We start from the raw sequence: 144,179 nt of genomic DNA on the forward strand, positions 1-144,179 counted from the left end.
ACGAGGGGGTTAAGGCTTCTCATAATATTTCCTATAAGCCCACACCTGTTTGTCTATATCCCCCATTTTTATTCATTATTAGCCAGATAGAGCCAAGTAATTGTGGTAATGATACTTGCTTTTTTGCCCAATGCTGGAATGCTAGTAAATTTAGGTATGCCCTGGTTACTCGCATGCCTCACTGGGTGCCTGTGCCCGTTGATGCCCCTCACGCTATGACTCTCTTCAGACAGAAAAGGGATCTTGGAACTACAGCCACCATTGTTACTACCATCTCATTGGCGGCTGTTGGAGCTACCACCGGGGCATTAGCCATGAGTCATACTGGGCAGACTGCTCAGACCCTGAACAATCATTTAGCCAATGTAGCTCATGCCTTAGTTGTACATAAAGGAATTAATTCTCAACTAAAAGGAAGCTTGATGGTGTTCAATCAGAGGATTGACCTCGTGCAGGAGCAAATTGATACCCTATGGCAAATCGCTCAACTTGGCTGTCAATGAAAATATGCTGGACTTTGAGCCACTAGCATATAACATGAGAATTTTTCCTGTGCTGCAAATCTGTCTAAACAATTGTCGAGCTATATTTTAGGTAATTGGACTGGAGAATTCGATACTACGATGGAGCAGCTGAGAGTGGCCATTGTCACAGTAAATTCTACCAGAGTGGACGCAAGACTAGCCACAGGATTATCATCATGGATTGCTGCAGCCATGAATCATCTGAAGGAATGGGCGGGCATGGGAGCGTTAGCAGGCCTTCTGGTGTTGGTCTCCTTGGTTTGCCTGTGGTATATATGCAAGATTAGAGTCTCACAACAGTGTGATGCAGCCATGATCATTCAGGCCTTTACAGCCATTGAAGCAGGACAGTCTCCCCAAGCATGGTTGGATACCATAAAAAGCTAAAATGTTACGCTCAGGATGTGAGGCTAAGCACTGCACTCAGGGTCAGCCACTTTGGACCCAGAGAAGAGCATGTCTGGTTGCATGCGGGTTGATGCCCCAGGTCCCGCCTCTGAGAAAAAGGTATCGGACGGGTCTGATGCTCTTTGGGTGGATGACATCTAAATGAACATCGGTACAAAGTCCCAATTTATTTCTAATATCAGAGATCAGACCTCTACTCTACTCTTGCCTGATGCGTCTAAAACAAAAAGGGGGAACTGTAGAGAGCTGCGGAATGCTATGCCTTAAAGATGGAGCTGGTTTCCGCCTTCCACCTTCCCAATGGTGAGTGCTCTCTGTCACAAACAATTCCACATTTGGCTAAGGCTGAGGATCTGCTTGCTTCCATGTATGTGGACCTATCTGCATTGTCCACGTGGCACGCCTGGGTTGGCTACCCAGAGGCTATTTAAGCTGTGGGCTGGCTTTCCCCAGGGTCCGAGGATTGTTCAAGGTTCCTGAATAAACTGCATTGAAAAAAAAAATACAATTTCATGCAATAATAATTATAATAATTACTAATAAGTAATTACAATGATGAACATATTTATGAGGCAGGGTCTCACTCTGTAGCCTAGGATGACCTTGGATTCCTGATCTTCCTATCTATATCTCATGATTGCTACCATACTTGGCTTTTATGGTGCTGGGGTTAGAACCCAGGCCTTCATGCAAATTAGTCAATCACTATCAACTGAGGTGTGTCCTCACCTATTAAATGATATAATATGATGAAAGTCATGTGACTGTGCCACCTACTTAAAAATCTTGCTGTTCCTGTTTTCACTTAAAGTAGCTGCTTCCCCATTTCTCCTTGGCTCCTCCGAATGTCCAGCACTGCGTTTCTTGCTCTCTGGGGTCATTACTTAGTAAAGTGAGGGTTACTTGATTACGTGTATTGAAGTTCCACAACAGCTGATCTGCTAACCCAGAGGACTGCTGAGCAGTTGTCAGGCAGAGAGTGTTTATGGTGTATATACTCAGGGCAGTAGTGTGATTCATGTCAGAGGCATAAAGTCACAGGGTAGTGCAAAATTTCACCAAGACTTTTTAGTATTGCAAACAATTTGAAATTTTTCTATCCTTTATTTATGGAATTTTTCACTTAACATTTTCAAACAATGATTGATCATGAATGACTGAGATGACAGTAAGTGAATATAACTGCAATTATATTGCACAGAAATATCCTCCAAATTGAAACATTCCCTCTGGGAGGGAGAAGCTCATGAGCCTCAAGACATATGTGATACAGTTGCCTTCCTACTTCTGTGCTTGTGTGTGTGTGCACAAGTGTGTCTGTGTGATTATAAATACACGCTGAGAGACAACTAAGTTGAACTACAACTTTTTTTTTTTTTTAAGAGAAAAGTAATTGAACGAAAACCAGGTTGCTGGGGAGATGACTCAGCTGATAAAGTACTTGCTGTTGCAAGTGTGAGGACCTGAGTTTGATTCCTAGCGCCCATGTAAAAAGTTTGTAACTTCAGCCCTGGGAGGGTAGAGACAAGGGGATCTCTGGGTTCTCACTGGAAGGCTAGCCTAGCCAAATTGTTTCAGTAAGAGAACGTGTTTCGAAAATGAGGTGGAGGGCACTAGAGGAAGAGCTCTGTGGCGTTGCTAAGCTCGCTCTCTTAGATGTGAGCGCTGTGTGGCCGAGCTGTAGAAGAGCATCCGTATGCCCCACACGTCTCCTCATGTACACTGGGGGATGGAGTATCATGGTGTCTGCACCTTAATTTCAAACGGTTCAGAGACACACACAGAGAGGAAATAAATCTTTGTGAAGGATTTCAAAACATGAAAAGTAAAAAGGGCAAGAGAAAGGTGTGGTATAAGGGTTCAGAGAGAAATGATCTGGAGGACTGAGGAGGGCTGGAGATGGAGAAAGGTGGAGCAGAGTGTTTGTGAATAAAGGCGCCCAACAGGCTTCAATGAAGGGATGTTCCAAGACCTCCCCTCTTCTCCAGGTAGCAAAGTCCCCACCCAAAGCCAACGGTGGGATGCACAGGACGCTGCAGCCCAGAGCAGAACTCCACAGGTAATGAGAAAAAGCTCAGCCTGAGGAGTACAGCCATTCCTGTCACAGGAGAATACCTCAGAGCAGTACACGGCTGGAGAGATGGCACAGCGAGTAATGGCATCTTCTGTACAAATGTGAAGACCTCAGTTCAAATCCCTAACACCCATGTGCAAAGCTGGGTATGCCTAGTGGCTGCAGGGGGGTTCTAGGAGCTCAGTGAGCAGTCAACACAAAGGGCGAGCATCTGGTTCAGAGACCCTGTCTCAGGGGAGCGAGGCGGAGAGGGATAGAGGAAGCTGCTGGCATTCTCAGATATGTACATTCATGTGCATGCATACAGCACAACACACAGAGACACAACATACACACAAAACAACACACACACACACACACACACACAAGTCAAACCATCTGATTCCCTGCAGCACCCTCCCTCAAGGCCTATCACAAATGACAGAATGCACTATTGGAGCAATGACTCCCTCAAAGACAATAATTACAAAACACTTAGCGCTTTTTCTAAATGATTATACGTTTTATTTAAATATTTATCTTTCTCAAATTTGACTGAAAAATCTATAAGTAATTAGTTATCAGCCCAGCTACTGGGCTGACAGGCAGTTTCCTTAATTTTCTATGCAGTCGACAGGGTTTTAACTCTGAAATTATTCTAGTCACAGCATCCTTCAAAGGTCTAAATGGAAAAAAAAAGTTAAATGCCTTAATATCTTTGAGATTTGCAAAGATATTTGAGGATTTGCTGAGGGATTCGGTGTAGGATGAAGAAAGTGTTTTGTTAGCGAAGAGACCAACTTGCATCTCCACTTTGAAAGGAAATGTGAAATCTGAATGCACAGAGAGGGCTGAGATGAGAGGGCGCCGAGCCGTCATTTGTGTCTCTGCAGCCTGTGCCTTTGAGGCCTAGGTTACGCTGGTTCAGAGGCATGTGGGAATGTGTGCTCCCTTCCTCTGGCAAGGGTAACTGCAGTGAACAAGGATAAAATGCAAACTAGAAAAACACTAATTATAAGGTGTCTAAATTATCATTGACGTGCAAGTCCTGTCCCTAGCAAATGCTCACCAGTAAGCTACAGTTCTGTAGTGACTGCACTGGATAGGACAGGGAAAGGAAGCTTGCGCCCTGCCCTGAGTGGGGTTTCACCTCAGTGGTTTTTGAAATTTTTTAATTTAATTTATTTATTTATTAAGATAGGGTCTCAGGATGTAGCCCTGGCTAGCCTGGAACTCTCTATATAGACCAGTTTGTCCTTAAACTCAGAGATCTTCCTGCTTCTACCTTCCAAGTGCTTGGATTAAAGGTGTGTGCCTCCATGTCTGGCCTCACCTCACTGGTTGGTCATAATATGCCAGTTTCCTGGGCTAGGTCACCCTGGTCTGCAGTCCTGATCTGCCCGGCACTGGCATTGGGGGTACTTTGGCTTTTCATGCCCTGTCCTGATTTCCACAGAAAAGGAAACCCTGGGGTCTGGGGAGATGATGGCCCCATAAGCAAAGTGCTGGCTTTGGAAGCCCCAGTTCTGAGTCTGAACCTCAAAACCTACATTTGAAAAGTTGGGTGCAGCAGGAAGCACGTGTAACCCTAGCTCTGGGGAGGTGGAGACAGGAGGATCCCTGGAGTCCCTGAGCTGCATAGTTTATCCTGCTTCTACCTGGTACACTCCAGCCACCCTTGAGACCTTGCCTAAACAACACAAGAGGAAGAAGAAAGCAAAAAGGAAGGTGGATGACGCCATGCCTGAGGTTGCCCTCTGACCTCCATATGCATGTGTTTCTGCACGTGTCTATGACACACATATACACGTGTCATCTGTACACACACACACACACACACACACACACACATACACACACACACACACCTTTGGTTAAGTAAGTCAAGCATAGCTGCCCAAGGCAGCATTTGGGGTGTGCGTCCAAAGTTCAAGCTGCAGGCATCACAGAGCGCGACTGTGGCTGCAGCTCCACTGTGACGTAGCACATTAGTTCTTCTAAACACATGCACATGCACACATGGCTCTGTGCACATGTACCAAGAACTATCACTGCCACATGATCTGGGTGTGGTGGTACGTGACTGGAGTTTCAGTACTCGCGAGACTGAGGAAGGAGGGTTACTGTGAATATATGCCTGCAGGGTGAGGCCGTCTCAAAAGCAAACTGCACATAAGAACTTTTCTGTGCATGTAGGAGGTAGGTATAAGTGGTTTTTAAAGAGGCAGTATTACACATGCATACAACACACACACACACACAATCTCCACTTCCTGCAATTGCTAGGATTGGTTTTTTTAGGTCCTAAGACCCTTGTCTTAGTTATGTTTCCATTGCTGTGATAAAATCATGGCCAAAAGCAACTTGGGGGAGGCAGTGTTTATTTCAGTTTACAGTTCTAATCACAGTCTGTCATCAAAGAAAGTCAAGGCAGGAAGTCAGGACAGGGACCCGGAGGCAAGAGCTATGCAGAGGTCGCGGAGGGCGCTGCTCACTGGCTTGCTCACTTGCTCAGTCTGCTTTCTTAGCAAATCCCAGGACTACCAGCTCAAGGGGACCCCAGTGAGCTGAGCCCACTCACATCAATCATTAATCAAGAAAATGCCACAGGCAAATCTGGTGGGAGCATTTTCCCAGCTGAGGTTCCCTCTTCTCAAATGACTATAGTTTATGTCAGGTTGACAAAAAAAAAAAAAAAAAAAAAAAGGAACCAGGATGGCTCTACCTCCTGGGAGTGCCTTTCTCCTTTCCATGTCTGCTCCTCTCTGATGAAGAGAAGACAGGCCCTTCCCTTCAGCATTCCTGCAGGTTCCTGCCTCGGCCACTCGCTGCACGGGCTAGTCGAGAAGCTGTCCCTGAGGGACAGCATAGCATATAGGACACAGAGGTCAGCCCAAGGCACAGGGCCACACCTTGCCTGGGTGCTGCAGAACAGAGTTATCTGTGTTTTAAATCCCGTTTTGTTTTCTGGGTGGTGGAAAGCCCGGTTCCTGGCAATTAGTTTCAAGGTCTGCTTTGGCTCGTATAGACAGGGATGCATCTATTGTGCATATGTTCGAATAAGTATACATACCCCTGTGCATGTGTACACAGGTGTGAGTGTTCGTGTGTATGCACGTATGTACTTATGCAGCTCCATAAGTAATACACGCAGTGCATACCGTCTGTGTATGTATATATGTGAGGGTGCACATGTACATGGTTACATACTCAATTCATTGCTCTCTGTCTCTCTCCATCTGCCAAAGGGCAGTGGCTGCTGTTGAGCTGCAGAGAATCACCTGGACGGCATAGCTCTGCTCAGGTGTTGGAGCTGCAAGATCAGCGGTGGTGTTAGCTGAGCTGTTGAGTACTGGCTGTCTATTAGGGGAGTGCATGACTTGAACAGGAAGCAGGAAACACCCTCCATTCATCCTCATGCGGCCTGCCTACTTCCAAGCAGACAGTCAATAAAAAAGGAAATAAATACCACATGGATCATTAGGAAGAGACGTATTCCAAGAACAGCAAAATAAAGTGGGAAGGGGAATGAAGATTTGGAGTGGGGGTGATTTTCTAGCCAGGTGGCTGTGAGAGGAATGGAGGCTGTGAGCAGCACCTGGGGAAGGGACGTTCTAAGACAATGCAGCCACTTTTGCAGGTACAAAAGCCCTGTGGCAGACATGCCTGAAACACGTGTGGCACGGAGAGGAGGGCAGTGGTCAGCGCAAGAGTGAGTGGGGGCTGTTTAATTTCATTTCTGGTCATTATAATAAAATACCCTGATCAAGGCAACTCAAGGAAGAAAGAACTTATTTAGCTTACACTCCCAGATTAGAGTCTGTCACTGACGGGAAGTCAAGGCAGTAGGAGCTAGTCACACCCTAAGAATATGCAGAGTGGATTGATGTGTGCCTGCTACTGCAGGGCTCACTCTCTCCTTTTCATTCAGCCCAGGCAATGCTGCCTGCATACTTTCAGAGTCTTCCCGCTCAGAAAATCCTGCACAGGCATGCCCACAGGACAGTTTAATCTAGACAGTTTAATCTCACCGAACCTCTCCCACCCAGGTGATTCTAGACTGGATCAAGATGACAGTTCAAACTAGCCAGCACAGCAGGAGTCCAACAGGAGGCGCTCATGATGTTACAGGCATTGTGACATACTAGTCCTGTCAACTTGGTCATGGAGACTTTCCTCTTCTCTTTTGACAGATGTGGAAACAGTCTGTGGGGGTGGAGCCAGGTGTCCCAGTCATCCAGCTAGCAGGTGCTTAAATTCATGCCCGCCTCGTCCTGAGATCTCTTTCCTTTGGAAGCCTCATGAGAGCAAGGGACAGATTCATCGGCTGCACTGACACCGAGGGAGGGGTTGTTGGGCTGGGAACTTGGGACACGGTCAAAAATGTGAACTGGTACTCTGAGGTCTGCCTCTGAGCTCTGTGTGTCCTGAGGCAACCACATTCCCATTTCCTCCATGCACTAGTGTGCTGGTCATTTTTCTCTTTGGTTTGATAGCTATATAATTAATTTCCTCTGACAGGTGTGGAACGGGTCTCCCCTGCTGTGGTCCCCAAGCTTCCTGGACAGTAAATATTGATTTTGGGAAATGGGAGGGCAGATTCATTTGTGAGCCGGTTCTGAGCCGAACCACATCTTGAGTGGCATACGATCATGAAGGATGGTGCCTCCATCATGGCTGATGAAGGGGACTGTGAGGGGAGTTGCAGTTCTACACAGACTACCAGGAAAAGGTTAGAAGCTCCTCATAGCATCCTCGATGAAGGCTGGGCCCTCTCTGTGAGCAAGTGTCTGAGCAAAGAACAGACACTTCCGACTAATGGGCACAGAGTTTGCCTCTGGGAGGACTGAGCCCTGTGCCCTGCGTTGGAGCACAACCTACCTCTATGCATCCCATCTGCCTAGCGAAGAAGCCATGTGTCTCCAGTACTCAAGTCAGAGCAAGCTTCCTGTTTTCTGTTCCTGAGGTCAGTCTTCAGCTCCCCTAGAAAGACTATCCTTACCTGGGTGGCTTGTTTCAGTAGTACCATCATGAAATAGCCCTCAGGGAATACCTGCATGCCACTTCAGGGATAGCAATAGAATGATCATTTCTGTGTGGTACTGTCTTTCCTGGGGGTGGAGGACAAAGAGACAAGAGGTCTAACAGATCTTATGTTGAAATGAAGTGACTTACTAGACTTCATTCCCATTTCCAAAGGAATTGGAGGAGGGAAGTCAAAGTGCTAGCAATTCCCAGCTGCAGCTCAGACCCAAAGCTTAAGGAACAGATATTGAGTGATTTCACTGGAAAAAGCTCAAGAATATCTAAGGTGCTGAGTGGCTCTTTCCTATGTACTGAAATTCTCTTTTTGGAGAGTGGGGGAAGATGGTCAGAGAGGAAGGAGGAGGAAGGAAGGAGAAAGGACCAGGAACCAGAGAAGAGGTGGGGGAAAGGAAAGAGGAGGGAGCAGGGAGGAGAAAGGAAGGAAGAGGAAGCAGGAATGAGAAAGAAGAAAGAGACCAGGGAGGAGGAAGGAACAGGGAAGAGGGAGCAAGGAGGAGGGAAATCATAAGGCCCAGGAAGTAAACAAAACTCACAAGGCTCAGGAAGCTTCTGAAACCTAACAAGACTTCCAAGGATATCACCAGTGTTGGGTAAGCAGAAAGGACTGGTGAGAAGAGGAGCTTTCTATAGGAAGCTCCAGGGATGCAGCTTTTGTGAGTCTTCACGATGATGGGTGGGCTTTTCACTGCTGTAGCTGTCACTGAGTCTCCCATTCTTTTATAAGTAACCCCAAAAAACTCACTGCTTCAGGAGGGCTTGTTTCTTTAGTTTGTTGTCAGAGTCTTATAGACATTTGTTCACTGGAAAAGCCACACAGCACTCTGTCCTTTTGCTTGCTTAGTAACTCCACACTCTGCTGGAGTCACAGGCTGCCACCAGGAGCTATCAGTCATCATCAGGCCTAGGCCACCATTAAACCAAAACCTAAGAGATGCACTTCACCATGTGGTGAGCAGGGATCAGAAGGTCACGGCAAGGAAAGATAGGCACAAGTCCCAGAGCTAGCATGGCAGCACACACCTTGCCCCGCTAGTTTTATGTTAACTTGACACAAGCTGAAGCCGTTTGACAGGAGGTAATCACAAATAAGAAAATGCCTCTATAAGATCAGGCTGTAGGCAAACGTGTAGGACATTTTCTTAATAATCCATGGGGGAAGGCCCAGCCCGTTATAGGTGGTGTCACCCTTGAGTTCATGGTCCTGGATTCTATAAGAAAGCAGGTTGAGCAAGCCACGAGGAACAAGTCAGTAAGAATCACGCCTCCATGGCCTCTGCATTGGCTCCTGGCTCCTGCCCAGTGTGAATTCCTGCCTTGACGTCCCTCACTGGACTGTGCCTCTAGACATGTAAGCCAAAGCTGCTTTGGGTTGAGGTGTTTGATCACAGCAATAGTAACCCTAACTGGGACACCGCGCCAATTTCAGGACTTAGAAGGCTGAGATGGGAGGATTGCCGTGAGTTTAAGGCCAGCCTGGGATGTTGAATGGGAACCTCAAACCCAAAGCAGAACCAAACAAAATGCCTTTATTTGTTTAATGTCTTAGTTGATATTTTGTTTTTCAATAAAACGGTCTTGGAAGGCTGGACTGGCCACTTTTGGAGCAATAGGCATTATATAAGAAATGGATCTACCCAAGGCTCAAGATCGTAGAGAGGCTAACCCACCTGGGAAAGTGCATGTTGGCGTGATGACAGCCACTGGCTGCATTCCCTGCAGACAAGGCCATTCTCTGGTGGCCTTATGGATGAGCTAGCTGGGACCCCAACGCCATCAAGATGACAGCAATGTGATGCGCTTCAGACCCTCAGGCAGAAGAGCCAAGCACAGCCCCTCCAGAAATCAAGACCTGCAAAACAGCAGCGTGACACATAGGCATGAGGACGGCATTTACATCGCTGAGGGTTCTCACGCTCTCTAACTACATGTGCTTGCTCATAAGGGCCTTCAATTTGGAAAGTGGGAGAAACCCATGGAGGCTGGCACAGCCGGAATGGCTTGCTCTACAGCCCAGCTGTCTGTCTCCAGGCTATAGATCTTGTCTCTGTCACTGCCAACTCATCGGACAGACACCGGACCATTGGGACATAGTCCTTCCAATGTCATTTCTCTTCAAGAGTTTTTTTTTAAAATTTATTTTATGGATGCAGATGCTTCATTACTTATATGTCCATGTACTATATGTGCTTGGTGCCTGGAGTAGCCAGAAAAGGATTTTGGATCCCCTAGAACTGGAGTTTCAGATATTTGTGAGGCGCCTTGTAGATGCTAGGAATTGAGTCTGATCCTCAGCAAGGGCAGCCAGTGCTCTTAACCTGCGAGCCGTCTCTCCAGCCCCTATGTCATTTCTTTTACAAAAGACTAACCAGGAACTCTCCAAGGAGTGACGACATGAGAACTCATTATATCCAACTCGCCAGAGCCAACCTGAGTCCTAGACAGTATCAGCCTAACCAGCAACAGTCAGAGAACAGAGAGGGAAAGCATCTGACTGTGCCCCAGGGCAAGACCTCACAGTGCTGAGGAGTGAGGGAGCAGGACTGAGCTGCAACCTCAGTAAGCAAGTATGGACAAACCCAGCCAAGCAAGCAGGTCATGGGCTTCCTAGCGTGGGGCAGTGTTTGGTGCCCCGCAGGCAGCCACAAATGGACTTTTAAGCATCTAGGGTTAGTTCTGCCCTCTGCACTTTAAGGAAAGATTGACAGTTCCCAGAGGCTTTTTCCTACCCCAGGAAAAACAGTTTGTGAGCATAGGGAAGAAAGCATGAAAAGGCCAGGGATAGGCATTTTAAAGGATGTGAAGGCAGAGCGTCAAGTCTTATTTCCTAGTTGGTTTTTGTTTGTTTGAAATTATTTTTATTTACTTTTTATATGTATAGGAATGTTTTGCCTGTGTGTGTACCTGTACCACCCGTGTGTCTGGTACCTGTAAAAGTCAGAAGAGGTCTTTGGATGCCCTAGAACTGGAGTTATGGATGGCTTTGAGCTAACATGTGGATACCTGGCATCGAACCCAGGTCCTCTGAAAGATCAAATGCTCTTAACCACTGAGCCGTCTCTCCAGCCGTCTCACCCAGTTGGTCTTGGTAGGTTTCATCATCTCAGAGGTTGTCCAGCCAGCTTGAAGGCCATCTCCTCACACTGTAAAGACATTTCAGAATGCTTTAGAAAACTGTTTCTCTATAAACAACCTCATTTTACATACATGTAACTGTCTTCTTGCATTTTTATTTTTAATTATGTGTATATATGTGTGTGTTGGGTGAGGGGGATGGCGTGCAGATGCCTGTGGAGCCAGAAGAGAACATTGGATCCCTTGGAGCTGGAGGCATGAAAGTTGGGAGTCACCCAGGGTGGGAGCCGGGGACTGAACTTGAGTGTAGCTGTTTCATATCCATTTCCAGAGTACTCTTCTGTTTCTGGACTTGTTATGGTCAGAGCCTGGGCCCTGGCAGCCATCAGATGCTAGGCTCGGCCACCTGTCCTCAACAATCTATTAAAGAAACAATAGTGAAAAAACAAAACAAAAACAAAACAAGCAAGGAAACAAACTAAAGGAGGCTTATTCACTGTGATCACATTGGGGGAGGGCCAAAGTGACCCAGATCTTAGTGGGGCCTCGACATGAGGTTCAGGTTTAAACAGAGGACAAGAGCTGTGCATAGCTAAGCTGTCCTGGCCAAGGTGTGGCCCTGCCCGTCACCGACCCAGCATTGTCCCAGGGCCCGTCTGTCCTGCACGGTGGTCTAAGAAGCTGCAGAACCGTGTGAAATCTTGTTCTGAGAAACAGACCTCCCCCGGCTGGCGGCATGTTTCAGCCTTTCTCTTCTCCCAGCATGAGATTCCCGGGAAATTCTAATTTTGTGGAATTCGTTCTTTTAAATAGTTTCAGAGCCAAAGGGAAGGACACAAGTGTCTCTTTAGAATAGCTTCATTCCAGGATGGTTACACTTTTACTCGGGACCTCTGCCCTAGCCCAAGCTCTTCTCTGGCTAACTTAGCCTGACAACTGACATGTATTATGGCCCTTCTTTTTGTTTAAGCACTTGTGTGTGCTCCCACTCACGCACGCACACACATACACACACACACTATCCTAAACACAGCAGAGTGATCCAAGGGTACTCTGTTAAATGGCTGCCCAGCAGGCTGTTACGATAATGGATTATGGGATGAAATAGCATATCCCCATTTATTCAGCTACTCTCATCTGACAGCCATTTACAGTCGGTCTTGCTATAAACATCAGCTACTCTTACACGCCCCTGTTTCCTAATTTACTAATGATTTAATTAGGAATGCTTTTATTTCTGTAGGATGAATGTGAGAATGAGGGCTCTCTCAATTTTAGCATCTTAATCTTAATGGATATTTTGAAAGTGGCCCTAATTAGGTTGATTTTCATAGTTAAGCCCAGCAGGACGAATTCTCAGTCCTTTTAGTAAAAAAAAAAGAAAAAATTGTGTACATGTGGATGTCTGTGGGTAGCCGTACTGCAGACCTCTCAGAGTCCAGGCCCACCCTCAGAGCTGCTTGTGCACTGCTATGACTGAACTCAAGTTCTGTGCAAGAGTAGCAAGTGCTCTTACCGATGGAGCCATCTCTCCAGGCATTCACTGCTGTGAATGCAGTGGACTGCTCCACTAGGGTCCTCAGTCTTTTAACATTAGTTTACCTGACAGGCTCAACTTCTCATGCTTAGTTTATACGTTAATTTATGTGGGTGTGACTCATTCAGAGTTTAGACAGGTTTTGTATTTATTAATCACTTAAATCCAGGCCTCTGTAGATTTTTCTCGGTTTCTTTGTTCATTGGTTGTCTGACTAATCAATTTGGAAACAACTGTGTGTTTGTAGGTGGGTTGGTGGGAGTGGGTATGTATGTGGTGTGTGTGTGCACGTGTGTGTGTGTGTGTGTGTGTGTGTGTGTGTGTGTGTGTGTACATGTGAGTGCAGAAACCTTAGGATTCCAGAAGAGGGCTGCTGAATCTCCCGGAGCTGGAGTTACATGCACTTGAGAGCTACCTGAATTGGGTCATGGGAACTGAATTAGGATCCTCTGTACAGGCAGCAAGCACTCTTAACCCCCGAGCCAGCTCTCTGGCTCAGTCTTTCACTTTTCCCTTCATAACTGTCACCACCCATCATTTGTGCCCATGCACTGTCAGAAATCACTGCTGTGTGTGAAGGGAGTTTGGCCAGCTCAGCATGGCAAACACACCTCTGGCAGGCCTCACCCTTCTCTATTCCCTCTCTCTTGTTAAAATAACTGCTAGATCACATTCCTAAAGCTAGCCACCAAGGTCTATACCCTTATTTGGCCATTTCCTCCTGAGGCTGATGACCACCATGGACCAGCTATCAAAGTATCGAAGTCGAGCAATCAACCTCCCCCCCCCCCTTTTGGCTCACCTTATAAACATGCCAATTAAAATTAAACACCTCATCCTAACACAGTTTCTCCTTTTACCTTTATAAACTGCCATTTTCCTTCTGTGCCACATCTGTCTGCTCTCTATCCAGAGGCAGTCCTTTGTCCTCTGGGACCAATACCCTTTCCCTTGCTCCCTTCTCCCTCATCCTCTATCTCCTGTCTTTGTCCCTTACCCCCTGCTCTTTGTTTCTCGGGGAAAATAAACCTCCTTTGTGCTGAGAAGTTGGTCTTGGGGGTCCTGAGCCCATACTTTGCTTTCAGTGTGATTCTCTGGACCACTAGATTAGAGTCTAGAAAGTACCTTCAGAATTCCCGCGTTCTTGTGTCTCAGAACCACAGTACACATGAACCAGGGACACATGCATAGTGATAAGATGGAGAGAGTTTATTTTGTGTAATTAAGACATTTTAGTTATAGGTAAGTGTGTGTGTGCAAGTGTATGTTCAGACATGTGTGCAGGTGCCCATAGAGGCTAGAAGAGGGCATCAGATCCCTCTGGGGCTGGAGTTCGAGGCAGTTTGGAGTCTCCAGATGTATGTGATGGGAACTGAACTCTGGTGCTCTGTGAGAGCAACAAATGCTTTTACCTAGGCCTTTACTTCAGCAACAAGAACCTTTATTAGGGAGGCAAAAGGCACTTGAAAGTGTGGAAGGGGCCCAGAGACCCAGAAGAAGTTAGAGGTTCAAAAGGGACTGCTCCACTAGGGTCATGACTAGAGGGCCCTTCCATAGCTCCTGCTTTCTCCAGATGGAATTCTGGGGTTGTTTGTGTGTTTGTTTGTTTTTTTCATACATGCTCGGCTATTATGTGAAGATGGTTTCTGGCCTTTCACTGTGTGATTAATCATCTCTCTTCCTCCCTCTCTCCTCTCCCCTTCACTTTCTCCCCTTCTTTTTCCTCTCCCACTCTGTACCTCCCCCCCCCTCCTTGTTCTTCTTGCTCTACTTTCCTCCAGACATCTTTTCCTTTTTTTCACCTATTGTGTTACGGGGACGAGAAATCCACATTTTCCCTTTAGAAAAGCTTTTATGTGTGCTCATTGCTCTTGGTGACCAAGAAGTGCTCAGCTTTTCTGATTAGTACCAGAGAAAGGCTATGATAGAGCCACAGATGCGAGAGAAATTAAGATACTTATATGCAAATTGGGGCCATCATTTTTAAGTCTAGAAGAAATGGACGATTCCCTGCCAAACTCCTTTCAATACTGAACTCAGAAGTGAAACATTGGGAGGAAGGATTAAAGTGAAGACAGAACAAACTGCTTGAGAGCCACCACTCAGCAAGCAGTGGGTGCCATCACAGTCCAGACTCATTGAACACTGGAATTCTGGGAGAAGTAATCTGCCAGGTGGCTGTTTACACTGATGGGCTGTCCCCTCAATAGGGCCCCTGTACAGCATGAAAGTGGGGATCCCTGGAAAAAGGCTGAGCTAGAGCAGCCCACAGCTGGTCCATCCAGTGGTTCTCAGGGGATAGACAGCAGGATTCAGGAGAGGGGATTTTTGGATCTGCCATCTCCACAAAGCTGGATTGAGTGGCATGGTGAGGCTGTTATTACCCTCAGGGCCATCCTGAGCCACACAAAGGGGCTGGACTTTTTCACCCTTGCTTCGCGTAGGGGGCGGACGTTGTCTGTCTTAGGAAGGGGCACACTGTGGGCATGCCAGGTCAACTCACAAAGAGGTGTGGCACTGAGTGCCCTCCACAGCAAGCTTGAAGGTCCCTCCGTCCTGCAGAGGATTCTGGGAACCACACTGTGATAGCCACTGTTTTACTTTGCTGTCTGTATCCATTACCTCTCCTGCTGCTGTGACAAAATCCCTGAAAACTCAAGGAAGGGATTTAAGTGTTTTGGCTCACACTGTGCAAGTAGAATCCAGCCTTGTGGCGAAGACATGGAGTGTGAGGCAGCTGGTCCCTTTCTGTCCGCGGTCAGGAAGCAGAGAGGTGAATGCTGTGCTCCGCTCACTTCCTCCTCCCTATTTCGTCCAGGAGCCCAGGCCCTGGGGTGGTGCAGCCCACACTTAGCGGGGGTTTCCCACTTCAGTTAGCTCAATCCAGAGACTCCCTCCCTTGCGCCTAGAGCTATGTTTTCTAAATCCTCACAAGCTGATAATCAACATTAACCATCACATATCTCCAGAGTCTCTGGCCCTTTGGTGGACTATCCCAAGGGTCAGCAGATCTAAGGATGGTGAACAGTGGTGGGGTTGACGAAAAGGCAACTTCCCACTTCCTCTTGTTCTTCAAGCCCAGGAGCTGGAGCTGTTTCCTGACAGGCCTGAGTGTGCAGAGAGGCGGGGACGGAGAGTCTGAGAAGGAGGAAATATTTTGCAGGCAAGCTCCTCCCACACTTTCCTGTGTCACTATCCTTGCCACCAGGTGCCTGGAGGGGAAATTACTGTGTGAATTGAAGTTTTCAGGAAAAAAATCCCAAGCCTATGGCGATGATTCTATAAGACTGACTGGATGGCTTCTTTGTTTTGTCCTATTTTGTGTATTGCTCTTTGTTTTATCTTATCATTATCCTTTGGAAGCCTGTTTGTTTTCTAATGAGATGGGAAAATGGGTAGATCCTGCTTGGCGGGGTTGGGGGGGGGGACTGGGGAGGAACTGAGAGGAATGGAAGGAGGAGAAACTGAAGGCAGGATATGTTATATGAGAAAAAAACCTATTTTCAATAAAAGGAAAATATCTATTTAAAAAACTTGCTTGTGAAGGATGAGAATGCAGCACATCAAAGCCAGTTATCTGGACCATCTGTCTTCAGCCCTTCCTGACATTTGACCTAACGTCCTTGTGACTGTCTAATGTGAAATCTTTTAGATTTATTGACAGACCACTAGATTCTACCAAAGCTACAAATAAGTCATCAGACAGAACTGAAGAGATTTTCTCTTAGTATTTCCACTTCCGGATGTTCCCACCATGTATTTGAAAAGTATCTATTGACTCTTTATTTTGTTTTTATTAAAAAAAACAAAACTTCATGAAATTGTTACCATTGGAACATGGAATTTGGGGTCACCCGAATTTGTGTTCTTGGGCACTGAGCCCTCATGTTTGGCTCCAGCATAAACTGTCTCTCATTCCTTTTGAGGTGAGAGTTGTGTCTGTTTCCCTGTGACTCTGGGGGTCAACTGGTCAGAGCAGTCAGTGGAGGGCAAGAACACAGGTGGGCTCTTCCTCCTCCACACCCCTTCCTCTACATTTTTCTCCCTCATCCATGAAAACATTGTATTTTTTTTTCCTTTTGCTATAACAGAATGTCCGAGCCTGAGAAATGTATAAAGATATAAAGAGAGGGGGTTTATATGCCCCACAGTTCTAAACTCTGGGAAGTCCAAATTGGTTACCCACATCTGATAAAGGCTCACACTGTACCAGCTGGCAGAAAGTGGAAGGAAAGCAGTGTGTAGGTTCAAGAGAGAAACAGGTGTGCCTGCACTTCATAGCCACCCGTTCCAGCGTAACTGGCCCAGAGCTCACTCTCTGAAGAACCACCGAGCCCTCCATGTTTTCTTGCTGTTGTTGTTGTTGTGTTCTTTTTGGTTCTTGTTTCGAGACCAGCTCTTTCATGCATCCCAGGCTGACCTTGAACTGACTGTAATCAAGGATGACTTTTGACTTCTGAGCCTTGTCACTCCACCTTCCGAATGCTAGGATTGCTGGTATGCAACTCTTCACTGTGCTGGCTTCCTCTGTGGGAGGCAGTTTACCTTCGCCCGAGCTGTTTCCCCAGCCTCGCTAATCTTGTTTAACTTAATCACCTCTAAAGGCCCCACCTCTCAGTACTGCTACAGTGGATAACATCAACAGAAATTTCCAAGGAGCAAACCTGTACCCAGCCATAGTCATTGGATATACATCATGAGCAGAGAGCGTGTAGGGCCAGTAGCCATGATGGAAGCAAAAGTGGGTTAGAGCTGGACTGGAGGCAGAAAAGGGGGAAAAAACTCCCTTTGGGGCAAGGAAAATATTTAATCAGTCCCCAAATAGACTCCTTGGCTCTGAGTTCCAGCTTGGAGTAGGACCTGCAGCGACCAGAGGGGTTAGCAAGTGAGTTTCCACAGCCTGGAAGTCCTTCTGCTGGCGGCATTCAGTGGGAGTCACTCATTTATGCAAAGCCTTGCCTTCCTCATGAGCAGTTTGTGGAAATGTTTGCTCAGTCTGCAGTGCTCAGAGATCTCAGTGATCTGTGTCCTTTGAAATTCAAACCTATGCATGAGGTTGAAGACGGAGGCTCTTTGCTCAAGCAAAGGAAAAGATAACTGACCACCTTATACCTAAGCTTGGAAACAGATGTGTTTACCATAGTATCCCTGGTGTGGGGGAGCTATAGGCACCTGCCATGCACAGACCTGCCTGGCAGTCCTGATTGCACAGCCTCCCTGAGTTTAGCAGGAAATATGTGGAGAAGATGCAAGAAAAAGGCTATAGATGTCCAGGGAGCTCGGCCTGGGTTTCAAGGTTTGAAGAAAACACCAAGTCAAGGACAAAATGCTGCGGTGTGCTCTGGGGCAGGGAGGGCTGTGTTTGGAAATGCCTCAGCAGTGAATGAGCTGAGGCTTGGGAAGGAAAAAGTCAAGGACAAGAGAAAATTAATTTTTCCCATTTTGTATGAAGCCAGCAAAATTCAAATGTGGATAGTTTTTAAGAGCAGCTTCGGGGCTCTTCCACAGGTGATTGTTTCTCCAGCTCATGGGGGAAGCCGGTGTGTGGCAGATGAGCTGTGATCAGAACATAGGACACAAAGGGGCACACAACCCTGAGGGAGGCAGGTGATAGGAGGACCTGTGAGTGAGCCTTTCCCGTAAGACAAGCTTGTGGCTGTCTGGAGTGTCAGCTCCAAGTATGGAAATAAACTCATTCACACGGCCTCAAAGAACCTGTGATACAGCATCCCCAAGGACAATCGAAAAGGAACTTGTCTCAAACTGAAATTTGGGTTGAGCCAGGCTCTGTGTGATTCAATATGGGGCTAAAGTTCTTTCCTCCAAATGAAAACCTTCCCATTCAAGGAAGGTGGGAGGCTACAACACCCAAGAAGTAAAGGAAACAAGCTCAGCAAGCTCCTGAAAATTACAGGACTCACAAGGTTGCTAGATGAACCATAACAGTGATGGGGTGTGGGGGATGCTCCAGCTGGCAGAACTGCTCCCAAGTCATGCAGGGAGCTCTTGGGACGTAGCTGTTGTGAGTCATTGCCCATGCTGCAGTAGGAAGTCCAGGATGGAGCTGCCTTCAGTCACCCATGCTCCTGTCGGTGACTCCTAATTCATATTCTTGTAAACAAACAAACAAACAAACAAACAACCCGCTTGTTCAACTAACTAGACTTAGACAGAAATCTTTAATTGGTCTGTCATTGATACCCTCTCTTGGGGGAATAGGCACTATTCGTGTCTTCCCTAAAAAGTCACAATCAGGGCAGGTAAGCACAAAATAACACACTTGTGTTTACTTGAATGAGCGCATTATACTTAGATACTGGCTCAGTCACACTAGCACTTCTAGGGAGCCAAAACAAAAAATTAGGGCTGAGGCTATAGCTCAATAGAGCGTGTGTTTAGCATGTGGGAAGCCCTCAGTTTGGTCTCCATCACTTCTACACTGATCCCCATCACCGCTACACAAAGTCAATTAACTTGCTGCTTCTTCTCAGTTTCTCTACCGGCAAAAGGAGGCAACGTATTTATTTCTATTTAGAAAATTGTGCACAGACACACACACATAAACTGTATACACACATGTGTATGAGTATGCACGCATGCATGTTTGAATGTGTGTATACATACATGGACTTTTGTGTGTATGTGTGTGTGTCCACATGCATGTGGAAGCCAGAGGCCACGCTCAGATGTCATTCCTCAGGATGCCATCCACGTTAGTCTCTTTTTGTAAAGGAGACAGTCTCTCACTTTTGCCCGTAACTTGCCCAGTAGGCTAGGCAGGCTGACCAGGGAGCCCCCAGGATATCTCAGCCTAGGCCTTTAGCATGGGGATTGACAAGATGCACAGATTGTGGGCCTTTAGCGAAGGAGCTCGTGTTTGCCTGGTAAGCATTTTACTGAATGAGCTGTGGCCCCAGACATATGTTTTGATATTCCTAAAATATAGCATTTGAATGTGTGTGTGTGTGTGTGTGTGTGTATGTGTGTGTGTGTGCATGCCCCTTTCATGGTGCCAGATGCCTTAAATTTAAATATTCAGGAGGCCAAGGTAGGCAGATCTCTGTAAGTTTGAGGCCAGCCTGGTCTACAACAAGGATTTCAGGGCAGCCGGGGTTATCTATTGAGGACTGGCTTCTCCATATATGTTTATAAATGTGATACGTATGTGTATATAGTATACACATGATGCCTACGCACACATAACATATACACATAAACAATACACTGGCAGACATGCCGGGGCTCCAGGAACTGAAACAGTGACTCTTGGTGGTGGCTGTTTATCTGAGGTCAACATCATCTCTCCCTTCAGGAGGCAGGGGCAGGAGCTGATGTCAAGGGCAGGTGGTGGTGGCCCCCAGGGCACCAATGTATGCAAACATCCAGGCCTTTATGAAAAGGGAAAATTTAAGGTTGAAGTCAGTCTAAAAGGAAATTGTAAATCCTGAGCAGATTGGCTAAATGAGAATGGATTGCTTTGATGTGGCCGGAGGGAAATTTAGGAGTTAGTGCGGCAATTACAGCACTGCCGGAGTTATGGGGTGCACCAGAGCGTCTTTAACCAATGCCCTGTAGCTGGGAGAGTAATTCACCAGCCTTGGCTGTAAGTCTAAAGAAAAGACTGGTTCGAGACCAAGCAGTTTTTTTTCTTCCAAACTAAAAAGCAATTTACATCCTTAAATCACGAACAACTCAGTCCTCTCTCACACTATGCAAATTTGACTCTGCAGGCAGGCAGATGAGACAACAGAGAGGAAAGAAAAGAAACCAGGCTGGAGAGATACCTGAGTGGTAAAAGCATTGCGAGGACTCTGAAAAGGGCCTAGGAAGTTAAGAGCAAGGCTGGGCATTCTAGAAATATATCTAGGTGATCTATCAGCTGGAGGCGACTGTCTTAATTGTGTGAGCAGTTGGGGTTCTTCTCAGCCCAGCTTGGCTCTGCTGGGCGAAGGGTGGTTGCCTTTAATTGTCAACTTTACATGACTTAGAGTCGCCCAGCAAGAGGCTCAGAATGATGTGGATGTTTGAGCTGTCACCATGTTTGTGGAGGGTTGTCTTGATTGTTGATGTGGGACGTCTCAGCCCATTGTGAGAAGCACTGTTCCCTAGGCAAGGGGCTGGATACTGGAAGAGAGGTTAGCTGAGAGTAAACAGTGGACTATACGCAGTCATCTCTCTGCTCTTGGGTGTAAACGCAACATGGCTAGCTGCTTGAGCTCCTGCCTTGACTTGCCCTCAGTGATGGACTGTGACCTGGACTTGTGAGCCAAATAAACTCTTTCCCGTCTGAGCTGCTTGCTTTAGGGTGCTTTATGACAGCAACAGAAAGAAAACCAGAACATATGCTCAGCTACCGACTAAGACAGTAAGGCAGCTCGGGATGCGTGTCACAGATATGACCTTTGACATCCTGGCTATCAGTGAAACTCTTCTCTAGGGTGCCTAATTGTTGTGGAAAACATCTTCTTGGCTTGGTCTTGATCCCCACCACCTGTAGCTAATCATAAGGCTGAAGAGAGGCCTTGAAAACAAGATCATGGGCTGGAGAGATGGCACCGTCAGTGAACTGCCGGCCTTGCAAACGTGAGGATCTAAGTTTGATTCCTAGAACCTATGATTGTAAAAGCAGCAGGACTATAGTGGTGTGCATTTAGTCACAGGGCTTTGGAGAGGGAAAAGGCAGCTCTTTAGGGCTCCCTAGCCAGCTGGCCTAGCCTGCTTGGTCAGTTCCAGGCCGGTGAGAGACCCTGTCTGAAAATATAAAGTGGGTGGTGCCTTTGAAACAACAGTTGCCCCCAGGCCTCTACAAGCACACGTGGACAAGAGTTCCCTTGCATGCTGGTGCTCAGTTCACTTCCTTCTTTAGTTCAGTCTGGGATTCCAACCCAAGGGATGGAGCCACCCACCTTTGGGGTGAGTCTTCCCTGCTTAGTTAAACACCTCACAGGCACACACAGAGGTGTGTTTCCATGGTGATTCTACATCCCATAAGGTTAACACCCTGTGTACATGTCTTGCCAAAAATGCAGGCAAATGAGAGCAGGAAATCTCTTCCCTGTCATGTTGAATTCACCACTTGTAATTTTGAAGCATAAACAAGATAGCCTGGGGACGTCTTTTGAACTACCAGGCTGCAATAGCCATACCCCTAGAATGAGATAGCTGTCAATACTGTTTGCATACTGGCCCTCATGGGAAAGATTGGCGTGTTTGTGCAAGGAGACTTTGTCCTCTGTGGTTTATTGTAGGAAGCTCCAGGGAGCCTGGTATCACGGCATCCATCAGTGACAAAAACACACATCAGTTGGACAGGTTCATTGTCCTGGCCCCAAATGTGCTAAGGAGGTGGGCATGGTGCCCTTATAGTGCCTGCAAAGGAGGAGGTGGGGGCACCATCTGATTCTAGTAGCAGGAAGCACATGGGTAATGGACACCTGCTACTGCCCTTCACCACCTTTGGGTATCAGAGCTGGAGACCCACGTAAGCCACAATGGAAGCCAGCACACATGTAACCCGAAAGAGGGGCCTATACTCAAGGAGCCCAGAACAAGTCCTCTGGCCAGCCAGTGTCAGTCTTCCAAAGCCAACACTGAGAAGATTCTGAAGGCTCAGGCTCCTGTTCTTTGGGGAAGGAAGAGGCATGCTGGGTAGTGGTCAACACCCCTCAGCACATCCCACCTGGAACATGGTCAGTAGACTTGAGCCTGAGCCCTGGGGCCACCTATGGTGGTCTCTTAAATCTTGTATGTGGGACAGAGGGTCTGTGAGCCCATGGTGACTCAGGAGCCCTTTGTAAACATCTCTGCAAGCCCTAGAAGATCTCCAGTGCCAGATTGGACCTTAGAGAATTTCAAGAAGGAACCCAGGATCCAGGCAGGACTCAATCTAGACCTCAGTGCTCTCCTCAGACAGCCCTAAGGATCCAGGCCTGCTTTCATGTTCCAGGTTGAGTTTCAGTTCGGCAAGCAGATCTGTTGTGGATGGTGATGGCTGGCTCTCCCAGGGAAGTCATGAGCTATATAAGATAACTCAACAGAGTGGGTTTGTCTTCAAGTCTTAGCCTCCTGTTCAAGGGCAGGGCTTCTTAACTTAGAGAGGACTGGGAATGTTCTTAGACCCATTGCCAGTCTGGGAACTCTGTGCTCAGGAGTATGTCAAGAAAGAGCAGCAAATTCTTAGGAACCAACAGTCAGAGTTGAAATCCTAATTCCCTCACTTCTAAGTTGTGTGAGATCAAGCAGGTTCATTCAGTCCCCTCCCCCTGCTCAGGGAACACAGGCAGCACAGGGCTGTCAAGGGTCCAGCAAGTTCAGGCCGATGTGCTTCTCCTCCTTATTGGCAGTGTGACCTTCTATAAGATACCTGGCCTTTCTGAACCTTCCTTCCTCCAGCTTAATGAACAGAGCAGCACTCTCTGCCTGGAGTGTGCCAGCTAGAACAGAATCAAACATTTTAAATAAACAACACAGCATCTAGAATGCTACAAGGAGTTAAAACCTTTCTTTTTCTGTTCTTTTTTCCATTTTTAATATAAAATAATTACATCACCTCTCCCTTCTCTCTAAACCCTGCCATGTATTCTTCCCTACTTGCTTTCAAGCTCTCTGCCTCTTTTTTCATTAATTGTTGTTACATGCATATATGTGTATGTATGCGTGTGTGTGAGTGTGTGTGTATATATATATATGTATATGTATATTCCTAAATGTAAGCTGATCGGTCTGTATAATGTTACTTATACAGATTTTTCAGGGCTAACCATGTAGTATTGGATAACCACTTGGTGTGCCCTTCCCTGGGGAGGACTTTTTATCCCACTCCAAATATTCCTTAGCCGCCTATAGTTCTTTGTGTGGGGCTGAGGCTCTATGTGCCCCTCCCCCTCCCATCTGCCTTGGCACGTCTATTGTTGTCCTTGTTCAGCTCATGTTTAGGCATAAAAACTTTTTTCTTAATGTCTTATGAATCACAGGCTGGCTTCAAACTCTATGTATAGATGAGAATGACCTTTAACTTCTGATCCTCCTGCCTCCACATCCCTGGGATACAGGTGTGTTCTACCACACCAGGTTTATGAAGTACTAGGCACGGATCCTAGGGCTCTGTGCCTACTGAGCTGTGTCTCCAACCTGAGCCCCAAATCTTACAGTTTCCCCCTCCCGTTTTCTCTTCAACCTGGGCTGGCGATGGAACCCAGGACTTTAAATCCGCTGACTGAACCACACTTCCCAGCCCCAACCTCCACCCCCCCCGTAGAAAATGAAAGCATTGTTATTATATATATTTATGTAGAAAGAGAGAGAGAGAAGAGACAGAGGAAGGGAGGGGAGAGAGAGGAGGAGAGGGAAGGGGGAGAGAAAGAGAAAGGGAGAGGGGGAAAAGGAGGGGACAACTTGTGGGGGTTTGTTCTGTTTCTACTATGTGGCACCCGGGTACCGAACTCAGGTCATCAGTGTTGTTAACAAGCACCTTTACCTACTAGCCATCTCAATGGCCCACAAATATTTTTTAAAAGAAGGCTCCTCATTTGCCTGAAAGGAGCGGTGGCTCGGAATTCTCCATCCAGCTTTTAGCTGTCTCCGGTGCGGCTGCCTGCCTGCCTGCCTGCTGTCTCTCCTGGCCTGACAGCTCACACTCATCAATCCTTCTCGCCACTAACTGCTCCAGTCATATTAATCTTCCCTGTTCCTTCTCATCTCTGAGCCTTTGCTCCTGTCAGGTGCGACTGAAGGGTCCCCCTCCTTGCTGCCAAACCAGGATGAGCACCCTCTTCACAAGCCTTTGTCAAATAAGAACCCTATTCTTCATGGTGAGAGGTAGCAGACAGGAAGCAGAAGGACAAAGCCAGGAACTAGTTTGCATATTCATATCCATGCCATCAGAAGAGCATGGGGGTGGGGGTGTGTGAGGTGCTTAGACATTTGTAAAGACGAACAATGCGTCGATTTAGAATTGATTGGAAATGAACACAATCAGGGATGGGGACAGTCAATAAACATATGAAAAGAGCCTCATTCCAGCTCATCACTAGAAGACACAACTCTACAGAGAGATTCATTTTCCATAAGTTTATTGGCAAAATAATGATGACAGTACTCAGTGGGTCAGGGGAGCGGAGGAGACACCGTGGGGCTCTGTTAATGGGCTGTCAGTCAAGAGGGACGATGGCAGTATTTACCAAATAGTACTTTATTGGTAGCCTTTTAATTCTGCTTTGTTATTGTTGTTACCAAAGTGCTGGGGATTGAACCCAAGTCTTTGCACAAGCTAAGTGAGCACCCTTCACTGAGCTGCATATATAACCAGCCTGCCGGCCTTTCTTTTTCTCTCTTCTGTTTCCTTCTCTCTGTCCCTGTCTTTCTGTCTGTCTCTCTGTCTCTCTCGCTGTCTGTCTTGAGACAGGGTCTCACTAGCTATCCCAGGCTGGATAACTTTTGCTTCTTTCCACCTCAGCCACAGTGCTGGGATTACAGATTCATCGTCACACCACATTTATGAGGTGTCCTGTTTCTGCCAGGCTTGGTTTCACAAAGGTTCTGTGGCTTGAACTCGGCTCTCATGCTTTGCCAGTCCAGCTATCTCCCCAGCCCCAAAGGCCTGTTCATTGCTGATGGACTCCAAGTTTGTTATGGTCCACCCATGGGCTGGAATGTCAGGTGCAGGGTGTTCGGTCTATGTCTCCACCCCAGGCACTGTACTAAGCGGCAAAGTGGCTCTCTGAGCAAGCTGAATTCTGAGCTGATGACTGTGTGGGAAGGCAGGTAGCTGTGCCTTTAATTGAGTAAAACACATCTGGAGTGACTCTTTGCAAAAGAAGCAAGTGAGAAGGGCAAGGCCAGCCATTCCCCGTGTGAGAATCACTTTTTCAATATAGAGATGTGGCCTTTGGAGCCCTTAGTGCAACCCCACTGTATTCACTATTTTTCACGTCGCTGTGACAAAATGCCTGACAAAACGCAATCCGGGGGAGGCAGGGTTTATTTTGGCTCACTTTCCAGGGTACAGTCTTCACGGTGGGGAAGGCGTGACTACAGGGAGATGAGGCAGCTGGGCTCATGGCACCCAGTCAGGAAGCAGAGAGAGATGAATGCTGTGCTCAGCTCTCTTTCTCCTTTTCATGCAGTCTAGGACTCCAGCCTAAAGGACAGTGCTGCCCAGAGGGGATGGGGTCTTCCGACCTCAGTTCATCTGATCTAGAAGCTCTCCCATAGATGTGCCTGGACATTCTAAGTCCCATCCAGTTGCTAATCAAGATTAAGGATCACACCCACCATGCCTGAAGAGGCTATTTAATTCTCTTCTGCCTGGGCCTCTCCTCCCAGGTGCTGCATGTCCATTCATCTGTTCCACAAACCCGGGCGGGCAGCAGTGATGGTCGGGCCCTGGGAGGCAGAGCTTGGAGTCCCTGGAATGCTGAAAAGCATTCACTGGAGCACACATTTCTTAAGATCCCTGTTTCACACCCAGGCCTGTTCAACCCATGAATATCTATGAATGTGAAAGAATCAGACTAACTTTGTAACCTATGTTTCTTTAATTGCCTTCTAACTTATATTTTCAAGTTTTAGGCCCATGTTAATTAAAGCCTCTTAGTGCTTCTCCAGAGAGCCGAGGAATGTAAAAGTTCCTGACATTAGCCATCTGTGAGGGCAGAAATAAGGAAGAGAACAAGCAGAGATCTCTACTAAATGGAGAGAAAATCACCGGCTGGCGCCTGTGAGATGAGCTTTGTTTGGAAACTGGGCCATATGGCCCCAATCCTTCTCCTGACCTTTGATCCAAAGCCTGTAACCCCCACTCCTCAGAAAAGACACAGGATGAGTTAATCATTCTCCCACCTTTAACTGTGGCTATATCTCATATGGCAGAAAATTCCAAACTGACTTGAAGATCAGATATTTACGACAGGGCTGACCAGACCTAAGGGTGCCCAGAACCAACCAATTATTTTAAACGTTAAATACCTCATCCAATCATGAATTTCCAAGAAGGCAACCCCTAGAATTCCCCACACCTTGTCTTTTAAAAACCTAAGGTCTTTGTCTCCCGGTGCCACTCCTTGCTGACCAGAAGGGGTGACCCCATTGCACAATGATCAAAACAAACAAACCTCTTGCGATTTTGCATCGATGGATGATTAGTTTCCTGAGTTCTCTTCATACCTTCTTATATTTAGGCTCTTGCTGGGCCTAACAAATGCATCCCAACACAGGGCTGAAAACATACCTGAAACACGAGGCAAGTGCTTCTTACAGTTTCACTTTGTAACTTGGTGGCATGGTGCTTGCATGTGAACTCTGCAGGTGACAGTGTTAAATGGCCAGTGTCGAAAGGATGGACACACCTGCAAGTTTAGACCTTTAAACACAGTTGTCCAGTCTCTGCTTGGCACTGAGCTGGGTGAAGGAGTCATGGGGTTTCCTGGACTAGCTGGAGGGTGGCTGGGCTGTGAGGGGACAGAGGTCTGGATTGAGACAATGGCTTCTGGGCGTGAGAAATGATGTCAGCAGAATGTGGTCATGGAACCAGAAGCACTGGAGGAAGGCAAAGGAGGCCCTTGGTTTCCTATCTGGGTTTGCATGAATTGGTACATCTTCAAGGAAGAGAGGAGATGTGTGAATGGGAAGATGGGAGGGGGAGGGAGCACTGGGAGGTTGGTGAGGTCATAACACTAGGCAAGGTGAGCAATGATCCACTTACAGGACTGGTACCCGAATTCACAGTAGTGGGAGGGCCCCTGGCTCAGCTCCAGGCTGCAAGAACACTGACCATGACCTGTTTCTGCTTAGACGACACCAGCCAAAATAGCAGTCGTTGTGCTGGTTTGTTTTGGCTGAATGGTCTGGGAAGGGAGACTCAGTGGAGTCTCAGTGGGCGCATGGAGGGATTGTTGTGATTGTTAACTGAGGTGGGAGGACGCCCTGAATGTGGAAGCCACCATTTCACCAGGTGGGCACCGAACTTCGTGAGTAGAGGAATCTAGCCGAGTGCTGAGAGAGCAAACAGGTAGCACGGGCTCTTTTGTTCCTCTCTGCTTTGACTGTGGCTCTAGGGTGACCAGCTGTCTCAAGCTCCTGCCTCGGTGGCTTCCCTGGAAGGACTGTAACCATGAATTGTGAGCCCCAAATCCCCTTCTTCCCCAGGCTGCATCTGCTCAGGGTGTTTTTACCACAGCAACAAAAATGAAACTGAAACAGCCTTCAAAGGGCATCTTTTAATGCACTCCTTATTTCAAAACAAGGAACACACACTGTTTATTTTCCTTTCGTCCTCTCTCCTGTGCAGAGCTGGGGGAAACCACAGGTCCCACACAAGAAGCAGTGAAGGGAGAGGAGGTGAACTGATGTCACTCTTAAGGGGAAGATGAGAAGGAGGAAGCTGGGGGCAAGGAGCAAGTGAAACCCTTTAAGACAAGGCCAGAAAATCAAGGAGAAAGTGTTTCAGAAAGAAAGCATTTTGAATTGATAAACATTGCTGGAGGTGGGGCTAGGAGATGGCCCGGTTGTCAAAGTGCTTGCTGCACCAGTGTGAGGATCTGAGTTTGATCCCAGGACCCACATAGAGATGTCAGGCATGGTGGCACATGCTTATAATCCCTCTTCTGGGAAGGTGGAGACGGGACCCCTGGGCCAATTCTCCTATTCAAATTACAAGCACCAGGTTCAGTGAAACCTTCTGACTTAATTTAGTTTTAAGCCCAGCAAAATGGCTTAGCAGGTAAAGACACAAGTCTGATGGACTGAGTTTAATGCCCCAAACCCATAGAAAGTTGAAAGTAGAGCATTGACTCTCACAGAGTTGACCTTTGACCTGTACATGCAGGCCATGACATGCGTACTCCCTTCATCAGGAATGTGCACACACAGTAATAAATAAGATAAAGAGAGAAGCGGAGCATGGTTGAAGATGCCTGGCGCCAGCCTCCAGCTTCCACATGTGTGCACACATGTCATCTGTACCCACCCACTGTGCTGGTTAGGTTTTTTGTCAACTCGACACAATCTAGCGTCATCGGGGGAAAACGGTCCTTAGTTGAGAAAATGCCTCTATGAGACTGGCGTGCAGACAAGTCCGTGATGCATTTTCTTGGTCAATGACTGGTAGGGGAGAGCCTGCCCACTGTGGGCATGACACTCCTGGTCAGGTAGTCCCGGGTCATGGAAGAAAGCAAGCCGAGTGGGTGGTGGGAGCAAGCCCTTGAACAGTGCTCCTCGATGGTCTCTGCTTCAGTTTCTGCAGGCTCCTGTCTTGAGTTCCTGCCCTGGCTTCTTTTCATGTTGGACTACAAAGTTGCTTTTGGTCACGGTGTTTATGCCAGCAATAGAAAACAAACTAGGACATGCATGCACATACGTGTGCACACATACCAACTCACACACACTCCTTGTTCTTTGAAGATGGGCAGCGGTTAAGTGTCAATCACCTCCTCTCTCTTTTTCGTTTCATCTATTTACTCATCTATCAAGCAATCTATAGATAAATCCGTGACTTAGCCAGCTAGCTAGCTACCTACCCACTTATGTGTAGTTCATCTATTGCTCTATTTAACTGTTGATCTGCTGCTATGTATGCCATCATCTATTGGCCTGTCGTCTGTATCATCTATTACCATCAATTCTGCCTGTCTCCACTTGAAGGCATTGTGTTTGAACCTGAAGACAATGCTCGGAGCAACCTACATTTTATTCAAGTAAAAACTGCAGTGAAGCTATAAAATATTTAAGTAATAGCTTAACCCTGAAGCCAGGAAGGAAAAGAATGATACAGTTGATTGCATTTAAAAAAGTTAAAGCTGTAGTAAAGTTGAGGAGAGAGCTTGGGGACAAAGAGTAAAGGTGTGAGCAAGAGGCAGACAAAAGGCCAATTTCTTTAATTTAGGTTGAAAGAGTCATTGAGGAAAAGACTTCAGATGAGCAGATGTGAACAGGAAGCTCTTAGTGATGAGAGCTACTAGAAAAACATCCTGAGCCCAACATGTAATTGGAGACATATTCTAAACAGCAATGTGATTTTATCAGTCCCCTCTAACGGGCAAAGATGAGCCTGCTGGACCTTAACTAGTACATCAAGGCATGGGGACATGGCACCCTCTGCTGTGGGAAGTGGTAATACTATCTTTGTTGTAGTTTTAGACAGGGTCTCGCTCTCTAGTTGTGGCTGTCCAGGAACTCACTATGCAGACCGGGTGGACTTGAACCTATGAAGATCCATCCACCTGCCATGTCCTCCTGAGTGCTGGGATTAAAGGCATGTGTCACCATGCCCATCTTTTAAATATCTGTCTATCTGTCGGTCTATCTATTTAAAGACGGGGTTTCTCTGTGTAGCTTTGGCTGTCCTGGACTCACTTTGTAGACTAGGCTGGCCTAAACTGCACAGCGATCAGCCTGCCTTTGCCTCCCTGGTGCTGGGATTACAGGTGTGTGCCCCAACCATCAGCTGCAATACTATTTTTTCAGAAGGTAATTTGGGATCAGGTCAGGCCTTCAAATCCATATTCCGCTTAACCTGGTAACTTCCCCCAGTTCCATTCCCAGGAGCCATCTCCCGGGTGTGTCTGTGCTCACGTTACAGACTGTGCGAGCCCAGTCACAACGGCACAGCTGCCACTTCATACCAATCCAGTACCCCCGACCAGGAGTTCCGGGTGACTCTGCCACATCTGTACTCTAGAGTGTCACGTGACTGTAGAGGAACACAACTCTTCTGAGAACAACAAGCTCAGCGTGATACGTGTATGTGAAGGAAAAGCTGCTGTGATATCCTGTCTGGATTAGTCTGAAGCATTTTGGGCTAGTGTAATGCTCTTGGCAGGAGTGAAGCTAGTCTAAAGAAACATTTGTGCCCCTCCTTTTGGCTATCAGGCAATTGAGTCAATGTATCCTAAGAAAATAGAATTTCCTTCCCCAAGAAACCCATGCTGGAAGAAGGAAAGACTGAAACCCGGGGCCAGTCAGAGGGGGGGCTTGTCACCTTGCAGCACAGGCTGATAGCAGGGCCACACCCTGACCAGGACTGCTTAGCTATGCCCACCCCTTTCCCTCTATTCAATATTTATTTATTTATTTATTTATTTATTTATTTGCATGTATATGAGCGCTACACCTGCATGTATGTCTGTGCATCATTTGCTTGGCTGGTGACCTGGGAGGTCAGAAGAGGCTGTTGTATTCCCTGGAACTGGGGTTACAGACTTGGTAAGCCATCATTATGGGTGGTGAGAATCACCTGGTTCCTCTGCAAGAACAAGCTCTCTTAACCATTGAGCCATCTCTCTAACCCAGCTGTTGTCCCCTGTGCAAACCTATGTCTTATGTCAGGACCCAGTATATGGACTTGGCAGGGGCCGCTGGACCTCTTTGCTCCTCTTCCCAGTGTGGCCCCAGCTAATCTCTTTCCTTTCTCTGCTCTTCATCATCACTTGCACTTTAAATGGCCTGCTGAAGATGGTTGCTCATCCTGGCTCATTAAGGCTGCAGAGCCCAAGCTCTGATCCTGACAGCTCTGGTAACAGGAGGATGAGTGCGAAACTAGTAACCATCATGGCGGAGGCTCATAGAAAGGGTTGGTCCATCAGCAGTGATAAGCAACACAGACACAAGTATTTGGGTTAAAGTGTGCCTCTGTTGGTTTGTTTCTTTTCTTTTGAGAAAGGGTCTCATGCTGCACAGGCTTGACCTCAAAGTCACTGTATATCAAGGATGACCTTGAACTTCTGATTCTCTTGCCCTGTTCCAGAGTGCTGGGATCACAGGCATGCACCCTTATGCCTGCTTTATGTGGTTCTGAGGACTGAACTATGCTTCATGCGTGCTAGACAAGTGTCCTGGCTAATCTTATGTCAGCCTGACACAAGCTACAGTCACCCGAAAGGAGGGACCTCAACTGAGAAAATGCCTCTCTAAGATCCAGCTCTAAAGGCATTTTCTTCATTAGTGATTGATAGGAATGGTCTAGGCCATGGTGGGCGGTGCTATCCCTGGGCTGGCAGTCCTGGGTTCTGTAAGAAAGCAGGCTGAGTAAAGCCATGTGAGCAAGCCAGGAAATAGCACACCTTTATGGCCTCTGCATCAGCTCCTGCCTGCAGGTTCCTTCCCTGCTTGAGTTCCTGTCCTGACTTCCTTCACTGATGACTAGCACTACGGAAGTAGAAGCAGAATAAACCCTTTTCTCCCTAACTTGCTTTGGTCATGGTGTTTCATCAAAGCAATAGTAACCCAAACTAAGAGAGCAAGCACCCCAGGAACAGAACTACATCCCCAGTCTGTGCTTCTGATGGAGCAGACTCCTGAGGGCATGTGAGGAGGCTGTCCAGATAACTGATAAGAGCAGTGGTCCTTCTGCCCCATTGCCCAGTGGGAACTGGATCTTGGGCTGCTAGAGAGTCCATGCAACTCTGCAGACAGCCCAACTCTAAACATCCAGCAGATAAACACCATCAAAGGTGAAGCAGGAGGCACCTGTCAATGCAGCTCACAGGGAGGAAACTAGTTTTTAATTAATTGCAGCCTCTTTTTATCAATGATAGCAGCAGCTGCAATCAGTGCTGTGGAATCAGGGAAGCCTCGCTTTAATTGCTCGAGAGCTCTCCACACTTCAGGCTACTTGGAAGAACCACTTCAGCGGGTTCAGGTAGCCTCGAAGGTCCCACCTGTCCCTCAGTTGGATAGCTCCTCTTAGTGTCATTGTTTTGCATGGCTTTTCCTGGGTGACGTCAATGATCGTATAGTCAACTTACCCAGGACACTGATGACTGCAGTCCCCTGAAAACCCCCAAAACAAAAGACAAAAATCACACTTGGCACTGAGGTCCAGTTTAGTGAGGTGATGAGTCTACTGGGGGGGGGGTCAGTAAATCCTAGAAACAAAGCCCCAACCTCATTGTGAGGGACACAGTGAAAGTGGGCTCTGGAGCTTCCGGCAGAGCCTGCTTGGCCACCGGGAGAGCCTCTTCTCCCAGGCACCTGACTCTGGTAAGTCTGAGCTTTCTGAAATGTGGAAGTCTTGCTTTCCCATTTACTTCTCCTCAGGAGCTTCCCCCTTCCCTGAGGGAGAGATCGCCTCTCTTCTCAGGAAACTGCTGCATAGCAAGGTCCCACAGGTAAACCCCAAGCCAATCTCTCTGTCCTGCCTCCATGGGGAATTCTCTGGCCTGTGACTCACACAGCTGCGCCCCTGGGCCACTGGCCAGCAAGTCATCAACCAGTCCTGACCCCTCAATGGCACTCTGGGCACTACAAACCCTCCATCCCATGCTCCTTACTCCATCCCAGCCCTTGTTCTGTCTTAGCTAGGCAGCTGCAGTGGCCTCTTGCTGCCCTTGTCCTCTCACCAAACTCACTTTCCTCTCTGCCCTTTCCCTTCTCTTCCTTTCCTCCCTGTTCAGTAGCTCCAGGAGCTGGGTCAGGGAACCAGCCCTAAAGGGTTTCCTCTTCTTGTGTCCCTGGACAGCACCATGCTGGACTGAGCTAAACTTTCATGCCAGCTGGACCAGGAGCTCTTCCCAGATCTGTATGGCTCGAGTTATATCTCCCTACTCCATGGCAAGGTCTGGTACCTAGAATGTGCTAGGTACAATCTGTTGAGACACAAAATGGAAGCACGGGAGAGCCCGAGGAGGAAAGTAGAGGGAAGGGGTCTCCTGGTGACAGAGGGTGTGACGCAGGATGAGGGACACTTATACTTTTTCTTCTCAGAATAATTGCTCCCTCTAGCAGCTCTGAGGCAGGGGCAGGACACTTCACCACTTCCTGTTCTCTAGGTGCCACAGTCCCACTAACATCTGCAGTTGCCTCAAAAAAAAAAAAAAAAAAAAAAAGTGTGCATGAAGGCCTCTCCTAGCTTTCCTTCATCCTTCCTGGCCAGCACTTGCAGGAAGACCCTCCAGGCAGTCCTCCACACACAGCCCATGAGAGATGGGAAGCTCTTGAAATTACGGATGTGAGTGTTTTGGCCAAGGGTGGTCTGGTGCGGGTTCCTTCTTGGAACAGGAAAAGGCAGTCTTTGAAGTCATCTTTATCCATAGTTCAGTCTGTTATAATGGACTGTTATAGTGGACTTGAGACTCGGAGTCGGTCGGCCTTGCTTGCAGACAGGCTTCAGCCTGATCAGCAGCTCACTGTGTGGCTCTGGACCAGTAACCTCCTCTCCAAGCTTCGGTTTTTCGCTCGGGACTGTAAAATCTCATAAGATGATTCAGAGGAATTCGTGTGTGAAAAAAAAAAAAATCCCTGCTCACAGTTAGTGCTTAGTATCAATAAATGGGAGTCACCTTTGCTGCTATTGTCTATGCCGGCTGTCCAGGTAACTATGGAACCTGGGGAGAAACCGTTAAGGAGGGTGTTTGTAGAAAGCTGTGGTTGGATTAGGATACCGGGGTGCCTTTCTTCCCGTGTGGAAGATCTACAGCCAGAGAGTGCCTCCAGAAGAGCCTTTGCGGAACCTCTCCTCTCCTCTCCAGGATGGACGCCTGAGGGTGAGCTGCAGGGAGACCCAGGCCGGTGCCTGGAGGCTGGATGCGGCCTGCAGCGCCCCCTCGTGCTGGGAGAGTGAAGGCGACCTTTGCTTGCTCCCTGCAGCTGGGACTGCAGGAGGCTAGGGAGGTCCAGGAAGGGAACAGCAGGCTCCAGGTGAAGTTTGAGGGAGCCGTAGCCAGTAACTACACTCCTCTGAACTGTTTCACACACGCTGGAGAGTAGGCACAGATAAACTCCCCAGGATATGCAAGTGTGGTATAGACAGGTTGGGGACCCAGTGAGGGAGATGGAAAGAAAATAGAACTAAGATTCTGATTAAATACTAAACTGTTCTGGGCCAGTGATGTATCAGGGACCTAAGGCAGAGAAGGCAGGTAGATGTGAAGGTGTAGCAGGAATCTTCAGGACACATGTCACCACGGCAACCCTTTGAGCTCACACCCTGCCTCTTCCCCTCCCCAGCTGTGGGGCTTGATATGTCTCCCTTCTGTGTAATGGCACCCTCAGCATCTTCCTTACAGATTCCTCTGCACGCTGAAGGAGAGTGTGAGCCTGACTACTGACATTTCCAATCAAGACAACAGAGAGCGCATCCTCCCATGGGCACCTGTCCCTCCCCCACCTGCAGAGCTGTGCCCTTGGTTCTTGTCCTCTGAGAACACGTAACACAATCAGCGAACTCCCCAGTCTCAGCATCAGATCTACCAGACACTGCATCTTTATTCACAGTTTTGCCCTTGCTCTCATCAATTGCTAAGGACCCTTTGCCTTCTAGCTCTTCCTCATAAGGACTCTACTCCTAAGAACTGGTGTCCTTTCTCCTTAATAATTGATCCTCCCTCTTACCCATCGATGCACAAACAAAACCTACTGTATCTTGCTATACAGTGCCAAGCCCTCCCATATCCTACCTACCTCTATCTGCCACATTCATCTCTGCTCCTCGTCCAAGGGTTCTCAGGACCTTGTCCTGAGCTCTTCCCGTCCTTGGAGGGGCCTATCACCAACCACGCACAGCAGACCCTACGAAACCAGGACTGAGCATCTGTGCTTAGGAGGGGCAGGATCCTGGCCCCTTTGATGGTCCATACTATACTGTTAAGAGTTTTACTTGAACTAGTAGTATTTTTTATATATAAATACATATTTATATTGTATTTATAGATATATACTGCTTATAAATATAATAGCAGCCAACTACAAAACCATGAAAAAATATTTTAAAATGGAAGAGGACTCTGTTTTGGTGGTGACACCTTTAATCCCAGCACTAGGGAGGCAGAGATGGTAGGGTCTCTCTACATAGGCCAACCTGGCCTATGTAACAAGTTCCAGGCTAGCCAGGGCTATATACCTTGTCTAAAACAACAATAACAACAACAATAAAAACCGAAAACATTAAACACCCACCAATAGAGTTAAGTAATCATTATCCTAATACTAAAGACAAGTGTATGTGTGCAAATGTGTGTGTGTGTGCCTGTGTGTGTGTGCCTGTGTGTGTTTCTTGTGCTGGTATATGTGGCAGTCAGAGGTTGGTGTGGGGATGCCACTCCTCGGTCACTCTCCATCTTACTTGTTCTGAGACCCAGTCTGTCAGCCATTCCTTTTACACAGATACTCCTTTACACATGTAGACAGTGTAAAGAATCCATTCACATACATACACACACTCACATGCATGTGTTCACACCCTCACACACACACACAGAGGACACGCACTTATGCACACATACAGACACACACACACACACACAAATAAATGGATGAACACACAGAGTATGTAGCCTGCGTCGTGCACTGCAGCCACCTTTCTGCTCTCAGAGCACTGAGGTAATGGCTGCTCTATCCCAAGGGTGTCCACCTGTGAGTAGCCACTTGTTTCAAGTCCAGAAAGGAGAACCCTGGGGACCAGGCCTGGTGGCTACATCCAACAAGAGACAGGAGGAAGTTCCTCATGCTGGACAGTAAATTCTAATTTCAGGAAAAGTAGCGATTTAAATGTGAAAAGACCAACAGGGGCCTAGAAAACACAGCCACACTGAGCCTTTCTTGTAATGGCATTTGGCCGTCTTTGAAGGGACTTTGTTTTCCAGAGACAGAGCCTCCTTTATCCCAGGTTGGCTTTGAACATGCTAAGGAGGACTTGGGGTCTGACCCTCCTGTCCCAACCTGCAGAGTGCTGAGATCACGTTCAGGCCCACCAGCGCAGTATTTATGTGCAGTACGTAGGCAGGGTCGCGCATACATTTACACAGTATTGGGGATCGAACTCAGGACCTTGTGTGTGCTAGCCAAACCTTCGACCATATCAGCTTTCCATCTAGATTCACAGATCACAGGAAATACCTGCTCCCTCCTCCATACCCAGCACCTAGGGTGCATTTTAATGCCAATTTGACATGTATGTATATACTGTCTTGCTAGCATTTCTTTTACAGTAAATAAGGACGAACACATACCCATACATGTGCATATAATTACTAGCTTATAGGCTCTTTTAAAAAGATTTATTTATTTTAAAGATCTTTATTTAGTTTTATTTTATGTGTATTGGTCTGCACTTGTCTCAGTGAGGGCAACAGATCCCCTGGAACTGGAGTTGAAGGCAGTTGTGAGGCACCATGTAGAAGCTAGGGATGGAACTTGGGTCTTCCGGAACGGCAGTGAGTTCTCAAGACCATCGAAGCACCTCCCCACCTCCCTATAGGCTCTTTTTAGTGTATGAATTGGTGGTTGGTATTCTTGGGACACAGACTCTTTTCCCTGTGACTACCTCATTACAGAGGAGAACTGGGAAGTGTTTGAACAAATCCATGGAGCTTATCATCTGCCTGTTGCCACAGACCTAGCCTAACCTTATCAGATGAACTCTGTTTGTGTATGATATTGATGAAGATCTCTGAGCACTAGCTCACTCATTAGCAGCAATGAAAGTGTCCTGAACGCTTCTGGAGTCTAACATTGTACAGGTGAAAAGGCACCCAGAATTCCAAGCATGGGAGCTGGGTCCATTGCAGTGAGATATGGGTGTCTGGGCCCCACCTGTGGGATGGGGGTGCTGGTGGGATGAAGGCACACACACATTGCTGCTGTGCTATGTCCTTCGCAGACACATCACAGCAGCATGGGCAAACCTCACAAGCACACACAGGCCTCAGGCTCTGCACTGAGCTTTCCTTCCATAATGGGCTATGGCAATTTAGAGAGTGAAAACCACCCCTTGGCATGAGGGCACGTCGATCATTTTTCTAAGGGAGGCACAATTCCAACTGGGTCTTACGGTTTTTTCTAAAAGCTGAGATACAGTCGGATGCAACCCGGGATAGCCTTCACGCAGTGTAGTGTGGGATGGCCTTGAACTCCTAATCCTGCCCCACCACACTGCATTTATGTGGTGCTGGGGATGGAACCACTTATGCATGCTAGGCAGACATTCTACTAACTGAACGGGCATTATTTAAAATAATATTCTATTTTTGTTTATCAGTTATTTTCAGTTATTTTCACAAGGAGGGAGGAACTGTTAGCAACATTTTACAAACTGGGAAGCTGGGACCAGTGACTTACTGTGTAGATGGAAGCTGTTGATTATTTTTAAAAAGTATGTGTGTGTATATACACGCACACACACACATTATATGGGGGCATATTTGCAGGTGTGTACAAGTGGCTGAAGAGGTCAGAAGAGGGTGCTAGATCCCCTAGAACTGGAGTTGGGAATGGTTGCAAGCTGCTCATTCGTCCTTTTGCAAGAGCAGTGTCTACTCTTAACTGCTGAGCCACTTCTCCAGCTTCTGAGGATGCCTGTGGAGGCCAGAAGGGGTATATGAGCCTCTGGCACTGGAGTTGCAGGATGTCATGAGCTGCCTGACAACAGTGCTGGGCACAGAACCTAGGTCTTCTGTAAGAGCAGTAAGTGCTTTGATCACTGAGCCATCTCCCAGTCCCCTAACTTTTTTTGTTTGTTTGTTTTTGTTTTTAAGTGAGCTCTGGTTTTCACATTTAGGCCCTCACACTAGTAAGTGCTTTTATCAATCCGCTGAGCCATCTCCCTTGGTCCTCACAGCCATGGAGCTCAGATGGAAAGGGACAGGTCACATGTATCCTGTGACCTGGCACCATCTGTAAGCTGACCTCTAGGCAGCAGTTAGCTAAAGATAGGACCATGTGCTGGTGATGAAGGGAGGGAGGGTAGTGGGAGGGAGGGAGCCCTGAGAGTTGATGAATTAATGAGGGCATGGTTAAGACTAACTTTGGTCACAGCAACTGTCACACCCCTTAGCCTCATCCCTCCCCCCAGCTTAGGAGTCAAGGGCACATTTATGAGCCTAGCATGTACATGTTGAGTGGGCATAGCTATGAGGCACAGGGGTGCCAGCTCAATGACATTTAGCCCCAGCAGACCCACCACTGAGCTTTATTCATCCCCCCCTCAACAGAGTTAGGGCACCCAACAGATCTCCATGTGGGTGGAGCTCCAAGACATCTGGGGACACAGAGGTGACCTGCAGGGCTTCCAAGTCAGCGGCATTCCACGCCTGCATCTTCACCGTGGTTGCAGTTGTGGGAGCCCCAGTTGCTCTTCCTGCAATCCCACAGACTGCTTTCTGTCCCCACACAATTCACATCATCCAGCCAGATGTTCCCAGTGCCTGAGAGAGAAGCAGGAGAGAAAAGGGAAGGGTGTGGAGTTGGCAGTTCAGGGTGGCATGCCAGTTCCCAGGAGCTCCCATCCCGGGTGGGGGGTGCTGTGCCAGTTGAGCTCAGTGCTCTGAGGCTCTTATAATATCTAATATCTCTGATTCCTCTCTGACCTCAACCACGTTGTGAAAGCCTCATGCAAATATTGACTCCTTTAATCCACACACTTTGCGAGCACACAGCCTCCCATTGTCTCCCTGTCAGCTCAGCTCCCTCCTGTTGTATCTGTATTTCTTCGGATCTTCAGCAGCCATTCCTCTGCCAACCCCCTTCCTTCTGATAGGATTGAAAACAGACCACTGGGTTGCAGTCAGCTGAGCTCTAACATGACTATTCAAAAAGTTTTACAGCTCAGCTCCATTCTACTGAAAGGGAAGTATGAAACCTGGAAGGTGGCTCAGTGGGTGAGAGTGCTTGTTGTAAAAGCATGAGGACCAGACTTTGAGTCTCCAGCACCCACAGAAAGAGGGCTGCCAGCCTAGCTCTGGGCTCAGTGAGAGACCTTGTCTCAAGGGAATATGCAGAGACTGGCCTCTGTATGAGCAGCATGTTCTGTGCTTTGGGGTGGGGTGGAGAATACCAAGGAAAGGAACAGGGGGAGCTGGCCTTGTGCCCTGTTGTCCAGACAGGGTTTTTGCCAAGGAGGGAGTAGGGTGTATAAACTGATCTCTAGTGCCCCAGGGCAGCTTCCCCAAATTGAGTATAGTAAGTTTTGCCTTGATTTTCCTTTCTTCTAATTTTTTGCTTTTGTAGCCCAGAATGACCTCAACTCTTCACCACACTGTCTTAGCCTCCCGAGAACTGGTATAACAGGTGCTTCCCACCACACCTAACTTCCCATGTGTTCTTTTACAAAGATGGCCATGGGCTGGGGAGATGCTCAGTAGGTAAAGTGCCTCCCACTCAAGCAGGAGGCCTTGAGTTTGATTCCAGAATTAATGTCAAAAACAAAACAAAACAAAAACAAAGACGGGGTATGGTAGTGTGGGCTCGTCATGTCAGTGTTTAAGAGGTGGAGGCAGACTCCACCTTGGTGCTTGCTGGCCAGGCCACCCAGTCAAGTCAGTGGTTCCAGGCCAGCGAGAGACCCTGCCTCGTGAAAACAAGGACTGAGAGACAAGGACTGAGGTTGTCCTCTGTCCTTCACACACGTGCACTCACATGCATGCTCTCTCACTAAACAGACATGTACGAGTACACACACACACATACACACACACACGCCTGCACACATCACACAGAGGTGGGGTTATCATCACAGCTAAGATTTCTGGCAGCCAGTGATCTTCGGTTCCAGATGTGGAAATAAGCATCTGCTTTTGCCATGGTTCCATCTCCTCCCTCAGCTCTAAATAGCCACGCTTGTCCCCACTCCATAAATAGTCCTGGTCACTTGACATTCCAACTCCAAGACCAGATGGATAGTGACCCACAGCTGCATCCAGAGCCTTTTAAAGCCTTTGCTGTCACTGCTGGAAATGTGAGTGTCCTGACAGTGGCTAACCCGGAAAGAGGTTAGCCCAGAGTCCAGAGCTGGAGAGCTGTACTCTGCCCACCACTAAGCTGCGGGACTTTCCAGTTCTTGGAACCAATGATTTTCTCTAGCTGCAGCCATAGTATGTCACCTCCCCAAAGGGTGTCACTGTACCGCTTGGGCATGTCGAGGAGACAAGTCCCTGGCTGTGGAGTCACTTACCACCTCCGTAGCTGCTAAGTCCTCTGCCACTGGAGTAACCGAGCATGCGGCAGAAGACAGTGGCATCATTATTATCCCAACCATCATCACAAATTGTCCCCCAGGCATTGTTATAGAAGACTTCAGCTCGGCCTCGGCTGGTGCCACCAACAATTCGGACCAAATACCAGGAATTGCCTGGACAAAAACATATGTATATAAGGTGAGGTGGAGTGTTAGCCAGTATTGGTGTGCATTTTTCTCCTGCCCTTAGAAGTTCTGCAGCTAGGAGGAGCAGGACCTTTTCACCAGAGCTTACAAGAATCCCCCCTTCAGCACCAATACTTCCTGGTGACAGCTCTCCTGCATTCTGCCCTAGAGGTAACAAGGCACAGGGCAGTGCCTCTGTGAGGTCATGTCTTGCCATGTGTTGTGGAAAGGAAAAAAAAAAAAGATAAGTGGAACAAAAGGAGAGAGTAGAGGAGACAGGGTAGGGAAGAAGAGGGAGAAATGATCAGAAAAAAAGAAGGAAAGAAGGCATGGGGCTGATGAAATCAAACATGGGGAGGATGGGGACATGGAAGAGGGAGGGAGGAGGAAGGAAGCAGATAGGAACAAGGAGGGGAGAAAAAAGATGGAAGGGAGAGAGATGCTGCCTGGGCCTCTGGCCACAAACTGGCTCAGGCCAAAGGTGAAGAATGTTCTTGGGAAATAAGCCCCAGCCCCAGCACACGATTGTGAAACACTGGATTGACTCTAAAAGATTAGTAAAAGACAATTAAAACATCAATTACCTTTTTCACCCTTTTCTCCCTTTTGTCCTTGCTGGCCAGGAGATCCTGCCGTGAAGAGAAGCCACACAATTTGATCCAAGCTCTCTCTCAGCCCTTTGCCCACATCCGAACACATAGAGGGATGAGGAGTCTATCTCTCTCCTTCAGCTCTGCCTGTGGGCTGGCATCTCTGGGAATAGCTATCTGTGTCATGGGTACCAGTGGTTCAGAAGAGGATACAGGCTTCAGATGTAGCACAAGGATGGAAGTTAGGCTAGTGACAGGCATTCAGTAAGCAACAAAGCTCATGGGAAGATCTATTTGGTTATGGTGTTGCCTGGGGTGGTCAGAGCACAGACAGGAAGGCTGTATGCATGCTGGGGAAACTTGATTATGTTTTTCCAGTATGATTCATAGCATGTAACTTGACAACTCAGTAAAGACACCTCCACCAGCCTGGGTTCTGAAGACCCCTAACCTTTAAGTCCATATCAAAGGCAGCACCTACCTTTCGCCCCAGGGTCTCCCTTCAGGCCGGCTCGTCCAGGTTCTCCTTTGGGGCCTGCCAGCCCAGGGCTTCCAGTGTCTCCCTTTCTGCCTACAAGGCCTGAGGGGAGATAGTTAGCCTCATAGATACACCACTCTGCTTCCCAGGAGGACACAAGGGCCTGGCTGATTAGTGGATGAGTGACCCCAGACTATCAGATCCCCCAGTAATGGGCTATGTAATCATGCAGCCAGGCTTTGGTCCAGCTGGGAGCTGCCCTTGTCCTCTGGTCTCCCACCTTAATGCCACTGAGAATGCACAGGGGGATATGGCTGGTAGAGTCCTTACAAGATGAAATGATTATGTGGAAATTTTAATCTTTCTTTGAGAACTTGTTAGAATACTGTGTCTGACATGTCTGATTAGTAAGACTGTAATAGAATATGCAGCTCACATGGAAGAAAACTCACTCCAGAACTCAGCCTGGGTTCTGTTTTAGCACTTGGCCTGGCGTGAGGACGGCTTGTGTTGGAAGACTGAACCTTAGACAGGGCTGTTAAGAGGACTTGGGCATGGTGGGAAGTCCTCCAGGCCATGTGGGGGCACTGTCTGCAGAAAAGAGCCTGGGACCCTGCTTCTCTGGTTTCCTGTCCTTCCTGAGTCCTCACTGACAGATGGTTCAGATGGATAGATAGGACATTGATCCCCATGCTCCCAACTTCCTCTCTGGCTGAGAAAACAATCAGCTTAAAGATTCAGTTATAGTACTTGGGAGACAGAGACAGGCAGATCTCTGTGAGTTTGAGGTCAAACTGTTCTACATAGCAGGTTCTAGTCCAGCCAGGGCTACATAATGAGACCCTATCTCAAAAAAAGTAAAACAAATAAACAAAACTAGATTCAGTTTTTATCTTTGCTCATTGGAGTTTGTGGTGAACTTGGGTATTTGCGGCTATGCCAGCATTATGACAACACCCACATGGCTTTACCAAGGCTGGGAAGAAACCAGCACCACGCCTTTGGGCTTCCAGTTACTTGTTTCTTCATAAAGTAGACTGCTTTGGGCATTATGGTGACTGTGATGATGAAGAGAAAGATGATATCCAAATGTGAAGTAGTAGCAAGGGGAAAGGAGGGACTTTGGGAGCCAAGAATGGTAAAACAGAGCAAAGAAGAGAAGGCAAAGCCTTACATCCTAAGATCACCCGGAGCCAGTTCCTTTGGTGGCAGCATGGCCTGGCACCACCACATGTGCCTCTCATCCTCCTCGTCCCTGCCCCACTGTCTATCCATTTTGGGATACAGAAGTTATGTCATTTCCCCAGATCTTCCAGGGAAGGAATAGAATGACAAATCTCAGAGTTTCTGCCTCAACTCTGAGGGATAAGGTCACAGTGTTCAAAGCCAATAAGGCTTTCTTCCACACACACAGGCGCACCAGGCATCATCCCAAGAAATTAAAATAAAGCCAGCCCTTTACCTGGGACTCCTGATTCTCCTTTTGTGCCTTTCTGTCCTTGAAATCCTAAGACGGAAACACAGAAAGGGGGGGGGATAATAAAACTTATCTATTAGACACTTTTAATCTTAGGCAGCCTCTGCCTTTGTCTGATTAATGCAGACGGAAGGGTACACCGGTTCTCTGTGATTGCTTCAAACCTCACTATGAGGTGGAAGGGGAGACAAGCTGCAGACAGATGAAGATGGGCGTGTTTAGGTGAAATGCCAATGTGCTGTGTGAAAGTCTGAGGTACACAGACTCCAGATGCCCCGACCAACCTTTCCTGTCTGGACACCAGTGACCCTATCTGACCTTGAATCCAACCCTTTTCCTTACTGTTTTGTCTTTCATGAGATTTGCAGAAGATAGATGAGAAATATTTTGTAAATGAACGTTTTGGTTCCAAAAACTGGATTGGTTATCACCTGTAGTAGATGGGTCAGTCATTGGAGTGTTTGTGTGTGTGAGTGTTAGTGCCAGGGGAAACCTTCAGTGTTCTTCGACGGGCTCTGTCCATCTCATAGTTAAAGTCAGGATCTCTCACTGGGGTCTTAGAACTCTCACAGTAGTTTAGGCTGGCTGTTCAAGGAACCCCGAGGGTCCTTCTGTTTCTACCGCCCAAGCTCTCAGATTACAGAGCCAACACATGCGTGTCTGATTTTTCACTGTGGATTCTGGAGGATCAAGCTCAGGTCCTCACAACAAGGCCAGCACGTATTAACTAGCTATCTTTTGAACTATTCACTTTGTCTCTAGGATATGTAAAGATCATGTGCAAAGGAGTCTTACATTCAGAAAAATGGAAAAAAAATAAAGCAACAGTTGGTGATTATTCCATTTGAAGTTAATGTGAGAGGTCCTTTCTCCTACTCCTCCCTCTCTGAGTGTGAGAGAGAGACAGAGACAGAAAGAGAGAGACAGATAAACATACAGATAGAGAGAGAGAGAGAGAAAGAGAGAGAGCACCAGAGATGGCTGTGCATGGCTGTAACCCTGTGTTGGGGAATGGAGAAAAACAGATCCTATTAGTTGACTGGCTGACCAGCAAGCTTCTTGCTTAATGACAGACCCTCTCTAAAAAAAAAAAAAAAAAAAAAAAAAAAAAAAAAAAAAAAAAGGCAGGAATTGATAGGAGACATTATTACCTGAAATACTCCTCTGGTGGCTTGTGCATACACACACACACACACACACACACACAAGTGCTCATGCAGAAACATCTCACCAGGTCCACTCAGAGAGCTGGTTACGTGGGAGTAGGGTAGGAACTCAGGAACATTGTTTCTAACAGTTTTCTGGTCCAGGGCCCTACAATGGCGGTCCTACACAGCTTTGACTTCTGTTGGGTTGTAATCTGTGTTATCCCATATAACAAAATCAGGAAAAGGGTGCCTCTGGGATCTGACAGTGTTCTGAGCTCTCAGACCTGCTGTATACTAGCAGCCTGTGGCAAAGGCTTTTAGCCTCTCTGAGCCTTTGCAAAGTGCACTACATATAGGCGATCGTGTGTGTGTGCATGCGTGTGTGTGTGTGTGTGTGTGTGTGTGCCCATGTGGAGGTCCAAAGTTGATGTCAATTGTTTTCCTTGACTGCTCTCCTCTTTTTTTTTTTTTTTTATTAATTTCTTTGTTCTCTTTCCAGCCTGATCAAAGCCCCCTTCTTCCTCTCTCCCAGCCCCACCCTCACACTCCTTTCCCCAACCTCTTCTCCCCATGAAAAAGGGAGACCCCATGGGCACTATCCCACCCTGCCATCAAATGGCAGCAGGACTAAGCGCATCCTCTCACACTGAGGCCAGACAAGGCAGCCCAGCTATGGGAAAGAGACCCAAAGGCAGGCAACAGCATCAGAGACAGCCCCCGTCCCAACTGTTAGAAGACCACATGAAGAACAAACTGCATATCTGCTACACTTGGGTTGAGAGCCCAGGTCCAACCCATGCATGCTCTTTGGTTGGGACCGCGCTCCTCTTTATCAAGGGAGAGTCTCTGACTGCACCCAGAGCTCACCAGTTCAGGCTAGTGTAGCTCGCCAGCTTGCCCTGTGATCCCTGACTCTGTGTCCAAGGGCTGAAATGACAGGTGGCCTCTATGTCAGCCTGGCTTTCTCATGGATTTTGGGGATCTGAGCCCAGCCCTGCACACTTCTGCTGCATGCCCTTAGCAGACTGAGCCATCTCCCCAACCCCGTCGTTGCTTCTTGACTGCTTAGGCATGGAAGATAAATCAGGATGGTTAAGATCCAAAAACAGGGAATAGCCCAGAAGCCTGTTTAATGGCAAACAAACCTCTCCTTGCTTATGTTAACCCATAATAATGAAACCCAGGCCAAGGCAATGTAATGTCATTTCTCTGTCTTCATCTGAATCAGCTAGATATTCGATTGAGAGATTCATGGTTTTATTTACAAAATGGGAAACCCATGCATTTGAAAACCTGAATTGCTTTATCAAAACTGGATAGTTGCCACAGAAGCTCTAGCTTGGGGATTACCAGCCTCCTGACAGTGAGGTTACAAGGGGATGCTGTCTTCAAATACGAGGCTGACATCTGAATCATATCTGCCACCCACCCATCTGGATAGTCATTCCAATAACCACCAAATCTGATCTATGTAGCTACTCATTAGCCCCCCAGAATTCTGGGAAGTCCCTTCCATGGGAAGTTCACATAGGCCAGCAGATGTTTCACCGAGGCAGGCTGTGGCTTTGGGTGAGCCACCAACCCAAATGGTGACTGTCATATATCATACATTGAATAAGTAATTCATCCTGTTTACATAGGGAGCCATACTTAGTGGGTGAGCCATAGGATTGGACTGATGGTATTTACCACCTAGATGATCAGTGGGATGCGCGCGTGCACACACACACACACACACACACACACACACACACACACATAAAGATGCTCACTAGACGCATGAAGACCAATGAGCCACAGACTAACACGTATGTCATAAAGTTGTCCTGGAGTCTTGTGTGTGTGCTCATGTGTGTGCAGGTGCATGGGTCCTTGTGTATGCATTGGCATGGGGTCTTGTGTACACATGTACAGATATGCACATACATGTGGTAGCTGGAGGACAACCTCAACTCTTGCTCCTCAGAGACTTCCTGCCTTGCTTTTTGAGACAGCATCTCCCACTGTCCTGAAACTTGCTGGGTAGGCTAAGCTGTCCGACCACTGAGACCCAGGGATCCACCTGTCTCCACCTCTATACAACTGGGATCAAAAGCAAGTCCACTAGGCCTGTTTTATTTTGGCATGAGATCGGAGATTGAATTTAGGACCTCATGCTTGCTGGGCAAACATTTTATCCATAAGCTATCTCTCCAACTCTGGTGAAGGGTCATGAGGGAGTGTGAGGCTAGAGGGAATCACAGAATGGAGAAAATGCAGGTGATAGCTTAGCCATGGCCTCTAATTAGATTAGATCTAATTCTCATCTATGTCACAAAGATCTTACGTTCAGAGTTCAAAGCTTGCTAGGAGGTACTGATACATGAGTGAGTTAGTGAATGAGTGAGTGAGTGAATGAATGAGTCAGCCAATAACTCAACCAGTTGAAACTGAGATTGCCTGGTCTTTATGTGTGTTCATAGCCTGCTGACCTTGCTCTCAATCTTATTCTCTGGTAGAGGAATAGGCCAAAGCAGAGAGTCCTTGGACACGCTTGGAGACAGGAGCCTAGTCTCACTACTTTTGCCCTTCGTCCTCACAGAACTCTCAACAGGCACTCCAAATGTCATTTAGAGGGTGCACACTTGGAACATGGCTGCAGTCTATCTATGGCATCTGCCCAAGAACCTAATGTCACCATGGTGCCCAATGCAGCAGCCTGCACTTTCTAGACCAGATGAGTACATATCAGACATATTAGCTTACACTGATGAGAGGTCATGTGACACAGACAAAACTACAAAGTTTATAGCCCAGGCCACAAAAACAGAATGATTCTGTGTTCGCTTATAGGACAGAGTCTAGAAAAGAGCATCTTTGGGATCAGATTGAGACAAACTCCCAGATCCACAGTGTGTGGAGAGCTTCTGGTAGGCTCTACAAAGCCTTGTGAACTAGCTTCCGTGAATTCCCTGGGTTGGACCAGTGTTCTCAGCTGTACCCACAAAAGAATGCAAAGAAAGAATTTTTGCCTTCTGTCCTAATCCTAGGTGCTGATGTCACCACAGGTGAGTCCAGCTTCCCTTTGTGATGCTGCAGGTTTAGTCATGGTATTCAAGACTCTCTGGAACATGGACAGAAAAGAACATCCCAGGGACCTTGTGCTCAAGGGGTTATAATGGAGGAGATGACTTTCCTTTATTAGGAGCCTCCAGAGCCAGAGGATGGGAGAATCTCTGCCTCTTGTAGGATTCTGGGAGGCAATCTTCCTTCCTGTCTATCCAGAGTACCCCACAACCCCATGTCCCACCTCTGCACACCCACTTACCTGTGTCCCCCTTGCTTCCTTTCATACCTGCAGGCCCTGGATTCCCAGCAATCCCTGGAGATCCTAGACAAAAAACACCACATGGGCATAAGGACTGGAATGGACAGATGCTGGGATGCCACTCCCAATGCAGGGATAAAGGACCTCACCTGTTGGCCCAGGAGGACCCAGGCGGCCTGGCTCACCCTTGGCACCTGAAGGTCCTGCTGCACCAGGAGGGCCTGGAGCACCCGGCACTCCAGGATTTCCTGAAAGGTAAGGAGTGATGACAGAGTGAGGGGTGAATGTTGTAAGCTCAGCCTTCCCATCCCCCATGACACACTCCTCCTAGCACCATGCAGCCGCCATCTTTAGAATTCGTCTACTGCCCTATGGGTGAGAGAAACAATGCCATGAACTTCACCTCCTCCATTATAGCTGTGGATCTTAAGAGGGCAGACAGACTGAGAGCTTTGACCACCCAGATCTGCACCTCAGCAGACAAGGAGGCAGATGTGTAAAGAAGGTTTTTATTAGAGTCTGCACCCTCCACCAATTGATCTTTCGTTTTAGGAACAAGTCAGGCCCATAAATCCCTGAAGTGCTCTTTTGGCTCAACACTGTGATGAGCTAAAACCTGGTGTGGTGGTACATGCTTGTGATCCCAGAATTTGGGAGCTGGAGGCAGGAGAATCAGGTGTTCAGAGTCATCTTTAGGTAAATAGTGAATTTTAGGATAGCCTAGGCAACATGAGAAAGAAGAAAAGAAAAGATGAAAAGAAGGAAGGAAGGAAGGAAGGAAGGAAGGAAGGAAGGAAGGAAGGAAGAAAAGGGAGGGAGGGAAGGAGGGAGAGAGGGAGGAAGGGAGATAATTGGCAACTTTCTCTACTTGACTTTCCCTGGGACCACAGCGGCTCTGTCCAGATGCCCACATCTCTTACCGTGATCACCTTTGGCTCCAGGAGATCCAGCCAAACCTGCAATGGATAGCACTCATAAGAATGTTGTCACTCTTACTGTCTCAGCTACCAGAGAGAAGGACATGCCTTCAGGTCTCTGGCCCTACAGCACAACCTCTTACCTGGTAGGCCTGGTTTTCCAGCATCGCCTTTCATTCCCTGGGCTCCAGGGAGCCCCATGACCCCTGCGTCACCCTTCTTGCCCATGTCCCCTTTGTTTCCTGTAACACAGGAAAAAAGAAATCAAGGTTGGACATTGAAGAAGGGTAAAACAGCCCTACTCAGGCATTTCCTGTTTCTTCCAAAATTCCAAAATAAAACCCTGTGTTTGAGGGGGAAGATCTAGTCTCAGCCCTCCAGGAATGAGCCCCTTCCCCAGACACAGAGCACAGACTCAGGATAGATTGGCCAGATAACCTGACAACGGTGTTGGTTGGGCTCCTGGGACCCCAGTCAGAACCCTCACCCCCAGGAGAAGGATCCCAGCCTAGGGTCACCCAGTACTTGGGGATTCATTTGGGGATTTGGGAGGTTGTCTTTCATATCCTCTCAGACTGAAATCTGAATGTTCTAGAAAGCATCCCCCAGAAGCCAAGAATAGCAAAGGTCATTGGGAAAGAGAAAAACAATGCAGTAATTTCTGTGCCCGCCTGCGGCCACAGACACGGGCTTCCCTGGCACCCAAGATTTCAAATTTTCCACTTGTCATCAGCATTCAGAACTCATCCAGCCAGTCCTCTCCTGAGTCCTCTGTCTCTTTCTCCTCCTTTCCCTTACTACCTCGTGCATATCAATTGAGGGCAGCCTCCCTCCTGAAGGGCAGGAAGGATGGGCTGCACAGTCGGCTTGCTCAGTAGTAGCCACTCCAAGAGCCACTGAGGTCACACTGTCAACTGGGTGTGGACACCCAGATCTGTTCCCACTGCGTGAAAGTCTTCAGTAGGACTGTTACCCCAAAGCAGCCTTTCATGCTGTCCACTAGACCAGCTGGCAGACATTTTACCAAAAGGAATTTATGGCTCAATTCTCTAATACTGAAATGTACTGTTTTGTTGAAGTGTGTACCCATGTATACTCAAGTGTGTGGGTACGAGTGTGTGGGGGCCCTCGTGGACGTGAGTTTGGAAGCCAGAGGACCTCAGGTGTTGCTCCTCAGCTGCCATCTACCTTGTTTTGCTTTTGAGGTAGGGTATGATACTGGCTCAGGGACTCAACAGGTGGGCTAGCTAGGTAGCCTCAGGGACCTGCCTGTCTCTCTTTCCCCAGCTCTGAGATTACAAGCAAGTGCAGCCATGCTGCCTTTCCACATATATTTTCGGGATCAAGCTCGCATCCTTGTACTTCTACAGCAAGTACTTCACCAAGAAATCCAGCTCTCTAGCTTTTTATTCTGTTATATTTTTTTAAACAAGGGCCTGGGAGAGGACTCAGGTATCATGCCAGGCCCCTTCCAGAATTCAGAACGAGGTCATGATTAATTTGGGAATAACTCTGAAGAAGACAGCAAGAGGGAGAATCAGCCCCCTGGGTCTGAGCGGGTTAGGCTAGTTCAAGGTTTGGGAGGGAGTCTAGGCAATTAGAGACATAAAGGATGAATGTTTCCTGGGACCAGGGAGATGGCTCAGTGGGTAAAGTGCCTGCAGTATAGGCCTGAGTGCTGAGTTTGAATTCTAGCACCCATATAAGAAGCCAGGCATGGTGGTACATGCTTGTAATCCCAGAGCTTGAAAGAAGGCAAGAGGATTGCTGAGGCTTGGTGGCCAGACAGTGAGTGAGCTCAGGGGTCAGTGAAACAAACCATAATATACATATGAAAACAATCTACTTTCAATAGAAAACAAAACAAAAAACAGACAAGAAATAGAAAGAAATGAGGTGGAAAGTGATTGAGCAAGACACTCAACAGCCATGCATGTACAAGCGTGTAAAGATGAATACACACAATATGTCACACATACATTTTAGAAGGGGGGCTACCAAGGGGGACACCAAGTGCTAACAATGGACTGAGTGCCATGGGCAAAGGCCGACCCCATTAGGGGGCAGGAGCTCACTCTGGTGTCCTTGCCTTATGAGTCCAAACAGTTCCATGCAAAGCATCTTGAAGACTCTCATCACACAGAAAAAAAATGTGTGGGTGACAGATAAGTCAAATATCTTGGGTTGATCTTTGTATAAATATGTAATACACAGTAACCCATAAACATGAATGATTATGTATCGATTGAAATTAACTTATTTTCAAAAGAACCGGGGTACAGTTGAGGCTTCTTTTAAACAACCGGGCAGGCAGTTCTTGGGCCAAGCACTGTTCTCAGCCAGAGCAGATAAACACAGGCTCCCAGCTCCCTCAGCTTCCTCATGAATGCAACACTCAGCACAACCCTTACCTGGAAGGCCTGGGTCCCCTTTGTCTCCCTTGGTGCCAGGTTCTCCCTTGAAGCCAATGAGACCATTGTCACCTTTGCTGCCCTTCTCTCCTTGAGGTCCTCGTACACCTGTGGTGAGAACAGAGGTGGGCACCCTTTATCCTACCACGAGTGAGCTCCTAGAGATAGAAGCAGAGTGCAGAGGGAAGGGATCTCCAGGGAAGGCCCGAGGGACACACTCATTAACTCATCTTTTTGCTGGTCTTGGTGAGCTTATTCAAAACTTGAGGAAAAAAAGGATAATGGGGGGGACAATGACCCTCAGGGGTGAGGACAGGGCAATAGAGAGAGCGCATGGGGACAGATGTCCTACAGGCATTGGAAGTCCAAGTTACCAGCTGCTCCTTGCTTCCCGGGTGCACCCCTGAGTCCCTGGAGGCCTGTGAGGTAAAAAGAAGACTCAGTCACTGTGGTTTGGTTTCTTTAGTTACCTGACATTCTGGAGGCCTCCAAGGTAGTACAGGCTCCCAATGGTAAGATCCCTCTACCCTAATCACAAATGCACAAGTCTATGTGGCAGAGTCCCAGGCAGGTCTGGATGGAGGTGACTGTTTTTCCAAAGGCTTGCCTAGTGCATGCCATGAGAGGAAGACTTTAATCATGGCTGTCTCTCCAAGCAGGGGGAGACACCCCAGTATCCCTTGCCTCAGTGATCTCATCTGTAAAATGGGGCTGGTGATGACTGGGCCCTAGCGTTCCTGTGCCAGGACATAAACAGAGTAGGGAAACAATGGCCCCTTCCCAAGACACTGTGGGTTATAGGTGACCATGCAGAGTCTAGCCCAAGTCTAGTCCAGTGGAGGGCATTCCAAGGGGAAGACAACTGGGGCAGGGCGGTGAGCACAAAGAGAAATGGGGAGAGTCTGGAGGGTGGGTGAGGGAGGAAAGGGGGGAAGACAGGCTGCCAGGCCACATGTGGAGAAAGGCTCCCTGTGATGCCAGAGTGCCAGATTCTCCCGGGGGGTGCCAGCTGCTCTGGGCTGTGGTCTCCATTTTATCATAGCCGATACCTCCCCCTCCTGTTAGGTTTGCAGGTTCCATGGAGCATGAGAAGGGTGTTGGGACTTAGTGAGATGACACAGCTCTCTCCTGCTCTGCACACGCCTCCTGGAGCCAGAGGAAGAGTTAGACTCCAGACTCTGCCTCTAGGAATGGGCCAGGCCTGTCGCTCCCAGTGGCCTGGCTAACTGCTATCTCTGAGATCTATGGCACCTTCTCCATGCCCCTTTCTCTCTGTGCCTAAAGAGGGGAGACCAGCTCCCCTCTGAGTAGCCTGCCTGCTGTGTGAGTGTGAGGCCATTTGTGCACAGGGCATGTGAGTATACACGTAGGTGCATACACAGGAGTATGAGTATGCTGTGCCTAAGTATGAGCACCGGAGTGAGTGTGCAGAAGCCTACATGTGTGTATGAGTGTGTGGGCGCCTAGCTGTGAGGATGCATGTGTGTGTGTAAATGTATGCTCACACATGTGCATGAATAGGTGAGTGTGTACTTCCATGATTATCTAGTGTGAGGATGTTTGTATGACAAAATGTATACATGTAAATGAGTGCATGGATGTATGGTATGAGTATTCATGTGTACACACACATGTTCATGTATGTGCATGAGTATGTGGTTCTGTGGGTGGTGTGAGTGTGAGGATGCAAGCATGTGCAGGCACCTGTGTTCATATGTGTGCTTGAGTGTGTGGCTCTGTATGTGTGTAGCGTGTGAGTGTGAAGATACAATAACGTGTTTAGACATGTGCTTGTAAATAAATGTGTCTGAGTGTGCATGAGCACGTGGCGGTGAAATGTGTGTGGGGTGAGAGTGTTTGCATACTTCTCACCACACCACAGTCTTCGTATCCGAAGTTTAAAGCCTCTTGGAGAAGCCCTGCCTAGATGCAGAGCAGCAGGCTCCCCGGGACCCTGTCCAAATGGAGCCAGTTCCTAGAAGTAGCTTTCTCTGTTCACCAGACACCTTTTGTGTCTGCTGGAGCTTTCTGGAGGGGCAAGTCTGCTGGGTTGTTTATTCCCCCTTTTACCTAAACCAGCTGGCTCTGTTCACTGCTGTTAAAAGGTCTTAGGCCACAGAGAAGAGGATCCAGGCAGCCCTGATGGGACTTAACAAGCTATGGGCAGATGGCAACTGTGGAGAACTCCCCCTTTCAGTGGACTAGGGAAGGGGATGAGGGGAAGACAGAGGGAGGGTGGGACTGAGGGGAATTGAGGGAGAGGGCTTACATCGGACATGTAATGAATAAATTGTGGGAAAAAAAAGTTCTTAGGACTCTGCATCATTCCAGCGCAGCAGGGTGAACCACGGGCTCTGGGAGGGTTCTGTGAAGGCTGACAGTCACTCCCCTACGGTTTTGTTTCCAGGGAGATAGAGGGAGACAGAGAAATAGAGAGACAGAGACAGAGACAGAGAGAGAGAGAGACAGATAGATGGAGAGAGAGAGACTGTCTCTATCTCTCTCTCTCACACACACACACACAGAGACAAAGTCACACACACACACACACACACACACACACACACACACACACAGAGAGAGAGAGAGAGAGAGAGAGAGAGAGAGAGCATGCTCTGCGTCTACTACTCTGACAGAGCCATGGCAGTGGCTAAGACAACAGGGCAGGTCTCAGCCTCAGCTTGAAAACAGGAACCTAAAACATGACCTAGCAGCAACAGTGGATTTTCAGTCATCATCTAGAAGCCTGTAGAGTGATGAATGCTGTAATCTCAGCACTCAGGAGGATGAGACAGGAGGATGAAGAGTTCAAGGATAGCCTGGGCTCACAGAACAGTAACAACAGCGGGCTGCAGTGGTGGCTCCCTCAGTAAGGTGCTTGCCTTGCAAGCGTGAGGAGTTGAGCTTAACTTCCAGAGCCCCAGGAGTTGTGGTGTACACTTGCAGTCCGAATACTGAGAAGGCAGAGGAGGTGGGTGCCTGGGGCTCACTGGCCAGCTAGCCTAGTCTACTTGGAACGTTACAGGCCAGTGAGAGACCTTGTTGCAAAACAAATAAACAAACAAAAACAAAACCCAAGGTGGACAGCACCTGAAGAATAACCACCAAGGTTGACTCAGCTTCTACATGGACACATGCATACCAGGATGCAATACATATGTGTACACGCGCACACACAGAAAGAGAATGGTGGTTGAACAACAACACACCTCACAGAAGTCTCAGCTCCATTTTATGTATGAAGAAACCGAGGGGCATGAAGGTGAGGGAGACGGGGTCACAAAGGCGTGTGTGTGGATGACTCAGTCCCTAAGGACCAAGGACCACTCTTCCCAGTGGGCTCACAGGCCCTCCTCGGAGAAGGCTCAGCTGGGCTGTCCAGGCTGAGGTGTCATTGGGCAGCACTTCTGTTTGTGGACTTCCCCTCACCTCCCAGCCCACCCCTGTCTCATGCAAGCTGCCTTCCCCGGAGAGACCCATGCCATGAGGTTTAGACTCTGGGTCCTTGTCACTGAGAAAGCCCACTGTATATTCCCGTGACATCTACTCACCTGCCTCTCCCTTGACACCTGCCGGGCCCTGAGGTCCTGGAAGACCTGGAGATGTTAGGGTCAAAACATGCAATTAGGAACCAAGGGGGAAATAATAAGAGGGCTTGAAGCTGCCTGGGTATGAGACAGATAAGTTGAGCAGTTAGGAGGATAGACAGGACTGTGAGAAAACTAAAACAAATAGAGTTGGTCTCAGGGGGACCTGAGTCACCTCCCCTAAATCTTCCTTGAAATTTACACACAAGGCGCCATTGCCCTTTTCCCTGATGAACTTCTCAATTTCACAAGTAAGTACACCTTTAGACACGTTCCCACAGCTAATGCAACCAATTGCAACGAACTGAATTGTGGGTAAGCCTCCACATCTAGGGCTGGGAGGCCCGGGTACTTAAATTGCTCTTTCAGAAGACCTGAGATCGGTTCCAAGCACCCACATCGGGCACAAATGCCTGTAACCCAGGCTCCAGGATCTGCCTTCTCCCAACAGTGTCCTCATGTGTACCATCCCACACAGACACACACTCAAACATGTCATCAGAAAAACAAAACATAACAAACCAAAACAAAAAAACCCAAAAACAAACAAAAAAACAACCGTGTTTTGAAAGAGTAAGCCTCTCCCTCGCTCAGGAAAAGGGACACCCTGAAGTGCCCAGGGAGGCAAAGATGGTGATGCTAAGTCCAGACCTCGGAGCAGGCCAGTTGCTGGTGCTTCTGGCTGGGACAGCTATCTACTTTTCAGGTTGTATTTTATTTTCTCCCTTAAAACATATTATTTATGTGTTTGTATGTTTGTGTGTGTGCAGATATGCCACATGAGGGGGTAGAAAAGGCCGCTGAGTCTTCCAGAGCTGGAGTTATGGGTGGCTGTGAGCCACTTGACATGGATGCTATGAGCCGACACTGGGTCCTCTGCAAGAGCCAGCACTCTGGGCGCTGAGCCTTCTCTCCAGACCCCCTTCCTCCTTTTTTGCTTGGTAAAAATAAACTTTGGATACTCGCTCTACCTGTGTCCCCAGGATTTCTTCCTCCTGCCACAATTGGGACCAGAGAGAATTCAGAAGGAGACATCTCATTCATGATAGAGGAAAGAAAGGATTCAGGGGATAGCTTGGAGGAGAAGGGGTAAGAACACAGGGTCAGAAGACAGAGAAAGTACCTGGGCTTCCATCACGACCCGCAACCCCCTTTCCCCCCTTCTCGGCAGTCAGCCCAGGCAGGCCAGGAATTCCATGTGCACCCCGGGCCCCTTCTGGACTTGGAGGATGAAGAAGAATAGAGACAGAGACTAACTGAGCAACAGGAGGTGATGATGCATTCACTCAGCCTCAAGGGCAGGCTAGCCTTGAAGGAAACAAAAGAACCAGGGTGACACTGCTTCTCTGAAAAGCATGTGGCCTGAGAGCTAAGGAAGAAAAGAAAACATGAAGATGATGTCTAAGGGAGGCACAAAGATGTGGCTTCAGGTACCAGCTCAAGCCTGCCTGAGAGGCTGTGCCCCAATCTGTGTCAGGAAGCCTGTGGATCTGGGCAGAGATGCTTGCTGCTGCTAACAGCTTGCCTATGCCTGAGGCAAAGCCAGGACTTCTGAACCCCATGCCTCCTGCCCTGCCCTCAGTAGCTGTCGAATGAGCCTTTGGGGTGCCTTGACCAAGCTAGGCAAACCATAAGGTAAGGGAGAGATATAGTAGCCTAGTGGATGGAACCTGAGAATCCCAGACTCCCACAGCTCTGGCTCCCAGGAACACTGCTTCGGTCTTGTCAGTGAGAGTTGAACTTCCCAGAAACGAGTCACACTGTGATAAAGATTCTGCAGGGTTATAGACTGATTAAAGCCTGCATGATGGAGAGTTGGAATGTTGCAGGTCAGGAGCCTAATTATCCTGGATTGTCTTTAGCCCAGTAATCGGTATTTATTGACTATTTCTGTGTTTGGTCTAACGTCCTCATGGCTATTAGGTAACATCCTTCTAGAATGAGCAAACAGACCCCTTAGCTTCTATCAGCCTGAAGGCTGAGGAGTTTTCCTGCTTTGCATTCATCTACCTACCGTATGTTCCCACCAATGTATTTTTAAAACACCCTGATTTATGGTTTTCTTTTGTCCTGTTAGTATCAAAATGTCAGGAAACCTACCACATTGGAACATGGCATGTGAGGTGACCTGTGTCCACATTCCTGGGCCAGAGCCATTTATATTTGGTTTCAGAATAAATCATCTCTTAATCCCTTTGAGGTGAGGGTTGAGTCAAGGACACATAGCTGTGTTGTCATTACAGCCCTCTGGGAGAGCAGAGCCTGGTGCGAGAGAAGTGCGGCGCACCAACATCACGTGCCAAGTCAAAGGCATTTGACAGGAGTGCTTCTGGGGGACAAGGAAAGCTCTGGAAACCTGGGGCCTTGGGGAAGAAGGGCGGAGGAGATAAGTGGATTATCCTAGAATGATGGTGGAAGAAGGCAATCACTTGGGACGGAGGACGGCGGAAGCCTGTCCAGGTAGAGAGGTGATCCCATGAACGAGGCGGCAGATCATCGGAAAATGAGCTGAACTCAGAAAACCTTACCCAGAAGGCTCTGGCTAAGGAGAGAAGGTTTGAGGGAAGAGCAGGGTGGGTCAGACAGAAAACGAACCTACCTGGGAGGCCTCGTTCACCCTTAATCCGGAACAGATCTGTAAGGGAAGGAGAGAGGGTTGAAGACAGCCAGGGTATGGAGGCGGAGCTTGGTTTTCTTCTGTGCCCCACAGAGAGCTCACAGACTCTGCACTAGAAGGCTGGGCCCTTGTAGGTCTTCCGGCCTTGGAGGTTTGAACAACAATGCCTGAATCTGTTCGGAAAAGCGAGCTTAGAGAGAGTAGGAACTGGACACCTCCGACCCGGGACGTTGGGGAAGTATAGAAATACTCAGATTGCTGGCATACACAGGCATTGCCCCAAACCAGTTTCAGAGGCTCCCGAGGTTAAGGGAAAGCCTCTCTGTGCTGGTCAAAATGCCTCTTTTGCAGCCTGGGTGTGTAACTGATTTGGGCACTTGCTCACTCAGCTTGTATGGAAACCCCGGGTTTCATCCCCATCACCACAGACACTGGGTGTGGTGGTACCTGGATTCTGAGTGAGGTTGTTAACCTGCTGACGCAGTTGCTCCTGGCTGGTGCAGACCTGGGTGAGCTGGGCCTGCAGGACTTGCAGTCCTGGTCCTCCTGATACCAGGTGTGTTTTGGGACATGCTAGCTGCAGTGAGAATCGCTTGTCCTTGTACCCAGCAGCCAGTGTCCCATTGCCAGAGTCCATCTCCACGACCTTGAGCTGCTCCTGCAGGTTGAGAACTGGAAGCCCCACCCACAGCATCATTTAGAGGCCTCCTTGAAGCCGGGAACAAGGAGGGGCAGGTTCATGTGTACATAACTTCCGTAAGGCATGGAGTTTCAATCACAAACTCAGTGCACTGTGGGGAAAAGGAGGCAGGATGGATTCCCTGGGACCTGCTGGCCAGCCAACCTAGCCATTTGGTGAACTCTTTGCCAGAAACAGACCCTGTCTCTGAAAATGAACAATGCCTGATGTATGATCCTCAAGATTGTCCTTTGGCCTCCACACACAGGTGCACAGATGTGTATGTACACCCCCTACACACATGCACACAGGGAGTAACTGAGGAACAACCCCGAGTTGTCACCTGGCTTCCATATGCCCCCCCCACCTCTTTACTCTTCCATTACCTCAGTGGGTCTAACCACTGTGCCCTCGCAAGAGACCAGCAGTCCTCTCAAGATGCCCCCAGTTAGCCTGAACCTCACACTGGAGGAGCTCAGGTGGCCACTCCAGGAGGAACCACACAGGACCAGGACCACCTCACCTTGAACCAGCAGCAGTGCAGTGCCTGCCGTGAGCAGGATCAGGTGGATGGCCATGACGGCCATGCAGAAGGTGCCCCCATTTCTCTTCTTGGGCTTTGGATCTGGAATACAAGAAGTGATGGCTGCAAGGGCACAGAGAAGGAGCCAGCCTGTGCCAGGCCACAATCTGGAGATCAGGGGACTCCTCGAAAAGTAAAAAAGGCACCCAGACTTTTCTTGTTCCTGTTTTTGCCACAAGGCAAGAAGTTCTACCTTTAGTCCTTCATCCTGGAGAGATGAAAACAGATCTCCAGTGCTTGCTGGCCAGGCAGCTTAGCCTCCTTGGTGAGCTCAGGCCAGTGACAGGCACTTCCTTAAAAGAAAGGAAAGAGAAGGAGGAGGAAAAGAGGAAGAAAAAAAGGAAGAGCAAAGGAAGGAAAGGGACAAAAAGGGGGAAAAAGAAGAAAAGGGAAGAGAGAGGAGGGGAGGGGGGAAGGGAAGGAAAGTGGTGCGCACCCTCAGAAGGACGCATGAGGTCGGTGTGGCTTCCGTGCCCAGTATGGATAGCCAGGTGGATGAGCTTATTCAGTCCTCAACACCAGTGTGATGCCTTGTCTGTGTCCAAGTCACCAGTGCTTACACAGTGAATCATTAAAGTTATAGGTTGCATGGCATTTACAGAGTCTGGGAGGATGGAGAGGTTTGTTCCAGGTTCCTAAACATGCTGTAAGGCTCAGAGAAGCGAGTTGCTAGGACATAAGATGCAGGTCTGCAGTTCATGTCTTTACTTCCTCGGTCTTTGTGTTTTTGGTGTGTGTGTGTGTGTGTGTGTGTGTGTGTGTGTGTGTGCACGTGCGCATATGTACCTAAAGCTGTGTGGCATTGTAAAACATGAGTGGCACAAGCTATTTAACAGAACAACGGGAGCGACAGGGGTTTATGGCCTTGCTCAGCTCTATAAGGTCCCAGCCTGCTGGGGTGTGCATTGTGAGCATTCAGGAGTGTGATTTTGTCCCTTCTGTGCCCACAGACCCATTTACAGTGGCCCCTTGATGTCTATGCAGGATAGCTCCAGAACCACAGAAAGGTACTAAAAATAGAGAGACTATTGAGTTCCTTGAGCAATATGATGTGGGGTTTACACAGAAGCTGCACAGTCCTGTGTGAGATGTGACAAGCAATGGGGTAGAAAAGTCAAGTATGGGAGAGTTCCAGGCATCAGAGGTGAGGGTGGGGCCAGTAAGACCAGTCATGAAAAATGGCGTTGCAAGAGCACAGAGGGAGACCTTGGAGAAAGGTGAACAGAAGAGAGAGCCTCGCTGTGGGAATGGTTGGAGATGTTTATCCTGACTCTCAGTGCTTTCAGAACTGGCCTGCGGACATAGCTGGGTGGGTAACGTGCTTGCCTTACAAGGGTGAGGACTAGAGTTTGAATCCCTAGAAGACACATAAATATTCGCTAGGTGTGGTCACCCCCATGTCAGTACTGGGGGGATAGCGGCCAGGCGAACCAGTGAGTTTCCGTGAAAGACCCTGTTTCGGTAAATAAAGTACAGCGTAATTGAAGGAGGCTGTCAGTATTAACCTTCGGTGTCCCTGCACGCCTCCGACGTGCACTCACATCCATGTGAACGTGTATACACGCATGCACACACCCCACACATACAAAAGGCCTTCAGAGTTTCCATCTGACCTAAAGACGGGCGTTGGGAACTAGGGAGCCGTGCTCTGTAAGTACGCGCTCTGTGCGCAGTAGAGGCCGGCCAAGCTCTTAGTTCACATTTACCGGTTCATCTCTTCGAAGGCGGGAGAGGCACAAAGGAAATGTCTCCTCCAAAGGGTTTTGGCTCCTGAGACAGAAATTCCCCAGCTGGAAGACTAAAAACAGCCTCTGGGGGGTCCTCAGAGCCTTCTCTGGGGTAAAAGAGGGACACATGGCAGAAGTTTCAGGAAGACATTTCAAACTGTGACAGCTTACTTTGTGGGTTCCAGTAAAGAGAGGGACCCTGTCTTTAAAAGAAAAGTGGTCTAGTGAGGGGTGCAGGGGCTGCCTCTACCATGAACTCATTGACTGCTCTCTGATCACTCGACCCTGATGATGCAGCTTTGCCAGGCCACAGAGGAAGAGGATCCAGGCAGTCCTGATGAGGCTTCACAAGCTGTGGGCAGATGGCAGATGAGGAGAACTCCCCCTTTCAGTGGACTAGGGAAGGGGATGAGGGGAAGAGAGAGGGAGGGTGGGACTGAGGGGAATTGAGGGAGAGGGCTTCCATCAGACATGTAATGAGTAAATTTTTAGTACCTTTCTGTGGTTCTGGAGCTATCCTGCATAGACATCAAGGGGCCACTGTAAATGGGTCTGTGGGCCCAGAAGGGACAAAAGCACACTCCTGAATGCTCACAATGCACACCCCAGCAAGCTGGGACCTTAGAGAGCTGAGGCACACAGCGATACATTGCACATGCAAACACACATGCAAATGTGAAAAGTTAAAGGCAGAGAATGTTTAAAAGCCAAAGGAAAAATCCTGAAAGCAGTTGGAAAGAACACATTATCTGCAAAAACATACTATCTGAATGACAGCCAGTTCTCTATCTGAAACCGTGGAGATCAGATATAAGTGGCATACTCTGCTCGGTGTGCTGAAAGGAAGAATTGCCAACCACGAATTCTCTTGTGAATGAAAAGATTCTTCAGGAATGAATGGACAATATAGACATTCTCAGATGAAGGGAGACCAAGAGAATTTGAAGGAAATTCTCCAAACGGGAAATGAGAATAGAAGGCCTACAATTTCAAAACAGAAAGAGAATAATGGAATGGTTAGAAACAGCGACACGCACACACACACACACACACCCCTCTTCAAGTTTCTAAAATCACACCTTGTGGTTTGAAAACAAACATGCGGTCCTCTTACATTGTATGTAATTTATGGTGGGGAAATTCTTAAGATAATTGCATTTTTAAAGTGGAGAAGGACATAAATGGAAATAATTTTTTCCTAACTTCAGCCATATTTATTTAGTTGATAGATACTTTGAATACAAAAAAAAATGTAAGTTTTCAATAACAATTTATTTTATATAAATTGCAGACAGTTGCTCACAATTGTGTAGTGCTTGACTACATCTCTTAAAAAGAAGTCCATAATTACTTTTTCCTTAATTTTTTAATTTTTTTCATTTAATACAATTTATTCAGTATGTATCCTAGCTGTAGCCCCCTCCCTTGTCCCTTCCCAATCCCGTCCTTCCTTCTTCTTCTCCTCCCATGCCCCTTCCCCAGTCCACTGATAGGGGAGGTCCTCCTCTTCAATCTGATCCTAGTCTACCAGGTCTCATCAAGACTGTCTGCATTGTCTTCCTCTGTGTCCTGGTAAGGCTGCTCCCCTCAGGGGGAGATGATCAAAGAGCTAGCCACTGAGTTCATGTCAGAGACAGTCCCTGTCCCCTTACTAGGGAACCCACTTGGAGACTGAGCTGCCATGGGCTACATCTGTGCAGGGGTTCTAGGTTATCTCCATGCATGATCCTTGGTTGGAGTATCAGTCTCAGAAAAGACCCCTGTGCCCAGATTCTTTAGTTCTGTTGCTCTCCTTGTGGAGCTCCAGTCCCCTCCAGGTCTTTCTATCTCCCCTTCTTTCATAAGATTTCCTGCACTCTGCCCAAAGTTTGGCTATGAGTCTCAGCATCTGCTTTAATACCCAGCTGGGTAGAGTCTTTCAGAGGCCCCCTGTGGTAGGCTCCTGTCCTGTTCCCTGTTTTCTCCCTCTTCTGACGTCTATCTCTTTTGCCTTTCTGATGAGGATTGATCATCTTACCCAGGGTCCTCCTTCTTTCTTAGCTTCTTTAGGTGTACAGATTTTAGTATGATTATCCTATGTTATATGTCTAATATCCACTTATGAGTGAGTATGTACCATGTCTGTCTTTCTGCTTCTGGGATACCTCACTCAGGATAATCTTTTCTAGTTCCCAGCATTTGCCTGCAGATTTCATGATTTCCTGGTTTTTCATTTAATACAATTAAAATACTGAGTAGTATTCTATTACATAAATGTACAGTTTCTGTACCATGTTTGTAGCAGCTTTATTCATAATAGCCAGAATCTGGAATCAACCCAGATGTCCCTCAACTGAGGAATGGAAATAAAATTTTTATACTTGACCTGAAGTGGGAAAAACACTAATTCCAACAGGCTGTGGCATATTCTATAAGTTTATTACAATGCTGGGAGAAGCTTCTGAAAGAACTGTTGTGGTTTAAATGCTGTGTTCCCCCACTGACTCATGTGTGTGGCCTGGTCTCCAGCTGGTGGTGCTATTTGGGAATGCTGCAGACACGTTAGGAGGTGGACCTTTGCTGGAGGAAGTGAATCCCTGGGAGAGCCTCGAGGCTCTGTAAGCCTGGCCCTATTTCCTATGAACTCTGTGCTTTCAGTGTCTGGATGCCATGTGAGTGGCCACCTTAGGCTCCTGCCACCACGCCTCCCTTTCCTGCTGCGGTGACTCTCCCTCTGGAGCTCTAAGCCAACACAAACTCTTCTTCCTTTGGTTGCTTTTGTCAGGGAACTTTATTTTGGCAAGGAAGAAGTAGCCAAGACAAAGCCCCTTCAAGTGATACATTCCAACAGAATTCCAAACAGTGTTCAAATAATTCATTGGAAAGGAAGAAAGAAAAAAGCAGAAAATAAGAAAGGAAACTGGATGGATGATGAAGATGGAAAAAACAGAAGTTGTGTGATAAGATGGCCTTTTTAAGCCCTAGCATGTGGATACTGCTATGTCTCTAGGCAGTCCCAGTCTGTCAGGCGGCACGCATGTTGGCAGGCTGACATAGCACAACTGCATGTTACCTAGAAGAAACCAGAACTTCAAACTACAGAAACAAAAACCCACACAGCTGAAAGGAGAAAGATACAAATGGACAACATAATCGGAGGTTTCAGTTTTCAAGCCTTGCTCTCAACAACTGATGGAAACCAGCAGAGACACGCCATCCAACACCATCAGTGAACACCTGGTGGACACTTACAGAACACTCCATCCAACACCGGCGAAAAACACATGCTTTTCCAGCACACACAGAACATTCTCCAAACTGATCACAACCTGGCTCATAAAACAGACCTCAATAAGGTGTGGAGAGAACAAAGTTGGGGCTGGGTCATTGGCTCAGTCAGTAGAATGCTCGCTGCACAAACATGATCATCTGGATTCAGATCTCAAGAGCCCATGTAAAAAGCCCGGTGTGGTAGTGCTCTTCAGTGATGCCTGTGCTGGGGGAGAGACAGGAGGATTCCTAGGGTGTCTAACCCAGGAATCTAGGAACTCCAAGTTTAGTGAGAAAATTTCCAACAGTGGGGGCTGGAGAGTTGTCTCGACAGTTAAGAGCACTTGCTGCTCTTCCAGAGGACTCAGCTTCACATTGGGGGACTCACAGCAACCTGCAACTCCAGCTCCAGGGAATCTGATGCCCTTTCCTGGATGTTATGGGCATACATATGTGCATACATATACAGGGACACACACACACTTACACATAAAAGTGAAATAAAATTTAAAAAATAAATAATAATAAAGTCATCTGAAAACATCTAACGCTCATGCCATATAGTTGTGAGAGACTCAATATTTTCCCCTTAAGTCTGGGACCCAGGCAGGGGTGTCCATTTCTGCCTTCTTATTTAATATAGTCATGGAGAGTTTTTGTGTAATGAACAACAAAAAGGAGATAAGAGATGAAGCTTGGAAAGGAACAAATATGTTCCTATTTGCAGAAGAAAGGGTCTTGATATAACAAATCCCTGATAATCTTTAAAAGAAATCCATAGAACTAATAAGCAGCCCATCAAAGCTGTAGGATGCAAGGTCATCATATAAGATTTAATGCGTTGTTATATCTTAAAAACTAATTGCTAACCAAAATTAAACATAGTCCTGGGCTGGAGGGATGGTGCCCAGCAGTTAGGCACTTGCTACTCTTTCAAAAGATCAGAACCCAGAACCCACACCAGGAGGCTCACAGCCACTTGCAACTGCAGCTCTAACAGATCTGGTGCCCTTTTCTGGCCTTCACGGGCACCCACAAGCATACACACAAGCACACACGCATGTATGCACACACCAGCCTAAATAAAATAAGCTGGACTCGGTGGCACAGACCTGTAATCCCAACACTCAGGAGGCAGAGGCAGGCAGATCTCTGTGAGTTCGAGGCCAGCCGGGTCTACAGAGTGAGTTCAGGATAGCCAAGGCTACACAGAGAAAGCCTGTCTCAAAAAAACCCAAAAAATAAAATAAAAAATCACCCCCATGGTAATACTGATGTTCAGTCCAAAGAAAATAAAATTTCAGATGTAAATCTAACAAAACAGATACAGGATCCATATACTTTAAATTACGAAATTCAACTTTAGGGGGAAAAAAGTCCAGAAGTGAAGAGTTCTTCTACGTACATAGGTTAAACCTGTATGGACTAACGGTGTTAATTATTCATACATCCCTTTATAGCCGTAACATAATCCCTACCAGTGCCCCGGCAAGATTTTTAAGTAGTTTTAGATAAACAAGCTAATACTAAACTGTATGTGGAAAGCTCAGGGCCGAGAATAACTAAAACAATCCTATGAAGAAGGATGGAATGTGAGGAACGACTGTGCGATGCGGACGCGGTAATTGAGACGCTGGAACTGATGGAGGGCTGGTCCTACCACCTGTGAACTGTTGTTGGACCATCCTTGCATGCCTAGAAGAAAGCCCACTTTGGGACACTGCCATGTAATTCTCTTTGTAGGTCACGTGATATGTTTTGTGAATATTTTCCCAGGACCTTTGTGCCAAAGGTCATAAAGTGCACTTGGTTTTTAACTTGTGGTCTATATGACCCTGTTGAATGGGGGAGGGGCACAAAATAACAGCAGCAAAAGGTTTCTCAATGCTCAGCGACCAAGACCTAATCCAAAATCGTGTAATGGATCCACAGTGCTTTTTTCACTATTGTCGGTGCTGCATCGCATGACTTCACGGAAGTCATGGTCACACGACATGAGCGCTTTTCCCTGAGTGTGCCTTCACGTCACGCAATGCTGACAAGCACTGCCTGAAGCACCTCTGTCTATTCTGAGACCTTGTGTATTGTGTTACCTGTTTTGCCTGTGCGTGAGGAGAGTTCTGCTCTTACATAGTGGTTTGATGGTGGAAAACAGAGACAGCACGCCAGCACTAAAACAGCCTCTCTTCAGACACTGCGGAAGTGAGAATGTGCATTCAGTTATGATTTCATAAATAGCTATAGCAACTTTATTTGTGGTAGCCCCAAAGAGGAAACAGTCTTAATGCCCCTCAGAGCATGGACGCTTAAGCCTTCGTGAATTCATACTGTGAGTCACTAGCCGTTAATAAGAACCAACTTCTGGGATCCAGCTTTCTGAATGGCTCTCCAGGGAATTAGAGCATGTGATAAAATGGAAAGTCCTGGTTGGCGGAATGGCTCAGTGGATAAAATGCTTGCTGTGAAACTGTGAGGATGAGGTCAGAAACCCCAGAATCCATCTAATGTTGGCCGCAGTGCACACAGCGGGAGCCCAGAGCTTTTTATGGTGCAGGGTGGAGAATACAAGAGAATCCCAAGGAGTGCAAGGCTGGGAGCAAGATGAGGGAGCTTGTCTCAAACAAGGCAGAAGCTGAGACCTCACACCTGAGGTCGTCCTTCGACCTCCACTTGCATGTCATGGCATGTGTACATGCATATATACATGTACACAAATGCACACACATGCATCACACATGTGTGAGTAGACATGTAAAAAGAGAAAAATAAAAGCAAATCTTGTATTACATTTTTATTTCTGTGTGTGTATGTATGTGTGACACATGAGAAGGTCAGGGTACAATTTCTGGGGATCAGTTCTCACCTTCCACCATGTGGATGGTGGGGGTTGAACTAAGATCATCAGGCTTGGCTGTGACTACCTTTATTCATGAGCTCTCTTGCTAGCCTCAAAACCAGTCTTTGGAAAGTTACATAGGTTGTAATTTATCTAACGTTTCCAAAAGAGCAGAGCTGTGGAGACAGGGGACTGATAAGCCCTGGCAGTGTGAATGACGGCCTGTGAGGCTTGAGGACTGTCTGTGGCTACTAAGCCTCGCTAGAATACAGAATGGTAAATACCCATGCATGAGTGTGTCCACACTTGGTGGAATGGATCAGCATCTAATTATGGGATTGTACCAAACTGTGCAAGAAACCATGCCTGGAAAAAAAAAAAAAAGCTGGGTGAAAGGTCACAAAAGGCCTTCTTGGATGTACTTCCCTACTTTCTGCGGCTCTGCATAATTATGTTACAAGAAAAGTTTTTTTTTTTTTTTTAAGGCACCATTGTCAGATGTTTTAATAAAGATGTCGAAGATAAAACAGCCAGGTGTAGTGGCTCCTACCTTTAGCTCCAGCACTTGGGAGGCAGAGGCAGGAGGATCTCTGTGAGTTCAAGGGTAGTCGGCCTACATAGTTAGTTCCAGGAGAGCCAAGGCCAGAGAGAGGCTGGGGGTGGGGCCATGAAACAGGGAATAGAATGCCTGTGTAAAATCACAGTGGCCCCAGCAGCAGAGTGGAACTTGAAGGGACTTTGGGGTGATCATGTGTCAGGAGAAGGCTTCACGGTATCTTAGAGCAGGAACCATGGGGGTTGCTGCTGGGGGTCAAAGGTGAGCATTATGACAAACAATTATCTTAACTTCTCTATTGGCATTTTGGCGGCTTCTCTTTGTCAACAAAATAACGTTCTGGAGGCTGGGGAGGTCGCTCAGTTGGGAAAGTGCTTTCTGTACAAGTCTGAGCATTTGTGTGTCCACAGAGGCCGTAAAAGCTTCATTGAATCTCCAGGAGCTGGAGTTACAGACAGTTGTGAGTCACCTGATGTGGGTGTTGGGAACTGAGATCTGGTCCTTTAGTAGAGCAGCAGGTGCTTATAACCCAAGAGCCATCTCTTGAGCTACTCCCAACAAGAGTTTTAAATTTTGTTATTATTTGATTTTTCTGCATATTTTACAGTATGTATGTATGTATGTATGTATGCATTTTTATTATAGCCATGCCTACTCTTCCCTAAAACTCCTCCCAGGCCCCCCACCGCAGCTCTCTCCCAATTTTTATGTCCCCCCTTTCTTTCTAGCCCACCGAGTCTAGTCAGGGCTGGCTGTATGTGCAAGGCTGTATGCCACCCACTGGAGCAGGGGCAACCTGGCAGGGGCCGCACCCATGAAGAAAACGGACTTTCCTTCCTCCAGAAGCTCCTCAGATAGGGGTGGAGCTCCTCAGACAGGGGCAACCAGGCAGAGGCCACACCCATGAAGAAAACGGACTTTTCTCCAGAATCTTTCCATTCCCAGGCTCCTCAGATAAGGGTGGAGCTTTGAGCCCTTCCCCCATCCATACAGAAGTGTTCCCTGGGCTAATCCTGTGCCATGCAGGCAGCTACAGCTGCTGTAAGGTCATGAGAGCTGCTGTCCCGGCAAGTCTAGAAGATACTGTTTCAGCCCAGTCCCCCCCAACCTCTGGCTCTCACAGTCTTTCCACCCCTTTTTCCCAATGCTCCCAAGCCTTAGTGGGAGGGTGTGAAAGATGTTTAGGGCTGAGTGCTCCACCCACACTGTCTTATTCTTTGCACTTTGAACAGTTTTGAGTCTCTGTAGTAACTGCTGCCCATTACACAAAGCTCCTCCAATGAGGGAGGAGAGGCACACCCATCTGAGGAGAGTTTGAAGGGCTTAGCACGGGGCTGCACTGGGGTCAAAGGACACAGTTGATCTTTTCAAAGGAGAAAGAAGAAGTTCTCAGACTGAGAGAGGTGTAGAAACTGCGTATCATATGAGCAGAGAGGTAATGGCTGAGGGTTTGGGTGTGGGAGGTCTAGGCAGGCCCCGAGTTCACAAGAGCTGCAAACATTGAGATGGAAGTGCGAAAGGAAATAGACAAGTAGAAGTTCAGAATTCAGGAAAGGTGGCAGCATCTACACCCATGCCCAGGGCTTGTGGAAGAGCCCTCTCTTGGGCTCAAATGTCCCACCAACCCTAGTTCATGGCAAAGGATCTGGCTTGGTGGCTCTGTGTAACAGAGCTCCTGGCACTTGACACGCTTCGGAGATCAAAGCCAGTTGTGTGGGATAGTTTCGCCATACCCACCATATCTATGTATGATATGTGTGTGTGTGTGTGTGTGTGTGTGTGTGTGTGTGTGTGTAATTTTTATTTCTCGGTCATGCCTCACACAATCTGGCACAGGTTGGGGGTACAGCTAAGTTGGCAAACTACTTGCTACACAAGTATAATGATCTAAGTTTGACATCCAGAACCCATGAAAAAGCCAGGTGTGGTGGCATTTTCTTGTAATCCCAATTCCAGGGAAACAGAGGCAGGCAGGTTCCTGGGGTTCACCAGCCAGCCATAAGCAAGTTCCAGGCCCTGTCTCAAAAAGGGGGTAGATGGACATCTTCAGTAGTCTTCTGATCTCTGTATACATACACTCACACACATGTGCACTGCTTACTACACACACACACACACACACACACACACACACTACTACAGCAAAAACAAAAGAAAAATTGGACAGGGCACACTGAGTGCAGAACAGGTGATCATTAGACACTCATTACTAGAAAGACAAGGCAGTGAGTGTGAGACTGTGAGAACCCATCATGGCAGAGAAAGAGGAAGATGCATGTATTTCAAAGTCAAATTACAATGAGATATCATGACGCATCTATGAGAATGGAGAGAGGAAGAGGACAGACAAATGCAGAGAGAGATGCTTTCAGGGAAGGGATATTTCAAAAGTTTGTGAAGCTCACATCTGAATGTTTCTGAATGTTACAGTTAAAACTCCACGTGGTATTTCTGAATAGTTAAAAAAAAAACCTGTTGAGGTAATGCAGGCTTATAAACCTAGTGCTCAGGAGGATAAAGTTTGAAGGTCATGAAGGCCCTGTATCAAAAAGAAAAATGTTTTATCAAGCATGTTATCAATCAGGAGACAGAAGCATTTCATAATTTAAGCTGGGCAGCAGTAGGAAAATAATAAGTGACGATACTAGGGTGTAGCTCAGTTGGTGAAGTGTCTGCCTGGCAAGCAAGAAGCCCTGGGTTCCAGTCCTAGCACCACACACACTGGTTGAGGTGTGGCATGACTGTGATTCCAGTACTTGAGAGGTAGAGCAGGAGGATGAGAGTTCAAGGTCAATTCAGATGATGTGAGACCCTATATAACAAGAAAGAGGAGGGGAAGGGGTGAATAAGAACATACCACTACAAACATTTTTCTGTGGTTTTGTTTGAAAAGTGCACGTTAAAATTTGATGACAGAGCTGGGCAGTGGTGGTGCATTTCTTCAATCCCAAGACTCAGGGAGGCAGAGGCAGGTGGATCTCTGTGAGTTCGAGGCCAGCCTGGTCTACAAAGCGAGTCCAGGAAGGCTATGCAGAGAAACCCTACTCTCTCCCCCTGTCCCACCTACACTGGGCAACCTCAACTATAGGCTAGTGTGCTCAACCTCTATGCATCCTTCCAGCCTTCCCACCAGCCTCTGTAAAGGGCTCAAAGACTTCCATCCCTCCTTCGACCCCACTGAGCATTCCTCCCAGTTCTGACGGACAGCATCAGCTTTTTAGATTTCTTAGAACATCTTTTTGCGTTTGGCCTAGACGTGTGTCACCCCTCCCCTACCACCCGCTGTCTCATTCTGGACCTAGCTGCTCCCATCCTTTCAGCTTTAGAAGGGACATTAGTTCTGACCTCGGGCGCCACCCCAGGTTGCATCCACGGTGTCCCGTGAACTTTTCAGCCTCAGCCACTGGTAGATTGTGTAGAAAAGCCAGCTGAGGCAGGGCTTGCCCTCCCCCCCCCCCCTGGCTGCTTTCCTGACCAACAATCCCATTCATCAGTGTCTGCTGTCTGTTCCCGGGGTGATATCTGGAAGGTAGTGCTGAATATGTTTGGTCAGCTGAATTTTCTAGAACAGTGTATCTTAAAGAATCCAGGGGGTAAGTGTGTAAGATTAGTCAGTGAAGTGCTTGCCTAGCAAGCATAAGGACTTGAGTTTGATCCCCAGAACCCATCTTAAAAAACCAAAAAGCCAGGCATAGGGGCAGCAGAGATGGTTCAATGGTTAACAGCACTTACAGCACTATCAGAGGACCTGAGTTTGGATTCCAGCACCCACATCAGGTGGCTCACGACCCCCTTTTACTCCAGCTGACCACTGTGATGGATGATTCCCATAGAATATTCTAGAACAGGAAATCAGAGCTGTCCAGTGACAAACAAGTCCACCCTTGACTCTAGATGTTACAAGTTACTGTAGATGTAAAAGATACCTCAGCTATGCAATGCTGAGAGATCATTTAAAGGATTGTTAGAGGGCCAGTGAAATAGTAAGGCCACTTAATGCCAAGCCTGACCAGTTGAGTTCTATCCCAAAACTTCACAGGGTAGAAGCAGAGGGCTGACTCCTCAAGTTTTTCTCTGACTTCCACTCATGCATCTTGGCACATTCTTCTCTCTCTCTCTCTCTCTCTCTCTCTCTCTCTCTCTTTCTCTCTCTCTCTCTCTCATACACACACACACAAATATGTAATAAAAAATTCAAATATTTGAAAATTGTGTTTCAGCTGAGTCGAACTAACTAACGAGGAAGCCAGAGAAGCTAGAGCGTGTCTTAGATAACAGTAGGAGAAGAAACTGCTCCCAGGTCAACACACTGGCTATTGCAGAAGCCCCTTAAGGGGTATTAAAGGGCGTCTACCCAAATATAGACAGCTTTGGTTTCAGCGCTAATGATTTTCCTTTTGAATCAAAGCTTCACACAGCCCAGGTGAGCCCATTTTTGCCAAAAAGCCAACGGTAGCTTGGAGCTCCTCATCTGTCTGCCTCTAGCTACCCAGAGCAGAGACTACAGGCACGCATCAGCTGTTTATGCTGGGCTGGGGATCGAACCCAGGGCTTCCTGAATTAGGTGAGCCCTCTATCGTCCGGACGGCATCTCAGACCCTGTGGGATGTCACACCATTTGACTTGTATCATCATCTCAACACACACCGCAGTGTGTCCTCACAAGTTGCTCATTAAGAAGGGGCATTTCCTTACTAAGCGCTGGCATTTATACAAGATGCAATATGTAAATATAACTTTTAAAAAGGGCCAGACTTTAAGCAAAAGTCCACTGTACAGTAAGGACCCAGCATCTGGTCAGCGTTCCATAAATTTCAGAAGGGTGCAGTCTAGCTGGAACGGGTCAGGTGGGAAATGCACAGGACACAAGCCCACACCTCCTATGGTCTTGTCTCGTCTTCCCACCAACAGAATCTAAGTTTCTGTGCAATCGCATCACTAGGGGGTAGTACTTACCATTGATTTCAAAGGTCTCCATCACAGGAATCATGTCTTGGTCAAAATAGGCTCCTTCTTCAGTGCTCCCCAAGAAGGCTTCCTCCTTGATGGTTTCTTTATTTCTCATTGCTAAGCTTTATAGGTGGTCAAAGCCCTGCAGCCAGCAGAAGTGCTCCCCCAAGAGGAAGCAGGGCTCCCAGTTAACTGTGGCGGCTAGCTGGAGACCCACACAACTTCCCTTTGGCAAGGATTCTTTAATTTGCACAATGTTTCCTGACTATTGCGACCAGGCTGTTCCTTAGTGTATAGTTGATTTTTGCTTTAAAAAAAAAAAAAAAAAAAAAAAAAAAGGGCTGTGCTGTTCACATGTGGAACTGTTGTGTGGGGAAGCTGCCTCTTAAGAGGAATTGAAGAGATTTGGGAAAGACCCTCCTTGTCCCCAGGCCCCTAGGTGACACCGAAAGGGACATTTCTCTTCCTTCTTTCTGCTTTCCAATCCCTGCATCCATCCAGATCCAGCTGGCTACCCCAGGATTTTGCCAGCCCACATTGAAATCTTCCTCTCACCCTCTTCAGGCCAAGTTCATCCTTAGGCTTCATGGGGTCAGCGTGAGGAACACAGCTTGGAAGCCCAGCTTCTACTCACACAAACAGAATCCAAACCTAAGGTCCCTGTTGATTTGCAGCTTATTAAAGTTTAAGAAGTAGGCTGGAGGGTGCCTCCTGAGGGGGGAGCAGCCTTACCAGGCCACAGAGGAAGACAATGCAGCCACTCCTGATGAGACCTAACAGACTAGGATCAGAAGGAAGGAAAAGAAACCCTCCCCTACCAGTGGACTTAGGGAAGGGGAAAGAAGGGAGGGATTGAAAGGGGAGGAGGGAGGGAACTAGAGGGGGGATACAAAGTAAATAAAGTGTAATTAAAAATAATTTTTGAAAAACTGGAAAAAAAAAGAAGTAGGCTGGAAAAATTAAAGTGCCCACTGGGCAAGCATGAGGGCATGGATTCTGATCTGCAGACACTACTGAGAAACAAAAACAACAACAATAAAAGCCAGGTGTGATGGCAACGTCAGTCACCACAAATCGGGGGAGACACAGACAGGTGCTCCTCGAGCTTCCTGGACGGCAGTGAACTCCAGGGTCAATGAGGTGTGTGTGTGTGTGTGTGTGTGTGTGTGTGTGTGAGAGAGAGAGAGAGAGAGAGAGAGAGAGAGAGATTCTATTTAAACAGTACTGCTTTAAACAGTAAGATGGAGGACCAGATAGGTGGCTCAGCAGGTAAAGGCCCTTGTAGCCAAGCCTGCAAACTTGAATTTGCTTCCTAGGATACACATGGTGAGAAGAGAGAAGTGACTACCACAAATTATCCTTTAGCTTCCACACACATGTCCGCACACCATCACACACCACACACGTGCACACACATACACAACGCCATGAAAATGCTTTTAGGATCGCTTTGGAGGTACCTTTCTGCAGCCCTCGGTGAGGTCTTTGTCCAGGCTTCTCAGGAAGCACTCACATGTGTGTGCACATACATGTGTGTTCACCTTTGTACATGTGTGTGCTTGTGTGCCTGTGAACTCTGTGTGCGCGCATGTGCATGTGTGCATATATCTGTGTGTTTGCGTGAATGTGTGTGTGTGTGTGCATGCAAGTTCACTGCAGCTCAGTGAGATCTAGGCTCATTCCTCTTGGCAGAGTAGGATGACTGAGATGCAGATGGAGTGCAATGTTTGCTGCAAATCCCCCCTGGTCCTCATGGCAGCTGAGAGACAGTTACTCACGCTGTGCCGACCTCCACTTTATATTTGCATAATAAGAGAGACACTGATAACTGTTGCATTATTGAATAAAATTGCCAAGCTCCAGGCTGGGCAGTAAGGAGGCTCTCTTGCAGGTAGGAACAGCTGCTCTGGTGAAGATGTTGGCTACTTTGCTTACAATATCTCCTTCTACACTACCTCATGAGTATCAGGACCTACGTTCACATGAAAAGTGCCCAGAGGCCACATAAAAATCTGGGCGTCGCTGTGTGCCCTCGGGTACCAGCGCTAGGGAACAGAGACAGGTGGATCACTGAAGCTCATTAGCCAGTCAGACAGGTCCCGTGGTGAGCACCAGGCCTGGTGTCAATGAACAAGGTGAATAGTGTCTGAGGGATAACAGCCGTCCTTTGCCTCTGAACACACATGTATACCCATGCACATTAAGGTAGTTGGACACATTAGGGTAGTAGTAGGAAAGGCCTGGGTCTCATGGAGCAAGCAGCCAGCTGGCAGTTCTAACTAGAAGCCGGGGCAGTCAGTGAGGGCAGGGAGGGCAGAGGCTGGGGCCTCTCCTCTACGTTCAGCCTACTTCTTCTGCCATTTGTCTCAGGCCATCAACAGAGCAGGTCAGACTTGGTTGAGAAACATAGATAGGAAATGCATGTCTGAAACTTCTGCCTCGGGTCCAAGGATGTGGCTCTGCTGGTGGAGAGAAGCCTAACAAACATGAAGCCCTGGGGTCCATCTGCAGTAGGGCATAATATTGAGTATGCTGGTGTGTGCCTGCAATGCTGGTGCTCTCAAGGTAGAGGCAGAAGGACCAGAAATTCAAAGTCATTCTGGTATACACAGTGAGTTTTAGGCCACCCAGAAAACATGAGATCTTACCTTTAAATATTAATAATATAATATAATAGTATATGTAATATATAATAATGTAATATATAACATTAAATAATAATAATAATAATGAGACCAGCAACATAGACAAGCATGGACAGTGAATACATTGACTTTCATCTGCATCCAAACACTACTGGTCATGCCACAGGATCAACCCCACCAAGGATATGTCTCCAAATCCATCATGTTCTGTGAAAGGAGCTAGAACTACAAAGGGGACATAGGCTAAGATTCCATTGAAAGGTTTCCAGAACAAGTGAAACGTGTTTTCAGTCTCTGAAAACAGTCCTGCTTTTGGTGGAATGCTGGGTGCACGAAGAGAGTGTCTGATGTGCTAGAAATATTCTGTATGATTAAAATGTTAGTTTCGAAACACACCGAACTTTATGCTTGAAAGGTGCATTTTATAGTACGCAGATTTGACCTTGAAAGCTACTTAAAACAGAAATTGAAACAAAGATGCTGGAATCATTGTTGCTACACTAATACAACTGAAGTTTGTCTTGGGATACAGGTATGAGGAGTGATGGGTGGGCCTTGCAATCCCAGGGCATCCTGCCTGTTGTCTCAGGTGACAGCCCATCACTGTACGAAAGTCAAAGCCCCCCACACACAGGGGAGCAGGGCTGCAGCTGTGCTCTGAGAGCGGAAGAAGGGACAGAGAAGCTACTGCCCCGTTCTATCCCTCCTGGGTCGCTCCCAGGACCGCTCTCAGCCAACAGTCACAGGGCTCCTTGAACATCAGTATTCACAACAGCCGAGTTACACAATCAACCTGAGCATCCAGCACAGAGGGATGGATGAGGAAAATGCGGTTTGTTTGTACAGTGGAGTTTGTTCAGCCAGAAAGAGTGAAGCCATGCCTCTTGCAGACAAACGGATGAAAACAGAGATGATTTTATTAAGTGAAGTAAGACAGCCTCAGAAAGGCAAATATAAGATTTTCCTTCCCCATTTGTGGCTCCCAGATTTTATAGCAATACATAACATTGTATATGTATGTATGCATGACATGAACAGAGCTGTGCAACTGCCAAGGGCACAAAGGACTCAGTCCACAAAGGAGGCTAAAAGGAGGGTGAAGGTGTGTGAAAGGGGAGAGGAAGGATACCAGGGGAATATGCCCAACATGCAATAGCATATGCTTGTATAAGGATTTTTAAATTTTATAAAATTTAAATTAAAAAAGAGGACTTAGACAGGTCTCTGCTGAGAGTCACCCCACACAGAGCTTCCAACCAGGGCTGACAGAGGGCAAGGCCATTATGATGGTTCTAGCAACTTGACCTGACCTGGAGTCACTGGGAAGAGAATTCAATGAGGATTCATCCAGATCTGCTTGGCCTAAGGTAGGTCTGTGTGGGATTATTTAGATAGTTGATCGATGCAGGATGGCTCAGTCCACTGTGGGTGGCACCATTCTCTAGGCAGGGACCCCGGACTGTGCAAATGCAGAGAGGGGGAGCTGATCACAAGTAAACACGTATGTACTCTTTACCTCTCTGTTTTTGACTGTGGATGTGACATGACTGGGTGCTTCAGAGTCCTGCTTTAACTTCTCTACAAGGCCAGGCTGTAACCTGAAACTCTAAGTCAAGCTTTCTCCCTGAGGTTGCTTTTTCTCAGAGTATTTTATCACAGCAGCAGCAATGAAAGCGGAATTGGCAGGAAGGTACTTCCTCCCTCTCTGACTTGGAGACACACATTCTCCTGAGCCTGCACACCACACTTTGTGTTCCTGGAACTCCTGATGTCTTCATGGGTGGCCAAACTCTTCACTGCACCACTTAGAAAGGGGGATGTCAGAACACATTCTTGTCTATGAGAGAGTAAAACGAGACACTGACATGTCATTCCATGAGCGATATTGACCCTTTTCTGGAGCAGGTTTATGGAATTGTAGGAAACACAGGGTGGAAAACGGTAGCCACCAGTTACGTAGACTCTCACAGCCCCTTATCATGTATCATTTTCTCTATTTGTGTGTGTCATATGGGAGCCAGATGACAGCTCCAGGTTGCTCCTCACTTACCCTCCACCTGATCTCTGAGATGACATCTCTCCGCCCGAGGATCGGCCAGTCTCCACCTCTCACTGCTTACCCTCCACCTGATCTCTGAGATGACATCTCTCAAGGATCTGCCGGTCTCCACCTCTCACTGCTATGCCTACTTTATTTATATGTGTGCATGTGTGGTATGTACCTATGTGTAGCAGCTGGCGGTCAACCTTTTGTGTTTTTTGCTCTTGCTTTTTATCCTATCTTTTGAGACAGAGTCTCTCACTGGTCCTAGGACTTACCAACTACCTACACTGGCTGGCCAGTGAGCAGTGGCTTTCTGCCTGGCTCCGCTCCCCACACAATACTCAGGCTACAGACACGCAGGACTACAGCCAGTTTTTATGTGAGGGCTGGGGACCCAAACTCAGGTCCTCATACACTCCCAGCAGGCCCTTTACCAACTAAACCATCTCACCAGTCCCTGGCTTTAAAACAAAACAAAATGAAAACAAAAACCATGAGTTCTGGGGATCTCGTGCTTACAAGGCAAGCATTTTCCTCACTGAGCCATCTCCTCAGCACCTGCCTGGTCGTTTTCAGTAACTATCTTTTCCATCCGTTCCTCCTGTCCCCTCCAAGGACATTTTGCCATACATCTATTATTACTCCATTCCTTTGACATCTTGACTCCAACAACCTCTTGCCCCAGGACCCTTTACCTCTGACCTCTGATTCTGCCAGTCCCCTGTGGCCCACTGCCCACTTCATGTCCTGTCTCCTGCCCCCTCTGCCCTACATTGTATTATGTCGGTGTACTGTAATTAGCCTCCTGCACACAGCTTCCACTGCCTTATCCCTATGTCTTCATTGCACTTGACAAAACTCATGACCCTAGTTAGACCCAGTCCTCCAACAATTGGGTGTAAATAGGGCAAAATGAAACTAATGTGATTACACAGATGGTCTGATGGTCTTGCTTAATTATGTGACATGAACTGCAAACGAGCCTTAAGCCTTTCTGGTAATTGTAGAACCATTTCTTATTCAGCTCACTCTCGCAGGCAACCCTTTAGACCTGACTTCATTAAATTCCTTGTCCTCGCTCTCATCTGAAAACTGAGTCCTCCTCTTTGTGTGTGTGCATGGGGGGAGCAAGCAGTCACACATACATGTGTATTGTGTAGAACCGAGGACAAGCTAGGGTATAAATCCTCTGGCAGCACTCACCTCTCTTGAGGCAGGTTCTTTCCTTGGCCTGGAAGTCACTGATTAGGCTAGACTGGCTGGACATTGGGCTCTGGGGACCCTCATGTTACCCCTTCCCCAGTACACACCACACACATGGCATCTTAAAATGTGGGTTCTAGCCTGGAACTAAGACCCTCTTGCCTGAGATAAAATACTCAGCCCGAAAAGAAAGCTTAAGGGGAACGGGTTGAATTGAGCTCACAACTCCAAGTATAGTCCATCATTGTGGAGAATTCATAGTGATAGAAGCCACATCACATCTACAGTGAGAGCAGAGAGATGGAAGGGAAGGAGGGAGGGAGAGAGGGAGAGAAGGAGGGAGAGATAGCGAGAAGGGGGGAGAGGGAGAGAGAGAGAAATGAATATATGCATCTTCACTTGCTTGCTTGTTCTCAGTTCCATTTCTCCATTCTAACATAGCTTAGGACCCCCGACCTGAGGAATGGCACCTCCCACATTGGGCTGGATCTTCCAGCAGACACACCCACCACCCAGCCCAGTGCATACAGTCTCACTGAGCCTCATCCTAGGTGATTCTAGGTTGTATCCCATTGACAGGTAAAGCTAACCAGCACAGCAAGTGAGAAAACTAAGGCTTTGAGCAACACAGTAAACCAACCAGGCCTAACACATACACACAGTATGTAGACATCAAATGACACACTTCAAGAATTATGTTGAAGAAAAAAATTACAAGAGATACTAGAAGACACTGATAGATGAACAAGGACAAAAATACGACACACCAAAGCTCACATACACTTGCGAGTGCTTGAAGTTCAACTATAAAATTACATTTATTTTGCTACAATTATATATATATATATAGTGTATGTGTGTGTGTGTGTGTGTGGAGAAGGGATAAGTAGATGTGTCTGCGTTTGTGTTTGTATATGTATGTGTGTATAGTGCTGGTGTAGATGGCTCAGTTGATAAAGTACTTGCTGCCCAAGCATAGAGACCTGAGTTCAGATTCCCAGAACCTACGCAAAAAGCTGAATGAGGCAGCACACATCTGTAATCCCTGCACTGCAGCGATGGAGGATGGAAATGTGAGGAGCCTTGGAGCTTTCTGGCCAGTAAGTCTAGCTGAATTAGTGAGCCCCAGGTTCACTGAGAGACCCTGTCTCAATAAAGAAGGTGGAAAGTGATACACACACACTCACATGCGCACACACGCACACCCCACATTGACCAGTATGGCTTCGTACCATTCTAAGTACCATGCTGAGTAGGTCTTTAACCCTAATTAATTTGGAGGGTGAGGCTCTGTCTTCCTCTTTTCTCTGTCCTTATCTCCATGACGTCTAGGTTCAGAGGAACACTCCCTTGGGGGAAGAGCAGAATTCATTCACTAGCTGTTTCATGTCATATGACTCTAGGGATGAATAGAGTAATCTTAGCCTCAAAGACGGAAGTGGGTGCTTCTGAGAGTGGCCCTGGGGCTTCAAGTGTTGTCCAGGCTTTGCTTCTCCTTTCATTTCTGGATACTGCTAGCAGGCAGCCCCGGCGCTGTGAGGGCTGAGGCATTGTGAGCAGAGGCAGTCTGTGTAGGGAAGCTCCCTGCAGGCTATTGAACACTCAGAGTGTTGGTTAGTTCCACCTGTCAGCTTGCCATAAGCTAGAGTCACCTGAGAAGAGAGTCTCAATTTCAGAATTATTTAGGTCAGGTTGGCCTGTGGCATGCCTGTGATGGACTCTCTTATTTGGGTTAAGGGGAGTGAGAAAATACATCCTGAATATGAATGGCACCATTTCGTGGGCTAGGCCCTGAACTGTGGGGGAAAAGTGTGTGTGTGTACGTGCGCGCAGGTGACCAAGGAAGCCAGAAGAGGGCATTGGATCCCCGGAGGTTTTAGTTACAGTTGTAAACTGACCAATGTTGGTGCTGGGAACTAAACTCCGATGCTTTTAAAGAGCAGCAAGCTCTCTACCACCGAGGCATCTCTCCAGGCCTTGCTGGGCTGTGTAAGAGTAGAGAAAGTTGGGATCAAGCAGGCAGGAAACAGTAGTGCATCCATTTCTTTCTGCACTTGAATGTGGATGTGATGAGACAAGCTGCATGAGTTCCTGCCTTGCATCTGATAATGATGCACTGTATCTTAGGCTCATAGGCCATAGAAACCCTCTTCTCTCCTAAGTTGCTTTTGGGCAGGGTCTCTTATCACAGCAAGAGAAATGAAGCTAGGGCACAGAGAGATCGCTGGGGAACCTTAAAGGGGCGGGGCAGCTGTCCTCCCCCTTATGTGACCAGCAGTGAACATAGCTTTATGATTAGTGTTACAGTAAAGAGAAGCCTGACGTCACATGGTGGCTGAAGCAGAGGCCTGAGTGGCTATGAAGACACGGGCTGCTAGCTTTCTGACTTATCAAGAAAACACAAGCCCCAGGTTTCTGCCTCAAATGAATATGCAGAGATTGATAGAGGAGGATGTTTGGTGTCCTCTTTTGGTGAGATATCACACACACACACACACACACATAAATAAGTAAAGCCTTTTTTTATTTTGAAGAAAATCTGATCCCTTGAAGACTCTAAGGAAACATGATATCTTGAGAAGTGCATATTTTCCTTGGCTGGGGGTGGGGGATGGCTCACTCAGCAAAGCGCTTGTTGCATAAACAGGAGGACCCGAGTTTGATCCCCAGAACCAGTGTTTTAAAAGAAATCTGGGTGTAGGTGAGAATTGCAATCTCTGGACTGGGGAGCTGGAGACAGGTGCACTGCTGGGCTTGCTGGCCAGACATTTTAGCTGAAAAATGTAAACTCGGGGCTCACTGAGAGATGCTGTCTCCAACACAGGGTGGATGGCAACTAAGAAATGACAGCTAACTTGTCCTCTGACCTTCACATGTGCTTGTGTACATGTGGCAGTGCACCCCACCATACCTACATCCACAACATACACACAAGAATCACACACTTTCATAGGGAACCTGGACTATCACCACATTTGTTAACACAGAGGAGAGAGATGAGCCACGGCTGAGGGTCCGGCTGAGGTTAAGAGATCAGTGCTCACTGGGCAGTTGACCTGAGCTGAGCTCAGAGGTGATGGAGAGATGGTCAGGCTTCCAAAGCAGAGTACAGATGGGCTGCATCCTTGCCTAGGGCTGCTACAGCCAACTGATAACACGGGTCTGGGAGCTTCCCAGAGTGTATATCCCCTCCTAATTTCCTTTATCAGAATTTCCCCTTTCTGACTGGGGATATAGCTTAGTGGGCAGAATGCTTGCCTCGCATGTGTAAGGTCCTCGGGTCAAGTCACAACACTGCATTAACTGAGTGTGTTGGGGCATGCCTGTAATCCAAGTAGCAAGGCTAGCCTGGGTTACATGAAACTCTGTTTCATAAAAGAAAGAGAGGAAGGGAGGAAGAGAGGAAGGGAGGAAGGGAGGAAGAAGGAAGGAGAGAGAGAGAGAGAGAGAGAGAGAGAGAGAGAGAGACTATTAGCCCCTCCTCCTTACTTTCAATCACTCCATGACAGTCCTGCAGGGAACCAGAACTGGCCCAGCAAGCAGAGCTGCACTAATGGCATGGTTGCTCACTGGACTCCGTGCAAATGTGAATTTCTGGACTGAAGGCACCAGTCTCCTGGTGTTCTGCTCAGGTCATTCTAGCCTCCCGACCTGGGGTTACCTAGCTTCCTGTCTTCTGCTGTGACCTATTTCTTTCCTTCCTAAGCCAGGTTCTTTCTGTCATGTGGAAGTCCCCAAAATGATTGCAGTAATTTCCTCTTGGCATTTTGGCTAGATTTTGTTTGTATTGCACATAGCTGAGGAGCACAAAGTGCCCTCGCTCTTCCGGAGGGGCTTCCAGGACCTAGAGCCCACCCTCCTCCTGCTCACACCTTAGGTCTATGTGCCTGTAGCTCTCAACTTCTTTTGGCTTTGAGTAAGGAAACCCCTCTACCAGCCTTCCACGATAGTGATGGTGACTCACCAGAAGGTGGGGCTCAGAGGACTGAATGAGTAGACTCAAGTAGTTGACCTATTCCCCAAGAATCGTATTAATTACCCAATTCAAAGCCCCAAACTACAGATCCTTTGCTGACAGTTGACAAGTTTCTGAAACAATGAATGTGTATGTTGTAAGACCTGGTATCTCACAGCTCATGAGTTCAAGATTGTGCCCTTCCCAGAAACTCCCCCAGACCAAGACTCATTGCAAAAGCAAGAGGTTTATTAACCATTGCACAATGGGGTCACCCCTGCTGGTCAGCAAAGAGTGGCCCCGGGAGACAAAGGCCTTTAGGTTTTTAAAAGAAAAATTGCAGGAGATTTGAAGTTGCAGTCTTGGCAATTTAGGATTGGATGAGGAAGCTATAAAGTAAGATAATTGGTTAGTCTTAGGTGCTCAAGCTTGGCCAGTCCTGCCAAGTGTGGATGCAGCTGCAATTAAAGGTGGGGGTGGTTAGCTCATCCTTGAAGCTTAGGGCTGCGAGTTCTTGGCTGCAAGTCAAAAGCTACTCAGAAGAAGTCTGGGTTTGTTGCTAAGAAACGCTATCTCAAAGACAAGGGTCTGGTCCTTCTTTTTGCTGAGTGAAGGTCATTGCTTGCTTGCCTTTTTTTATATCTGTCCTCACAGATAGGGTCACATTCCTCCATTCTCTAGAAAGGTACTAAGAGGCTTTAGCTTAACCTGAACCTAAAACTCAAAGCTATAGGCTTTAGAAGACATACAGGTTACAAAGTTAGTCTAACCCTTTCAATGTTTGTTTGCACATTCGTGTGTCTTTAGGTACATGTGTGTTTTGTGTGTGGAAGTCAGAGGACAGTCTTAAGTGTCATTCCCTGGATATCATCCATGTTGTTTTTGAAGAGAGCATCTCACACTGGTTTGGAACTTACCACATGGGCTTGGCTGGCTGGCCAGCAAGCACCAGGGATCTGGTTGTCTTTATTTCCTCAGTACCAGGATTACAAGCATGAGCCACTTTTAAAATATGGGTTCTGAGGAACTGAACTCATGCTTTCAAGCTCTTTATCAACTGAGCCATCTCCTTAGCAGAAATACAGTTTTTTGTTTTGTTTTTTAATGGTAGAATAGTGAACAATGTCATAAACCTTTTAATAAGATGGCAATATCAGAAACAAATATCAAAGGGAGATGGATAAATGGTTTCCTCTCAAAGAACCCCCAAGCAAGCTTCAGTGACAGCCCCCTTTTGAATTTGGGAGTTGTGCTGCATCAAAAATACTCCAAAAGTCCCCAATGAGGTGTTTTTCTGCTTGTTTTCATGATGGGTGGACACTAGATAAGAAGCTGAATTTAAGTCCCATTCCTGGGGCTATAGAGATGGCTCAGTGGCACTGGCTGCTCTTCCAGAGGTCCTGAGTTCAATTCCCAGCAAACACATGGTGGCTCACAACCATCTATAATGGGATCTCATCTATAATGGGATCCAATGTGTATGAGTACTTGCATATATATATATGCGAAGCCTGTTGCATTAAGACAGAGGAGCACCAAGGAGCTAAGGAGTGAAGTCCTCATTCTTCCTGAATATGGGGCCTGTGACCACTGGAAAACACCACACCCCTTAAAGGAGAAGCAGAAATTGCCACACACCAAGAAAGAGGGCAGTTGGTCCCTTTCCTGAGTCAGGTGGTCCCACCCACCCCCTCGGGAACAGGCAGCAGGAATAGCAGCCACAGACTGTAGGTCCTGCATGTTTTTGGCCCCCTTGCCCCAGACCTCTTTCCCCCATCTGACTGGAAATTCTGAAGAGTCCCAGAATGATCTTCTGGCCATTTTCTTCTCATCTTAAATTATTGGAATTCCTGTAGATGTTGTTCACAATATATTACACACTAGCATTTGAGAGCTACAGTGAATGAGGCTGGAGGTGTAGTGCATTGGTAGAGTCCTTGCCCAGGGCAGGTGAGAACCTGGCTTCTATCTCTGGTGCTACAAAAAGAAAAAGAACAAGGGAATAGAAAAGGAAAGAAGAGGAAAAGAGCATAGACGAGAGGAAAGGAGAGTAGAAGAGAGCAAAGGAGAGTAGAAGAGAGCAGAGCAGAGGAGGGAGAAGAGAAGAAAGGAGAGGAGAGGAGAGGAGAGGAGAGGAGAGGAGAGGAGAGGAGAGGAGAGGAGAGGGTGCCAGAGCCCACCAGCAGAGTTGAATAGTTCTTAAGTGGGGAGTGAGGATTGAAAGAAAAAAAAAAAAACGAGACACTACACATGGGATCTGTTGGAGAGGGCTTCTAGTAGAACTAGGCCCTCAGTTTATTCCACGGTCCCTTTTTATAGTCAGAGCAAAGCACTTTGATACAATGAAGTTCATTGAGAAGTCAAACTTGTTTACCTCGACCACCTGTGTGATCCTTACACAAACAAAAGTGAACTTGGCAACACATCCTGTCTATACCTGTCTCCAGGTGAAGGCCAGGGTGAAAACATGTTTTTCACTGAGGACAGAAAAAGTCCTCTGTAAAGTGCCTGTCATGTAAGCATGATGATCTGAATTCAATCCCCAGGACCCACAATTTCAAAAAGCTGGGCATGTTGGTGTACATTATAATCCATTTAGTGGGGAGATGAAGACAGAAAGATCCCTGGGGCTCTGCCACAAACGAGCCTGGCATTAGTGGCATTTTCCAGGCCTGTGAGAAGCCCTGTCTCAAAAACTGGACAGCCCTTGAGGAACGGTATTCAAGGTTGATTTCTAGTATCCATGTGCTTACACATGTTCTTCATGCACTTGCACACACATGTATTTGTACAAACATACCAAAAAAGAAAAAAAAAGATATTCAGCCATCTGTCTGGTCCCTCAGGAGGCCCAAGCATTTTAAGTTTTGGAGAATAAAAGCCTAATATTATTTTTTGGCAAATGCTGAAACCTGTTATTGGGCCAGAGTCTCCTCCTGAGCATCCACAGCTCTCTTCTTCAACAAAATCACATCTCTCTGGGCATCTTGAAGGACTTCAGTTGACCAAGGCTGTCCCTTCTGCTTGAAGACTGTCCTAGTTGGCTTTTTGTTACTGTGATAGAACGCTGGTCAATACTGGATTTCATTTACAGATTATGATTCATCATTGCTCTCAAGGCAGGAGTTTGAAGCAAAAGCCACAGAGGAACACTGCTTACTAGCTTGCTCTACCTGGCTTACTCATCAACTGCAGGCTCACCTGTCCTGGGATGGCTCTGCCTACAGGGGCCTGGGCCCTCCCCTATCATTCATTAATCAAGGAAACACACCCACAGACATTCGGACAGGCCAATCTGCTGCAGGCAATTCCTCAACAGAACTTCCCTCTTCCCAGGTATGTCTAGGTTTGTGTCAAGTTGACAAAAACTAACCAGCACAAAGACACCATTCCTCTGTCTTATGAGCAAATCCAGCCACCACCCCAAGGAATTTGCACCTGAGAATAACTGAGAATGCTCCTCAGTGCAAAACTGTAAACTTACTTGAAATAATGAAACATTGTGTGATTTTTTTTTTAAGCTCAATTACAGTTCTCAAGTCAGTGTTGTGGATAGCAATGTCTTTCTCAGTGTCAGACTGGACCTATCATTTAACCCAAGGCCTCTTCCATGCCATCCACCTCCTCGTAGTACTTTCATACCCTGACCTGCTCAGATGTACACACTGAACCCAGAAGTCTCATTGGGACAAGCAACTCTGTGTCGGGACTTTCAGGGCTCCCCACTAAACTACGAGTTCCCCACAGACAAGAAGCACAAGAAGCACAAACTTCAGGACCTGACTCCAGTTCAGACAGAACTACGAAGCTGAAGAAATAAGTGAGAAATATCCAGGTTCTGAGAATCGAATGCAGCTTTCCAGTGCCCCCAGATTATGTATGTCTTGTGAATAAAGGGTGGGAGGAGGAAAGAGAAGCCCCACGTAGTCTCTTACTGACCTTCTTGAGACAAACCGGAAGGGTGTTCTGAGCTGGTTGTGGTTGCATTCACCGTTAGTGCCAGCAATAGGGAGGAAGAGTTGAGGTCAGCCTTGTCTACATAGTAAGTTGTCCAGGAACTACATGGTAAGTCTAAGCTAAATAAACAAAAAGCCAGCCATGGGGGTGGAGGTGGGGGGAGAACCAGAAGAATGTTCTGAAGACCTGAAACCTACTTTAGAACAACACAAAAATGATCCCCAGGGCTGGGTTGAGTGACACCTCAACCACTAAGAGTGCTTGTTCCATGTTCATGAGGACTGAAGTTCAGACCCCCACACTCACACAACAAGCAAGGTGGTCTTGAAAATTCTTGTAACCTCAGCTCTGATTCGGAGCAGAGATTGGAGGAATATTAGGGGCTGCTAGCCTCCAGACGCATCAAGAAAACTCAAGCACCATGTTTCTGCCTCAAAGGAATAGGCAAAGTGATACAGGAGGACATCGCATGTCCCTCTTTTGGTGAGAGTATATATGCATACACACAAACACACACACACGTAGAGGGATTTTTATCCAGCAACATGGCTACTCTTGATGGATTACAGACACGCCCTTACTGCATCCCTTCAGTCCCAAACAATGAAGGTAAAGTAAATTTATAGAAGGAAGCACCTGTGCTTGAAAGTGATGTCTAATTAAGTGTCAGACAAAGTGGCAAATCAGAGAAAGATTTGACAGAACAGAATATGCCCAACTCTCACGAGAACGAAGAGGAAAGAGAGGCGACTTAAAATCACAGAGAGAAGAGAGGAGGCAGTTTTACTGAGAGGGTTTTACAGAGACAGGTCAAAGAGGGAAGAAGCTAGACACAGGTGAAGACAGAACAAGCCAGAGTTCAGAAAGAGCTAGGACAACTCAGAGGCTGAGAACATTCTAGGCCCGTATCAGACAGTGTGAAGGCTGGAAGCTCCCAGCTGTAGCCCAAGGTTAGCAGGTGGAGACAGTAAGCCTTGGAGATGACAACGACAGCAGGCAATAAAGTTACTTTAAAGAAACGTTACTTTTACACACATGTGTATGCACGCACAGACACACACACACGTGCATAGAAACATGTATACCCTCACACAGACACACACACGTGCATAGAAACATGTATACCCTCGCACAGACACACGAACACACAATAAATAAATAAATAAATAAATAAAACCCTTTTTTAAGTTAAAGAAACTGCGAGTCCCTTGAAGACTCTAAGGGAACGTGGTATCTCAAGAAGTGCATGCTTCTGTGGATGGGGTGGGGTATGATTCAGTCAGTACAGCAAAGCACTTGCTGCATAAGCAGGAGGATCCGAGCTTGAGCCCCAGAACCAGTGTTTAAAAGCAAGCAAACAAAAACAAAAAACCGGGCGTAGGTAAGCATTGCAATCTCTGGACTGGAGAGCTGGAGACAGGTGCACTGCTGGGCTTGCTGGCCAGACATTTTAGCTGAAAAATGTAAACTTGGGGCTCACTGAGAGATGCTGTCTCCAACACAGGGTGGATGGCAACTAAGACAAGACAGCTAACTTGTCCTCTGACCTTCACATGTGCTTGTGTACATGTGGCAGTGCACCCCACCATACCTACATCCACAACATACGTGCACCTGCACACACACACACACACACACACACACACACACCTATCATTTGGTCTGACTCTACTTTCCCTTATGTGAGGCTAAAGTCTCTGAATTCACAGTTCTGAGAACTGTACTGATGGTTGTGAAACCATCTAAAACCCACATGTAAAGCGTTCTGTTGTTCTGTCTACAAAGTTCCCAGGCTCTTCTTGTGCCATTTTGGATAGCAGAATGGAAGTAGTTGATGACGGTTGTGCAAACTAGTCACAAATAAGGAGGAAAGTAGCAAGCCCTGACGCATTTTCGAAATGCTGGGTGGAGGGAGCCGAAGTCATTGCACTTCTGTGTGCTCCAATGTGAAGCAAGTTTCCAGGGTCAATCCCCCGGGACAGGGAAGGGGGTAGCTACAGGTCAGCGCCTGCCCGGGGCAGCCAGGATTAGACACGGACTCAGATCCTTCACTGCAATCCTCTGCCATGCCCTGCCACTGGTTTTCAGAAGAAGAAAGATCCGCAGTGACTGCGGGGATTGCTCACTTGGCAGAGCGCTTTCCACTCAAGCATGAAGAGCTGTGTCCATCCCCTGAAAATCCTGAAGCAGAGATGCACAGGTGCAATCCCAGTGCTGGGGAGCAGAGACAGGCTCCTGCCATCCTAGCCTGGCAGGTGAGCGCCAGGCCAGCGAGGGACTGTCAAAAAACACAGTGGGCAGTAAAGCCTCCTGCTCCCAAGTCTGATGACCAGGGTTCTACTCAGAGAAAGCCAATTTCCACAAGTTGTCCTTTGACCTCTACACACGCAATGTGGTAAACACAAGCCCCCTCCCCACATTCAAAAGAAATAAGTCAAAAGTAATTAAAAAGACCGTAAAAGGTCATTAAAAATACCTTAAGTGTGGGTGTTTTGTTTCATTTGGTTTTGGTTTTTTGAGACAGGGTTTCTCTATGTAGCCCTGGCGGTCCTGGAACTCGATCTGTAGAGCAGGCTGGTCTCATACCCACAGAGATTTGACTGTTTCTGCCTCCCAAGTGCTGGGACTAAGGGTGTGCAACACTGCGGCTGGAGAGATGGCTCAGTGGTTAAGGGCACTGGCTAGTCTTCCAGAGTGTTCAGTCCCAGCAACCACATGGTGGCTCACAACCATCAGTGACAGACAGACAGACAGACAGATTAAATAAAGGGCGCACACTTCGCAGCTTGGCTGAAGTGTGGGACTTCTAAGTGGTGGAACTAGTTCCTGAGGAGCGGCAGCAGAGGCCAACCTCTGGCCACCACATGCACACGCACACACCTGTGCACATACAGCCAAATGTGCACAGGCTGCTACTCTTGATTCAGGAATCCTAGAATGGAACCTGTTGGCGTCTCATGACGGAAGGTGGAGCTGTGGATTTCTCACGTCTTTCCCCACCCTACCAACAGGTAACGACTATAAATCTGCAGTCAGTGCTGAAGTTGCCCTGACCACACACCTGTGAACACGAATCAGCCCGGTGAGAATGTTTGCTGCGACTCACTGCCTTTCCTCTCGTGCACAGGTTTTCCTGTAATACTTGGCTTGTTTTTGTTTTTGTTTTTTTTCTTATCACTTTTGTTTCTATGAATCCATCCTTAAGTTTGACAGAATGTTCTGCCAAATGTTTTTAAATAACAAATACTAGCTTTTGACTAATCAGAAATGTTTAAAAAAAAAACTTCAAGGTTTTGCTTTTGCTTAGGGAATTCTCTCCTAAAGTATTTTTTAAAATGTGAATTAATTTATTATTATTGAGTCTGTGTGCATGATGTGTATGTGTGGGGGGTGTAAGTGTCATGGTATGTGTGTTTGTAGTGGTAAAAGGACAACATCGTAATATCAGTTCTATCCTTTAGGTGGGTTCCAGGGATCAAGTTCAGGTCATCAGTAGTAAGCACCTTATGTGCTGTGCCGTCTTGCCTTTCTCTTCCTTCCTTCCTTCCTTCCTTCCTTCCTTCCTTCCTTCCTTCCTTCCTTCCTCTTTCTTTCTTTTTTCTTTCTGTCTTTCTTTTCTTTTTCTTCTTTCTTTCTTTCTTTCTTTCTTTCTTTCTTTCTTTCCTTTTCCTTTCCTTTCCCTTTCCTTTCCTTTTTCTTTCCTTTTTTCTTTCCTTTTTCCTTTCCTTTTTCCTTTCCTTTTTCCTTTCCTTTTTCCTTTCCTTTTTCCTTTCCTTTTTCCTTTCCTTTTTCCTTTCCTTTTTCCTTTCCTTTTTCCTTTCCTTTTTCCTTTCCTTTCTTTTCCTTTCCTTTCCTTTCCTTTCCTTTCCTTTCCTTTCCTTTCCTTTCCTTTCCTTTCCTTTCCTTTCCTTTCCTTTCCTTTCCTTTCCTTTCCTTTCCTTTCCTTTCCTTTCCTTTCCTTTCCTGACAGTCACATACATGTGTAGAATGTATTATGATTGTATCCACCTCCATTATCCGTCCTATCCTTCTCCATTCTTGTTGACTTCTGTTTTCCCATTGAACCTTTTCTACAGTGTGTGTGTGTGTGTGTGTGTGTGTGTGTGTGTGTGTGTGTGCTAACACAGGTCTTCTGCAGAGAGCTGTGCATTCATTATTATAACAGCCATGCTACATCCAGAAGACACCATTTCACAGCACCCCTCTCCACTCTGGAGAGACAGATACCGGAGTACCTCTTGATACACCATCTAGATACTATCGTTAAAAAATAGTTTAAAACATATATTGTTTGTGTGGGGGCACAGGCACATCATGGGACATGTGTGGAGGTCAGGGGACAATGGAGTGAGTTCTTTCTGTCCTTCCACCATGTGGGCTCTTGGAACTGAGCTCAGGTCATCAGGCTTGACAAATGCCTTTGCCCACTGAGCCATCTCTGGCCAGACACTTTTTTTTAGTGTGGTATGTAAATTAACTGGTGAGTTTTCTTGTTATTGAGGTTTTTTTTATTTAAATTTATTTTTTTTATAATTTATTCACTTTACATCCCGATTGTAGCCCCCTCCCTCATCTCCTGCTGGTCCCACCCTCTCTCCCTCTTCCTCCTTATCCCCCTCCCCTATTCCTCAGAAAGGGGGAGCCCTCCTCTCCTACCATCTGACCTCAGCCTATCAAGTCTCATTAGGACTGTCTGCATCCTCTTCCTCAGTAGCCTGGCAAGGCCTTCCCCTACCCTGCACCACCACAAGGGGGAAGTAATCAAGAGCAGGCAACAGAGTCCATGTCAGGAACAGCTCCTGCTCCCCTTACTAGGAAACACACATGGAAATTGAGCTGCCTGTCTGCTACATCTGAGCAGGGGGTCTAGATCCTCTCCATGCATGGTCCTTGCTTTGTGTATGAATCTCCATAGGCACCCCCCATGGGCCAGATTTGTTGACTCTGTCGGTCTTCTTATGGAGCTCCTGTCTCCTTCAGGTCCTTCTGTTCCCCAGATCTTTCCTATTACTCCTTGTGCTCTGCCCAAAGTTTGGCTATGAGTCTTAGCATCTGCTTTGATCCTCTGCTGGGTGGAGTCTTTCAGAGGGTACCTATGGTAGGTTCCCATCCTGATCCCTCATTTCAACTGCTTCTGGTGTCTATTCTATTTGTCCTTCTGAATGAGAATTAAGCATCCTCTCTAGGGTCCTCCTTGTTATTTAGCTTTTTTAGGTCTGTAGATTGTAGTATGGTTATCCTGTACTATGTGGCTAATATCTACTTATAAGTGAGTATATATACAATACATGTCTTTCTGGCTCTGGATTACCTCACTCAGGACAATCTTTTCTAGTTCCATTCATTTGCCTGAAATTTTCATAATTTTCTTGCTTTTAATAGTTGAGTAGTATTCCATTGTGTAAATGTACCATAGCTTATCCATTCTACCATTGAGGGACATCTAGGTTGTTTCCAGATTCTGGCTATTACAAATACAGATGCTATGAACACATTAAATCTACTAGAAGAAAAAGTGAGGAAGAACTTTGAACTAATTGGCACAGGAGACCACTTCCTGGACAGAACACCAAGAGCTCAGGCTCTAAGATCAACAAATAATAAATGGGTCCTGAAAAGCTTCTGTAAAGCAAAGGACACTGTCAACAGAACAAAATAACAGCCTACCAACTGGGAAAAGACTTTCACCCACCTGACAGAAGGCTAATATCCAAAATATATAAAGAATTCAAGAAATTAAACTCCAATAAACCAAACAACCCAATTAAAAATGGGGTGCAGAACTAAACAGAGAATTCTCAACAGAGGAATATCGAATGACAGAAAAGCATTTAAAGAAATGCTCAACATTCTTAGTCATCAGGGAAATGCAAATCAAAACAACTCTGAGATTCCATCTTACACCCATCAGAACGGCTAAGATCAAAAACTCAAGTGACAGCACATGCTGGTGAGAATGTGGAGAAAGGGGAACACTCCTCCATTACTGGTGGGGGTGCAAACTTGTACAACCACTTTGGAAATCAATCTGGTGCTTTCTCGAACAGTTGGGAATAGTGCTGCCTCAAGACCCATTTATACCACACCTGGGCATATATCCAAAAGATGCTCCACCATACAACAAGGACATTCTCTCAACTACATTTATTGTTGAGTTTTGAAAGTCAACAATTCATACATGGTCTACAAAGATATTCTTCCAGACTTGCCTTGGTTTTTTGTTTTGTTTTGTTTTTTGTTTTCACTCTCTTGTAAGTATTAAAAAGGGAGGAAAATACTAATGACAAATCATATGGTTGTTTCAAATATTAGAAAAAAAAAACAACCAACAACAAAAAACACAATCTAATTGATGTTCAACAAATGTCCTGTGGAAGAAAAATTCTTTGATGCGATAAAAAAGCATCTCTCAAAATCTGAATTAAATATCACACAAAATGATAAAGATGGGATGTTTTCCCTAGCATCAGGCTCGAGACAGGCATGTTTAATCTTACCATGTCTACTGGAGGGCCTGGTGACGCACTGGGCGTTAAAGTCAAGTATAGTGAACATTGCCTGGAACACAACCCTGTAGAGCCAGACTCTTCAGCAGCAAACAACTGTGGTTGTTGCAGTTTCATCAAGGCATCTTTATGGTCAGCTTCCACTGTCAACTTGAAGCAACTTAGAATCACCTTGGAAGATAGCCTCAGTGAGCATTGTCCTCATTAGGTTGTGTGGTGTGTCTGTGGGGTTGGTGTCTTGACTGTCCTAATTGAAATGGGAAGCCCACCCTAAATGTGATGGGCACCTTCAGGTAGAATCTCAGATAAAGGGATGTGGAAGAAGGAAAGCTTTGCTCCTTTGCTTTGTTAGGTTCACTCTTGCTGGCAAGTTCATTTACTCTATGGCTGCTATTGCCAATTGCTTTGTATTAGAACCAGCTTCCCACCAAGACTGAACACCAGTGGTTCTCCAGAAATCCCCCAGGCCTTCACTGACAAATTGGGACTGCTGAGACCTCCAATCCCATGGACCCAGCAGATAGCAGATTCTCAGTCTCTCCAGTATGAGTCAGCCATTGTTGGCTGACCTAGACATATATACATGATTATGTAGGCTAGTGCAATAAAACCTCTTTTAATAACTGCACATTGTATTGGCTGTTATGAGAACTGTGTGTGTATGGATTATTCACAGCAGCTGGGCTGGTGTGAAGGAGGTTTGCCTACACACTTGGCTGATAGTCCTGTGCTCACAGCAGCCATGGAGGGGGCCCCCCAGAGAAGAACTTAGAATCTGTCATTTAGGGAGTCATATTGTCCTGAATCCCCACAGCTTACCATAGTTAAAGGAAAATCAAACATTACCAAGTGTCTTAGTTAGGGTTTCCATTGTTGTGAAGAGACACCATGACCATGACAACTTTTATAAAAACATTTAATTGTGGCTGACTTACAGTTTCAGAGATTTAGTCCATTATCATCAAGGTGGGATGCAGGCAGACATGGTGATGGCAATGGAGCTGAGGATTCTACATCTGGATCTGCAGTCAGCAGGAAGAGACAGTAGGTCACTAGATCTGGCTTGAACTTCTGAGATCTCAAAGCCTGTCCCCAGTGACACACTTCCTTCAACAAAGCCAACTACTCCAACAAGACAATACCTCCTTATAGCACCTTTCCCTGTGAGCCTATGGGGCCATCTATTTTTATTCAAACCACCACCCCAAGGGTGTTCACAGTTACAGCCTGTCATTCAAACAGTCTAACAATGTTTGTTCCTGTCCCTATGTCCTAGGAGTGCCCATCTACAGATAGCTGAATTAAAACAACACTGACCTCGAGGCTCGGCTGTTGTATGGTCAATGCCCGTGGTCTAGTGCACAGCTTGGTGGTGCTGTCTCTCCAGTTATATCCATAAATAGTGATGACTTTTCAGTCCCGGACAGAAGGGGGTACTTGTGATCTGCACTGTGCCCCAAATTGAGCCACTTGACTATTTCTGAGTGTATAGCTAAATTCAGAGGTGAGTGAGGGATATCACTGTTACTGCAGGTATGAGCCTCAGGCCTCACCACTGTGAAGGGAAGTGGGCTTTCCAGAACACATGGGCTGTGCAGCAGGGGGCACTGTGGATGTTCAAATGAAGGCCGTTCCCACAAAGACAAGGGGGCATGGATGTTGAGATCTTCTTGAGTGCAGGAAGGGGACAGTTTAATGCTGTCTAATATCTGAAGTGATCTTTTCCAAAGAAATTACTCGTGTGCGCGCACACACACATATATACAGGTAAAAAATAAAATAAATCTTTTTTTTTTTTTAAATAAAGCCTTTATTTAAGGAAAGCTTCAAAATTTGACTGGAGCATGTTTTTAAAAGATGTGAATTAATGATTTAGGTAAGAAGAATCAATGTTAAAATGCTGTTAACTGTTCCTAGATGAATTTATGAATCTAATGTATGTGCATTAAAAATGCTAACATGCTTTGCAGTTATGTCTGTGTGTGTCTGTGTGTGTGTGTAGCCCATTAATGTGAGGGTGTCGCCGTCAGAATCACCATTTACCTTTAGACAAAAAGGGGATAAATTTCAGAAAAGATAACCTTTTCATAAATTACATTGGAGCAATTGGTCAGCAATCTGTTAACTCACACACACACACACACACACACACACACACACACAAAAGCTGATGAGTCAGCTGTAAATTCGAAAACTGTCGGAAAGATAACCTATTTCAGTACTTTTCAGAGATACTATTGGACTATGAAAGAACTTTCCAATCAAAGTTCCAACTAGCCAGATAGGGAGAGATAAAGTTTTGTGTTTAAAAGATAAATTAAGGAGAAAATTTTTAACAAAGCTGGTGAAGGCTGGAGTAGTCTGGACAGAGAAGTTCATTTTCCACATCAACTCAGTTTAAAGTGAAACCAGGGCCTTGGAAACCCCTCACTTCCATAAATAAAAATTTGCAGACTCATGGTTGGGTTTTCACATTTCAAAAGCCAAACTTTAGAGAGATCAGGGGACAGAGGAAGTAAGGGTGGCCTCTTGTGGGGCATCACCCTTTGAGCAATGGTAAAGAGGGGGAAGGGTGCTTCTTAGCAGTTTTTAGAGCCATAATTCAGGAGCTGCAAAACCCTGTACATAACCACAGTAAGAACAGCTCAGCCAGACTCATCTTTGAAAGCCCGAACCCTAGGTCTCGGGTGTGGCTCTCTTCTGCCCCTGAGCACCTTTCTTTCTATTTTTAAAATATACATTTGAATTGAAATAGAGTGAAACCTGTCCCCTGCCCCTTTATGTTTCCAGTAAACTGCAACTCAGGCTGGTGAGACGGATCAGTGGGTGAAAGCAACTACCTACAGCCTGACAAGCCAAGTTCCATGCCTGGACCTTCCCAGGTGACAGTAGGGAACTGATCACCAAGAGTTGTCCTCTGCCCTCTGCATGTGCCACGGGCACACACGCGCCTGCATTCACATACACGTGACAAAAAAACAGACCCCAGCTCTGCTTCCTTCTCGTTTGTCCTTAACTTTTCCTCACAGAAGCCAGAAGCTAAGGGGAAAGGGACTCTTGAGGCTACTAGCGACAGAGGAGCTGTGCTTCTGCGGCCATCTCTGCTGACACTCATTTAGAAAGACACACGCTCTCCCAGGCCCTTCCCGTGTTCAGGCACATTGTGACGAGATGTTCGTTTCATGCCCCGTCCACATGGTCACAGTTACACACAGGCACCATCGACCCCTTCCTGAATTTCTCTTGGCACATAGAACAGAGGCCAGGAAGCCAGCGACCTCAGGAGTGGTACAGTGTCAGCTGCAGGCCACCAGCCCCAAGCTTGCCACGCTCATGATGCCCACTGAAAGTCTTTTTAGAATGCATTCTTACTTCTTCATCTTGCCCAGTTTTGAAGCCTTGAAACCATCTGTGGATCTGTACAAATGTGCAGATAGTTTGTGAAACAAGTTAAAAGAGAATGAGACTGAGAGAGGAAAAAGACCAGAATGAAGCAAAGTGGTGACAGGAAGTCGACAGCCAGTGATAGGTGTGGTATGTTGGCACAAACCTTGCTCTTGAGGAGTACCTGATAGCACGGATGGGCCTTCAGTTGCCTAGTGTACTTGGCTAATGCAGGCCAGGTCAATGATGTGTCTGAGCATCTGTTCAGGTAAGCACATAGAACCAGATGTATGTGTGTGTGTGTGTGTGTGTTTGCACATGTCAATACACCTGTATGCATGAATGCAGAGGCCAGAAGAGTGTGTCCAGTTTCCTTGTCTGCCACTCTTTACCAATTCCTTTGAAGCAGGCACTCTCCTGAACCTGGGGCTCATGTCTTCTTAGCTAGGCTGGAAGCCAGCAAGCCTCAGAGATCCTCCTGTGTGATGCTGTTCTTGGTTGGGGGTGTTGGCAGACATCTATAATAATTTCAGAACTCGGGAAGTAGAGGCAGGAAGATTCAGAGTTCCAGAAGACCTGTCTCAAAACAGCAATAATAAAAAAAATAAAAATAAACAAATAAATTGGAACCTAACTTTGAATTCTGGTGGAGGGTCATGAATTTAAGACCAGTATTTAATAAGACACTGTCTCAATACCCCCCCCCCCCAAAAAAAAAAAACTTAAAAAGAGAACAAAACAGTTTTTAGTTCTAGCACAAGGGGAGCTGGGGCAAAAGGAGCATGCATTCTAGAGTCATCTGAGCTACAGAGCAAGACTCTGTTCACAAACCAAACAACCCCTCTTTACCTTTCTGGGCACCTACAATGCCTTCAACATTTCTTGTGATTTAGATAAGCTCTAGCTCATCCAGGTTCAGGCTCTGGAAGCCTGGTCCCCCCATGTTGCCGTGCTGTGGTGGGACCTAGAGGAATCGAAGTCGGTGCTGAGCCTCCACCTTGTGGGTAGATTGGTGTTGGCTTTGTGGGAATAGGCCGGCTCTCACACAGCTGGCTCTCATATAGCAACTACTAGGAATCAAGACCTGGCTGCCCTTAGTGTCTGCTGTGTTGATGGCCTCCCTTCCCCCTTCTTGGCCATACTGTGAAGCAGCCAGAGGGGCCTGTGCTGGGATATTAGCACCACGCTGCATTGATCCCCTGGCCACTAGACTCGTGAGCCAAATAAACCTCTTTTCTTTATACATTACACCACATCAGGTATTTTGTTACGGCAAAGCAAGAGGGAATAAAACAGTAGTTATATAATGACTCATTGTGAATCAAGCTCTTCTCTTTGAGCTCTGCAGACATGACCCCAGGATAGAGGTTTCTGGAAGCTCCAGATATTACACATTGTCTGAACACAACATCTCAGTGTCTTCCTGAAGTTGCCTTGCTCCGGCAGATGCTCTAGGCTCATAGGTATGTCCTGTCTATCTCTGGCGTGTGGCTATGTGTAGGGTATGCTTGTTTATATGCATATGTGCATATGAGCACGATGTGTGCATGTTTCTACATCACACGGGGACTAGAGGTCAACAGTGGTGTCCTCCTTGATCACCCCCTGCCTTATTTATTGAGACGAGGCCTCTCACTGTGCCTTGAGCTCACAGACTTGGCTATCCTAGCTGAAGCGGACTCCAGGGACCTGCCTGTCTCTGACTCCTCACCTCTGGGGTTATAGACACGTGATACCATGCCTGGCTTTCAGATCGGTCCTAGAAATGAAAACTCAGGTCTTTACGATGTGCACCAAACACTTCTCTGACTGCGCCGCCTCCCCAGGCCCTGCATTCAACCTTTTGAGATTGTGACTGATGTCATTCACAAAGTTTGCAATTGAGAAAGAAAAGAATAAAGAAAACAACCACATGCTGTATTGTTTTAAGTAAGTTCTTAGGCCACCTTCACAACTGTCCTGTGCTACCTGCAGTTGGACATGTCTGTACTAGCCGCAGAGCTGTTGCCGGATTACCAAAAAGGGCCCGATCATTGTAGGAGCTGGAGTCTTTCCAGGGAAGGACTTGCTAATGCTGGCTGTTTTCTTCCTGGGCTATCGTGGGCCTGACTCAGCCCCCTACATTGTGTCACAGCCATGTTCTCTTCCGCTCTGCCACAGTGGCTTGGAAAGTCTCATGGAAAGATGGTGAAGTGATCAGATAGACAGTCTGAACTACAAAGTTAGTGAGTGAGGTCATTGCACTCCAGGACACTGGAAATGAGGAATTAATTTTGTCAGTGTGACATCTGGGGTTTCTCAGTGTTGGGTTGTTGCCAAGGCATGCACCCACGTACTCTGATGTCACCACACTCCCCGGTACCAATGACGTACAGAGGCTGGGGAGAGGAGAGCTCCAGTGGAAAACACTTTAGCTCTTATTAAACAATCAAGGAAAATCTTTGGAGTTCACTGTCGTCCAGGGCCAGTCTTTGGTTATGCCTTCTCCCTTAAGTTTTAACCAGTAGCAAGGCTCTGACGGGGAAGCCCTGAGGTGTGTGTGTGGGAAGGCTGTGGCTCTGATCTGAACAGCCCTGACTTCTACCCTTCTAGCCCCAGGTACCCAGTGTTGCTCAGCAAGAGAAGCTGGGAGAGAGAGGTGCACTCTTCCAAGGCCCTCTAGACTGCCCCAAGCATGATGCTCTAGTCCCCTGGCGGTGAAGAGATGGGTTGTATCACCTAAAGCTCCCTCTTGAGCCCAGCACCTTGGTGGGCCGCCTCTCAGATTCAAGAGAGCCTTTGGCAGGCAGCCAGAAGTGGAATTGCTTCCCCTGTGCCTCTTGGTCACCCTCTTCTAATCCCAGAAGCCAGTCCTTCCGGGTGAGTGTTACCTGGGGGAACCCACCTAGGAACTTAGGAGAGAGAGAGAGAGAAAGAAAGAGAGGGGGGAGAGAGAGTTCACCTGTGTCTCTGTGTGTGGAAGGCAGAGGTCAGTGTCAGGAGTCTTCACCCACTCCCCACTTGATGAATTCACAGAACCAGCTTGACAGGGTCTCGCTCAGTCCCAGGACTCTCTTGTCTCCACCTCTGAGTTATAATGGCACAGTATTGTGCTTGCCTTTTTAAAAACATGAGTTTTGGGGGGAATCCATCTCAGGTCCACATGCTTGTGAGGCTTCCCTCCAGCACTCACCCCTGCCTTTAAGACAGGGTCTCATGTATCCCAAGCTGGCCTCGAACTGGACAGGTAGCTGAATGTGACCTCGGGCTTCTGATCCTCCCTCTTCCCTCCACCTTCCCAGTACAGGAACTCCAGGCAAGGGGAGCCATGTCAGGTTTAATGAAGAACTGGGGTTGAACGCAGGTCCTTGAACATGGTAGGCAAGCACTGTACCAACTGAGGTATACCCCTGGTCCCTACCTAGGAATTTCTCTAGGATCCTTGGTTGATCACTCCTCCCCTAGAAGTAAGGGAAGATGTTAGACCGGTGAGCTGTCCCACCACACACTGAGATGCTCTGGGATGCTCCCAGGCTCCTCAGTCCTCCAAGAACCTCACCGGGGCTCAGGGAAGAGTTCAGGTTTCCTGTTCCGGTTTATTCCTCATGGCTTCACCTGCTGTTTGTCATTCAGCTCGGGCCTGAGACAGGACTGAGTGGGTTGGCACTAAAGCAGCTGATTTATATTCTGAGCAGACTTTAAATGAACTGCACAGAAGTCAAATCTCGAATTGTTCTTGTTTACCTTGAGCAGTGCTGAAGACTTAGGCTCGGGTCCATCCAAATTCCTAATGGGCCGACTGCCCCAATTACAGATGCTGCTGCAGGAGTCTGGATGCCTGGGGAGGGCCTTAGTGTCCTTCAGCTGGCCCCGGGCAAGTGACGCTGCAGGGCGCAGGGAAGGTACCTAACAAGAGGGAAGGATGCCCGGCCAGGGAGTGACTTTCACGGATCTTCCGTCCTCTTTCGCAGCAAGACCTTCAGAAGACAGCAGGACTCAAAGGGGACAAGACTTTACAGTGGGTGCCACTGGGTGGGGCCATCCATAGTGCTGTGGGTGACACAGGATGGGCTAGTATCTGGACAGGAGCTTGGTTTTTGAGACAGAGTCTCGAATAATCAGGGCCAGCTTTGAACTCCTAATGTAGCCAGAGATGTCCTTGAACCTGTAATCTTCCTGCTTTAACCCCTTCAAGTGTGGGGCTTACAGGAGCACACCACCATGCTCACTTTACGGGTGCTGAGGATTAAACTCAAGACTTGTGGGTGCTCGACCGCTCTCATCTCTGCCTACGGTATCTCACTCAGTGTTTGACACATGACTGCTGGGTGAGAAACATGGGAGGAAGAATCACATTTATGTTTACCTCAGCCACAACGCCAGATGGCTGGCTCTGAAGCAGGGCACTGACCTAAGGACTTTTCATGGCCTGGGCAAAGCAGAAGTGCCATAGCCAGCACAGGCTTAACTCAGCCCCCAGAAAGGACTATGGGAAAGGGATCTGAATCAGCTATCTTTCTGGCTGTGGAAGCTTCCAGATCTAAATTCTAGCCCTGCCCTGGGCAGTCCCCAGTGTTCTGACCCCAGCGTCCCCCACCTAGACAGGAACAGGAGGAAGCTATGACCTCTGGGCTCACTTAGCAGCCCAGCACCCATGGGATGTCAGTGTCTTAGCCCCAGCTGTCCTCGTGGCCTGGGCCTTTCCAGCACAGCCCTGGTTCGTGGGGACAGGGGAGTATTCAAGCCAGCTGTGTTTTGGGAATTCCAAGGGTTACCCTGGGCAAGTCTTGCATTTGGCACACAAAAACATTCGTGCACAGTTATGTACACACAACATATATAAATGCATGGCTGTGTTACATATTAACACAGATAAACACGCACACACACACACACACACACACACACACACACACACACAAATATGTAGCTACTCCCATGAGAAGCTGTTCCTTCTCTGTGCGTCAAGAATATTTCCTGGGGCTGTAGATGCAGCTCAGTTCAGTAGAGTTCTTGCCTAACAGCATTCTGAAGGATCAGAAGTTCAAGGTCATTCTTGACTGTATACTGTGCTCCAGGCCAAGCTGGAATACATGAAACTGTCTCAAAAAACAAAACTTAAGTGTTTCAGGAAAAGTTTTTTAGGTTCAGAAATCCCCTGGCCTGCACCTCTGCCATCCGAGGGGTCAGCATTGTCACACAGGGGTCAGAATTGTCACACAGGGGTCAGCATTGTCACACAGGGTCAGCTTCTTGGCTTATCCAGGCCGAAATTCTCAATCTGCTGGAAATAATTAATGACCGGGTGGGGTGTTTTCCCTGACACCAGCTTCCGAGTGTTCCTGATGTGACTGTGTTAAGTTCCCTGAATAAGTTCCAATCTGGGTTGTCATCCTTGTCTTAAATGTAGTTATAATTTCAGCTGTCAGTTTATTTCCCAAAGTGAAAATAGCAAACAAGGCTTTAATGAATCAATCACCCAGTGCCATTGTACAAACAGGAGGCTGAGAGGTGGTAGCTGATATGCCGGGAAGCTAGAGTCTTGTGGTCTGAGCCCCTGTCACCAATGGCTGCTGCAGAGGCTGGGGATCCAGGGATGCCACCAGATACACCAGGGTATTCATCCACCAGTGTGGGAGCAAAGACACCTCTGAGGGGGCCGGGAGATGGCCTAGTCAGTAAGATGCTGCTATGCAATCGTGGGGACCAGAGTTTGCTTCCCCAATATCTTCATAAGGAGTGTGTGTCAGCCTGCACCTGTGATCTCAGCGCTAGGGAGGCAGAAACAGACAGATGCCACAGGCTTGCTGCTCAGCCCGCCTGGCCAGACTGAGAAACTGCAGGTTAGTGAGAGATACTCCCTTGAAAAAACAAAGAAAAAAATCCTTTGGGCATTTGAGGGATACACCCAGTGCAGACTCCTGGCTACATGTATGTTTGCCATTCGTGCAGGTGCACACACACACCCACCCACAAACACATACACGCACACACACATAAATACGCTTCTGGCCTAAAGGGTCCTCACATTTCTCCCTGATGCTGAATAATCTGCCGGGTACCATATTTAATGACCAGGAGTATGCCAGTGACCTCATGCTTCCCTGAAGTGCTGCGTCTTCCTATGTTTGTCACCATGTAGTGTGTGTGTGTGTGTGTGTGTGTGTGTGTGTGTGTGTGTGTGTGTTGGGGGAGGGATTGATGTGGGAGCCTGGGTTCTCCAATCACTGAACATGGCTAGGTGACATTACTGCTGTCCGTGTCTCCTTCCTGGGACACAGGATTAGGTGACCACGTCCTTCAGGGAGGACGAGACAGAAGAAAGGGTTCTACTCATTGCTGACTCACCTTAGCAGACAGTCCAGTAGACACATGACACGTTTTATTTTATTTTTTCAGTTGGTGAAGGAGTCTTGGAAATTCCATGGTCATTTTTAAAAAGGTATATGAGAAAGGGAGGCATTCTCTCCCCCGCTCCTCCAATAGAAGGAGAGAGAGGAGACTTACAGGACCCTAACTGGCGATTCTATCCAGCTGCCAGCGACCTTGATGGATGAAAGAACAACTCCACGATGCAGCCTCCGTGAGGTGGTCTTCTAGGGTAGGGCAGGACTTCGGGGTGATGCAGTTGTTTGGGGGTCGTTCACACTCCTGTGAATAACCCTTCCCCACGCTCTGTGAGGAAACCCAAACACCTCATTGTTTTACCACCTGGAATGACTTTCTTGGCTCTGCTGTTAGTACCCTATCTGGGGAGAATAGGCATTTGTTCACATCTCCCTAGGAAAAGTTCGTGCAAGTGGAGGAGAATGTTGAAGTGGCAGATGGAAAAATACCTGTGACCTTGAAGCTGCCTCTGGGGTTCAGAATTGTCCAAACTTGGAATCACTCTCTGTCTTCTGGCCTTTTGTTTCAGGGGATAATAGATGGCTCTGATTATGAAGGCCGTGTCTGATGAATCTTCTTCCTACAGCTGATAACAGCTTCCTGCCTTGGTCAGGATAGATCACAGTTAGAAGAGATGACTATCCAAATATCCCTGGCCCTGAAAGCTCTGTCTTGAGCTAGCAACTATTGCTTTTAGGATTCATTGACTGAAGCAAGTCACATTGGTTGCATATCATTCGTGTGTGTGTGTGTGTGTGTGTGTGTGTGTGTGTGTGTGTGTGTAGGACAAGGCCAGAGGACAATCTCCATTTCTGTTTCTCAAATGCTGCCATGTTTTTTGAGACTGGGACTCTCACTGGCCTGCAACTTGCCCAGTAGGCTAAGCTTGATGGCCAGTGAGTCCCAGAGATCTTCCTGTCTCTGACATTCTAGTGCTAGGATCTTAGACACACACCACCATGCCAACCTTTTTACTTGGATTCTGGGGATCTAAGTCACATCCTCATGCTTGTATGACAAGCACTTTACTGATGGCTCCTGGGAACCACAGTCTTGCTCTGTGCCCACACAGAAAAGGCTGGAACAGTTTGGTGAACAGTATCAAAGTCTAGCAGACTAAAATCCACTGAGTGTGGCTTCATGGACTGGTGCCAACCACTTAACCTCTTTGAAGTTTGATTTCCTCACTTGCAAATGCTTGTAATGTTTCCTTCTTTTTCTACCTTAGTAAGAATAATGAACACACTGATGTATTTTTTAAAGCCCAATGAAGCCCAGGGGAATAGAAAGCAAAGATGCTGGCTGGTTATGGTGCTCTGCCTCAGTCTCTGCCTGGCCCCTGGGTAGTTAGGACACAGGCGGTCTCCCATTCTCATGCCAAAAGAGGTCCATGCTATACTGGTATTGGAGGGATGAAGGTGGGGAGGGAATGAGGCAGGAACTATTTTTCCCAGTGACATAACAAGAAACTCAGCAGTTCATCTGTTCCTTGGGTGGCTGAGGTCCAAGACCAAGGCACAGGCAAAGAGCCTCAGTTTCATCTGAGGCTCCCTGACTTATAGAGGGCTCCTTTCTCCTAGGTCCCCCCCGATGGCTTCTCCTTTGTGCCTGCCTATCCATGCACACATTTAAATCTTCTGCTTCTAGGATACTAGTCTATTGGAGGGGCGAATATCCTAAAAGACCCAGTTCAACTGGATCACTGCTTTTAAGATTCTCCTTATATATCTTATATTGGTCTTAGGTTTCTGTGGGGGTGCAGGGGGCGCTCTGAAACAGTATGTAGCACTAGGATGGAGTAGGCCCGTTTTGCCTACCCCAGCAGTCACGGAAAGGAAGAGTTTTGCAAATGAGAAGATATTTATGGGACAACCAACCATGAGTCCTGAGGCCCATTCTCAATCCTTGCCTTCCTGAGGAATGAAGTCAGGGTTATCTATGGGCTAAAGAGGTAGAGCCAGCTGCGGTATGAGGAAAGGAGACTGGAGGTGAGGGGACACAATCTGTAGTCTGCATGTGCATTAAAAAACATATATGCATAAGCAAATATGGAGAATGCATAGCCAAGTGTCATGGTGCATGCACAAATACCACCGCTTAAAAAGAATAAGAAAAAATGGCAGCATTGCTCTCCAGGTGCTCCAACAGGGGGAGTTTCACTCTGCAGTACAAAGGTCATTTGTGGGATACTTACACAGACAGTGTAGGCAACCTTCACCAGCTTGACCCATAAATCAGGAGAATCATCTGCACTCACAGGCTTGACATTGTCAACACGACACAACTGAGTTACCAAAGATAAGAAGGCATGGAAATATCTCATAATATTTTAAGATTATGAGCTGTGTTGGGCCACATGCATAGTTACCCTGGGCTGCTTTTGGCTCTTGATCAGGGGGCACACTCCTGGGAGACAGCAAAGCTATTGGGAAAGCACTGTTCAGTTACCTGGCCTCTGAATCTGGTGATGAGGAGAACTGATCAGGTGCCAGAAGGATGAACGATTGTTAAGAGCACTGGCTGCTCTGGCAGAGGACCTGAATTTGGTTCCCAGCACCTCTATCAGGCAGTGACTCCACTTCTGAGATATTTGAAGCCCTCTCCCTGCTGAACACTTGTGGTATACACAGAGAGAAACACATAAATAAAAATAAATAAATCTGTGAAACAACAAAAACAAAACCAACAAATAAACAAAACAAATGGTGTTTGGAGAGATGGCTAAGTGGCTAAGAACACTTGAAGCGGGCCCCAAACCCCAGCACCCACATGGGAGCTCACAATTGCTTGTAACTCCAGTTCCAGGGGATTTGATGCTCCCTTCTGGCCCCTATGGGCAACAATCACACCCCTGGTGCAAACACATGCATATGGATGGAACTCATACACACAAAATAAAACAAAATAAAATAATCTTAAAAAGCAAAACAAGTAACCAAAAGCCAGGAAAGCTAGGTTTGATGCTGTCACATTTGACTCTAGTTTCAAATAAGGGTTAGAGGACATTCTTGTCTTCCCAAAGAAGACCGAACAGGAAAACGACCCACTAGCTACCAGGGTCGATGAGGCAGGGGGAGAAAATCACAGAGAGAAGACAGTAAGAGGTGGGAGGAGGGACAGACAGAAGGAGGGAAATGGGGACCTTGCAAGGCTCAGACAGAGGGTTTGCAGCAGGAGTCAGTAGGGCCTGGGGTGAGTGGTTGTCACCCTGCTGGGGGACCTGCTCTCCAGAAGCAAGTCTGTAGATGACAGCAGACACCCTAAGCAGAGACAGCCAGCCCGAGCCACTCCGGCCAGTGACGGTCGCCAACTTGCTGTGTGCAGAGGGATTGATGGGCTAATGAAGCCTGGTGCTGGGGAGTTTACTTACAGATAAACTTGTAGAAGATATCCATAATTAATTGTGTAGGTTTAAATGCTTAGGAAAGTTTATTTATAATCTTAACTGTAGTCTTTACATTCAGTTCACCTTAAACAGAATCCTAATTCGGGAGAACTGGCATGCTCTGTTCATTTTAGCAAGTCTAGTCAGACTTCCCCTGAGAGGTGGCAAAACTTTCTGTGAGTAGCTCGCAGGGGTCTGTGTACCTGGCAGAGGAAATGGGGTTCAGAGAAAGAGCCCCCAAATACAGAGTAGCATGAAGATGATTTTCTCCATGGGGACAATACATGTTTTCATAGTATTTGCTTTGCGTTCCATTCTGTGCGCTAAACCTTGTCTTCTTAATATTCATTCCTTGGGCTGCCAAGACAGCTCAATCAGTAAAGGAGCTTGCTACCAAATCTGACAACCTGATTTTGATGGCTGAGACCCATCTGATGGAAGCGGAGAACTAAAGTCTGAAAGTTGACAGTTACACACACACACACACACACACACACACACACTACATAAACAAACAAATAAATAAACAAATAAAGCGATAGTCACATGTCAAAATCTTGTTTAGGGAGAGGGTCTTTTTAGTGGTAATCAAAGGTTGAAATGTGGCTCCACTGGAGAGCTTGCACAGTGCGCCCAAAGCTGCGGCTTCTATCCCCACCACCCGCGCTGAGAGGGCAGAGGCAGACAGATCCTAACTTTAAGCTCATCTTTGACTACATTAGGCTTTCCAGGCCATCCTTGGCTACAGTGCCCCTTTGAAAGATGGGGGAGGGGAGAAAAGCATGGGAATGACATGAGCAGGATGTGTCCTGGTCCTTTGGGACTGATGTCCTTCCAAGAAGACACAGCTGATCACCAGGTGGTGGCACAAGGAGGAGGCTACCCCAGAGCAAGAGAGGCTTCAAGAGAAACCAGACCCCAGTGTCATCAGCTCCTGGCTTTGAAGGCGGTAAGTTCTGGTTCTTGAAGCTACCCAGTGTGAGGGTGCTGTCACAGCCCAAGGAAACTAACACAGTCCCTGAGATCTGGGGACCTAAGAGAGACAAGAGCGGGTGGTAAGAGGGAGCATTCAGAATGGTGCAGTGGCCAGTTTCTTATTTGAGCAGTATTCTCTCTCTGTTTCTCTGTCTCTCTGTCTCTGTTTCTGTCTCTCTCTTCGGGTGGGTGTACGCACAAATGTGTGCTCAGGCTTTATCCACTCTGATATTTTGAGTCTCACTGGCCTGATTCAGTTCAGCTGCTTGGCCAGTGAACCCCAGGGATCTGCTTGCCTGTGCTTCCCACGGCTGGGTTACAGGCTCATTGCTACCAGGCCACCTTGTTACAGGGGTTCTAAGGATCAAACTCAGGCTCTCATGCTTGCAAAGCAAGCTCTTAACCGGCTGAGCCGTCTCTCCAGCCCTACAAATAGCATTTTGAAAAAGCATTCAGTCTCTCCCCCAAAAGTTGTTTCAGTAGACAAGGAAGGGGAAGGGGATTTCCTGAGCCTCTCTGAAGTTCTTTTTACAGTATAGTGTTTCCAGCAGGGCACCCTCACCTCCTCACTAAAGCCTCTAGAAGGTTCTCTCCTTCAGTGATGCAGGCTAGCTACATCTGCATCCGTAACCACGGGGAATGATTTGGTCAACGTGTCCCCTCTGTAACCCCGCAGACGACAGCTATCCAGATATTCCTCCACCACTCCAGCCAGCCCACCCTCTATCTTCTGAGTGGTGAAGGCCTCTGCTGGGCATGGTCTCTCAAAAGACTGTCCAACTGCTCACAAAGTGAGGACGAAGCGGTTTTTATTGTTATTGTCATCATTAATCCTTTAATTAAGGCCTCCTTTATTCCTGTCAATATCCTGCCCCTTTCTCCCCTCCCTCTCTTTGAAAGCTCATCCGTTGGGCTGGCTTCTTCAAGCTCTCAAAGCTCGAATTTTAATTAAAGTCAGTCACCGGTCTGGAATCTTTAATGAGCCCCTCTTCCAGACTCTGTTAAAAATCACAATTGCTGCTCTCTCTGTGCTGGGGATTATTAGCATGATGCTTTAAAAAAAATACAAATGGCTCCTGTCTTAAGCCTTCATTTGTCTCACAGTTTGAGGACACACGGTCCATCATGGCGGGGCAACAGGAGTATGAGGCAGCTGGCCACAGCACAGCCTCAGTCAGGAGCAGAGAGACAGATGCTGGTGCTCAGCTCCATTTTTCCTTTTTCTTTTTCTTTTTCTTCTTCTTCTTCTTCTTCTTCTTCTTCTTCTTCTTCTTCTTCTTCTTCTTCTTCTTCTTTTTTCTTTTTTCAATCCAGGACCCTGGTCCATGGAGACATACTGCCCAGTTAAGGTGTGTCTCTCCCCCTCAGTTAACTGGATCTAGATAACCCTTTGCTGGTATGCCCAGGGGCATAGCTCCATGTAATTCTAGATTTGGTAAAGTTGACAACCAGCCTTAATCACGCATTAAACAAGTAGAAGCAGAAGAATGGGGCTGGAGAGATGGCTCAGTGGTTAAGAGCACTGCCTGCTCTTCCAAGGAGCTGGGTTCAATCCCCAGCACCTAAATGACAGCTCACAACTCTCTGTACCTCCAGCCCCAGAGGATCCAATGTCCTCTCCTGGCCTCTGAGACTGCACAGGTAGCACTCACATATATATTCAGTCAAACAAACACACAGAAAAATAAAATCTGAAAAAAAGGACAAAAACAGAAAACGCATAGGCACGGAAGCCACCTCATCCCAGGAGACGCCCTGCATTACTGGAAACTAAGGATTCTCCTTTGGGGAGCTATTCAGGTGACTGAGAACTATCCTTCTGGACATGAAGACTTTGTGTGTGTGTGTGTGTGCGCGCGCGTTGGGGTGCGTACAGGTACACATGTGTATATGTACATGCGCGCGAAGGTCAGAAGTCAACCTCAGGTATCTTCCTCAGCCACCATGTTGTTTTTTGAGACAGGGTCGCTCACTTGGCCTGAGTCTCCCTGATTTGGGAGGCTGGTTGGCCAGTGAACCTCAGAGATCTGCTTGTCTGTGTCTCCCCAGACAAGCAGGAATCATACTTATATACAACCCATGTCCAACTTTTTACCTGAGCTCAAAGCCCAACCCTCATGAGTGCATGGTGGACACTCTCCTGACTGCACTGTATCCTGAGCACCAGCCTTCTCTTTTCAGCAAAGGATCCAACACACAAGTCTGTGTTTTCTAGGTGTCTCTGACCTGCTTTACAGTGAGGGCCAGCCAAACTTTGGGCCTAAGCATCTTGTGATCATGTGCTGGCTCCCAGCCTAACACTGGAAATCAGAGGTGTCTACAAGCTGGACATGCAAGAGAAATCATCTGGGAAGAGGGGCTCCAGTGAGGAAAGTCAGGCTACTGCATTCGCTCCTTACAGTCTGGTGTGGAGGATGGATGAATATACACACCACAGTATCGTGAGTATGAGGTCAAGTTCACTGGGATGGTTAAGGCTGAATGACTGACAGGATCCAGAATCTCCTAGGGGACAACTATCTGGGGAAGAGCCACACTAAATATAGGTGCATCATGCCATGGGGTGGAGCTCCTATTGGATAGAAAGGAGGAGGAGAGCCGAGTGTAGCACCCATCTCTCTGCTTCCTGACTGAATATGATGCAAGCAGCTGCCTCACCTCCTGTTGTCATGACTTCCCGCCATGATGGATTATACCCTCAAACTACAAGCTCAAATAGACCCTTCTCTTAGTTTCTTTAGCCTGGTATTTGACCGCATCAGCAAGTCACCAATCTCGTCATGAAGATGTGACAGAGGTGGACACTGAGTCTATCCTCCTTCCCAGAGAACAGCTCACGCTGTCAGCAACGACCTTCCAGTCTTGTCACTAATCCCCACTTCTTGACGTGGACTAAAGAAGTGGGCCATCATGGGAGGGGCAGTACAGTGACAGGGAGCAGGCCATGAGATCCCCACTGCTGGAAGAAAACCACATCCTCAGCTCTCCTCTCTGCATTTCCTCTTTTGGTAATGCAATCTGTCAAGTGTTGTGGTTTGGATGGGAAAAGCCCTTCCCACCCAATCCCCGCCCTTGCATCCCCAGACTCACTTGTTTGAACACTTGGTCCCAGCTGGTGCTGCTGTTTGGGAAGGTTGCATGTTTGGGAGGCTGAGTCTTGCTGGAGGAGATGGGTCGTCTCTAAGGCAGACCCTCAGGTCCTAGAGCTCCTTCCCTGCTGGGGCTTTAACTTGAAGGCCCAGTCTTCTGCTCCAGCTGCTGTCAATTCTTGAACTGTGAGCCCAGATAAACCCTTATACTACTTCTTGTCAGGAATTTGGACAACATAAGAAGGTACTGAATACCACATGGGAAATGCTAGGGTGCCAAAGGGAAACCAGATTGCCATCTCAGGTGTAGAATGTTTACGTGGCAAGGCTGGCACACAGTATCTGATGGGAGCTTACAGGAATGCTGGCCATTTCTGAGGCTTCCCATCTTGGGTCTAGCACTGTTGTGACATGAGTTGTGTCAAAGGCTTCTCATTGTGTGGATCTGACAAGTGACCAGATGGAGAGCAAATCTCATAAGGGACTCTAAGGCCCAGAGGTCTCTCTGCCATCTCCACGGAGCTCAAGTAGAAGGTGGTCAGTGCTCAGAGAGCAGGAGAGTCCGGGCCGAGCTGGAAGGGCTGCCTCTATTCAGTCCTGGGGTTTAAGGAGCAAGCTTTGGGTTAGAGAGATGACTTAGTCAGAAAAGTGCTTGCTGCAAAAATGTGAGGCCCTCACTCTGGGTGCCCAAGTCTATGTAAAAAAGCCAGGCACTTCTGTAACCTCAGTGCTGGGGAGGCAGAGACAGCTGGGTCCCTGTGGCTTTCTGGCTGGCCTTTTTGGTGAAACTGGTGCGGTCCAGGTCCCAGAGACACCCTGTCCCTAAATAATTAAATGAGGTGGACAGTTAATGAGGAAGATCCCTGACATTGACCCCTGGTCTCCACATGGACATCCTGTGCACAACCACCACCTCACCCTGCATCTAAACACACCTACACCCACATACACACATATCCACACCCATACCCACATACAAACCACCACACAAAACAACAACAACATCAGAAAAGTGTCCAGTCAGATTAGGGACTCTCGGCCTCAGCGCTGTTGGCATTTCAGTTAGGTAACTCTTCACTGCACCTGATGTCCTGTGCACTTCAGGATGGAGAGGATGGGGTGTCTCACTGGGGATACGGAAGTTTACTGGTGGATGCACCTGAAGAAGGTCAACCAGGAGACTGCCCCCGACAACCGAAATGTTCTGGCTCGCTCAGGAAATCTTCCAGCTCTTGAGCTCACCAAAGAGCCACACCTGGGTGCCATGGACACTCCTTGGAGGGAGGTTCCTGGGAGTGCAGGGAGTTCCCAGGAGCAAGCTGGACACAGCCTCCAGCGACAGGAATGGGAATCTCTTATCCTGCGGCGCGCCTCTAGCGCCCTCTACCGACGAGGCTCAGCATCCTTCCAACTAGCAAGGAGGAGAGTTTGCAAGATTTTGAGTTCCAGCCAGGGTGACTTTATAAAGGACACATTTGGAGATGTGCAGCAATAAACTGATATGTAACAGGTTCACAGCCAGGGACACAGTCACAGAAGTAATGCTCATGCACACGCGCGCGCGCGCGCACACACACACACACACAATCACTCGCAGACACAGGACAGGTATTATAAGCAGGATCAGAACCCAGGGAGCCCGGAGAAATGCAGGTTTGGGGAGGGAAGGGCCAGCCAAGGCGAGAAGTTGGCCAGCAGAGGGCAGCACCGCATGGACAGCTGTTCAACTTCTCTTATTCTTCTTCCTCAGTAGTGTCCACCATCGCCACCGCAGATGATCCCATGAAGTTGTGGAAGCCGGAGTTTGGGGTAAAGAGTTACATCCTGTTGTCTTCACTTGCATGCAGACTGAGAGTGAGTGGTGGGGAGCAAGGAGTGACAAGACCCCTTAGCTGTGTGCCCTTGGGACACCCACTGTCTGCACCCCCGTCCCGTGAGTGCCTCTCTTGGTCTTGAAAATGACTCCTCTACTCGAGGCTCTTGGCTCGCCACGTGCCACCAGCAGCCTGTCTCTTCTGCGTTGACAGATGAGTCATCTTCCCACACGAAGGGCGGCTGAGGGGCACTGCATTAGCAAGCAGAGACTCGGACACGGGGTGGCCCCACTCAACAGCCCCGCCACACATCTCTCCCACGCACCCTCTCAGTCTGTATGCAGACGGTGACCTGGCGACAGTATGTTCCTCTTTGTGGTAGCGCATTCTAGAAAGTCACGGACAACAGGGAAGACCCCAGGAATTTCTAGGTAGAAAAGTGTATTGAATCTCTTCTTTTCCTTCTGTCTTTCCACACCCCTCTTTCTTCCTAGGTGCTTGGAGCACAGACTATCCTTAAGGGAGGTGGATCCAGAATAGGGCCAAGAATTCCGGTAGAAGAGTGTCTCAACTTTGCCACCTGGTGGCCAAACTGTAGAACACAGTTTCCAGCTGGAGTTTTTTTCTTTCCTTCTTTTTTCTTCTTTATCTCTTTCTCTTTCTTTCTTTCTTTCTTCCTTCCTTCCTTCCTTCCTTCCTTCCTTCCTTCCTTCCTTCCTTCCTTCCTTCCTTCCTTCCTTCCTTCCTTCCTTCCTTCTTTCCTTCCTCCTTCCTTCCTTCCTCCTTCTTTCCTTCCTTCCTTCCTTCCTTCCTTCCTTCTTCTTTCCTTCCTTCCTTTCTTTCTTCCCCCTTCCTCCTCTCCTTCTAGTCCCACCCTCACACCCCCTTCCTCCATTCCCCCGAAGGGAAGCCACTCCCCCCGCCCCCGGGGGCAGAACCCACCCTGGTACCTCATGGTACAGCAGGACTAAGTGCATCCTCTCCCACTGATGCCAGATAAGGCAGCCCAGCTAGGGGAAAGGAGTCCAAAGGCAAGCAAGAGAGTGAGAGACAGCCTCTGCTCCAATTATTAGGGAATCCACATGAAGAACAAGCTGCACATCTGCTACATATGTGTAGGGGTACAGGTCCAGCCCATGCATGCTCTTTGATTGGTGGTTCAGTCTCTGTGAGCCTCATTGGACCAGGCTAGTTGATTCTGAAGGTCTTCTTGTGGTGTCCTTGATCCTTCAGCTCCCTCAATCCTCTCCTGACTCTGCCACAAAACTCTTCTACAAAACTCCCAGAGTTCTGCCTATTATTTTGCTGTGGGTCTCTGCATCTGTTTCCATCAGCTGCTGGATGAAGCTTCTCAGAGTTATGGTAGGCTCCTGTCTGCAAGCATAGCAGAGCATCGTTAGTAGTATCAGGGGTTGGCTCTCTCCCATGGGGTGGGTCTCAAGTTGGGCCAGTCATTGGTTGGCCATTTCCTCGATGTCTGCTCCATCTTTATCCCTGCACTTTTTATAGTCCTGACAAATTTTGAGTCAAAGGTTTTGTAGGTGGGTTAGCGTCCCCCTCCCTCCACTGGAAATCCCGCCTTGCTACAGGAGGTGACGACTTCAGGTTGCATATACCCCCTCTTCCTCCCCCCCCCCCCGCTGCTAGGAGTCTCATCTAGGGTCACCCCTATAGACTCCTGGAGCCCCCCCCATGTCCCTCACTGACTTTCATTCTCTCTTCCCGAGAGCTCTCCCACCCAGCTCCCTCCCTTCCTCTACTTGAGATGTCTATTTTATTTCCCCTCTGAGTGAGATTCCAAGGGAGGATGCTTGAATCTCACTCAGAGAGGCTGCTCAGGCCTGGCACCCTGTGCCTGTGACCTCACAGTGGCCACTAGGGAAGCATGTGCCTCCCTCAGGATACAGTGGATACAGAGTGAGCGAATCCTGGGCCTACGTCAGGGTGTCCTCAGCACCCCAAGCTTGGGTGTCACTGTAACTATCCCTGGGAGAGGTTCTCCTCTGTGCATTATAGATGCTTACGGTGCCCTGGCTTCTACTCACAAGCTATGACAGTCTAGAATGCTGTCAGATGTTGTCATATGTCCCTATGGGGTATGGGAGGGCACAAAACTTCACTACTGCTCCATGTGAGAGCCACTAGGAAAATTCAACCAGCTAGCTGCTCCCTTCACGCACAGGGAAGCTCTTAGCTAAATGCAGGAAGGACACGGAGACTGTCCTGTTTGTGTCCACAGTAGCCCCAGGCACCCGTTCGACAGGGCTTTAGGAAGCAGTCACCTTCCATGCCACACCCAGATGCAGCCTTCCTTAAAGCTTTCCCACAAGCTCCTCAGCCTCTTTTCCTTCTTCCTCTGTCCTTGCTCTCTCCATCACCCCTTCCTCCTTCCTCTCCTTCCTCTTTACCCTCTCCCTCTTACTCCCTTTTTCCCTCCTTGCTCTTTTTCCCCCACTGTTTTATCTCCTTTCTTTTATGCCTCTCTTTCTCTTTCCCTTTTTCCTTCTCTATCTCTTTTCTGTCTTTCTATTCTCTCTTTTCTTCCTTCCAATTTTTTCCCTTTCCTCCCATCTTTTATCCTCCTCCCTTCTTTCATACTCCTTTTGCTCTCTCCCCCTCCCTTTCACCTCTCCTCATCCCTCTTCCCTATCTCCCCCCCCATTCCCTCCATCTTTTCTCCCTCCCTCCTCCCTTTCCTGGCATCCTAATGCTGGGCCCACTCTGGCCTTATCCTAAATACTGTATCTGCAAAAAGCATCTGTTCAAATGAGAGCCAGGTGGGCTGTTGGGGGCTCAGAACCAGAGGACCCTTGGGGAAACTGAACAGCAAAGTTTTGTTCAGCCTGAAAGACATACTCCATGCCTGTCTCTCATAACCCTCCAAGATTAGTTATTTGTTTGTTTGCTTATTTATTTGTTTGTTTATGAGACAGGATCTCCAGCCCAGGCTGGCCTCAAACTTGCTTTATAGCAGAGGATGACCTTGAACTTCTGTCTCTCCCTCCCATGTGCTGGGATTCCAGGTGTGTGCCTCTACACATGGTTCATTTGCTGCAGGTACAGAGCTTCAGGCATGTTAGGTGAGTGCTTTGCGAACTGAGCCACATCCCTCACCCCAGATCTGAGAGCTGGATGACCTTTGGTAGAAGAGGAGCCACTGGTGGGTTCAGTAACTTCCCATGGTCTGCACTTGAGTTTCACGCAGCCTTTGTCAAGCCTGCTCAGCTCCGGAGCCTGCCATGGAACTGCCGTCAGAACCATGCGCTCTAACTTTTTCTTTGGAGATTGAGCCCAGATTCTTACTTGTTGTTGTTGTTGTTATTCTTTCCCAGTGAGGGACACTAGGACCCTTTAAAAATTATCCTGAGGGACTGAGGTGACTCAATAGTTAACAGCACACACTACTCTTGTGAAAGACGGAGGTTCACCTGCCACATGGCAGCTGTGTTCCGCAGTAAATAGATGTCTAACTGCCTGTATTCCAGTTCCACACGATCTGCAGCCCTCTTCTGGCCACCACAGGTTCCTGCATGCACATGGTGCACATAAACTCACACAGGCAGCAACACATAGACATAAATTTAAAATATATATTTTTTAAATAATTTATTTCGATACAGGTCCAACTAAGTTGTTCAGGCTGGCCTTGAACTCACTCCATAGCCCAAAGAGGCCTCAGACTTCCAGTGCTACCGCTCAGCTTCTTGAGTAGCTGGTGGGCAAATCACATCACAGCCAGTTTGCTTGTGGCCCTGCTCTACTGCTTCCTGCCTTATTCCCTCGAGTCAGGGCCTGTCACTGAACCTGAAGCTAGGCTGGCAGCCAGCAAGCCCCTGTGAGCCTCCTGTCTTTACGGTACTGGGGTCACAGATTATTTGCACAGCTATTTACGTGGGTCCTGGGATCCAGCCTCAGGTCCACATGCTTGCATGGCAAATGATCTACCCTCTGAGTCACCTCTCCTGCTCTGAAATGCTGCTTTTCAGTACCTTGGCTGTGCGGCATCTGTCTCCTAGAGCTGGAAGTACCTCAAGGAAAATGCTGACAACCTTTGCCCCAGAGCCAGCCTACTGCTGGACACATGAGGTCCCTACAGCCTCCCTCGGGCAGTGTTCTCCCGAAAGCAGAGTCCAGGAAACTGACCATCCTGTCTAGAAGTCTCTGGAATTTCACGAGCCTCCCTGTGTCTTTTCTCCCCAGAATCAGAGCTAATAAAGAGATCTGTGGGATCCACACCTCTGTCTCCCGCAGGTGGAAATCTAATTAGGTTCGTCTCGGCAATTAATGATTCATAATTAAAGAGGAGCAGAGCCTGCGTGTCATTCTTGGGCTTCATCCATTAAACAACAATGTCCAATCTTGAAACCCCTCTTCAGGCAGGCAGAGATGGCACCTATGTGGGCTAGGAACGCTCCCACTCTGCTAACCTAGTTTTAATTATGCAAGGAGTGCAGAGGTTTGGCTTCATCCCGCTTAGAAGTATAGTAATTAAAACTCAATTAGGGCAGAGCGGGGCGACATCATTGTTCGGGTGTCGCCTGAGTAAAGACGAGACTGCGCGGTGCTGCTCCCAGGGAGGCCAGGGGCTGCCTGGCCCCTTCGCCAGGGGTCATTTGAACAGTCCTGTCTTTCAGTCTGCTTCTGGAAGCGCCCCGTGTTAGTGTCCCTCCTCTCTGTGGGGCTTTTCTGACTGGTTCGTGGGGCAGGAAAGATGGCTCCGTGGAGAAAGCACTTGCCTGGCGAGTGTGGGGACCTGAGCTTGGGTGCCCAGGATCCATATGAAGCGGACGCTGTAGCTTGGCCCCGCCTGTTGAAAAGATGGGAAGATGAGATGGGAGAACCTTCATAAGCTTGCAGACCAGCTGACTGGTAACTACAGTCATGAACAGGATACCGTGTCTCACAGCAGCTGAGAGACAAGGACCAAAGTCCAAGGTTGTACCCTGACCTTCATGACGCCCTGTTTCACCTACTGGCATCTATACACAAACTCTACATTCACATACAGAGAGGAAGGGGGGCATTTAGCACGAGAAAGTGGGGTGGGCTTTTTGGGGTTTTTTTGCACACATGTATCACAGACGATGAAACAAGCCCCGTCTCATCTGTCAGATGTTTTCAATAGCACTAGGGTTTCATGCAGTGTCTCATTTAGCCTGCATTAGCTGTAGTGTCGTCCTTACTCAGAGACAGAGTTTAAAGAGCCTTCAGGTCACACCCGTGTGAAACAATATAGCCAGGATTGAAGCCAAACAGCGATAACCACAAGTAGTTTATCGTCCTGTTTTGAATATTGTTTTCCCTGGGCTGGGGAAGTGGCTCAGTTGGCTGAGTGCTTGCCTGGCGTGCACAGGCCCTAGGCTCCATCCCCAGCACCTCATAAACCGGATCTGCTGTTTGACCTTGGAGACAGTCTCCAGCTGTAGACTAAGAGAGCAGCAAAAATCCGAACAGGCTGCCTGCTTCCGCGTGGCCCGCGAGTAGTCACTTACAGATGGTCCAGGTTTACCATGGCTATAATGTCTATGGCCAGCATCAGCCACTTCCTCTCTGGGCAGGTTGCAAGGCTGTGCCTACCCAACCATCCCACACAGGAGTTCTTAAGCCGATCCTGCTTTCCTACCCCAAGGACATGTGATGGCTTTCCCACTGAGGGGCAGGGTAACTTTGGCTCTCAGCCAAGAGCAGAGTGGGGGAGAATGCCAGGACACCTGTCAACACCCTGTGAATCATGGGAATCAGATAACAAGGTGGCTCCCCAGGGCCAAACTCAAGAGCCTGCTGCTGCTTGTGAATGTGTGGACCCACCCTTAACCCATCTCCACCCCTCAGGGCCCTAATGTCAATCAGGCTGAAAAGGGCATCTCTGCCTAAAAAATTCCAGCAGAGACACACAGCTTAGGGATGCCCACAGAGTTTGAGGAGGCCACTATAGCCCCCTCTGTTGTGTCCAAATGTCCCCGCATTGCACTTTGGAGGGGCTCGAGGCTCAGGAGCTGAGTTAGTGCCTCCGTCCAGTGGCACCCACTTAGCTTGTCAGGGGACAGTGTGTGGAAAGGTCAGATTTGCATGGTGGCCGAGCGCAGCTGTGAAAACTACTACACCCCGTCCCTGCCTGCACCGGGCTTGCTGCTCCCCACGTCTCCAGGAAACTCGAGTTCCCATCTCATATATGACAGATTGGGGCACACAGAAACCCGAAGCCTTGGGGCTGGGGAGGTGGCTCGGTCAGTAAGGGCTTTACTATTTAAGCATGAGTACCCAAGTTTGATCCCCAGAAGCTGAGTGAAAGGCGAGAAATGGCGCATGTCTGCAGTGTTAGTGCCTGAGAGGCAGAGATAGGTGGGTCCTGGCACCACTTCACAAAGCTAAGCCTATTTGGCCAGTTCCAGGCCAATGAAGAGAGACCGTCTCAAAAAACAAGGTGGACAGTATCTGAAGAACACACACTCTCATTCTCTCTCTTACTTTCTCTCTCTGTCTCTCTCTGTCTCTCTCTCTGTCTCTCTCTGTCTCTCTCTCTCTCTCTCTCTCAAATCCTTTCTCCAGGCTACAAACACCGCTTCTGTCAGGGGCTGGATTCCCAGTCCAGACAACCCGCGTCCAAAGCCCAACAACCCCGTTGCCATCTTAGTCTTGAAATGGGGTGAAGCTACTCCAGCATCCTTCTTCCTTTCCTGAATAGCAACAATTCCGGAACAAGGAGTCAGAGGGGGTGATGGGAAGATGGGAAGAAGTGGGTGGAGGCTGTGAAGACAGGCTAGGGAGAGGGCCTTTCCTCATTCCCAGGCCGGGAGGTCCACTCAGTGGATTTTGTGGGAGAGGGCATGAGCATGCCATGGTGCGCTTGTGGAGGTCAGAGGACAAGTTGCCACGTCCAGTCTTATTTCTCCTCTTGAGATGGGTTCTGAGTTGTCTGCTTAATGCAGCATAAGCCCAGCTAGCTGGCGTCTAAGGGTCCCCTGCCTCTGCCTCCAGGCTCACAGTGCAGCTCTGTGATTACACACACACACACACACACACACACACACACACACACACACACACTGCCATCTGGCTATACATGGGTTCTGGACACTCAGACTCAGGTTCTTATGCCTGCATAGAAATGCTTCGCCCACCATCTCCCTAGCCGCCTACTCCATAGTCTGCCTTGCTTCTCAAGGCCCCACCCCTTCTGCACCTCTGCTTCCAGCTTTTCCTGAGGCTCTTGAGTTCACTCACCCCTGCCTCCCGGTACTGAGCCCTCCTGCAACTTGTCCCCGGGTCCAGAGGGCCACACAGATGAGCCTAGCTCTCTGGCAGGCCACAAGGGGCTCAGTCCAGTCCCGGCTGCAGATACGGTATTTGCCCTCTTAGCTTCTAAGACTTCCTAGTGTCCCATTTAGGGGCAAAGTTGCTCCCAGGTGAGAGCCATTGGCTTGGGTGCCAGCTGCTCTTGAAGGGCTGTGTGGATGTTTCAGTAGTACTCTCAATACTGTGTTTTTATGAACCACGTGCATGACTGAGCAGAGAGCACACAACCTCTGTCAGCATGGCCTCACATGTTCTGCTCTAGAGAGGAATATCCCTGTCCCCTGGCTGGGGAGATGGCTCTGTGGGTAAAAGCACTTGCTGCATAATCAGGAGGACCTGAGTTCAAATCCTGGAGCCAACATAAAAATCTGAGTATGGTTTCGAGGGCACATGCATGCAGCCCCAGCATGGGTTAGGGTTCTGTGCAGAGATGCAGGGGTATGCTGGCTGCCAGGCTACCTCTGGTTCAGAAAGAAACTGTCTCAAAGGAATAACGTGGAGAGTGAGAGAGCAGGATGCCTGGCATTCTTCTCTGGCCTCAGCACACTCATGTGCCTGGGGCATGCACTTGCGCACATGTAGTCATATACCACACACATTCACATACACAGAGCTAAGAGATACTATGAATACAACCTGTATACAGAACTAAAATGGCGCTGAAGCAACCCGGGTTCTGATCCTGTTCTGTCAGAACCCGTGTGTAGCCTTGTGCCAGCCAGGTAGTCATTCTGAGCCTCTGGACCTCTACAAAGCTGAGCTATGGGATCAGCTCATTCTTCAGTGCTCTTTTCTCACTAAAGAGTAAATGACTAACACAGTTATCTGTGTTGGCCTTCGAACACAACCAGCCTTTTTGTTAAGCGGAGAAACAGGTAGGCTTGAATGCTGGACTGAAGATTTTACCCCTGTGGAAGAAGAGAAAGCATAGAGGGTTATGGAACACGCATTCAGCCATAGGTTTTAACAGCCCAACAGGCTGGGGCTAAGTGAGGGCGTCACCCTACCCAGGTCTGAGAGGGGGAGCTCTCTCTCTCTCTCTCTCTCTCTCTCTCTCTTTCTCTCTCTCTCTCATCTTACTGTGAAGGCTTAGCTAGCCTAGAATTCACTGAAGTAGCCTGCTGGCCTAGAACTCATCTCTCTGTGTGTGGCACCAGGCCTGGCTTTTGTTCACCTAATGATAACGAGTGTCAATCAATGTGATTTTAACCAAGGGGAACTAGAAATATAGGGACAGCTGCTGGGGGGCCATCTGCTTCTTGCAGCTCTATGCACTTCTAGGTCCTTCGTCTCCACCCCCTTAGCACCCACCCCCATTTCCTGCCTTACTTTTTGATGTATTTCTACAAACATCTCCATCGACAGGCATGAAAAACACAAAGGCAAATTCAAAGGTAAGGTGGAGAGCGAGACTATGAGAGCCCGGGTAAGAGGCTCACTCCACACAGGACTGTAAACACACAAGGTAACAAACTGGTAAGGAGCTGCAGCAGAGGGTATTGGCCTGGATAAGGAGGACGAGGGGAGCACAGGAATGGTGGATACACAGCTGTGCTCTTCTGTAAGAACAACCTCCAACCCACTCCACACTAAGAGCCTTCCATCTAAAAGGAGCCTGATCGCCACTCACTCTTGGGGGTATTATTGTTGTTGTTGGTGGTGTGTGTGGATATATGTGAGTGTGTGAATGCGTATGTGTTCTCAGGTGTGCATGTCTCTGTGTATGTGCACACGCATGTGTGTGCATGATATGTGTATGTTTGCGGATATAGAGAGCAGAGGTCAGGTGATCTCCCTCAGTCGCCTTCCACCCTTCTTTTGGAGGCAGAATCTCTCAGTGAACCTGTGACTAGCTGATTCCCTACAGTAGCTGGCCAGTAGCCTGCGGCCTCTTCCTGTCTCTGCCTCCTCTGTGCCAGGACTACAGCAGAGCGCAGCTTTTGATGGGGGTGTTGAGGATCAAACACCGATCCCCGTGCTCTCACAGCAGGCTGAGCCATCTCCCGGCCATTCATTCTTTAGCTCATGGCCAGCCTTACAGGAACTTCCTGCCACTCAAGGCAACGTGTTTTCTTTGCTGGGAGCCTCTTCCATCCCAGCTGGCTCGGCCCATCCCTGCTTATGCTTCACTTCTCATTCTCTGAGTCACAGCTAAGAACCTACCTGCTGCAGGGCTCTGCCACCATCTAAGCAGCAAATCCAGGCCACATCTGACATGGCCCCTTCCTTATGCTCTAGCTGCACCTCACCCTTCACTTCCTCCAGCCTCATCCAGACTGTTATTGCCCTCATCACCCTGCTGATCTGGAAGACACACGAAGGCAGAAATCCTCGTTTTCTAGTTCTCCGGCATAGACCAGTGCCACTAGTAAACACTCATTGGATGAAAAGTGAACACTGACAATGCATCCACTCTTGGAAACCAGTGAAAACGTTTCACTGCAATGGCTGTGGAAGTGGCTTAGCAGTTGAGAACACTTACTAATGCTGAAGAGACCCAGCCTTGGTTCCAGCACCCACACTGGACAGCTCACAATCACCTGTAAATCTAATTCCAGGGGATCGGAAGCCCTCTTTGTCCTCTTCAGGTATTTGCACCTACATAGTACCCATAAGCACACATACACATAACAAAAAATAAATAATATTTAAAAATTCCATTACAGAACTACAACTTTGGTTACCTAATTGTTGGGCATTTTGAGAGTTGCCACTGGTGTCAGTTTGTTTCCTTATTGCTGTGACAGAATGACTTGGGGAAGGGAGGAGTTGTTTTGGCTCACAGTTTGAGGGGGGACAGTCCATAGCAGCAGGCAGCTCCGAGGCGGCAGGAGTGTGCAGCTGGGACTTCTCACCAGCTCTCATCCTGGCAGACAGGAAGTGAGGCCCAACTGAAGAATTCCCAGGCACACCCTCACCCAGTGACCGATTTCTAATGAGGCTCCACCTCCCAACGACTCTACCACTTTTCAAACAGAATCACCAATTAAGGCCTGAAATCTCAGTGCAAGAGCCTGAAGGAGAGATTTTTTTTTTCATTCAAGTCACACTGCTTTTCTCTAGTTTTATGAATACAGAATTTTGCATATCACTTGGTGTCAGCCCTAATCAGCTCTTTGAGCTAAAATTCCTAGCAATGAAGTTGCTCAGGTCTGGTGTACATATATTTAAACAGGGTCTGATTCACACTGCTGCCTTCTTCTGCTTTCTGCTTTCGGAAGTCTGGCTTCCTAAAGGGTGTTAGACGTAGTTTCTCTCTTGTTGCTGTGACAAAATGTCTGACAAAAGTAGCTTAAGGAAGGAAGGGCTTACAGTTTCAAGGGATACAGTCTGTCGTGGTGAAGACACAGCAGCAGGAGTACGAGGCAACTGTTCTCACTGAAACCACAGCCGGAGCAGGGAGATGAGTGCTGGTGTTCGGCTCACTTTCTCCTTTTTGTTCAGTCAGAACCACGGTCCATGGGATGGTGCTGTCCATAGTCAGGGTGGTTCTTCACTCCATTAATACAGACGAAAAACTTATTCATAGAAATTTCCAGAGGTTTGTTTCCACGGAGATTCTAAATCCCTTTAAGTTAACAACCGAGATTAAACATAATGCCTAGTTTGTAGTGTCTTTTGTGTCCGTTTGCCCTCATCCTTGGCAACGTCAGTTTTGTTTTGTTTTATTTTTACAAAAATAAGCAAAAGGAAGCTGTCTAACTCTCTGCCTTAATTTTGTTTTCTGTTGCTGTGATCATGTTGGACATGGTGGTGCACACCTATAATACCAGCGCTCTGAGATGCAGATTCAGGTGGATCTCTGTGAGTTCAAGGCCAGTCTGGTCTACAAAGTGAGTCCAGGATGGCCAAGGCTATACAGAGATACCCTGTCTCAAAAAACAAAACAAAACAAAACCCCAAAACAACAACAACAAAATACTCCAATAAAAGTGCTTTAAGGGAGAAAGTTTGTTTTAGCCCACAGTTCCAGGTGTCAACCACGCAAGCAAGTCACAGCAGCGGGAGTTTGAGGGATCACAATCATGTCCATAATCGTAAAGCAGTGACTGTATGCATCCTGTGTTCAGCTTGCTTTGTCCACTCTCTTACACTTTGGGACCCTCTGCCTAGGGAGTGGCGATGCCCACAGTGGGCTGTTTCTTCCCACATCAATTAAGACAGTCCTGCCTACATGCCAACCTGATCTAGACAACTCCTCATTGGAACTCTCTTCCAGCACGATTCTAGATCGTGCTGTTGGCAAGTGAAGCCACCTATCACAGTTTCACATGGGGTATTAGCATTAACCTTCTTGCTCAGACTTTTCTTGTTATAGGCCTTATGAGGATTTACGGGGCTGTGGGAGCTCACACCCCTTCCAAAGAACCTTGAAGGGGATGTTGCTACCTGGGGAAGAGGAAGTGCTCCAGTCACTGACGTGTTTACTGAGCTCCCCTCCAACCCCAGCCACCACACTCAGAGGCAGCATGCATCTGTTTTACAGAAAGCCAGCAGAAATTATTATAAATAATAAATTAACATTATAAACATGCAGATATCTACTGTGTAATTACTCTCTGTGGCTATCTGCAGAGTGCTTTCAAAGTCCCATTACATCCCGAAACAATCCACAAACATATATACTATGATCTGTATACAAAGGTTTTTTTGTTTTGTTTTGTTTTTCCAGACAGGTAGCCTTGGCTGTTCTGGACTCACTTTGAAGATCAGGCTGACCTGAAACTCACAGAGATCTGCCTGCCTCTGCCTCCCCGAGTGCTGGGATTACAGGTCTGTGCCACCGCGCCCGCCTTTATACAACTTTTTATTGTTATTTGTGGAAGTGTATTCCCACGTGTATGCACAGGTACCCAAAGAGGCCGGAAGAGGATATTGGATCCTTTGAGGCTGGAGTTACAGGTATTTGTGAATTGTGTTGGGATCTGAACTTGGTCCTCATGATGGAGCAGCAAGTACTTTTTAAAAGCCACTGAACTGTGTTTCCAGCCCCATAACTAAAAAAAAAAAAAAAAAAAAAAAAAAAAAAGAAAAGAAAAAGACATGGTCAGGCTGGCCTCAAGCTCACTGTGTAGGCAAGGATGACCTTGAATTTCTGATCCTTTTACCTCTACTTCCTGAGCAATAGGGTCACAGGTGTTCATTACCTTGGCTGGCTTCGGAACACTGGGGATCAAACCCAGGGCTCCGGGCCCGCTCCTGTGCATTTCCATCCTCACATGCGTTTTTCGCTGTGTGCACTTTGACGTGTGTGTGTGTGCATGTGTAGTGTGTGAACACACCCTTGCACACGCATAGGTTGAGCTGCTCCGTTCCTGTCTATCTCATTCTGTTGAGACAGGCTCTCTTCCTGAGCCTGGACTAGGTCGACAGCCTCAGAAGTTCTGCCATCTCTGGTCTCGGCCTCCCACAGCACCGGGGCTAGAGGTGCAGGAAGCCGTGCCCAGATTCTTAGTGTAAAGCTGGGGATTTGAACTCAGGTCCCCATGCTTTCTCAGCAATCCCCTTTACGGAGTGAGTCTTCTCCCCCGACCACTCTTACTTATAAAATGTTGACAGGTGCATTAAAGTAATATTTGGGGGAGATATCTCCTCCACAAATGTGCTGGAACAGCTGGAATTCTGTGCATGAACTTTCGTAGCCTCAGGACTTTCTTACGATGGTCAAAAACTGTAACTAGACACGCGACCTAGGCACAACTACAGCATCTGATAGTTTGACAACAGAAGGAAATGGGGGGGGGAGGAAATTGTGGCCTTGAGTTAGTCAAGAATTTCTGGAAGAAAATGCAGGAATATGGGACCTTAAAGAAAGGGATAAACTGAACTCAGTAAGGTTACAGCTAAGGGTTAGAGCACTTGCCTAGCATGCACAGGTCTCTGAACTTGACCTCAACACCAAGAATAGAGTATCTTTTTTTAAAGCTTTTTTTCATTGTTTGAGGATTTATACCTGCATATAATGTATCTGGATACAATCCGTTCCCATTTCCTCTCCTTTAACCCTCCCCCTTTCTTCCCAACTTCGTGTGCTATTTTTTTAAACCTATGGTACTACTGATTGCTGACGCAGGAGCACGGTATGGAGCCATCTATCTATGGAGCATGAGTGAATAGCTTCTTAGGAGTCAAATCCCCGAAGAGAGCCAATTCTTCCGCACTCAGCAGCCGTGAGTCACCGATAGGCCTTCTTGTGTGTGTAGGCAGGACTGCTTGAGCCCCTCCCCCACCCACGCTGGGATTTTGTGTAGCCTGATCCTGTGCTGGTCTGGTGCTCTCGGTCACTGCTGCTATGAGTTCGCATGTGCAACTTCTGGTTCATGGGTGGTCATATCCAGCAATACCTTTCCTACTGCAGATACCCACTCCCTCTTACAGTCTTCCCGTTCATTCCTGTGTGATGCTCTCTGCTTATTGGGAGGAAGGCTGTGATAAAGCTGTTCCATTCGGAGCTAACACTATATGGTTTCTTCTCTGTACGTTAATCAGTGGTGGGTCTCTGGTATTGATTGCCAGCTACTGAAAAAAAAAAGGCATCTCTGATGAGAGCTAAGAGGTGGCACTAATCTACGGATAAAAAAATAAAATAAAAATAAATGGAGAAGTTTAATGCTACATCCATTTGGAAGAATAACCACATTGGGTTCTCCCCCTAAGGTGTGTGACCTACCCAGCCACAGGATTTTGGCCCACTCGATAGAACCAGGTATGAGTTCTATCTTGTGGAGCAGCTTTTAAAATATTTGGTTACTCCTGTTACATTTGCTCCACTATTTCCTGGTGGGCTTATCTTGCCAGGCCAGTTTTTATTGTAGCTCACAGGGTTTATAGCCGGGTAAGTTTATCGTGTGTAGGACCTTGGAGTGCTCTGAAAACTAACTGGTAGGAATAAAGCTTTTGGGTCAGTACCAGCCTGATTTCTACGTGTTCTAAGATTCAATTGTCTTCTGTGTCTTTAGCACGAAGGTCTTGCTGTCAGGTTCTGGAGGATAATCCGGAGTAATGGCAACAGACTGGCAACGTTGGGGGCAATGTGAGGGGGAAGATGGTGGGTACCACAGACCGACACCTGGGGAAGGGATAATCCAGAGGGCTTTTTATTTGGTAGCCTACGAGAAAAACAAATGAACCCGGCATTGGGGGTGCACACCTTTTATCTCAGCGCTCTGGAGGCAGAGGCAGGCAGATCTCTGTGAATTTGAGGACGACCTGGTCTATATAGCGAGCTCCTGTCTCAACAAAACAAAACAAATAGCAATAAATATTGGCATACATGTGGGGATAGGAGAACCTTACTCGCCATTGGTGGGAACACAAACTGCTGTAGCTACTATGAAAACCAATAGGGAAGTTATGGAGGTTTCTCAAAACAACTAGAGACAGACCTACTGTATGGTCTATCTATTCCACTCCAGAGAGTATTTCCCAAGTATTGTATAGTGTGCCACAGAGATGCTTGCTCATCCATGTTCTTTGCTGTTTTAGCCATACTATCCAGGAAATGGAAATAAATAGCCATCAGTGGATGAATGGGTGAGAATGTGTTACATATACACAAAGGAATACTATTCTTCTGTAAAGAAAAATGTAATTATTAAGTCCACAGTAAATGGATGGATCTGGAAACAATCATTCTGAATGAGAAAGACAGATGCTGAGGTGTGCGTCCTCTCTCATGGGTGGGTGCTATCTTTAGATTCTTAGATGTGCGTGTTTGAGCTGGAGTGCCCACAGAGGGCAGGGAATTGGTAAGGGAAAATGTGGGCATGGGGTCAAAGAAATTAAAATAGAACACAGGTGGTCTACAGGGGGGAAGGGGAATGAAAGAATAAGGAGGTTAAATGGGAAATCTGAGAACAGGGTAGAGGAGCGAGTATGGGAGTAATGACTAACACTGGAGACCTTTGAAAATGCCATGTGAATATACAAATAGTTTCTCTAAAAATGGTTTTCTTCTGAAGGCATTATTAAGAAAGTGAAACGACAGGGCTGAGGATGTTTAGCTGGCAGCATGCTTGAATAGTGTGTGAGCTAGTTTGATGTCACAGGGAGGAAGGCTTTAGGGAAGAAGGAAATGTCCTTCTTCAGCTGAGAAAATGTCCTTAACAGATGGGCTTAAGGGCAACCTGTGATCCATTTTCTTGATTGATGTTTGGTGTGGGAGGAGCCAGCTCACTGTGGGTGGGGCCACCCCTGGACTGGTAGCCCAGGTTGCTCTAAGAAAGCAGGATGAGCAAGCCATAAGGAGCAAGCCAGTAAGCAGCACTCTTTCATAACCTTTACATCATTTCCTGCCGCTAGGTTCATGATGTGAGTTCCTGTCCCCCTTCCCTGGATGATGGACTATAAGCTATAAGATGAAATAATTCCTTTTCTTTCAGAGTTGCTTTTGGTCATGGTGTTTTATCACAGCAACAGGAATGTTAACCAAAATCCTAGCATGTACAAAGCCCTGGGTTCTTCCCCCTGCTCTGTATAAACAAAGTGTTGGTGCATACTTGTAATCTCAGTACTCAGGGGAAAGAAGCGGTGGGGATTAGACAACCACCACCATTCTCTAACACATAGTAGGTCCCAGGCCTAACACATGAGACCCTGCCTCAAAAAACACAGAAAGAGGGAGGGAGGGAAGGAGGGAGGGAGGGAGGGAGGGGAGGGAGGCAGGGAGGGAGGGAGGGAGGGAGGCAGGGAGGGAGGGAGGGAGGGAGGGAGGGAGGGAGGGAGGGAAGGGAGGGAGGGAGGGAGGAGCTACTGGTAGGCTTCAACATGAAGGAAATAGGGTACAAGATGCTAGCGTGTACATCGCGCCATTTACTAGGACTAGAAGAGGCAAAACTGTAGAGAAAGGAACTGAATTACTGGTGGTCAGGGGCTGCTGGCTGGAGATGCTTATTGCCAGGGATCAGAAAGGAACACTGGTGTCATGAATAATAATATCTTGGCAGTAGCAATGGCAAAGCACTAACTATATTTATCACAACTTATCATGCACTGTTAAAGCTGATGGGTTTAGCCAAGTGCCTGTTATAGTCAACTAAGCTATGTATAGAAGAAGAGAATGAGGAAGAGGAGAAAGGAGAGAGGGAGGAAGGAAAGAAGGAAAACTCACAGAGAGGCACATGTGCACCATATGAAAGCTCCCTGACACTCACAGCAGCCTTATTGGTTACGATCTCAATCAGCGACCACCCTAAATGCTATACAGTGTTGCATTTTTCAGCACCATTAGAATGGAGGAGAGCCCACCTTGGTGGTGGGCACCATCCCAGTGGCTCTTATACCTATAGTGCAGTGTCACTCAGCACACAGGCATATCGTTATGAAGTTCCCCAAGCCTCAGACACAGGCAAAGCTAGTTTGGGTAATGGAAATCTAAATTGTTCCAGCTGTGGTGAGGGCTGATCAACAGAGATTGTGGGGGGGGGGGCTCCTGGGTTTGCAATGCTGAATGTCCAGGTCTATGTGGAGGTAGCCAGGTATATTCTTGGGAAGCTGGACACAGCATAAAGCATGCTTTAATAGATGTTAGGCCTCGATAAAATGATTTCCTTAAAGATGTGTATTCAAGAAGTCCTCAGAGATGGCTCAGTGAGCAAAGTGCTTGCCATGTAAGCGCGAGGACCTGAGCTCTCTCAGCAGAGCTGTTAGAAAAGCTGAAATGATGATGCCCTTGTAATCCCAAAGCTGGGGAGGCAGGTCTTTCCAGTGGGCAGATCTCTGGACCTGCTGACTGTATTAACTGTTTAGTGAACTCCAAGCTAGTGAGAGGCCCAGTCTCAAGAGCAAGGTGGACAGTGCCTGAGGAGAAATACCCAAGGTTAGCATCTAGACTCCACATTCATACACATACATGTGTGCATACCTTCACAGCACATGTACACGCGAGCCCCATATATGTGTATGTATACATATATGGCAGGAGTAATGCACACAGAGTGCCATGAATTCAGACTTAGAAGACGGAGCTTGGCACAGGTTTTTATCTGCTCCTTTGACAAGGAGGAAATGGTTGAGCTGGGCCTCCACATGAGTGAAGACTTGTTTGACAGTTGTTGCCAGAGTTGGGAAATGACAATCTGTGCAGTCAAGGTGCTTCATGTTGAATGTGCTAATTATAACCCTTTCTTTATCTGCTCCAGGCATCAGATTTCCCAAGCCCTGCCTCCAGGGCCCTGGTACCTCCCAGACACCTAATTGGCACCTGCCAGCCAGAGGAGCCGAGGCCTGGGCTGCTGAGCGGGGCTGTTTGTTTCTCTGAGGCTCCGAGGTCAGAGGTCTTCCTGCTGCATCCTCAAGGACCTGCAAGCTTACTGTAGACCTGAGTTCCTTCCACACTGTACGGCTGTTTACTGAAAGTAAACCTTAGCCAGAACTGGTATCCTCGCAGCACTCCAAGGGCTGGGGCAGGATCCCTCCTTCGTGGCAAACCTGTGCTATGTGAGACCTTGTCTCAACTAGGATGGAAGACGAAAGGGAGGGAGGAAGTTCATCTTGACTGATAACCCGACAAGATCAAGAAGCACTTAGGAGGCAAACCTCCAGGCACGGCTCTGAGGGAGGTTCACTATGAGGGAGTTTCTCCATGTGGTTCACCGAGGTGGGAAGGTCCACTCTAAGTGTGGGCAGCAGCATCCCATGAGCCTAATAGAAAGGAAGGTGAGCTGAGCGCCAGTGTCCATCATTCTTGACTGTGGATGCTATGTCCAGCTGCCTCACTCTCCTGTTGCCATGTTTTCCCCGCCTCAGTGAGATGCATCCTGCAACGGTGAGACAAAACAAACCTTCCTTCACCCGTCTTAGGTCCCTTTGTAACAGCAACAAGAAATGTAGCATGAAAAGAGAAAGATGGGGAAGCGGGAGGGGGGGGGGCTAAGGAAAGGAGAAGAATATGCTCAGGACCAGAAAAGTGAACTCAGGAGTTTAACACCTCATTGTGAAGATTTGGGGTGCTGCTCATGCACACTGCTTACTATTTAGTGAAAAGGATTGTTGCGTTCATTTACTTAATGTGTGTGTGTGGATGAGCATGTGTGTTTCCCAGAGATTGAGTGCAGGACATCAGGCTTGCCTTTACCTTCTGATCCATCTTGCTGACTTTGATCCCTCCAGCCGCCATGTTTAGGAGAAATATCAAAGGAAATAGCCCCTCTGTGGTAATTATATATGCTCTTGGTTATGTTCCTCTAGAAAAAACCTTAGCTGGGGGCTGGGGCTATAGCTCACTGGGTAGAGGGCTTGCCTACCATGCATAACGTCCTGGGTTCCATCCCCAGGACTGGTACACGCCTGCAATTCTAGCACTCAGGAGGGGGAGGCAAAAGGTTCAAGGTCATCTCAGTTGCTACTTAGAAAGTCCCAGCCCAGCCAGGCTGCATGGAGAGATGCTGTCTCAGAAGAGATGAAGGAAGGAAAAGAGACTGATTAACTCATCTTCTTTCAGAGAGGCAGTGCTCAGGCTAGTCCTGTTAAAAATCATAAGCAAGTCCTCTCCTCTCTCTGGAGGTGACAATAACGTCATCTTAATGGCTGTCATGGGTCTCCTCCCTCAGAGCAGATACTTGAGGCCCTGATGGCAGAGCACACATCTGCAAGGGACTCAATGAGACAACAATTATTGCAGCTTGGAGCATGAGCTTCTGGACAAAAATGTACTAATCTGGGGCTGGAGATTACTCAGTGGTTTAGAACGCCTTGTGCCCTTGCAGAAGACCAGAGTTCGGTTCTCAGCACCTACATGAGGCTGCTCACACTTGCCTGTAACTCCAGCTCTCAGTGATCTGATAATGCCCCCTTCTGGCTTCCAGGGGCACTGCACTCATGTGTACACACCCCCCCACAGATACACACATAGCCATAAATTTTAAGATGCACCAACTGTCTAAGTGATACAGGAAAAGTCACTTAATTTCCTTAGATGTCAGTTCTTTCACTTTAAAAACCATAGGAACCAGAGGCTCATAGGTAGGAAGACTGAGGACTTTGAATGTATGGCTTGTCACCAGAAAATGTATGGATTCACTGAAATTCCAATGCATTCCTAATAGACGCTCACAAAACTTGACAAATATTGAACAGGCTGACATGGTTGCGCTGTTTGTTTATTAAAGGTTTATTTTATTTTTAATTATGTATGCACATGAGTGCAGTGCTTATAGAGGCCAGAAGAGGACAGTGGCTCCTGCAAAAGCAATATGTGTTCTTTTTTTCTTTCTTTCTTTCTTTCTTTCTTTCTTTCTTTCTTTCTTTCTTTCTTTCTTTCTTTCTTTCTCTTCCTTCCTTCCTTCCTTCCTTCCTTCCTTCCTTCCTTCCTTCCTTCCTTCCTTCCTTTCTTTTGGTTTTGTTTTTCAAGACAGAGTTTCTCTTTGAAGTGCTGGCTGTCCTGGACTCCATTTGTAGACCAGGCTGGCCTTGAACTCACAGAGGTCTGCCTGCCTCTGTCTCTCTGAGTGCTGGGATTACAGGTGTGCTCCACCACTCCCAGTGTGCCCTCTCCCTCCCTCTCTTTCTCTCTCTCTCTCTCTCTCTCTCTCTCTCTCTCTCTCACACACACACACACACACACACACATCTAAATATAGTTTATATTCCTTTACTCCTCCTAGTTTCTCCCCACTTCCTCTCCCATCCAGGTCTACCTTGTTTCTGTCTCTCCTTAGAAAAGAACAGGCTTCTAGGAGATAAAGACAAAGCCTAACAAAATAAAAGATAAGATAAAATGAAAACCATCGTATTGAAGTTGGACATGACAAGCCAACAGAAAGATGCAAAAGCCCCAAGAGAAGGCACGAGGTTCAGAGACACACCTGTGTACACATTCAGAAGTCCCATAAAAAGGAGTAATCTGAAAGCTGTAGTGCTGCACTTGGGGCAGCCTGTATAGGCTCCGTGCTTTCCGCTTCAGTCTCCTGAGTTCATATGAGCGTCGCTCAGCGAGGCATGTTCTACTGGTGTCCCCGTCTCCCTGAATCTCCACTCCTTCTGCCTCCTCTTCTGCAGGGTTTCCTGCACTCTAAGGGGAGGGATTTGATGGAGACATCCCATTTAGAGCTGTGTGTTCCAAGGTCTCTCTCCCTTCATAATGTCTGGGTGTGGGTCTCTATTTGTTCCCATCTGCCTGACTAAGGAAGGCATTGGTCTATGAGGACAGCAGAATATAATTAGGAGTCATTTTACTGTTCTCTTTTATTATTATTACTATTATTGTTGTTGTTGTTGTTTAGCACAGTAGTGTTTGGTTTGACCCTAGGTGTCTGGACTATCTAGACTCTGGTTCTTGTCACAAAATGTGCTCTGAGGCTGAGGGCCTCTCTAGTCATGCACTGGCATCATTATGTTCTTAGACTTACTCATTTGTAGCTGGACATATAGTTGACATATTTAGTGTATCAAATAAGCATTTTAGATTGGCACAGTATGCATAATTTGTGGCACTGTTGTGCAGAATAAACTCTAAAATACATACAAAGTCTGAGCATGGTGGCACACACCTTTAATCCCAGCAATCGGGAGGCAGAGGGAGGTGCATCTCTATGTGTTCAAGGCCAACCTGGTCTATGTAGTGAGTTCCAGGACAGCCAGGACCATGCAGAGAGAGCCTGCCTCAATAAATAAACAAACACATACAAAGAACTGGCCTCAAGAAATAATGATAATTATGTTTGTGAATTATGTCACATATTTGGAAATCTATAAGTTTGGAATTATATGCAAGAACACATGTGTACACATACAGACACACATACTGCTTCTGTGTGTCAGGTTCCACCATGTAAACATGCTGGAGATTAAATAAGGTGAAGGAGAAAAGGGGGTGGGTGAATGCCGGAAAGCCATTCTTCTGGTGGTGGTGGTGGTGGGGGGGTGGAAATCCTAAGAGTCTCAGCTGTAGCGTAGTGATAACTGCAAGAAACCTGTTTTCTAACTCATGGCTGATGGTTTGTGTAGTATCACAAAGTGGACACACGATGGCGCCAGAAACCATTATTTGGAAGTGGATCCACTAGGGTTCCCAGCTCTAGTTCTCACCTACCAGAAAGAAACTATTACTAAATTCTAAGCTGCCGCCATGCACATGTCTATCAAGAGAAGGAAACCAGTGAGGAGATCCCCAAAGAGCCACAGACGCATCGGGGTTGGGGATAAGAACTATGGCTCATGTAGAAACGGGGCTCATCTAACGGGCGTGAAGTTTTTGGATCTGTTACCATCAGGGTATAAAAATAACTGTGGCAGCGCATGTCTATGGGTCTAACGCTTTGGAGGGAGAAGGATCAGAAGTTCAAAGTCATCCTCTGCTATGTAATGAATTTGAGGCCAGCACGGGCTACGTGAGACCCCGCCTCCAAAAAGAGAAGGCTCCACTGTTCCCGTGTGTTGTGAAAGCTCTGGCAATCACATATTGCAGGAAAATGAGAAGAAACAAGGAGTTAGTTTGTATAATGCATTGTATTTAACTCTGAATGTTTAATATGATTCTGTTAGTGTGTGATCAAAAAAAAAAAAAAAACCACTGAAATATTCTACGTGTGTGTGTGTGTGTGTATATATATATACACCAGAAGACAATCTCAACTATTTTTCTTCATCACCATTCGCTGTTCTTCTTCAGAGTCTCTCACTGGCCTGGAACTTGCCAAGCGGGCCAGGCTGGCTAGACATTGAGTCTCAGATATCCTCCTGTCTCTGCCTCCCCTGTGCTGGGATTATAAGCACACACCACCATGTTTGGCATTTTCACGTGGGTTCTGGGGACCGAACTCAGGTCCTTGTGCTTGCAGGGAAACTACTTTACCAAACTTCTCTCTCCCTGGTTCCCAGCTTGTTGATTTCTATGGACCCAGTTTGCTCTAAAGGTCCCTAGGCCACCCCAGGAAGCTGTGATGACATGCTTTTACCTGAAGGAATGCTTTTGGCTTCCAGGCCCCACCCTAATGCCAAGGAGCATTTCCAGTGTGGAAATACCTAAATTCTGGAGGAAATCATTTACTTTTCCATGGCTGGTGCTATACTAAGAGCAGGCGTGGTGTGTGGGGTGGGGTGGGGCAGGTAGCACGTTCAAGTAGAAACGGCCAGAGCAGCTTGCTCAGAGAAAAGTATTTTTCCTTTTCCCCCTTTTATTGAAAATAAATGTTTTTCCTCACATAATGTTCTTATTATAGCTTCCCCTCGCTCTACTCCTCTCAGCTGTGGGAGTTTCACTATGCTTCAGGCCTGAGGGTGAGGCTTTGTCAGTGGGAAGCTGACAGAGAGGCCCTCAGAGTCTAGACTCCTCAGAAACAAGAAATGAGATGTGGTAAGGCTGGGCACATCTCTCAGTGGGCAGAGCACCTGCCTCCCATGCTGGCTGAAAGGGGCTCCATCCTAGCACCCCATAAACCATGTGTGGTGGTAGGCCGGTCACCCCAGGGTTTGGGAACCGAAGACAGGAGAATCTCAAGTCCAAGGCCACCCTCAGCTACAGAGTGACTCGACTTTCTGGTACCTCTCACTGTCCTGAGAGAAGATATTAGTGGAATTCAAAGCTTCCCCCATGCACAAGTCTATCAAGAGAAGGAAACTTGCTGGATTCCCACCTCCCTCCCAACCCTCAATAGCCACAGGAGCATTGGCTTGACCTAGGGGCTGAGGAAAAGGGGGCTTGTCTAGCAGGGATGAAGTTCCGGGATCTGTCACCATCAGAAGAACAGCCTGGGTTCCAAGAGGCTCTGTGTCAAAAATCCAAAAATATTACTTTGAAAGAGAAGTTAGTTCAAGTGAAAGGGAAGTGGTGGCTGGTTTAAACCGGAAAACTGCATTGAAAGCTGAATACATGCTTCTGGAATGAAAACTATATACTCTTTTGGAAGGGGGGGCGGGTGCCCTCACAGGGCAGGAAAAGCTGAATCATCTAACAAACTGGAGAAGGGAGCAGAGTACTGAAGAGACTTGAATTTGCAATTGTTCTCCAAGTCAAAAAGTATAGTTGGGCGGGCTCAAGGGCGAGGAGGGCCATGAAAGTACAGTGGTAACTCTGTGAGCCCTCAGAAGCCCAGAGATTTCTGGGTGGAAATTCCCCCAGAGCCTCCGTGGTGACTCATGGCAATTAGCTGGCCTCCAAGCTCCACTGGTTTTGGCAGGCATCAGAGCCCCAAATTATGGGTCCAGCGGTGACAAAGAAGCTCTAGAGAGAGGAGAGGGAGAGATGGGTGGCTGAGGGAAATCACTAAGTCTCAAGCTCCAAGTCTCAAGGCCTGATGTGTCATCAAACAAGAGAAATGTAAGGGGGATGTCAGAGGGCTTTTCAAACTAAAACGTCCAGAGAAGGGGCTAGAGAGATAGCTCAGAGGCTGCTCTGCCAGAGGACCTGGGTTCAATTCCCAGCAACCACATGGCCACTCCCAGTAATCTGAAACTCCATTTGTAGGGGGATCCAATGCTCTCCTCTGGCCTCTGGGCATGCATGTGATACACAGACATAAAGACAGGCAAAACACAAGTACAAAAAAATAGAATTAAAAAGAAAAGAAGAATTCACAGAAGCTAGGTGTGGTGGTAGCACATGACTTAAATCCCAGCACTCGGGAGGCAGAGACAGGAGGAGCACAGGATCGAGGCTGTGCTCAGCCATATAGCCAGCTTCAGACAGCTGGGGCTGTCCAGTAAGGAAGAAAGAAAGATGAGAGTAAAGAATGAATGGATCTGTGGACCATCTATTAATGGTTAAATGTTAAAGGGTTAAAGGATTTAGCTCAGTTAGAGGTGGGCATGCCTAGCATGCATCAAGGAAGCTCAGGGGTCTATTCTCAGCAGAACATAACTCACATGTGGTGGCACATGCCTGCAATGGAGGAGGATGAAAGATTCAAGGCTATCCTTGGCTACACCGAGATTTTGAAGCCAGTCTGGGCTTCAGGAGACAGTGACTCAAAAACCAAACCAAACAAGACAACGCAAAACAAAACAAACAAATAAACAGAAAATGATGGTTCACACCTTTAGTCCCAGAACTTAGGAAGCTGAGGCAGTACCATCTAGATGAGTCTGAAGACAGCCTGGCCAACATACCAAGTTCCAGGCCAGTCAGGATTATATAAATAAAAATAATGAAGAGAGAAAGGAAGGAAGAAAGGAAAAGCAAAAAGAAAGAGGAGGAAGGAAGTAGAAGGGAGGAAAGGGTGATGAAGAGAAGAAAGAGAAGGAATGAAGGAAGCTGAAAAGGTGGTTTACAAAAAGGAGGTATCTCAATTTCTCACCCACACAGTGAGAAGAGAACCGGGGAGTTTACCGGAGTCTGATCTGGTGTGAATGTGACTGAAGCCATCAAAATGCACCATGAAGGAAGCAAGTTGGGGATTAATCATAGCTGTGTCCTGAGTGTCCCGGGTTGCCCTGTCCTACGTGTCATCCAGCAGTCTCCAAGACCAAGTCGTCCATTCACCCAGCCCTGCTCACAGGCCTCTAGAAACTGAGGTTGCACTGGCAGTCTTCCTTCACTCAGGATTGATGCTGCAGAGCTTGAAGCTCAAAGTCAGGGTAGGGAGGAGGCCCCACTGTCTGCCAGAATCCTTCAGTCGAATCATTGCATCCCAATGGGTAGGTGGACTCAGAATAAGAGGCAGCAAGCAAAAGGCTTAAGGTTCAAGCAAGCCTATAGCCTACAACTACAGCTACAGCCTACAGCCTACAGCTACAGCCTACAACTACAGTCTACAGCTACAGCCTACAGCCTACAGCCTACAGCCACAGCCTACAGCCTACAGCCTATAGCTACAGCTACAGCCTACAGCCTATAGCTACAGCTACAGCCTATAGCTACAGCCTATAACTACAGTCTACAGCTATAGCCTATGCCTACAGCCTATAGCCACAGCCTACAGCCTACAGCTACTGCCTACAACCTACAGCTACAGCCTACAGCTACAATCTACAGCTACAGCTACAGCCTACAGCCTACAGCTACTGCCTATAGCTACAGCCTACAGTCTAGAGCTATAGCCTACATCCACAGCCTACAGCCTACAGCCTATAGCTACAGCCTACAACCTATAGCTACAGCCTACAGCTACAGCTACAGCCTACAGTTACAGCCTATGCCTTTTGGCTTGCCAGTAACTTGAGTTGGCCTTCTTAGAGAAAAGATCAAAAAGTGGGATTTTCCGCCAGCCTAAATATGCACAAGAACCAGGAACCCCAAACAACAGGCCAGACAGAGATGCAACATGGTGGGTAAAGGTAGTAGTATCTGAATCCCGAACCTTTGGAGCTGGGGAATCAATCAGGGCTCAAGTGGTCCTTACTCCCTAGCTGATGTTTTCCCTAAGTGTGCTAGACAATTCTGCTATTCAATCCACAACTCCGTGGTGTGTGCGCGCGCGTGCGCGCGCCTGGCTGTCTGCCTATTCTGACTATCTGTCTTTATAGGCACGCACGTATGAATGCAGGTGCCTGCAAAACCTAGAAAAGGGTGTCAGATGCCCCGGAACTACATTACAGGCAGTGGTGGGCCTCTTTACCTGAGTGCTGGGAACTGAACTCGGTGCTCTGCAGGAGCAGCAAGCCCCAGTCAGTTCAGTTCTATAAGGAACTGGCTCCAGGGTCAGAGGCTGCAGGTCCTTGGTGAAGGAAGCCAGGTCCACAGTGCTGCCTTCTAGGCAGTGTGTGTGTGTGTGTGGGGGGGGGGGTGTCTGCTGAGCTCATCCTCAGAAGTGTGGTTTGCCAGGCTCCTCCTAAGACATATTTGGGCTCAGCACGGGGCTATCTGTGAATGTGCTTCTTAGAACATAATTACCACCATCAAGATTATTGTTCGAATTAGGCATTTACATGACACTTAATATTTCCAAAGCATTGTGCTCCCGTTTAATTAGTTTTTTCCTTGCGACATTCTTGCCGTGCCCACACTTGATAGCTTGGGAGACTGACAGACTGAGAGATAAAGAGTAAAGCCTGATGGAAAGGGGCACACCCTGTACCATCTCTCGCCTTCTGGTCTCTCTGTCATACCCCCCTCTGTCTGCAAATCTCTCACCCCAACCTCCGGCTTCCTGGGGTGGCGAGTCAAAGCAGTTCCAGGAGGGCAGGGGCCACAGGCTCTCTTCCCAGGTATATTTTTGGCACAAGGTCCAAATACCCTTCAGAAAAAGTTCAAGTTCACACTGCAGACACCGTCAATCTCTTTCCAAACCTTTCTATTAAAGCTTCCTATAAAATTCCAGGGCTGTGATTCCCAAACCAAGGAGTCTCCCAGAGGACGCTTTTAGCGTCTCTCAAGCCTAATGGGGCTGTTAAATGACGGAGCAGGGCAGGTCAGCCAGCTCTGGGCTCCTGAGACAGACTTCTCTGCCTTCAAACCAAGCAGGATGCACAGAAGCTGAGAGTCCTTTTCCTCCTCCCTCGGTTCTAAGTCTTTTTTTTTTCTTTCTGCATCTCTGGTTGAAAGAGAAATTTTATGGAGAGATGGATGCTAATTTGTGGGGCCCACCACCCTGACAACAGCAGCCCTCTCCTGTCCGCTGTCTAAGGAGCTAGCTCCTGCCTCTTCTCCACCAAGAAAGTCCTTAAGCTTGTCTGTGAAGCAGAATCAAAAGAACATCCGTCCACACTGGTTCTGGGTTATAAGGTTCTGGGAACAGGTGGGGTGCCATGAATTGATGGGTAACCTGGGCTTTCTGCTAAAGCTGCTCCTTGGTCTCCCCCTTGCTTGCAGCCTGAAGGTCCTTTCTTCCCTACCCCATGCTCACCCATAACTGAGAAGTCTCCAGGCATCCGGTGGTTCCCTGTGAGATGCTGATGGACAGGCAGACAGCTGCAGGGGTAAGACTGCCCAGCATGGTCTGTGAACAATAGGTTCCCTGGTTGCCCAGAAACCGATTTGGAAAAATCAGCATCCTGGCTATCGTCCTGCAGTAGGGAAACCAACCCTGAGTTGGGGGTCTCTTCAGAGGGGGTATTTATGGCCAGCCAGATACCTCCAACCCTAAGGCCCATGCTCAGTCCTCTGATCAGACCTCTGCTCTTGGAAGCCATTAGCAATAAAAGAAGCAGATAGCAATATTAACAGGGAAGGGGGCCTGTGACCTACCCTTCCCCTGGGCCACTGTGCGACAACTGAGAGGCAGGATCTGCTTTTGTGCCTATGATGGGTTGGGCAGGCCCCTAGCCCACTCTTCAGCCCTGTTCCTGGGTCTGGGAAAAGAGGCAGAACTGATCAACTTGGGTAGATGAGTCAATGACCATGGAACCAGGAACATAAGTCCTACCAACCTGCAAGGCCACAGTCTCCGTCTGGATTCTTCATTTCTTATTCCCCATGCCCTTAGGGCTGGTTATATCTCTCATTCCGTTTCTGCCACTGTAGACAATGGCTCCTGTGCTGTTCTGAGCTGATAAGTCTTCCAAAAGGAGTGATAGTCAAGCCAACCCCACCTCCATTTCTCTCCATCCCTAGCTCTCTAGACCTCTCTAGCTCTACATTCGTTCTATCTTTTCATCTCTCTTCTCATCATGGATATAGAAAACCCTCCTGTTGCCCACAGAGGAAGGTGCTTTGTGAGTGGCATTCTCTGGGCTCTGGCTGGTTCTAGCCTCTGGCAACTTCCGCTGTGCCCAGGCTCTGACAACCTTCTTCCATCTGTTTCTGTCTGGGTTCCAAGGGCTACAGAAAATGAGTACTGGCTGCTGGGTCCCTGAAAGGCTCCTCTCAGCCACCTCGGACCCCAAGGTGCTAAGGCAGGAAAGCCAGCATCTGGGTCTAAAGGATGGTTTAAAGTGTCACAGAGGGGTGTAGAGGACAGAGACCACCTGACACACGGGTATGAGAGCTCAGCCAAAGGCCTCTCTGCTCCCTGGGGTCTCAGGGTCTCAGCTGGTGTTCATGCAGCCTCTGAGGAGGTCAGGTGCCCAGACTTCTGGCCCTGCCCTATTTCTAAAAGAGACAGCAAGCCACTGCTCTCAACTTCCAAGGGGCACACACTCCAACCCCTTCTAGACTCTGAAAATCACTGCCTTCGGAGGGGTGGAGGGTCGAGAGCAGACAGCCTTAGAACTAAAGACTCGGAGGGGGGAAACCTGAAAGGGTTCCTCGACAGTGTATCTGTGAGCTTTGTGGGGTTTTGAAGGTCTCTATGAAGCTTCTGTGAACAGGCCAGCCACCCCAGCCTCCCTGCATTTCAAACCTAGATCTGACCTTCAAAGCCAGAGCAGTGAGGTCAGCCCAGAGCTCCTGGGAAGGGTCAGTGCTTGAGTCAAAGTCAGGGGTGGAAGCAGGTCAATCCAGTCCGTTTGGGAATAAGGAAAACAGAACTGGCGCCCCTTCCGAGGCCGCTCAGCACAGCACTGGAAGACTGGGCGAGGGAATCTACCGTTGTCTTTCATGAAATTTCTTTTAGGGGCCTTTTTCTCTCCAATTTTGCCTCTACTGAGATGAGAGGTTCCCAAAGGAATCATTTCTCAGGGAATTTGGTCTCTCTCCTTTCGTATATCAACTGTTAAAAAAAAACAAAAAACAACCAAACAAAAACAACAACAAAACCCACCCAGTTCAAACTCAAACCCTGGCTCCCACCCGCCGGTGCACTTCTCCAAATGTGTCGACAGGTGGCTCTTTCCTCACAGGCAAACCGGCAGCGAATCTTCCTGGCCACCTAAGGGACGCTCCTGGTCGCCTAAGGGGACGCTCTCCCAAGAGAAGAGAAGGGGAGGCCTAGACCCTAGAAACGAGGTTCTCGAGTACAGTGTGGAGAGCTGTCACGTTCCACCTTAAAAGAGGCCAGCGGGTATCGTGTGCAGAGGTAGGGCGGTTAGGCTCAGTGATCCACGGGGTCATCAGCCCTGGGAACCCAGCGCCCTTCAGCTAACAGACACCTACTGTCTCCCCGGCAGTGGCTGCCTTCCCCCCCCCCCCGCACCCTCCGTCCAGGAGCCCCAGGCCCCACCCACTTCCTAAGGTTCCCTTCTGTTTGCAGGGGGGGAGCAGGGGGAAAGCCGGCGCCTTTTCAATTGCAGAGAGCATTATCCTCGAGATGGGTTGCCCAATCTGCTCCTTCTTTATTGACTTCGCCTCTAACATTTGGCTCGGTCGCTTTGATAGCTGGGAGACCACACTGGACTTCTTTGCATAACAATTTTGGGTCCTGGGGCCGCTGTCTTCGGTGCAGGAGGGGAGGGGCGTGCTCAGAACGGCTTGGGGCCTGTTTTCCACCCCTCCCCCCACTCCACCTTCCACCCCACTCACACCCCCGCCCCGCACCTTGCAGGAAAGCGAGCTTTCCCCCCTTGTCACCCCCTAGCCCCCACTCACTAGCTGTCGTTAAGTCTGGAAAGTTCTAGAGATGCTGTGAAGAAGGGGCGATGTTCGGAGGGTTGGAGAATTGATACAGAACGGACGAGACCCTGCCTCCCGCGACTGCCCAAGTTTCCACTTGCCCCTCACGGGAGAACTTGAGCTTTGGGGAACGGAGCTCTGTACTTACAGAGAGAATGCTCCCTGCACTCTGCTGGGATGTAGACTCAAAGGCAGTCCTTGCGCCCTCCCCTTCCCCTTCCCTGGCTGCCAGCTAGTGCTGGGGGAGCCCTGAGGCTGGAGGACTCCTCGGTGGAGGTGACCTAGGCTGTCTCTTCTCTGAGTCTGTGGACCTAGTCTTTGGGTCTGCCCGGATCCCTACATCTCTTTTGCTCTTAACCTTGGAGCGTGTTGCCTAGCTCTCCACAAGATCAAGGCCACAGCTGCCCAGGCGAGCGTTGGCTAAAACCCAAATGGCCAGTGACCGCTTTAATCTGGGTTCAACTCAGCCTCTTTGCACGTTTAAAGACAGTGATAGGGGACCTCGAGAGGAAAGAAAGGGTTAGGCCTCCAGCAGCTAGTTTGGGAAAGGGGTCTAAGGTCCTTGCTACCCCCTCCTCAAAACGCACACAAAAGCGCAGACGCACACAAGCGGAGAGCAGGCGTGTGCACAGACACATACTAACCCAACTTCAAGGCCAGGTGGACACATTCCCATAGGCAGCGCCCGCAGGCACAAACAAAGCACAGTGCCTCGAGGAACTGTGCACACACGTGCACTCAAAACAAGTCTTTGGGGGTCACATACACACCGCCCCAACCCCCACTTCTGCTGGAGCGGGCCGAGCAGCCCGGGAAGGTCTCGGCAGTGCAGTCTCCTCTGACCCAAGTGAGGAAGGGGTTGGGGCGAGGTGGAGGAAACTGAGGATGCTGGGGAGACCTCGGCCCTCTTTCTGGCCGTAACCAGCAAGTTCCTGGCGCTTTTCTTTCCCAGCATTCTCACCTCCCGTCCACAACTTTTTCTGTTTCCCAGCCGCGGACCCCTCCAGCGCAGACCTCCGCGGACACCGCAATTTTCCCCGCACTTGGCCGGGGGAGAGCTTCCCCACACCGCAGCTGCGAAGGGCGTGGGGGAGGCGAGGCTGCGATTTCACCGGCGGCCTGTGGGGAGGGAGCCGGGAAGGCGCTGGCCCGGAGCCGCGCTGGGCACAGGTTCTCGGATTTCTTCCTCCTCCTCTCCAGTCGGTCGGAGAAGAGGCAGAGAAGAGCGACAGCCCTTGTCCCTAGGAGGGGAGGAGGAGGAAGAGAGACCCCTCGGCAAGAAAAGGAATAGGGGTTTTGGACTTTCCCCCTTCTTTTTCTTTTTCTCGTTGATTTTTTTTTTTTTGTCTCGGACTTTCCAGTCGGGTCCAGACCTCCGAGGGAACAGGAACCGGTGAAGGGGACGGTAGCAAACCCGGAAGCTGCTCTGGCCCCTCCTCACTCACTCCCACCCTGCACCCTCCTCCTGCTGCCAAACGCTCTAAGCCAGTAGGTGTGGACCCCCGAACCGGAGCCGGATCCAGGCGGAGCAGCCACTCAGACAGGTGGGGACTGGAGTAGGTCAGGGCGCTCTGTGGGCCTTGGGGTTTGGGGTGCCGGCTCTCTCAAACCTTCTACAGAGGGGAGAAATCGAAAGAGGGAGGAGGCCAAAAGAAAAGAAAAGATGAACTGTCCAGCTGACTTAACTCTAAATATCACCGCCGCCCCTCCAGAAACAGAAGTTGAATCCAAATTGGAGTTTGGGTGCTAGGGTTTGGGAAGGCTTCCACGGAAGAAGACAAACGGGATATTTGATTAAAGAGAAAACACATACATATATTGGAAGTGTGTGTCGCCTTGATTTCAGGTATTACTGGCCTTTAAAATCCTCAGGACTGGGGCCAGTGTGGCTGAACAGTTCAGCCCCAGAACCATTTGTGTGTGTGTGTGTTGGGGGGGGGGTAGTGAAAACTCTGCTTTCGGTAATGGGAGCCTAGGGGCCCTGCACATCAGCTCGTTGCTCTAAGAAGCATAGCTTGAAACTCCGGAGGAAAGCCGCTAGCAGCAACGCGCTGCCCTCCACATTCCCAGGGACAGAGCAGGCGGTCCTGCTCTGGGAACTCAGGGCCCCAGGAGGCCCTTTGGAATGACCGTAAGGAAACCACAGCACCCCACCCGCACCCCCATTTCTCATAGTAAAGGGAATGGAGAGAGAGAGAGAGAGAGAGACAGAGAGAGACAGAGAGAGGGAGAGAGGGAAGAAGAGAAAGAGTGTTTCTAGGAAAAACGTCTTTACTGCTGGGAAAACTGCTGGCTGTTGGGGGAATACATCCAAATTCTGGAGTATTCTAAGGTGACAACCCCTACCTGCAGGCTTTTTCTTGAGCTTTCTAGGAAAACAGATTGTGGGATGGGTGGGTTGGTTCATGCGCAGAGGCATGAAAAGAAAAAGAGAGATTATCACCTTGAAGCCCTTTCCACACCCAGGACTTTCCGAGGCTTGCAAACAAAAACTCCCACCTTTACTGAGAAAATTATTTTCCGAGGTTGGGCTCCAGAGCCTGCACCCAATCCATTGGCTTTCCCCCCACCCCTTGTTGGCCTCTCCCAGTACCTCTCTTGACAAAATTCCTGAGGATCCTTAACCAACACCCAAGAAATCCCCCTCCAGCACCCACCCACCCCATATTGTTAGAGCCTCCAAATGAAGACCGAAGCACCGAGTGCTAATTGAATTAGTCTATTGAAAAGACTGTCAGGTACAATCACTCAGCTAGAGGCCTCACATTTCCCAAGGTCTATAGGCTTTGGGGACCTGCAATGTATAGTCTGACCTTCTGGCTCCTGATAATACCGGCACTTGTAGCAGAAATCTCCTTGTATTCACTCCCAACAAAACCGCTGGTCACCCAGTCCCCGTAGGAAGGCTGCATGCTATTGTGTTGGGACAACTCATTCATGTCCCGCACCACGAGGCCCCGCTGCCATCTGATCTACACTGGAAATGGGATTACCACCGTGCGCAGGGAACACCACCTACTGCAGACTCCCTTCTGGGCTTGAGGGGTTGGCTTTCCTGTTTCCACTCACCCCCCCCCCCAAAAAAAGGTGGAAACTGGGGGTTGGGGAGACGGTCGTCTCTGCACAAACAAAATCCAAAACTCTTCAGAACCCTCCAAATGACAGGAGATTTCTCTTTCTGACAGGTCACCCAGCGGAGTCTCAGCAAACAGACCACATGGGTGAGGCTGCCTTGGCCCGGCCATTTGAGGGGTCCGCCACACGGTGACTCCTCGACACCCAAGCAGAGCTTTTGTAGACTGGGTTTCCCCGTGGGTGTCTCACCAGCACAGGCGAACAGACACAGACAAGCACTTAAATATTCTGTCATTGTTTACTAGTTTAGAAAGAGAAGAAATGGAAGCACTTTCTTAGTTTTCACCCTTAGAAAACTCTAGCCTCC

General features: G+C 47.8%; 1 protein-coding gene across 1 annotated transcript; it reads right to left on the bottom strand.

The window, feature by feature from the left end:
- Nucleotides 1–38,521: 38,521 nt before the first annotated feature.
- Nucleotides 38,522–71,982, bottom strand: Marco (macrophage receptor with collagenous structure). Its single transcript, XM_021653874.2, has 16 exons — nucleotides 71,825–71,982; nucleotides 58,441–58,542; nucleotides 57,686–57,910; nucleotides 57,221–57,256; nucleotides 54,586–54,630; nucleotides 51,409–51,453; nucleotides 51,035–51,142; nucleotides 48,767–48,865; nucleotides 48,627–48,662; nucleotides 47,856–47,954; nucleotides 47,707–47,769; nucleotides 43,237–43,281; nucleotides 41,778–41,876; nucleotides 41,291–41,335; nucleotides 40,518–40,694; nucleotides 38,522–38,772 (listed from the first exon to the last, which is right to left on the bottom strand). The coding sequence occupies exons 1-16, from the start codon at nucleotides 71,931–71,933 to the stop codon at nucleotides 38,642–38,644; spliced, it is 1,464 nt and encodes a 487-aa protein (XP_021509549.1). The 5' UTR covers nucleotides 71,934–71,982; the 3' UTR covers nucleotides 38,522–38,641.
- Between the last annotated feature and the right edge of the window lie 72,197 nt (nucleotides 71,983–144,179).

Source organism: Meriones unguiculatus, chromosome 18 (genome assembly GCF_030254825.1).
Source record: "Meriones unguiculatus strain TT.TT164.6M chromosome 18, Bangor_MerUng_6.1, whole genome shotgun sequence".
Classification (NCBI taxonomy): domain Eukaryota; kingdom Metazoa; phylum Chordata; class Mammalia; order Rodentia; family Muridae; genus Meriones; species Meriones unguiculatus.

Bases quoted from the DNA above. Each gene is read 5' to 3' on its own strand.
- Marco (XM_021653874.2), bottom strand. From the start codon at position 71,933: ATGAGAAATAAAGAAACCATCAAGGAGGAAGCCTTCTTGGGGAGCACT. The intron at 57,911-58,440 runs GTGAGGTGGTCC...TGGGGCTTCCAG, and splicing joins TGCACTGCTGCTGGTTCAAG to TTCTCAACCTGCAGGAGCAG. The intron at 48,663-48,766 runs GTAAGAGGTTGT...TATCCATTGCAG, and splicing joins TGGAAAACCAGGCCTACCAG to GTTTGGCTGGATCTCCTGGA.